We start from the raw sequence: 144,179 nt of genomic DNA, 5'->3' as shown, positions 1-144,179 counted from the left end.
CCATAGAACATTCCCCTCCTCAGAGAACATTCCACAGGACTGAACCAGAGAACATTCCCCTCCTCACAACGTTCCACAGGACAGGACAGCAATAGGGAACATTCTCCTCCTCCTAGAATATTGCACACGAAGGACAAGAGGACATTCCCCACCTCATAGAATGTTACACAGAACGGAGCCAGAGAATATTCCCCTCATCACAGAACACTCCTTAGGACAGGACTAGGGAACATCCCCCTCTTCACAGAACATTCTACAGGAAAGGACAGGACAGGAATAGAGAACATTCCCTTCTTCACAGGACATTCGACAATATATAACCTGAGGACATTCACCTCCTCCCAGAATGTTTCACAGGACAGAACCTTAGAACATTCCCCTCCTCACAGACCGTTCATAGGACAGGACTGGAGAACATTCCCCTCCTCACAGAAAGTTCCACAGGACAGAACCTGAGAACATTCCCCTCCTCTCACAACGTTCTATAGGATAGGACAGGGCGAGCGAAAATTCCCATCCTCACAGAACGTTCACAGGACAGGACTAGAGCACATTCCCCTCCTCACAGAACGTTTCACAGCATGGAACATGAGAATATTCTCCTCCTCTCAGAAACTTCTATAAGACAGGACAGGACCGGACTAGAGGACACGCCCCTGCTCAGAGAACGTTCCACCGGACAGAAGCTGAGAACATTTCCCTCTTCTCAGAACGTTTTACAGATTAGCACAGGACTATACTGGAGAACATTCCCCTCCCCACAGATCGTTCCTCAGGACAGAATATGAGGAAATTCCAATACTCGTAGAACGTTCTACAGAACAGGGCAAGTCTAGAGAACATTCCCGTCCTCACAGAACATCCTACAAGACAGAACGAGATAACATTCCCCTCCACTCAGAATGTTCTACAGGACAGGACTAGAGAACATTCCCCTCCTCCCAAAACATTCCGTAGAAAAGAACTCGAGTATCTTGCCCTTCTCTCAGAACATTCTACAAGACAGGACAGGAGTAGAGACATTCCACTCCTCACAGAACGTTCCACAGGACAGAACCTGAGAACATTCCCCTCTCCCAGAACATTCTACAGGACAGGACAGGAATAGCGAACATTCCCCTCTACACATAACATTCCACGGCACAAGACCAGAGAAAATTCCTGTCCTCACAGAACGTTCCACACGACAGATCCTGAGAAGCTTCCCCTGCTACAGAACGTTCTACAGGACAAGACACGACTAGAGAACATTCCCCTCCTCAGAGAACATATTACAGGACAGAACCAGAGAACATTCCCCTCCTCACAGAAAGTTCGAAAGGACAGGACCAGAGAACCTTCCCCTCCTCTCAGAAGGTTCTACAGTAGAGGACTAGAGAACATTCCCCTCCTAAAAGAATGCTCCACACGACACAAACTGAGAATATTCCCATTCTCTCAGAACGTTCTAGAGGACAGAACAGGACTAGAGAACATTCCCCTCCTCACACAACGATCCACAGGAGAGAACCAGAGAACATTCCCCTCCTCTCAGAACATTCTAGAGGATAGGACTAGAGAAAAATCAATCACCTCCTCACAGAACTTTCCTCACGACAGAACCAGAGAACATTCCTCTCCTCTCAAAACGTAATACAGGACAGGACAGCACTAGAGAACATTCGCCTCCTAACAGAATGTTCCACAGGACAGACCAGAGAACATTCCCCTCCTCAGAGAACATTCCACACGACAGCACTAGAGAACATTCTCCTTCTCACAAAACGTTCCAAAGGATGGAACCTGAGAACATTCCCTTCCTCTAAGAATGTTCTATAGGACAGTACAGGACTAGAGAATATTCTCCTCCTCACAGCACTTTCCACAGGACAGAACTAGAGAACATTCCCTCCTTGCACAACGTTCCACCGGACAGAACATGAGTACTTTCCCCTCCTCAAACAACGTTCCACAGGACAGAACCTGAGAACATCCCACTCCTCTCAGAACGTTCTACAGGACAGGAAAGGCCTACCAAACATCAACATCCTCACAGAACGTTCCACAGGACAGCACTAGAGAACATTCTGCTCCTCACAAAATGTTCCACAGGACAAAACACGAGAACATTCCCCCACTCAAAGTACATTCTACAGGACAGGACAGAACTAGAGATCATTCCGGTCCTCACAGAATGTTCTACAGGAAAGGACAGGACAGGATTAGAGAACATTCCGTTCCTCACAAAACGTTCGAGAGTACAAAACCTGAGAACGTTCAGCTCCTCTAAGAAAGTTCCAAAGGACAGTTACTGAGAATATTCCGTTCCTCACAGAACGTTCACAGGAAAGGAACTGAGAACGTTCCCATGCTCTCAAAACATTCTACAGGACAGGACATGACTAGAGAACATTCCCCTCCTCACAGAACCTTCCATAGGACAGAACCAGAGAAAATTCCCCTCCTCACAGAGCAAACCACAGGACAGGATAGGAATAGAGAACATTCCCTTCCTCATAGAATGTTCCACACACAGGGCTAGAGGACATTCCCCTCCTCACAGAATGTTACACAGGACAGAACTAGAAATCATTCCCCTCTTCACAGAACTTTCCACAGGACAACACCGGAGAACATTCCCCTCTTCACAGAACGTTCTACAGGACAGTACAGAACTAGAGAACATTACCCTCCTCACAGCACGTTCCACAAGAAAGAACGTGAGAACATTCCCCTCGTCTCATAAACTTCTACAGGAGAGAACTAGATAACATTCCCCTCCTAACACAACGTTCCACACGACAGACCCTGAGAACATTCCCCTGCTCTCAGAATGTTCCACAGGACAGGATAGGACTAGGGAATCGTCTTTCACAGAACTTTCCATAGGAAAGTACAGGATGAGAGAACATTCCCCTCCTCATACAATTTTCCACACACAGCACGAGAGGACATTCCCCTCCTCTTAGAAAGTTCTACAGGACAGGAAAGGACTAGAAAACATTCCCTTCCTCTCAGAATGTTCTACAGGAAAGGAAAGGACTATACTAGAGAACATTCCCCTCCTCACAGAACGTTCCACAGCACAGAACCTGAGAAAATCCCAAACCTCTCAGAACGTTCTACAGAACAGGACAGGCCTAGAGAACATTTCCTTCCTCACAGAACGTTCCATAAAACAGAACCAGATAACATTCGCCTCCTGTCATAATGTTCTACAGGACAGGACTAGAGAACATTCCACTCCTCCCAGACGTTCCATAGGAAAAAACCTGAGTACCTTACCCTTCTCTCAGAACGTTCCACAAGACAGGAAAGGACTAGAGACATTCCTCTCCTCAAAGAACGTTCCACAGGACAGAACCAGAGAATATTCCCCTCCTCACAGAACATTGCAAGGACAGCACTAGAAAATATTCCCCTCCTCACATAACGTTCCACAGGAAAGAACTTGAGAACATTTTCCTCTTCTCAGAATGTTCTACAGGACAGGACAGGAGTAGAGAACATTCCCCTCCTCATAGAATGTTCCACAGCAGAGAAGTAAAGGACAATTCCCTCCTCTCAGAATGTTCTATAGGACAGGGCTGGAGAACATACCCCTCCTCACAAATTGTTCCTTACAACAGAACCTGAATATGTTCCCCTGCTCTCACAACGTTCTACAGGACAGGACAGGAGTAGAGAACATTCTGCTCCTCACAAAACGTTCCACAGGATAGAAGCAGAGAACATTTCCCTCATCACAGAACGTTCCACCGAACAGAACCTGAGTAGTTTCCCCTCCTCACAGAACGTTCACAGGACAGGGCTAGAGAGCATTCCCCTCCTGAGAGGACGTTAAACAGGATACAACATGAGAACATTCCCCTCCTCTCAGAACGATCTACAGGACAGAACAGACTAGTGAACATTCACCTCCTCACAGAGCATTCCATAAGAGAGAACCAAAGAACATTCCCCTCCTCAGAACGTTCCACATGACAGAACGTGAGAACATTCTCCTGCTCTCAGAACGTTCTAGAGGACAGGAGAGGACTAGAGAACATTCAACTCCTCACACAACGTTCCACAGGAGAGAACCAGAGTACATTCCCCTCCTCTCAGATCTTTCTACAGGACAGGACCAGAGAACATTCCTCTGCTCTCAAAATGAACTACAGGACAGGACAGCACTAGGGAATATTCGCCTCCTAAGAGAACGTTCACAGTACAGAACCAGAGAACATTCCCCTCCTCAGAGAACATTCCACACGACAGCACTAGAGAACATTCTCCTTCTCACAGAACGTTCACAGGAGAAGGCTAGAGATCATTCCCCTCCTGACAGAACGTTAAACAGGATACAACATGAGAACATTCCCCTCCTCTCAGAATGTTCTAGAGGACAGGACAGGACTAGAGCATATTCCCCTCCTCACAGAACATTCCATAGGGCAGGACAGGTATAGAGGATATTCCCATCCTCATAGAATACTCCACACACAGGACTAGAGGGCATAACCCTCCTCACAGAATGTTACAGAGTACAGACCCAGAGATTATTCCTCTCCTCACAGAACATTCAACTGACAGGATTAGAGAACATTTCCCTTCACACAGAACATTCCACAGGACAGGAAAGCAATAGAGAACATTCTCCTCTTCATGGAATATTCCACACACAGGTCTAGAGGAAATTCCCCTGCACACCTAATGTTCCACAGGACGGAAGCTGAGAACATTCCTCTCCTCTCAGAAAGTTCTATAGGACAGGACGGGACAGGACTAGAGACATTCCCACCCTCACAGATTGTTCCACTGGAGAGAACATGTGACCATAGCCCTCCTCTCAGAATGCTCAACAAACAAGACACAACCTGAGAACATTCCCCTCTTCTCAGAACGTTCTACAGTACAGGACAGAGAATATTACCCTCCTCACAGAACATTCCATGGGACAGAACCAAAGAACATTCCCCTCCTCACAGAACGTTCCACAGAGAGAGCCTGAGAACATTCCCCTGCTCTCAAAACGTTCTACAGGACAGGACAGGACAAGAGAACATTCCCCTCCTCACAGAACGTTCTACAGGACAGAACCAGAGAACATTTCCCTCCTCAAAGAGCATTCCACAGGACAGGACAGGAATAGGGAACATTCCCTTCCTCAAAGAATGTTCCACATACAGAACCAGCGGACATTCCACTCCTCACAGAATGTTACACAGGACAGAAGTAGAGATCATTCCCCTCTGCACAGAACATTCCACAGGACAGAACCTGAGAAAATTCCCCTCCTTACAGAACATTCCTCAAGTCAGGACTAGAGAACATTTTGCTCCTCACAGAACGTTCCATAGGACAGAACCTGAGAACATTCCCCTCTTCACAGAACGTTCACAGGATAGGACAAGACAGGAGAACACTCCCCTCATCACAGGAAAGAGCCAGAGAACATTCCCTACCTCACAGAACGTTCCACAGGAGAGAACCAGAGAACATTCCCCTCCTCCCAGAACGTTCTGTAGAAAAGAACGTGAGTATCTTGCCCTTCTCTCAGAACGTTCTACAAGACAGGACAGGAGTAGAGACATTCCCGTCCTCACAGAACATTCCACAGGACAAAACCTGAGAACATTCTGCTCTCCCAGAACATTCTACAGGACAGGACAGGAATAGCGAACATTCCCCTCTACACATAACATTCCACGGGACAGGACCAGAGAAAATTCCCCTCCTCACAGAACGTTCCACACGACAGATCCTGAGAAGCTTCCCCTGCTACAGAACGTTCTACAGGACAGGACACGACTAGAGAATATTCCCCTCCTCAGAAAACATATTACAGGACAGAACCAGAGAAAATTCCCCTCCTCACAGAATGTTCCACACGACAGATCCTGAGAAGCTTCCCCTGCTACAGAACGTTCTACAGGACAAGACACGACTAGAGAACATTCCCCTCCTCAGAGAACATATTACAGGACAGAAGCAGAGAACATTCCCCTCCTCACAGAACGTTCCAAAGACAGGACCAGATAACTTTCCCCTCCTCTCAGAAGGTTCTACAGGAGAGGACTAGAGAACATTCCCCTCCTAAATGAATGTTCCACATGACACAAACTGAGAACATAGCCCTGCTCTCAGAACGTTCTAGAGGACAGAACAGGACTAGAGAATATTCCCCTCCTCACACAACGATCCACAGGAGAGAACCAGAGAACATTCACCTCCTCTCAGAACTTTCTAGAGGACAGGACTAGAGAACAATCAATCACCTCCTCACAGAACGTTCCACAGGACAGAACCAGAGAACCTTCCTCTGCTCTCAAAACGTAATACAGGACAAGACAGCACTAGAGAACATTCTCCCCTTAACAGAACGTTCCACAGGACAGAACCAGAGATCATTCCCCTCCTTAGAGAACATAGTCCTACAGGATAGGACTAGAGAACATTCCCCTCCTAAAAGAATGTACCACATGACAGGACTTGAGAACAATCCCCTGCTCTCAGAACGTTCTACAGGACAGGACAGGACTAGAGAACATTCCCCTCCTCACAGAATATTCCACTGGAGACAGCAATAGAGAACATACCACTTTCATGGAATCTTCCAAACACAGGTCTAGAGGACATTCCCTTCCACACAGAATGTTCCACAGGACAGAACCTGAGAACATTCCCCTCCTTTCAGAAAGTTATATAGGAAAGGTCAGGACAAGAGGACATTCCCCTCCTCTCAGAATGTTCCACGAGACACAACCCTAGAAAGTTCCCCTCTTCTCAGAACGTTCTACAGGACATGACAGGACAGAGAACAACACCCTCCTCACAGAACATTCCATGGGACAGAACTAAAGAACATTCCCCTCCTCACAGACGATCCACAGGAGAGAACCTGAGAACATTCCCCTCCTCACAGAACGTTCACAGGACAGAAATAGAGAACATTCCCCTCCCCACAGAACGTTCCACAGGACAGAAATACACATGTCCAAGCTCTCAAAACGTTCTACAGGGCAGGTCAGGACTACAGAATATTCCCCTCCTCACAGAACCTTCCTCAGAACAGAAGCAGAGAACATTTCCCTTTTCACAGAACATTCCACAGGACAGGACAGGAATAGAGAATATTCCCTTCCTCATAGAATGTTCCACACACAGGACTAGAGAACATTCCCCTCCTCACAGAACGTTCCACAGGACAAAACCAAGAACATTCCCCTCCTCACAGAACATTCCATGGGACAGAACCAAAGAACATTCCCCTGCTAACAGAACGATCCACAGGACAGAAGCAGAGAACATTCCCTTCTTCACAGAACATTCCACAGGACAGGATAGAAACAGAGAATATTCCCTTCCTCATAGAATGTTCCACACACAGGACTAGAAAACATTCCCCTCCTCACAGAATGTTCCACAGGACAAACCCGAGAACATTCCCCTCCTCACAGAATGTTCTACAGGACAGGACAGAACTAGAGGTCATTCCCCTCCTCACAGAAAATTCCACAGGACAGAAAAGCAATAGTGAACATTCCCCTCTTCATGGAATCTTCCACACACAGGTCTAGAGGACATTCCCCTCCAGACCTAATGTTCCACAGGACAGAAGGTGAGAACATTCCCCCCTTCTCAGAAAGTTGTATACGACAGGACAGGACAGGATTAGAGGACGTTCTCCTCCTCACAAAACGTTCCGCTGCAGAGAACCTGAGAACATACCCCTCTTCTCAGAACGTTCCTCAACACACAACCTGAGACCATTCCCCTCTTTTCAGAACGTTCTCCAGGACAGGACAGTATAGAAAACATTATCCTCCTCACAGAACATTCCATGGGACAGAACCCAAAACATTCCCCTCCTCACAGAACGTTCCACAGTACAGAACCTGAGAACATTCCCCTTCTTACAAAACGTTCACAGGACAGGAATTGAGAATGTTCCGCTGCTCTCAAAACGTTCTACAGGACAGGACAGGACTAGAGAACATTCCCCTCCTCACAGAACCTTCCATAGGACAGAACCAGAGAACATTCCCCTCCTAACAGAACATTCCACAGGACAGGAAAGGAATAGAGAACATTCTCTTCCTCATAGAATGTTCCACACACAGGACTAGAGGACATTCCCCTCCTCACAGAATGTTACACAGGACAGAACTAGACATCATTCCCCACCTCACAGAACATTCCACAGGACAGGACTACAGAACATTCCCCTCTTCACAGAACCTTCTACAGGACCGCACAGAAATAGAGAACATTACCCTCCACACAGCACGTTCCACAAGAAAGAAAGTGAGAACATTCCCCTCGTCTCATAACCTTCTACAGGAGAGGACTAGAGAACATTCCCCTCCTAACATAATGTTCCACACGACAGACCCTGAGAACATTCCCCAGCTCTCAGAACGTTACACAGGACAGGACAGGACTAGAGAACATTCCCCTCCTCATACAATATTCCATACACAGCATGAGAGGACATTCCCCTCCTCTAAGAAAGTTCTACAGGACAGAAAAGGACTAGAAAACATTCCCCTCCTCTCAGAACGTTCTACAGGAGAGGACAGGACTAGAGACATTCCCCTCCTCAGAGAATGTTCCACAGGACAGAACCAGAGAACATTCCCCTCCTCACAGAACATTCACAGGACAGAACTTGAGAACATTCCCCTCCTGACAGAACGTTAAACAGGATACAACATGAGAACATTCCCCTCCTCTCAAAACAATCTACAGGACAGGACAGGACAGGACTAGCGAACATTCACTTCCTAACAGAGTGTTCCACATGAGAGAAGCAGAGAACATTCCCCTCATCACAGAACGTTCCACACAGAAGAACGTGAGAACATTCCCCTGCTCTCAGAACGTTCTAGAAAGCAGGAGAGGACTAGAGAACATTCAACTCCTCACGCAACGTTCCACAGGGGAGAACCAGACTACATTTCCCTCCTTTCAGATATTTCTACAGGAAAGGAATAGAGAACATTCCTCTGCTCTCAAAATGAACTACAGGACAGGATAGCACTAGAGAACATTCACCTCCTAACAGAACGTTCCACAGGACAGAACCAGAGAACATTCCCCTCCTCAGAGAACATTCCACACGACAGCACTAGAGAACATTCTCCTTCTCACAGAATGTTCAGAGGAGAAGGCTAGAGATCATTCCCCTCCTGACAGAACGTTAAACAGGATACAACATGAGAACATTTCCCTCCTCTCAGAACACTCTACAGTACAGGACAGAGAATACTACCCTCCTCACAGAACATTCCACGGGACAGAACCAAAGAACATTCCCCTCTTCACAGAATGATCCACAGGATAGGACAGGAATAGGGAACGTTCCCTTCCTCATAGAATGTTCCACACACAGAACCAGCGGACATTCCACTCCTCACAGAATGTTACACAGGACAGAAGTGGAGATCATTCCCCTCGTCACAGAACATTCCACAGGACAGGAGTAGAAAATATTTCCCTTTCACAGAACATTGCACAGGACATGACTAGAACAGAATCAACTCCTTTCAGTCCATTCCACAGGACAGGAGTAGAGTACATTCCACTACTCACAGATGTTCCACAGGACAGGCCATGACTAGAAAATATTTGTCTCTCACAGAACGTTCCATAGGACAGGACAGGACTAGAGAGCTTTTCCCTCCTCATACAATGTTCCACACACAGAACGAGAGAACATTCCCCTCCTCTCAGAAGGTTTTATCAGACAGGAAATGACTAGAGAACATTCCCCTCCTCACAGAACGTTCCACAGGACAGAACCTGAGAACATTCCCCTCCTTACAGAACATTCCTCAAGACAGGAGTAGAGAACATTTTGCTCCTCACAGAACGTTCCATAGGACAGAACCTGCGAACATTCCCTTCCTCACAGAACGTTCATAGGACAGGAGTAGAAAACACTCCCCTCCTCTCAGAACATTCTACAGGACAGGACAGGACTAGCGAACATTCACCTCCTCACAGAACATTCCACAGGAGAGAAACAGAAAACATTCCCCTCCTCATAGAACGTTCCAAACGACAGAACCTGAGAACATACCCCTGCTCTCAGAACGTTCTACAGGACAGGACAGGACTAGAGAACATTCCCTTCCTCATACAATGTTCCACACACAGCACGAGAGGACATTCCCCTCCTTTCAGAACGTTCTACAGGACAGAAAAGGATTAGAGAATATTCCCCTCCTCACAGAACATTCCACACCACAGGACAGGTATAGCGAACAATCCAATCCTCATAGAATATTCCACACACAGGACTAGAGGACATTCCCCTCCTCACAGAATATTACAGAGTACAGACCCAGAGATTATTCCCCTCCTCACAGAACATTCAACATGACAGGAGTAGAGAATATTTCTCTCCTCACAGAACGTTCCACAGGACAGAACCAGAGAACATTCCCATCCTCACAGAAAGTTCTATAGGACACGACAGGACTAGAGGACATTCCCCTCCTTACACTCCATTCTACAGGACAGGAGTAGAGTACATTCCTCTATTCACAGATGTTCCACAGGACAGGACAGGACTAGAGAATGTTCCAGTAATCATACAATGCTCCACCCACAGAACAAGAGAACATTCCTCTCCTCACGGAACATTCCACGGAGCAGGACAGCAATAGAGAACATTCCCCTCCTCATGGAATCTTCCACACAAAAGTCTAGAGGACATTCACCTCCACACAGAGTGTTCCACAGGACAGAACCTGAGAACATTCCCCTCCTCTCATTATGTTCTACAGGACAGGACAAGACTAGAGAACATTCCTCTCTTCAAAGAACGTTCCAGAGGACAGTAGTAGAGAATATTCCCCTCCTCTCAGAATGTTGTATAGGAGAGGAGTAGAAAACATTCCACTGCTCACAGAATGTTCCACAGTACAAAACCAGAGAACATTCCCCTCGTCACAGAACGTTCCACAGGACAGGACCAGCAGACATTCCTCGCCTTACAGTCCATTCCACAGGGCAGGAATAGTGAACATTCTCCTACTCATAGAATGTTCCACATACAGGACTAGAGGCCATTCCCCTCCTGAGAGAATGTTCCACAAGGGAGAACCAAGAACATGCACCTCCTCACAGAACATTCCACAGGACAGAACCAGAGAACATTCCCCTCCTCTCAGAATGTGCTAGAGGAGAGGACTGGAGAACATTCCCCTCCTAACAGAATGTTCCACACGACAGAACCTGAGAACATTCCCCTGTTCTCAGAACGTTCTACAGGACAGAGCAGGAATAGAGCATTCCCTTCCTCAGAGAACTTATCACAGGACAAAACCAGAGAATATTCCCCTCCTTATGGAACATTCCAGAGGACAGAACCAGAGAACATTCTACTCCTCACCGGACATTCCACAGGCCAGGACTAGAGGACATTCCCCTCCTTACAGTCCATTCTACAGACAGGAGTAGAGTACATTCCACTACTCACAGATGTTCTACAAACACGACAGGACTAGAGAATATTCGTCTCTCACAGAACGTTTCATAGGACAGGACTGGAGGACATTCCCCTCCTCATACAATGTTCCACACACAGCACGAGAGGACATTCGCCTCCTCTCACAACATTCTACAGGACAGGAAAGGACTAGAAAACATTCCCCTCCTCACAGAATGTTCCAGAGGACAGAAGCTGAGAACATTCCCCTCCTCTCAGAACATTCTATAGGACAGGACAGGACAGGATGAGAGGACATTCCCCTCCTCACAGAACGTTCCACTTTAGAGAACCTGAGAACATACCCTCCTCTCAGAAGGTTCCACAAAACACAATCTGAGAAGATTCCCCTCTTCTCATAACGTTCTCCAGGACAGGAAAGGTCAGAGAACATTTCCCTCCTCAAAGAACATTCCATGGGACAGAGCTAAAGAAAATTCCCCTCCTCACAGAACTTTCCACAGGAGAGAACCTGAGAACATTCCCTTCCTCACAGAACGTTCACAGGACAGAACTTGAGAACACACCTCTGCTCTCGAAACGTTCTACAGGCCAGGACAGGACTAGAGAACACTGCCGTCCTCACAGAACCTTCCACAGGACAGAACCGGAGAACATTCCCCTCCTCCCAGAACTTTCCACAGGCCAGGACAGGAATAGAGAAATTCCCTTCCTCATAGAATGTTCCACACAGAGGACTAGAGGACATTCCCCTCCTCACAGAACATTCCACAGGACAGGTCAGCAATAGGGAACATTCCCCTTTTCATGGAATCTTCCACATACAGATCTAGAGAACATTCCCCTCCTCTCAGAAAGTTCTATAGGGCAGGACAGGACTGGAGTAGAGGACATTCCCCTCTTCTCAGAACGTTTTACAGGACAGGAAAGGACTAGTGAACATTCACCTCCTCACAGAACATTCTACAGGAGAGAACTAGACAACATTCCCCTTCTCAAAGAACGTTCCACACGACAGAACCTGAGAACATTCCCATGCTCTCAGAACGTTCTACAGGACAGGATAGGAGTAGAGAACATTCCCCTCCTCATAGAACGTTCCACAGGACAAAACCCGAGAACATTCCCCTCCTCACAGAACGTTCTACAGGACAGGACAGGACAGAACTAGAGAATATTCCCCTCTGCAAACCACGTTCCACAGGAAAGAATGTGAGAACATTCCACTTGTCTGAGAACGTTCTACAGGACAGGACAGCACTAGAGAACATTCCCCTCCTCACAGAACGTTCCATAGGACAGAACCTGAGAACATTCCCCTCTTCAGAGAATGTTCCACAGGATAGAAACTGGGAACATTCTCCTCCTCACTGAAAATTCTACAAGAGAGGACAGGACAGAAATATAGAACATTCAACTCCTCACACAATGTTCCACAGGAGGGAACCTGAGAACATTCCGCTCCTCACAGAACTTTCACTGGAGAGGACCAGAGGACATTCCCCTCCTCACGAAACGTTCCATCAGACAGAACCTGAGAACACTCCCCTCCTGTCAGAACATTCTACAGGACAGGACTAGAGAGCATGTCCCTCCTCCCAAAACGTTCCATAGGAAAGAACCTGAGTACTTTGCCCTTCTCTCAGAACGTTCTACAAGACACAAGAGGACTAGAGACATTCCCCTCCTCACAGAATGTTCCACAGGACAGAACCAGAGAATATTCTCCTTCTCACACAACATTCCATAGGAGAGCACTAGAAAATATTCCCCTTCTCACATAACGTTTTGCAGGACAGAACATGGGAACATTCCCCTCGTCACACAACGTTCCACAGGATAGAACCTGAGAACATTCCCCTTTTCTCAGAACATTCCACAGGACAGGACAGGACAGGACCAGAGTAGAGATCATTCCCCTTCACACAACGTTCCACAGGAGAGAAGTAGAGGAGAATCCCCTCCTCTCAGAATGTTCTACAGGACCGAGCTAGAGAACATTCCCCTCCTCACAAAGGTTCCATACGACAGAACCTGAGAATATTCCCCTGCTCTCACAACGTTCTCCAGGACAGGACACGAGCAGAGAACTTTCCGCTCCTCACAACTTTTCACAGGACAGAAGTAGAGATAATTCCCCTCCTCACAGAACGTTCCACGTGATAGAACCTGAGTACTTCCCCTCCCCACAGAACGTTCACAGGACAGGACTAGAGAACATTCCCCTCCTCAGAACAATCTACAGGACGGGACAGGACCAGCGTATTCACCCCCTCACAGAACATTCTACAGGAGAGAACCAGAGAACATCCCCCTCCTCACAGAACGTTCCACACGACAGGAACCTGAGAACACTCCCTTGCTCTCAGAACGTTCTACAGGACAGGACAGGACTAGAGACCATTCCCCTCCTCATACAATGTTCCACACACAGCACGAGAGGACATTCCCCTCCTCTCAGAACGTTCTACAGGAAAGGAAAGGACTAAAGAACATTCCCCTCCTCACAGAACATTCCACATGGCAGGATAAGAGAACATTTCCCTCCTCACAGAACTTTCCACAGGACAGAACCTGAGAATATTCCCTTCCTAACAGAACGTTCCACAGGACAGAACCAGAGAACATTCCCATCCTCACAGAACGTTCCCCAGGCCAGGACTAGAGGATGTTCCCCTCCTTAGAGTCCATTCTACAGGACAGGTATAGAGTACATTCCATGACTCACAGATGTTCCACAGGACAGGACAGGACTAGAGAACATTCCAATAATCATACAACGTTCCACCCACAGCACGAGAGGCTATTCCCCTCCTCACGGAATATTCCACAGGACAAGACAGCAATGGAGAACATTCACCTCCTTATGGAATCTTCCACACCCAGGTCTAGAGGACATTCCCTTCCACACAGAGTGTTCAACAGGACAGAATCTGAGAACATTCCCCTCCTCTCAGAATGTTCTATAGGAAAGGACAGGACAGGAATAGAGGATACTGCCCTCCTCACAGAAAGTTCCACTGGAGAGAACTTGAGAATATACCCCTCCGCTCAGAACATTCCAAAAGAGACAACCTGAGAATACTCCTTTCCTCTCAGAACGTTCTACAGGACAGGACAGGACAGAAAACATTATCCTCCTCACAGAACATTCCATGGGACAGAACCAAAGAACATTCTCCTCCTCACAGAACGTTCCACAGGAGAGAAACTGAGAACATTCCCCTCCTCACAGAACGTTCACAGGACAGGAATTGAGAATGTTACCCTGCTCTCAAAACGTTCTACAGGACAGGACAAGACTAGAGGACATTCCCTTACTCACAGAAAGTTCTATACGACAGAACCTGAGAATATTCCCCTGCTCTCACGACACTCTCCAAGACAGGACAGAACCAGAGAACATTCCCCTCCTCACAGAACGTTCCACCTGACAGAACCTGAGTACTTTCCCCTCCTCACAGAACTTTCACAGGACAGGACTAGAGAACATAGCCCTCCTGACAGAACGTTACACTGGACAGAACATGAGAACATTCTCCTCCTCTCAGAACGTTCCACACGACAGGACAGGATTAGTGAACAGTCACCTCCTCACAGAACATTCTACAGGAGAGAACCAGACAACATTCCCGTCCTCAAAGAACATTCCACACGACAGAACCTGAGAACATTCCCCACTCTCAGAACGTTCTACAGGACAGGACAGGACTAGAGACCATTCACCTCCTCATACAATGGTCCACACACAGCATGAGAGGACATTCCCCTCCTCTCAGAATGTTCTACAGGACAGGAAAGGACTAGAGAACATTCCCCCCCCCCCCACAGAACATTACACAGGGGAGGACAGGTATAGAGAACATTACCATCCTCATAGAATGTTCCACACAAAGGACTAGAGAACATTCCCCTCCTCACAGGATGTTACAGCATAGCGACCCAAAGATTATGCCCCTCCTCATGGAACATTCCACATGAAAGGATTCGAGAACATATCCCTCCTCACAGAACGTTCCACAGGACAGAACCTGAGAATATTCCTCTGCTCTCAGAACGTTCTACAGGACAGGACAGGACTAGGGACCATTCCCCTCCTCATACAATGTTCCACACACAGTACGAGAGTACATTCCCCTCCTCTCAGAACGTTCTACAGGAAACGAAAGGACTAGAGAACATTACCCTCCTCACAGAACATTCCACATGACAGGATAAGAGAACATTTGCCTCCTCACAGAACGTTCCACAGAACAGAACCTGAAAATATTCCCCTCCTAACAGAACGTTCTACAGGACAGGACAGGACACGAGAATATTCCCCTCCTAACAGAACGTTCCACAGGACAGAACCAGAGAACACTCCCATCCTCACAAAACATTTCCGAGGCCAGACCTAGAGGACATTCCCCTCCTTACACTCCATTCTACAGGACAGGTGTAGAGTACATTCCACGACTGACAGATGTTCCACAGGACAGGACAGGACTAGAGAACATTCCAATAATCATACAATGTTCCTCTCACAGCACGAGAGGACATTCGCCTCCTCATGGAACAATCCACAGGACATGCGAGCAATAGAGAACATTTACTTCCTCATGGAATCTTCCACACACAGGCCTAGAGGACATTCCCCTCCACACAGAGTGTTCCACAGGACAGAACCTGAGAACACTCCCCTCTTCTCAGAATGTTCTATAGGACAGGACAGGACAGGACTAGAGGATATTCCCCTCCTCACAGAAAGTTCCACCGGCGAGAACTTGAGAATATACCCCTCCGCTCAGAACGTTCCTAAAGACACAACCTGAGAATACTCCTTTCCTCTCAGAAAGTTCTACAGGACAGGACAGAACAGAGAACATTAACCTCCTCACAGAACATTCCATGGGACAGAACCAAAGAACGTGCCCTCCTCACAGAACGTTCCATAGGACAGAACCTGAGAACATTCCCCTCCTCACAGAACATTCACGGGATAGTACTAGAAAACATTCCCCTCCTCATAGAACGTTCCACACGACAGAAATTGAGAACATTCCCATGCTCTCAAAACATTCCACAGGACAGGACAGGACTAGAGAATATTCCCCTCCTCACAGAACGTTCCACAGGAAAGAACCAGAGAACATTTCTCTCCTCACAGAGTGTTCCACAGGACAGGACAGGACTAGAGTACATTCCTTTCCTCAGAGAACATTCCACAGATCAGAACATGAGAACATTCCCCTCCTCTCAGATTGTTCTACAGGACAGGACAGGACTAGTGAACATTCCCCTCTTCACAGAACATTCCACAGGACACAACCAGAGAACATTCCCCTCCTCACAGAACTTTCCACACAACAGAACCTGAGAACATTCCCCTGCTCTGAGAACGTTCTACAGGACAGGACAGGACTATAGAACATTCCCCTCCTCAGAAAACTTATTCCAGGAGAGAACGAGAGAACATTCCCCTCCTCAAAGAACGTTCCACAGGAGAGGACTAGAAGACATTCAACTCCTTACAGTCCATTCCCCAGGACAGGAGTACATTCCCGTATGCACAGATGTTCCACAGGACAGGACAGGACTAGAGAACATTCATCTCCCCCAGAACTTTCCATAGGAAAGACAGGACTAGAGAACATTCCCCTCCTCATACAATGTTCCACACACAGCACTAGAGGACATTCCCCTCATCTAAGAACGATCTACCGGACACAAAAGGACTAGAAAACATTCCCCTCCTCACAGAATGTTCCAGACAAGGACAAGAGGACATTCCCCTCCTCACAGAATGTTACACAGGACAGAAACAGAGAATATTCCCCTCCTCACAGAAGGTTCCACAGGAGAGAAACTGAGAACCTTCCCCACCTCACAGAACGTTCTACATGACAGGACAGGACAGGACTAGAGAATATTCCCTTCCTCACAGAACGTTCCATAGGAAAGAACCTGAGTACCTTGCCCTTCTCTGAGAACGTTCTACAAGACAGGACAGGGCTAGAGACATTCCCCTCCTCACAGAACGTTCCACAGGACATAACCAGAGAACATTTCCCTCCTCACAGAACATTCCACAGGACAGAACTAGAGAACATTCCGCTCCTCACATATCATTCCACAGTACAGAACCTGAGAACATACCCTCTTGTCAGCACGTTCTACAGGACAGGACAGGAGTAGAGATAATTCCCCTCCTCACAGACCGTTCCACAAGAGAGAAGTAGAGATCAATCCCCTCCTCACAGAATGTTCCACCGGTCAGTACCTGAGTACTTTCCCTGCCTCACAGGGCATTCACAGGACAGAACTTGACAACATTCCCCAGCTCTCAAAACGTTCTACAGGACAGGACAGGACTACAGAATATTCCCCTCCTCACAGAACGTTTCCCGGGACAGAAGAAGAGAACATTCCCTTCTTCACAGAACATTCCACAGGACAGGATAGGAATAGAGAACATTCCCTTCCTCATAGAATGCTCCACACACAGGAGTAGAGAATATTCTACTCCTTATACAACGTTCCAGACGACAAAACCCGAGAACATTCTCCTCCTCACGGAACGTTCTACAGGACAGGACAGAACTAGAGATCCTTCCCCTCCTCACAGAACATTCCACAGGACAGGAGTAGAGAACATTCCCCTCCTCACAGAACGTTCTACAGGAAGGACAGGACAGGACTAGAGAACATTCCCCTCCTCACATAACATTCCACAGGGCAGGACAGGTATAGAGGACATTCCCATCCTGATAGAATATTCCACCCACAGGATTAAGGGACATTCCCCTCCTCACAGAATGTTACAGAGTGCAGACCCAGAGATTATTCCCCTCGTCACAGTACATTCCACATGACAGGGTTAGAGAATATTCCCCTCCTCACAGAACGTTCTATGGGACAGGACAGGACTAGACATTCCCTTCCTCAGAGAACATTCCACAGGACAGAACTTGAGAACATTCCCTTCCTCTCAGAACATTCCACAGGACAGAACTTGAGAACATTCCCCTCCTCACAGAACGTTCCAAAGGACAGAACCAGAGAACATTCCCCTCCTCTCAGAACGTTCTACAGGACAGGACTACAGAACATTCCACTCCTAACAGAATGTTCCACACGACAAAACCTGAGGTTATTCCCCTGCTCTCAGAACGTTCTACAGGACAGGACAGGACTAGAGAACATTCTCCTCCTCAGAGAATTTATCACAGGACAAAACCAGAGAATTTTCCCCTCCTCACAAAAAATTCCACAGGACAGAACCAGAGAACGTTCCCATCCTCACATGACGTTCCACAGGCCAGGACTAGAGGAATTTCCCCTCCTTGCAGTCCATTCTACAGGACAGAAGTAGAGTACATTCACCACTCACAGTTGTTCCACAGGACAGGACTAGAGAACATTCGTCTATCACAGAACGTTCTATAGGACAGGACAGGAATAGAGAACATTCCCCTAATCATACAATGCTCCACACACAGCACGAGAGGATATTCCCCCCCTCACAGGCATTCCACAGGACAGGACAGCAATAGAAAACATTCCCCTTTTCATGGAATCTTCCACACACAGGTATGGAGGGCATTCCCCTCCACACAGAGTGTTCCACAGGACAGAAGCTGAGAACATTCCCCTCCTCTCAGAAAGTTCTATAGGATAGGACATGACAGGACCAGAGGATATACCCCTCCTCACAGAACTTCCACTGGAGAGAACCTGAGAACATACCCTTCCTCTCAGAATGTTCCACAAGACACAACCTGAGAACATTCCCCTCTCCTCAAAACGTACGACAGGGCAGGACAGGACGGAGAACATTACCCTCCTCACAGAACATTCTATGGGACAGAACCAAAGAACATTCCCTTCTCACAGACGTTCACAGGACAGGACTAGAAAACATTTCCCTCCTCATAGAATGTTCCACACGACCGAAATTGAAAACATTTCCCTGCTCTCAAAACGTTCCACAGGACAGGACAGGACAGGACAAGACAGGACTAAAGAATATTCCCCTCCTCACAGAACGTCCCACAGGAAAGAACCAGAGAACTTTCCCCTCCTCACAGAACATTCCACAGGACAGGACAGGAATAGGGAACATTCCCTTCCTCACAGAATGTTTCACACACAAGACTAAAGGACATTCCCCTCCTCACAGAATGTTACACAGGACAGAACTAGAGAACATTCCCCTCCTCACAGAAAGTTCCACAGGACAGAGTAGAGAACATTCCCCTCCAAATAGAATGTTCCACACACAGGTCTAGAGGACATTCCCCTCCTCAGAGAACATTCCACAGGACTGGACTAGAGAACATTCCCCTCCTCACAGCATGTTCCACAAGAAAGAATGTGAGAACATTCCCCTCTTCTGAGAACGTTCTATAGGACAGGACAGAACTAGAGACATTTCCGTTCTCACCGAACGTTCCACAGGACAGGACAGGACTAGAGAACATTTGTCTCTCACAGAACGTTCTGAAGGACAGGACAAGACTAGAGAACATTCCCCTCCTCACAAAACATTCACAGGACAGGAATAGAAAACATTCCCTCCTCACAGAACGTTCCACAGGACAGAACCTTAGAACAGTCCCCTCCTCTCAGAACGTTCTACAGGAGAGGACAGGACAGTAGAGAACATTCCCCTCCTCATAGAATGTTCCACAGGACAGAATGAGAGAACATTCCCCTCCTCACAGAACATTCCAGAGGACAGGACTAGAGAACATTCCCCTCCTCACAGAACGTTCCACAGGACAGACTCTTAGAACACTCCCTTTTTCTCAAAACGTTCTACAGGACAGGAGATGACTAGAGAACATTCCCCTCCTCACAGAACGTTCCACAGGAGAGAACCAGAGAACATTCTCCTACTCTAAGAACTTTCTACAGGACAGGACAGGAGTAGAGAACATTCCCTTCCTCACAGAACGTTCCACAGGATGGAACCTGAGAATATTCCCCTCCTCACAGACCGTTTACTGGACAGAACTGGAGAACAATCTCCTCCTCACAGAACGTTCCACAGGATAGAAACTGAGAACATTCCCCTCCTCTCTGAACTTTCTACAGGACAGGACAGGACTAGAGAACATTCCCCTCTTTATAGAATGTTACACAGGACAGAACCACAGAACATTCCACTCTTCTTAGAACATTCTACAGGACTGGGCAGGACTAGAGAACATTCCCCTCCTCACCGAATGTTCTACAGGACAGGAGAGGACTAGAGAACATTCCCCTTCTCAGAGAATGTTCCACAGGACGGAATATGAGAACATTCCCATCCTCTCAGAACGTTCTACAGTACAGGTCCAGAGAACATTCTCCTCCTCACAGAATGTTCCATAGGAAAGAACCTGAGAACATTCCCCTTCTCTCAGAACGTTCTACAAGACAGGACAGGACTAGAGACTTTCCCTCTTCACAGAACATTCCACAGGACAGGACTAGAGAACATTTCCCTCCTCGCAGAACGTTCCACAGGACAGAACCTGAGAACATTCCCCCCCTCCCAGGACGTTTCACAGGACAGAACCTGAGAACATTCCCCTCCTTACAGACCGTTCACAGGACAGGACTGGAGAACATTCCCCTCCTCTCAGAACGTTCTACAGGACAGTACAGGACTAGAGAACATTCCCCTCCTCACAGAACGTTCTACAGGACAGAACCTGAGAACATTCCCCTCCTCTCTGAACGTTCTACAGGATGGGAAAGGACTGGAGAACATTCCCCTCCGCACAGAACCTTCCACAGGACAGGACCTGAGAACATTCCCCTCTTCTTAGAACGTTCTACAGGACTGGGCAGGACTAGAGAACATTACCCTCCTCACTGAATGTTCTACAGGACAGAACCTGAGAACATTCCCCTCCTCTCAGAACGTTCTACAGGACAGGACAGGAGTCGAGAACATTCCCCTCCTCACAGAACTTTCCACAGGGCAGAACCCGAGTACCTTCCCCTCCTCACAGAACGTTCCACAGGACAGAACCTGAGAACATTCCCCTCGTCTCAGAACGTTCACAGGACAGGACTAGATAATATTCCCCTCCTCAAGGAACGTTCCACAAGACAGAACCAGAGAATGTTCGCCTCCTCACAGAACTTTCCACAGGGCAGAACCCAAGTACCTTCCCCTCCTCACAGAATGTTCCACAGGACAGAACCTGAGAACATTCCCCTCGTCTCAGAATGTTCACAGGACAGGACTAGATAATATTCCCCTCCTCAAGGAATGTTCCACAAGACAGAACCAGAGAACATTCGCCTCCTCAGAGAACATTCCACAGGATGGGACAGGACTAGAGAACATTCCCCTCCTCACAGAATGTTCCACAGGACAGAACCTGAGAAAATTCCCCTCCTCACAGAACATTACACAGGACAGAACCAGAGAATATTCTCCTACTCACAGAACGTTCACAGGACAGAACCTGAGAACATTCCCCTCCTCAAGGAACGTTCCACAGGAGAGAACCTGAGAACATTCCCCTCATCTCAGAACGTTCTACAGGACTCAACTAGAGAACATTCCCCTCCTCACAGCTGATTCTACCGTCCAGTGTGGTTCCAGATGTTTGTCTATGTCCATCACATGTTACTAGTTCGTCCTTCTATTTATAGCCCGTTCACTTTTTCTTTTTTGGTTCTTTTGATGAATGGATGTTTTTGAATTTAATCAATCTTCTCTTTTTTTTATTGAGGGCCTTTTGTGTCTTTAGAAATTTCTTCCTATTTCTAGGTCATGAGGATATTCTTTTAAATGCTTTAGATTTCTGCCTTTCACATTTAGGCTTTATTTTACTTGGAGTTGATTTTCATGCATAGTGAGTTATGGGTCTAATTTTTTTTTTTCCCCTGTCGATTGCCAGTTGTCTTAGCAGGGTTGTACAAAATCTCTCCTTCCTCCCTTGCTGTGTGTGTCACCTTCACAGTTTCATATTTATTTCCTATTACCTTTCCTCTTTTCAATCAGTTTCAACAGTCTTTCAATGCTCATTACTCAGCCATAACTTCTAGTGCTCAGATTGTGAGTCCCCACCACCCCTCCCCACCATATCTAATGGATAATTTTGAATCCTTATCTTTTGTGAATTCTCAGTAGCACAGCTGACCATTACCGATTTTGAAGTATTTTCTCCCCTAGGCTTCTGGAACGGTACCCTCTCCTGTTTTTCTTCCTTTGTTGGCTGTAACTCCTTCCTGACCTTTAAATGTCAGGGAACATCAAGACGTAGTCCTAACCCCTGATCTCCTGGTTATCCTTGGTCATCTCATCTATTTGCAAGGTTTCCAATTCCAACTATATGCCAAGGATTCTTGCCCTGTCAGGGACTGATTCAGTGATTAGCAGGCCTAATCCAAATCGGAGAGGTTTGTTGGTGCTTCCAGAAATTTTTTTCCTTGTTCTTAAGAGCATGGAATGGAAAGTAAGGTCACATTCCCACTGGACATGAATATCTGGCCCTCGTTGCTGTTGGTAGCGCTCTGCACAGGAGACACACCTGACCTTTAGACTTTGTTATGTGAACCAATAAGATTCGTTATTTTTAAAGCCACTTGGAGTCCTATTTCTGTCCCACGTGGCAGAAAGCACTGTAATGAAGACAACTCCCGAATTAGCAGGTCGAGGTCCGATGTCTCCTGAGCGCCAGGCGTCTGTCCCTCTCTAAAGGCGTCTGACGTCTTCACTTGGTTCTCTCATAATCACCTCAAACTTAAGAGGCCCAAAAGTGAACTCGTTATCCCTTCCCCAACCTCCTCTTCCTCTAGTATTTTCATCACAGTAAGTGGCAATACCAGCTATGAAATCGCTCTTGCCAGAAACATTGGGGTCATCCATTATTCCTTTCTTCTTTTCTCCCATCCAACCCAGGACAAAGTCCAGCCAAATCCAGCTCTGAAATACTCACTGGACTTGTCCCCTTCTCTCCTTGCCCACTGTAGCCACTCTGGCCCACGCCGCCTGCCTCTCTCCCCTGCACGACTGCAATGACCCTAACTGCCCACCACCCTGCCCCCACTCTGTGTTCCTTCCAGCTGCCAGTGATTTCTTTTTAAATCAGTAGTTCTTTCACCCCAATGTGAGCTGGGGATCTGGGCACTTACTGAATGCCTCTGCTTCCAGGTTGGTCAGGAGCGGTCTTATCTGAGGCTCAGCCAGGCAGGATCTGCACCCAAGCTCAGCCGCGTGGCCTTTGGCAGAATTAGGTCCTCACTGGCTCTGGGTTGGAGGCTGCTCTCAGTTCACTGCCCGGGGGGCCACTCGGCAGGGCAGCTGGCTTCCACCACTCAGCTGTGCCCCGCAGTGCCTGACAGCCTGGGTTCAGTAATCGATGCCTAGTTATCCTGACGTTGAAGTGAGTTCCAGTTGTAAACGTGTCTGTATGCCTTCCTGTTGCCAGCAATATTAAGGTGGAAACCGGGCTGCATCCTTTCCCTGTTCTACACCCTTCAGTGGCTTCCATTCCAAACTCCTGTTGGTGCCTGACGCCATGCCAGTTACCCAAGCTCATGTCACGCTGTGGCATTCCTTACCTGCCCCACTGGACTTCCCTGAGTGTGCCCAGTTCTCTCCTGACTCTGCCTGGATAACTCTCACCTATCCTACAGGCCTCGGCTTAATTACTACTTCTCCGGATCCCTGGGTTTCTTCTTCCACCGCAGCCAGTACAGCACGCGCTACAGACTGAAAACATATATGTCTATATTTATGGCATCATTTGATCAATATCTGCCTCCCTCTCTAAAGTCAAGCCAGGGACTGTGTCAGTTTTGCTTACCACTGTATTTCCACCCACTAACATGATATCTGATTGTAACAGACACTCACATATTAACATAGAAAAATTGTTTTTGAATTTCAGTCAATCATAGGAGAGTATTTAAGTGTCCTTCAACGCGTGAAATTGACAGGGAACATTTGCATTCCTTAAGCTCCTCAGTGAAGATTTTCTGCTCCCCACAAAGCAGTTTGAGTCACTTGGCTACTATGCAGGTGACAATAATATGAAGTTTTGGTGTGGGCCGGGCATAGACATAATGGACACTTCTCTAAAACATGCAACTGAAAGACAAGTTGAAGTACAGACTAATCTTTTAATCCATGTACTTAATACCAATCTGGGCGATAGCAGAATCAGAAGCCTACATATGCAACAGGTTTTTTTTTTTTTTTTTTTTTTTAATACAACCAAGACATTTTAAATACGGGAATAAAATGAAAAACTAGGAATCATGGATACCCTTAGAAGCTGGATCTTGAACATAAAAGCTTTAAATTGGTTCCTGTTTTATGTCTTACATTACTTTCCTTTATCCTAATTTTCTCTCTTTTGGCTAGTCTATATTGCTAAATTACAGTCAGATTTTCTGAGCCTGTCAGTCTAAGAAATTTCAGCTGTTCCCCCGTCCCCCACCTTAAACACATTGCAGAGATTTACCATTGTGCTTCAAAATAAGTGAATATTCTGCGGTTTCTTTTAGCTATATATTAAGTTTTTTCTTACTAGCAGTTCCTGATCCTGCTGTTTCTACTGATTTATCTGGCAAAGGGAAGCATGAGTCTTGTAACTACTGCCAGGAACACTGTTACTAGAGACCTCAGGTCACTCTTTACCTGGTTCTGTGGGAATGAAGGGAGACAACAGCGTGGATGAAGCATGGACCCAGAGCCAGACTGCCCACTTCAAACTCTGGCTTCATCAGTTACTAGCTGTAATTGATGACACTTGGCAAGTGACTTAATCCATCAGTGCCTCAGATTCCTCGCCTGTAAAATGGGGATTATAAACAGCACTTAACCCACAGCGTTGTTATGGAGATAAGTTACTTTTCATAAAACCCTTGGAGCAGTTTCTGGTGGAGAGTAAGAGCCATATACACATGCTTGTTAAATAACTTATTTATACTCATATTTCCTTTTTGGAGAGTTTTTAAAAAATAAGTTCTTCTATCTTCAGGACTATACCCTCTAGCTAGAACTTGAGGGTTTGGAATATAGATCGTCTACATAACACACTTGAGACATGTTGACTATTCCGTGCTGGGTACAGATACCACAGCTTTTCTGGGTATTTTAGGTACTTCACCTACGAAATGGTAATATCTCTAGTCCTGTCTGCCTCACAGGATTGCTCTGAAGATAAGATAAAATAAAGCAGTACAAGAAAGCGACCTGAAGAGTGTGACCATGTTCTCATGCACCGTTGTGGACATAAGGACACATACACACCCTTATAATATTTCTAAGGGTTTGGGGAAGTAATGTGGGGTAATTCAACTATATCCCACATTAAGATTAGTTCACAAAAGGCCAACTATGCAGATCATTGAGAGCCTGAACTGAAATCACAAAGTGTATATGTGATTGGTAGTGATGGCCGACCAACCTAATGCACTTCTGCGTTTAATCAGAGAAATTCTGCATTAAAACACAAAATGAAACCTAAAATCGGTGGTCCTTTCACTTCTGAGAAAGATTCAGCCCAATTTAGGCGTTTCATTGTTTCTAGCAATACACCACAAAACCCAACTTAAGAGCTCACTTATTAGAGATGAGAACGCGCTTGAATTCTAGGCTCTGCCAGCAGACCATGTGAAAGGTGATGCTGCCTGGGTATGCCGCCAAACATTCTTTCTTACAATATCTGAAATATATGGAGTTTTATGAATAAGAAACATTTCCTGTTAATTAGGATCTTAGGCTCAAGTAAAAAAATTTTTCTGGCCTAGAATTCTAGTCTAATTTAATTTAATTTAATTCTAATTTAATTTCGTGATACATCTTGGTGTCCTTGCCAGAAAATTATGTTTTAAAGTACATTTAAAAAATCCTTGCATCATTTAAATCTTTGAATGAGTCCTTTATCTGGAATGGTTCAATAAATGGTCTGAGTTAATTAAATGACACCATCCTTATGCCCCTTAGAGATTTTACAATGGGGTCTTTAAAGAAAACTGAAGTAGGATCTCACCAAAAAACTCTAGAGAGAAAAATGTATGTTGTCTCTGGCGAGCCACTGGCAAGTTTGGATATATAAAAAGTATTGTATGCTATCAATAATCCACGTGAATGCAAAGAGGAATGATTTGAAGCAAGCTGGACAGAATACAAGAGACAGGAGAGCAGCTCCCCGGGGAGTCCGGGCTACGTAACTGGCTGCCACCTTGCAGAAAGCTGAGCTGTGTCCCCAGAACAGCCCACACCCCCGCCTGTCCTCAGTTTAAAAGAGATGCCAACGCTTTTTGTTTTTTGAAACTAAATACATTTTAATAGAAAACAAAATACAAAATAACTCTTTTCAGAAAACAGAAATATTTAATCCTTTTTCCACAAATTAGAAGTTGCTTTATCTTCAGAGCGTAGTTTTCGACGTGTGTGTTCGTACTTAAGATTTGTTTCACAGACTGTTCATTAAACTGCTATTGCAAAGCAGGAGGTGGGAGGGATGATCTCAGGGGGAAAAGACGCTGGAAGAGCCACACCTCAGAATCATTTGGAAATTCAACATTTTCTAATTCTATCTTTTGACTTCTCACTTCCAATTATTTTCATTTCTTTACCACAATCTGTCCTTTCAGGGGAGAGAACTGTTAATAGAAGTGCAGCCACGAAAAGAATCTATCCCACCATCACTGCAAGAGCCCAAGACTTTCTCAATCAAATCCACCCACCCACTTCTAGAAACATGTCAGCTGGAGTGATCAATCTGTCACCCAGAAATTTTCCCTTTCGCCCAATACACTGTACGACCAAATTCTCTGAATTCCCTGAACCTCAAAATTCCAAGTATCACAGCCAGTGCCAGGAGTAAAACCTGAAAGATGAGAGCAGAGAAGGCCCCTCCGCCAGTGCTAGGCTTCCTCTTCGCATTAATAATAATTATAATAATAATAAAAAATCCTGGTTCTCTGCAACCACGAAAAAGGAAAGACATTTGCCAGGATGACCCCGCCCCCTTTCCTCGTTCCCGCCCCCGAATTCTACCCAGATAGAGTCCCTTCCACCCAGTGACCCTGCAGCACTGCTCCTGGGGAGGGCGCCCAGCAAACCTCCTCTGGCCAAGTGCAGCCCCGGCGAGGTGAGGGCATCTTGGCTCCAGAGACAGGAAGGGGCCGGCAGGGGGACACCGCGGGATCTCCGTGATTCTTGATCTCACGTTCGTTCCCCGTCACCGCCCTTCCTCCCCCCGTCCCTCCACACTTGGGGGCTGAGCAAAGGGTGGCGGGCTCGGGATGTCCGCGGGATGAGGGGGCGCGAGGGGGGATGCGTGGGGATGCGGGGAGTCCTTCACAGTCAGTCAGTGATTTCATACGTCTGTCCTAAGACTTGTCGTCTGGAGCCCTTCGCACGCCCCAGTCCGTTACATCAAAGATAAAAATCAATGTTCCTGATTTTCTTGTGTGATTCCGGTCACCAGCAGGAGGTTGCAGGCCATGAACTGCACGCTCAGCACGTTGCTCATCTGGCCGGTGTAGACGCCCACGAGCTCGCTGGACGAGCCGTCAGCGGGTGCGCTGCAGTGCGCGCTCCTGATGTCCCAGATGCGCACCGAGTTGTCCATGGACGCCGACGCGATCAGGCTGCTGTCCGGGCTGAAGGTGAGGCTGGTGATGTTGTCCGTGTGGCCCCGAAGCTCTTTGTAGAGGGTCCCGGACGCCAAGTCCCACAGCTTCAGCCGCTGGTCCTCGCCCGCCGATGCCAAGTACTTACCGTTGGGGGAAAAGGCCAGAGAGAGCACGGGGCCGCGGTGGCCCGTGAAGAGCCTCACCGAGTTCCCCTGCTGGGTGCTCCACAGCCGGACCGTCTTGTCGGTCGAGCCCGTGGCTAAGTAGTTTGAATTGGGGTGGAACTTGACGCAGTCCACGTCTGCCAGGTGCCCGGCGTAGATGCGTAGCGGGTGCGTCCGATCAAACGACCACAGCCTGGCCGTGCGGTCGTGGGACCCACTGGCGAAGTACAGGCTGTGCGGGCTGATGTCCAGGTCCCACACGGGGTAGGCGTGGCCCTGGTACAGCACGGTGTTGGTGAAGCTGCCGAGGTCCCAGTACCTGATGGACATGTCCTCAGAGCAGGAGAGCAGCCCTGAGCTGTCCGCAAGGAACCTGGTGCTGTACACTGGCCCGCAGTGTCCCCGCAGGACCTTCATCTCCGTGCCTGCGTTATCGTCCTCGTCGTCCTGCGGGGACGCACGCATGCATGCACGCACACACACACACACACACACACACACACACACACACACACACAAAGAGAAGAGCGTTTAGTGGTCTGTCATGGAAAACAAACGTCTAGAAACAGACCTGCTTGGGAAACAGCATATACTCAGTGAACGACCCTGCTCTTTACGGTGACTCCAGGAGAAGAACTCTTAATTGCATAACTGAATAAAAAGTCTCCTACCACTTACAAATTGCCTTCCTTAAATTCACCTCGCAGCTAAGACTACAGCAAGGCTACTAGTGCAGAGCGATGACTGTGGACCTTACTCTTAGGTTGAGGAGAACCGATTTCAAGAGCCGATCGCTCGAAAAGACGTACTTTTGAACTTATGTTCTTAGATGCTCTTCTACTGGCATGTCTTCGCCCGTCAGTCTCAGCTGCTTTGCAGGCCATGCTGCCCCCTGTCTCCAGTCCGTTTAGAAAAATCTCCACATGCCTGTTACCGCCACGCCTGGGGCCAGTGATGGAGGCAGGCGCGGTTTCAAGATTTTTATACAGAACCGCTGCGGGAGTTCATCCAAAACTAAAACCTGGACATACCGCAGAAGTAACAGTAGGCCAGGGGTGCAGCCATCAGCAAGTTATGCTCACACCCTGTGACCAGGCATGAACGGCTGGTGTCCAAAGGAAAGAAGAGTTTTGAAACCGTGACTCTCTGGAGGGTCTCAAATATTTTCCCAAAGTAACAAATGAGGCGTGGAGTCAGAATTGCTCTAAATAAAGCCAAGCGACTCATGTGAGTCTTGGAAATGAATCCCTAGGTGTGGCGACAGAAAGGACGGCTCGTGGTGTGGGGGGGCCCCTCTCCTCATCCTCTTCCCCACAAGCACACTCTCTGTGTTCAAACCCACTCTCCGTTCATTCTCTCGCGGACAAGCTCCTTAAAACTGCAGCTGTCCTCACCCTGGAATTCATAAAGCCAAGTGACCTCACTGGAAGAGCAGGAGGTAGGATGAAGCTTCATGAACTGCTTGCCTCGTGAGCCTCTGGACAGAAAAAGGGCATCCTTTTAATCTGAAAACTATTAAATTCAAAATGGAATGAATGCCTCCAACGTTTATGTATTGGAGAAAAGTTAAGAGAAAATAAACACTGATGTCCATGAAGATTCAAAATGGCTCTTCCAGATACTCAACATTAAAAGCACTTAAGCGTTTGAGAGCTTAAGGTTCTACTGAGCGTTACCAAGAATATTAGTAATTTTCCTTTCCAAAGAGATTACAACAACACTTTAAAGTTACTGCTCTGCACCGGAGAGTTTGTGTCAGAGCTGCAGGGGCAAGAAACGACCCTGGGTGAGTTACACAGAGGGCCTCTGAAAGCTAGCGGCCGACAAGGGCACACGGTAGTCTCCGAGGCTTAAGAGGTCTTCATTTGGACCAGGCAGTCATGGAAGTGGGTCTCCCCTCTGTGTGCTCACAGGCAGAGAGCAGGACACACCGGAGTCAAGCTGGACTCCCCAGGGGCCCAGCCATTGTCCTGAGCCTGTGGAAAAGTGCCTGGTTGACTCTACAAACCAAGAAATGGGGAAGCCAGCATGGGCCTGCTGGCTATCCCTATCAGCTCCCTGCCAGGACCGCAGCTTAAAATAGTCCGGCCACATTTTTTTCTGTGGCTCAACCCATCCCCATTAGGGCCTCAGCACAGTCAAGCTGAAACCCTGAACAGGCAGTGGGTCACACGTGCCTGGCCTCACGGAGCCTCCCATGCTAACGGAGCAGCACCGCAAATGCCCTGCCACTGTCTAAACCCTCACAGTAACTTCCACCCCAGATGCATCCCAAATAGGAATTTCTAATTTGTAAAGTACTTTCATGTAATAATAAACTATATTATGTACATGATGAGACATGCTTAAACCAGAAATTTTCAAAGAATAAGAAATATAACATCTTCAAATACTATAGTCTGCTGACCCTGCTTTAGGCCATGGAGTCCCTCCGTCTGCTTCTGTGCTAGGACGTTCCAAGTGGCCCGGCTCACAGTGTGGTCATTCCTAGATCAGGGTACTTTGGGGTCTGAAAGTCAGCCCGGGGCTGTTCTCCAATTAGCTACCGATGGAGCTGAAAGAAATTAAATATGGCTGGGCTTGGGAGTGGGTGAGACTTGGAAGCAAGTGAGACACTGCTATGTGTGTGAGAGATGACAGCAGCCTGACCTAGGACAGAAAAGGTGGCTGCTGGCTAGTGTGAATGGACGTGTGCTCTACGTGTAAATACACAACGGATTTCTAAGGCTTAGGACAAAAAGGGAGACTATAACAGACTTCGTTAATATTTAAAAAATACTGCTTGGGCTTCCCTGGTGGCGCAGTGGTTGAGAGTCCGCCTGCCGATGCAGGGGACGCAGGTTCGTGCCCCGGTCCAGGAAGATCCCACATGCCGCGGAGCGGCTGGGCCCGTGAGCCATGGCCACTGAGCCTGTGCGTCCGGAGCCTGTGCTCCGCAACGGGAGAGGCCACAACAGTGAGGGGCCCACGTACCGCAAAAAAAAAAAAAAAAAAAAAAAAAATACTGCTTATGTGTAGAAATGACAATATTTTGGCCATATTGGATTGAAAATACATTACTAAAATTAATTTTGACTACTTCTTTTTACTTTTGTAATGTGACTACTAGGACGATTTAAGTTACATATATGGCTCACATTATATTCCTATTGGCCAGATCTAAATGACAGTTTTATACACAAGTTACAGAACTGAGTATTATTGACAACACTGACTTGATTTTTCAAACCTAAAGACGACCAGATTGGGGGCAGAATGACCAGACGTTAAATGAACTGAACACAGGTGCTGCACTGCTGGGCTGAGGGCGGGGAGGCTGGTGGTGATGAGGGTGGTCCTGTCCTGTCCACATAACTGGAAAGAAGGGCAAGTCCTCCACTGGGGACCTGTGCTTTTGCCATGCTGTGCAAATATTAAAAACACACAGCTGCCAATCGACAAGCTATCTCCATCCGGTGTGCAGCAAAGTGGGGGAGGGAGGGCAGGCCCGCTCCCCATTCCCAGGCTGCTGGCACCGGGTGACGGGAGCACTGCGGGCCCAGCGAACACATTTCCGAGGCTAATCTAGCTTCTCTTCACGTGGAGACAACAGAAGCTGGAGGGCAGGGCTGTAAATCCAGGTGCATTTGGGATAATTTTATGCTTACACAGGAGCTTTTGGTTACTGTTTTGGTTTTTTTAAAAAAATGAGATATAATTCACATGCTACAAAATGCAGCGGTAGCCACGGTGTAATCTTAAAAACTTTTATTTTAGGCTAACGTTCTTTCCATCTTTGCATCTATCTTTCTACCTTTGCTCTCTTCCTTTGTATTATTTTTTAATGCCTAGAAAAATCCCCAAACTCAGTATCATCAAAGCTAATAAGGTCGGTAGGAATAGTTTTTTTAAGTAAAAAACAGAGTAAACGAGGGCAGTATCCCTCACTGTACGTGAAGAACCACCAAGACGCTAGAGCTGTGTCTCCAAGGAAGCTAAACTCGCGCACTGAAACACGTTCTGGAGGGCACTACAGAATTCTAGAAATCGAAGTTGGTGCATCGGAATTTAGACTCTGTACTCATCCTAACAAACTCCTCTAATTATACTGTCTTAACTGCAAGAAGCAAAGACTCGAAGGCCATACTAACTGGAAGGTGACTAAGAAAACAGGAATAGGTAGAAAAGGGGCTTAATTTGTACACCAATATTCTTGCTACCCTCATCAGTAACGGGAAATTAACTCGAGTGATTTTTTTTTTTTTTACTCATTAACTTTTCAACCTGGTGCAAAGGTTTTCCATCCCAAGTAACTTGAGGCCGAGCCACCTGAATTTCAGCGGTGATACGACAGCGCTATCCTACCCACAACTTCCGTGGCGCCACTCTCAGGGAAGGTGAGCTCTGTGCAGTTCAATTTCTGTCTCCCTTTGCCCATGCTCTTTTTGAGGCAATGACTCTCGGTGACCTGAAACTCAGGCCACTGTGCCTGCCCTTTTCAACTACCACCCGCAAACAGAGCGAACCAGCTCATCACACCGACTGCTGGACGAAATGGCGGCACCCTGGGTGAAGCCAGAGGACTTGCACTGCCCTCGAAAGGCCGAGAGCAGCCAGGGTGGGCGAGGGTGGAGAGAAACCAGTGTCCTCATCTACTGCTCATGGCACTGGGAGGCGGCAGTATCACACTTTAAGACGCAGACCCTCTGACCCAGTGATCCTACGTCTAATTGCTTATTGTCTCCGCCAAGGCTGGGCATTAGCAGGGAGTCACTGGCTACAGGTTACGAGGCATGAGTCTGGCGTTAGCTATACGATGCGGGAAATAAGGAAGTGCGTTTGCCGTAAGATCTGTCACATTGGGTACGAATATTCCAAGCTGATTAGTAAGGCAGACGCAGGGAAGAAAGACCGACATTCCTACCTCCTTCTCCAAGATATCACAAGCCAAGTGGATGCGGGACACGTCTACTTGATGCGGTTCGGATTTTAACTTCTTGGAGCGCAGACTCCACAGTTTTATACAGGAGTTGTCAAAGCCAGCGGCAAGCAGCTTGCTGTCCGGGGAGACCTCCGCCGTGTTCAGCAGCTGCTCCGTGTTGTAGAAGGCGTAGAAGCAGATGGTGGTGAGAGAGGGGGGGCCGTCCTTGACACGCTTAATGCTCTCCTGCAGGACCTCCAGCGCGGCCTCGTTCTGCAGGATGGGCGCGGGCACGTCGGCAGGCTCCAGGCTGCCGCCCTCGCCCCGGGAGGGGCCGCCGCTGGCGTAGAGCTGGTAGTCCGTCCTCTTGGCGGGCTGCACATCCAGGTGGATGTGCCAGGTGAGGACTCTGCACAGCGCGGTGTTATTGTCACTCTGGAGGTAGCGGAGAAGGTAGTTGTAGCTGTCTTCCTGCAGGCGGACCACGTACTTGTTGTCCAGGAAGGCCCGCAGCCGGAAGTTAGACAGGATGTCCTGGATGGTCTGGGTGGTCTGCAGCTGCTCGATGACGTCCTTCTGGCTGGCATTCTGCAGAAACATTCCATGGAAGCGGCTGTAAAAGCTTTCCACCGTGCTCTTGGGACTGCTCTGGACCAGGTTGAGGTGGAGGTAGACAAAGAGGGGGTAGAGGAGAGGCATCACTTCATGGCTGTGCTGGGATTCAGAATCTGTAATGAAAGAGAAGCAGGGCCTTTACCGTCAGCAGAGTCTCCTGGGGAGCCCGCCGTCACATGGCCTCTTCTGGCCGGGACCCTACTTTCTGAGGCTATGGATTGAAGTATAAGCCCAACACAGAATTCTGCACACTCAAAGTCCAAGCCGGGACTGAGGAAGGAAGAGCACGGACCCTGAAGGCCAGCAAACACGGCCCGAAGTCAGCCGTAAACCCAGAATTCGACGGCCAGAGGTTAAGCGATGTGCCCGTTCCCACATGCATTCAGTAGCTCGTACCAGGTCTTCAAGGGTTAGTATTTTCCCAGCACATTAGTGTTGCTCCAACTGGGACCTGAGACCTTGGAGAGACCTTAGACGCATTCTCGGGAGACTGAGTTCTTCACAGAAACCTTAACTTGATAATTTAAAAAACAATGAACACAGGTAAATTCAGAATTATCTGGATGGCCTTTAGCAAGTATTAACATACAGTTTTAGTGCTGTACTTTGTTCTGTGATTCCTCTTGGCCCCATCACCTGCAGTAACATCAAGTTCTTAGTTTAGTGGGTTCATTAACATGTCTAGCCCCCCTGACTGCCATGTCTCAACGGCAACATGACGTCGTTCATCTGTAATTGTCCCACATCTGTCAGTGTACTCATTTTGATTTTGCTGGTTAAAAAGTACAACTTCTCTTTTGCAGTGATAATTTACAAGTGGAACACTTTCATGTCATTAAGACTAAATCATTTACTAACCTGAGACTTTAACACCATGAAAGTACATGATAAAGAATGTTCAAAGAAGTGTACAGCTTTGTCACAGGCTAATGAGAAAAGCACAGAAGTGTGTGTGACACTTAAGTGAGGGAGGGCAGAGAGAGCTGTGACAGAGCGAAGGTTCCACAGCCATCTGGACGGAGGCAAGTGGCCAGCGAGCAGGGCCATCGCAGGCACCAGCACCTCAGGGAAGCTGGGTGACACCAGCCCTAGGCCCGTTGGAGTAGCAAGTTATGACTGGCAAAATCCATCTGTTACTTTCACTTGTTGTCAATTTGAAGTTTATTTTTGTGGTTTTGCTTGTACTTTATATGTCAATGAGTTTAGCATTTATACAAAATAAAGCATAAAGGTTTCATGTGTCATGTCTGTACATACCTAAGTAATTAATATAAAAATGCTTTACGTCAGCTCTTAGCACTTCCGCTAGCATTTTCTTTCTTTCTTCTTTTTTTCCTGAAAAGGAATCCACACCTGGCTCAAGATTCAGGACCACGGCATTAGGGAATCTTATCTCCCTAACTGGAAGGGAGATGATTCCTGCACGCTCTCTCTGCTTGATGCTCTGTTTCACCTCATCACAGGTGAATTAACTGCAGAGTAGGTGCATTTGAGGATCAACATGCCCCCACTCAAATGCATTCTTAGAAGATGAACTTCAATCGCACTGATCCCGCTGAACTGAAGTCAGGGCTCCTGCCTCTGTACCAACAGGCACAGTGAGCTCTGGTGCTGGCTGTGGTGAGTGACCCTGAATGCCGAGGGGAAACTGGACTGTGCTCCACAGGGAGCCGAGGACAGTGTGTCTGGGACACAGGAGGTCACTTAGGGCATCTCTTAGTACCACCATCCCTGAGGTTAAGGTGAGTGGAAATATGCAACAATCCAATCCAGGCAGGACAAGTAGTGGCCCAGGCCCTTCAGGCACGAAGCTTTGCATCATCCCACCAGGTAAAGAACCAGGACCAGCTGAGGCACTAACTGAAGGCAAAGGGAATACAGAATAGGCGGCAGAGGAAGGTGAAGACCAGCTATGACCACGTGACCAGTGACAGAACCCAGGACTGGACCTGTCATGAGTATTCCTCCTTATTTTGTTATGAACGTGTTTGTGTGTGTGTGTATACCTATACATAAGCAAATATCTTTGTTTTCTTTCCTTTCTTAACCCCTTACCATGGAACATAAGTTATAGTGACTTTGTATCATTGTATTTTTTCTTTTTGTTTTGGCCGTGCCGTGTAGCATGTGGAATTTTAGTTCCCTGACCAGTGATCAAACCCTGGCCCCCTGCAGTGGAAACGTGGAATCCTAACCACTGGACCACCAGGGAATTCCCTATATCATAGTGTTTAAGTATTGTTAACTTTACGTCACAGTATTTAAGTTATGGGATCTCAAGGAGAAGGGTAAACATCACCTGTGGACTTTGCTTCCTCTTCTGAGGAAGGCATTAGGGCATTCTTGGTTGTACTTGGGATAGCTGTACCATGTTAAGTAGAATTATGACCTTGTTAATCACCTTTACTTGCAGGTTAATTATGGTTTAAGGACATGGGTAAGGGTGCCATCACAAGTCCATAGGTGGTGGACTTGTGATGGTTAATTTTATGTGTCAACTTGGCTGGGCCACAGTGCCCAGAAACCTGTTCACACATTATTCTAGATATTTCTGTGAAGGCATTTTTTAAGATGAGATGAACATTTAAGTCAGTAGACTAAGTACACTGGATAACCCTCCACATGAGGGTGGGCCTCGTCTAATCAGCTGAAGGCCTTAGGAGAACAAAGACTGACCTCCCTGGGCGGGGAGAAGGAATCGGCCAGCAGGCGGCCTGTGGACATGAACTGCAGCTCTCCTGAGTCCCAGCCTGCAGGCCTGCCCCACAGATTTTGGACTCGTCAGTCTCCACAATCACGTGAGACAATTCCTTAAGATAAATCTCTCTATACATATTCACTTTGTTGGTTCTGTTTCTCTGGAGAACCCTAATACAGATTTCAATATTTCCTTACATACTGTAATTCTTTAGAAGACCTCTGGAATATTTCTGTCCCCAAATACTAATTAAAACAAACAAAAAGATTCAACCCTTACCAATTAGACGTCCAATATATTCTATTGGGACGAAGGGCTGTTTTCAACTCCTTACAATCTTAGTTTCAGGCTTATTTTCGAAAATGAGAGGCATTTTAATTTACTAAGTCCAGGATTAAAAAAAACTAGCCATCTAGAAATAGGGATGCAGTACTTTAAAACTTACTGAAATTCACTGTTGTTTCAGCCTATAGTTTCAAAGCTGCTTAACTGTTCTTTCTTGTCTGAAGAGAACAGTATATTAGGTATAAAGCTCCAATCAACATATTCTATATGTGGAACAAGGTGAGACTAACATTAAGTCTTAACTCAATTTGAATCTCGTTCCCTTGAAATGGTAACATACACCTTATATTTTACTGAAAGGACACTAAGTTAAACGAACACCGAGCTTGTTGGTCCTCACTCCCCGGCCCTTCTCCACAGGGCTGGGCCCACCGACTGACTGCACACCGTCCTCAGCTCTGAAACAGCACCAGCTGGCCTGCACCTTCGTGTCCCTGCCTGGGGGCTCCTCCTCTTCCCTGTTCCTCGAAGGCTCACCTCACTCTGCAGAACTACCACTGCATGTGTGCCTCCCACGAGCCAGGCACTTACACCCACATTGTGTCTAGGAGTCACAGCTGTCCCCAGATTCAGATCCAGAGTGACTGACCCCATAGGCTATGCTCTTCCCACTACATGTCCTGTAGGAAAGGCCCTGGAGCAACAGGCAAGCTCACGGCAGCTCTCAGCCCCACAGCTTCTGGAGGAGAAATACTGGAGGGAGCTCAGCCTTAGAACCTCTTACCTTTCTCTGTTATCTCCTTCGAGAGTTACCATCTCCTAGAATTTACTTTGTATCTCCCCGGGGCTGATGCTGAGTACTGTATCACAGTCTGTATCTTCTGTGTTACGTAGCAGGATGCTATCATCGTAACAACGTAAAAAATAAAACCTGACTTATTTCTGTTCAGTATACCCCACCCCCAACAAAGAGCCTGAGGCATCCTCAGCTCTTCTCCCTTCTTTACTCCTTAGCCCTGGAGATCCTACCTTGACAATGTAACTGTGAACTGAAGACCCCACTTTCAGCATCCACAGCCCTGTCTCACTCCTCAGGGACCACAGTGGACTCAGGCTGGCCTCCCATCGCCCCTCCCACAAACACTCTCGTCCACTGCTTCCACACCCACATTCACGCCCAGGCTTGTCTCCATCACACAGGATGAGGGTCACACTTCTACCCCTGTGGTCAGATCTTGCCTCCATTTTGTCTGACTTTATCTCCAATCTGAAAGCCCATTTTCTTTTTTCTCTTAAAAAAAAATTTTTTTTTATTGGAGTATAGCTGACTTACCATGTTGTGTTAGTTTCTGCTGTACAGCAAAGTGAGTCAGCTGCACACATACACCTATCCACTCTTTTAGATTCTTTTCCCATATAGGTCATTACAGACTACTGAGTAGAGTTCCCTGTGCTGTACAGTAGGTCCTTATTAGTTACCTATTTTGCATATAGTAGTGTGTGTATGTCAATCCCAATCTCCCAATTTATCCCTCCCTGAAAGCCCATTTTCAACAAAGCCGGCTCCTTCGCTGTTCCTGAAAAAATCATCACCGTCTCTGCCCCTTTGCTCATGCCTTCGCACGTAGGCCGGATCCTCCCACTCTGGCACAGATGCCCAGCGTGCAAGTGCTAACGTCGACCCTACCCTCCTCAGGAAGGCTGCCTCTGACCACCCCACGCCAGCCCCTCCCTTCACTCCAAATGCAGCTCCCACAAACACCCAGCAACTGGCTCCGTCTTGGCCTATGAAAACACTCCCCCAGTCACATCTCATGCAAAACTGTGACTTCTAGCCCTCTTATGTTAGGGTTAACTTTCAGTTCAGATTAATGACTACATGTTGTATTTCATCTTGGTGCTCAGGAAATAACTCTTCATTTGACTTGGTTGACTGCTCTTCAGAGCCCTGAAGGTGGAGAAAAATGTTCCAGGAAAAGCAGTCTGTGAGGAAAAACACATATACTCACCCCCTCAAAATAACCTGTGACCAAGGATTAAAAAATTAAATTACAGGGCTTCCCTGGTGGCGCAGTGGTTGAGAGTCCACCTGCCGATGCAGGGGACACGGGTTCGTGCCCCGGTCCTGGAGGATCCCACATGCCGCGGAGCGGCTGGGCCCGTGAGCCATGGCCGCTGAGCCTGCGCGTCCGGAGCCTGTGCTCCGCAACGGGAGAGGCCACAACAGTAAGAGGCCCGCATAGTGCAAAAAAAAAAAAAAAGAATTAAATCACAGACAAGGTAACAGACAGCAGCCTTCTCAGTTTTGAAACAAGATGAGAAATTGCGTAGGAAAAGGCTGATGGAGACTATTACAGTGACAGATTCGGAGCTTCCGCGTTGCCTGGCTCCCTCATCAGAGGGCGGGCCCCCATCAATACACTCTCCTGCAATACCTAGCCCAGGACAGTCAGCCTCACGTAAGTACAGGATGACTGAGGGAAAGAGAAGGGCTGGAAGACGCCAGACACTTCTTTCTAAACCAGCTTCCTCACCACTAGGTTGATGAGAGAAGTCTCTCAGGGAGAAATCATAACCGTATTTAAAAAACCGAGTAAAATAACTTTCTAAAAACTGATTTTAAAAAATTTAAAAACTGCTCAAAGCCTCAAAAACCAATGCCAATAATGAAAAATAACTTGATTATCTCCAAGTTCTTGCTTACCTCTGAATGAAATCCTTCTTATAAATCCAATTTTTCTTTTTTTATCTTTAGTGGACATGGAAAGCAGCTGATCACTGTTCTGAGACATTTAACATTTATATGATGTGAGGATCTTAATGGACTTTCTTTCTTTCCAGTTTAAACATAATAGACTCTTTTTATTAGACCCTTAGTCTTCGCAATTTTTTCATCTTTGTAACAATTCAACAGAATGAATTCAACAGTCAACAACTGTGAGACTGATAAGATGACCTTCTTCAGGGTTTTATTTTGTAATCTTTATTTCCTGTAACATTTTGGTCATTTTGCCCGACTACGGAATACCAGAAATGTGGATTCTTTCCTTTAAAATACTAACCATTATAAGGGTGAAGTAAAATTAGGACAACTCTAAGTGTGCAAAATTAGGTCTATTATTTTGGTTTATATATTGATCACTTACTATGCCTCTTTACCATTAAAAATTATTAACCTGAGGGTTGTTCAAATAAGGAAAAAAAAAATAAAACAACTTCAAAGTATTTTAGCTATAATTTTCTACTAACCAATACATGCTAATTACTCTCCATCCTTTGAGGACAGAGAAAGTTTTGTATTTCTTGTCCCTCAAGGTGTTTTGTATAAAGTACTCAACAAAAGACTTTGATTAATAACCAGAATCAACATGGTCTCGCTTAGTGTAATCATCTTTTCAACATTAAAATTATAATCAGTCATCTTAAGACTAGACGAAATCACTTGGTTTTGCCTCTGAATAGCCTTCTTCACTTTACATATGAGGAACTAAAGGCCCCAGAAAGGCTACACGACTACATTTTTTAGAGCGATTAATTTAAAAAGTCATAGAGTGAATTAGAAAAACTCATTAGAACTCATATCTACTGATTCAGTGTGTCTGTGGTTATCACAGCACCCACGAACTGGACTAAATTACAACTTCTAATTTTTTGGTGTTGCTGATTCATGAGGATTACTGTCTTGCATTTTTGGAAATAAGGGGAAAAAACCATTTTGAGATGTACTCTATCACTGGTAGTGATATCAACGTCCATTTCACACCTGCTGCATTTAAGGAGGTTTCCCTACATGGCTGACTGAGCTTCTACTTATTCAACACAAGTCACAGTCACTGTGTTGAAGGCCATGGACAAAACAGTGAGTAACACACCCAGAGCCCTGCCCTTGCACACTTTAATCTCCTGATTTGACGCTCTTGGGAGTTCCAATAGACCATAAGTGTGAATGCAAGGCCTGCGTTCAACCACCTTTGAATCCCTGGTACCTAACACCAGAGCTGGAACACAGATGGTTCTGAGGGAAATTCGCAGCGCCCTTTTTTAACAAGAGAAGGGGGTCGTGTGGAGTACTTACCGGTGAGGAAATTCCGCAGCCGTCCGAACTGCACTTCATATTGCTGGGGCTCTGCCTGGCAAGGGGCCGCAGACACTATGTTGGCACAACCAGATTCTGATTGGACTAAGGAGGAAAAGATACATAAGATGGGGACAGCAAAGACAATCGCCAGCCCAAAACGTGGCAGGATGGATGGAAGGAGGTGCAGCTGTAGCATCTGACATCTCAGCCCGTTTTCAAAGTACGTTGGGGCTTCTGGTTAAATATGACCGACATGCCTACCCCACCCGCTCCTGACACCCAGTGACGTGACAGCAGAGGAACGAAAGGTATAAAGCACAGGGTACGCGAGCTGGACGAGAGAGGAGAGGCACACAGGCTCACGAGAGACTCCTCTGGACGCATCTGACCCCAGGACCTGACACTGTACCATCGTGTGCCTTGGGATGGGTCCATCTTCAACCCCCGTGCTGGGCATTCAGTGGGCCCTTTCAATCTGGAAATTCACGTCTTCCAGTTCTGAGAAATTTTCTTGAATCATTTTGTTGCTTTCTCTCCTGTGTTCTCTTTCTGGGACGCCTACAATTTCGAGGTAGGTCTCCTGAACTGACCCTTTAATGTCTCCCAGATTTTCCATTTTTTGTCTTTCTGCTCTACTTTCTGGGAGGCTTCCTCAACTTTCAACCCTTCGAATGATTTTTCAGTTTCCCTGTCATGTATTTATCTCAATGTTTTCTTCTCTTAAAATAGCAGTCTCTTCTTGTTTCAAGGCTATCAATGATGGTAGTTTTGAAGGTTTTTTTTCTCTCTGCTGTTTGCTTCCTTCAAGTTGCTTCTCACTGTTTCCTTAAATGTTTCATATGAAGCAGATCAGTTTCTTCCAGGATCTGACAGTCCCTAGTTATCTGAAAGTGAGGCACCACAGAGCTGATGGGAACTCTGGGCGTGCGCTTATCACCCAAGAGGACCTGGATGGGCAATTCCCTGCTGGCGATGTCTTTCGGTCCATTCTGTTGGGCAGGACAGATTCACCAGGGGCGAGGCTTTTAATCACCTTCCTGGACAGCAGGTGCCTGGATGGCAGTGTTCTCGGCAGCGAGAGGAGGAAGGAGGCTGGAGTCTCAATACTCAGGATGTAAACATGCACTTCATCGCCATTCTGTGAGTTCATGCTTTCTAACAAGAAAAGCAAAATTCTCCTACCCTTTCTGCTGGGGGTGGGGTGGGGGACCTCACAACTGGGGAGAGGCGGCGGGGGACTGACAAGCCATCTTCAACAACAATCCGGACGAACACCAACGTGCGTGGGACGCACGTGGGAAAGAGGAAGCAGGAATGTAATTAATGCAGCAGGGCCAAGGAGACACGACAGAGAGCATCAAGAGGCGGGGAGACAGATGGGAAGAGAGTCAGCGCCCCTCCAGGAACTCGGACACACGCTGGAAGGCTGCGGGCCCTCCTGCTGCCCCGCCGTGAGGGAACCAGTCTCAAGTCCTACAGTCACAAGCCCTCACAGGCATCCTCCCCTTGCCATTCCGATGACCACCCTTTAGCTCAGGCTGTCCTGACCTCTCACTGGATCACACTGCGGCCTTCTGACTAGATCCCCTGGCGCCAATCCGGGCCTTCCCCCGTCAACACAGCCACCACAGCCATCCTCCTAGGACCCACATCTGATAACCTGGACACCCGCCCCCAGCTTTGCCCCCCGATAAGCTCCTAATGGTTCTCTGGAAACTCAGCTCATGCCTTCTATGATTTACTGACCCCTGACTATATGCTGGGAACATGAGACCTTCTGGGAAGCCCTTGTGACCTGCCGGCCAACCTGAGAGCACCACCTTCTTTGCTCATATGGAGGCTGAGCAGCCCTCACGGGACCATGGCACGCCGCCCGCGTGCGCTCATCCGCCTGCCTCAGCTGACTGTAGCAGAGCTCCTCGGGAGCCAGGGTCGAGTCTTAGCTCTCTCGAGAACTTCTCAGCACCTGGCCACCAGCAGGCCTTCACGACCATCTGCTGAACGCAGATGTAAGTATTCCGATTACTCAATCAACAGAAAAACCTAGGACAAAATCTTACAATAATCACACTTTAGAAGCTTCCCGCTTTTCCTGGTGGTTTTCCAGGAACACTGACTCTCCTAATACTCCATCGTATCGAAAAGAAGACAACTGAGAACACAAATTTAACAGTGCTTTGCCCTACTGTCTATCAGCAACAGCACAGGCTCCAATGAACACAGGCCAGCGGGAGCTTATCAAAGGCCGTGACGGCGAGTTTAGAAGGAATTACTCCGGTCCTGTACACTGGCCATCCTACTAGAAACATTAAGGCTTTCATGAATCGATTCCGAGTTCATCGCCTGGCCCTGTCCTTGTCAGGGGAACCCAGCAGAGTCTGAAGGCGAGGGAGAGTGAGTGGGTCTGACACTGAAGGGAAGGAGGCTTCCCCTGAGGAGCCGGGCTGAGCTGGAGAAGGCACTGCCACCTTAAGCTCCCCACACCCGGCCATTTAAAGACGCTCATAACCATCCTGACAGCACGGCAGGAAAAATTTCTCCAAAGTTTTTCTAAAAAAGAATCCAAATCCAATTTCAAAACAAAGAGCAGAAGCAAAAAGAAATGTTAAAAGTCTCAGGAACACGTGTATGATGCCAACATTTCCACCCACTGATCCCAAAGGACTCATCCAACTGGAGAACGTGCCTTCCACGGGTGAGGCCCAAGCGACAGGGGAGGGGACACGTGCAAGAGGGGGACAGAGACCCTGGCCCTAGCTCACGGAAGGAGAAAGTTGCACACGACATCAGGTACAGCTCAAAGCCCCCGGGATCCTGCAGGAGGACGTGTTGGGCGGGGGTTTTCAGAGGCACTTGGGCTGGACGCTGCCTCCGGGACGGGGGTGGGTGGTACCTGCGAGGCTGGTGGCCATCTCCTCGGCGCTCTGCGACAGCCGCAGGCCTTGTTTCAGTGGGCCGTCTGCGTCCCCGTACTGCCGGCGTTTGAGGTAGCAGGACACGGCCATCTGAATCTGCTCGGTGCGCACCCGTTTCATGACCTGAGGGGGAACCATAAGGACAGCCTGACGTCACGCGTGGGTAGAGGCCACGTGGCCAGTCTCCTGGCTGACTTGAGAGCCTTAAGACCAACCTCACCCTCTCTTCCACTTTATGTATTGTCCCGATGAAAACACGGCCAACTTCAATGATGGAAAACAGGAATAGCCTAGATAATAAAGCCCCACGGGACTTCCCTGGCGGGCCAGTGTTAACACTCCGCGCTTCCACTGTAGGGGACATGGGGTCGATTCCTGGTTGGGGAACTAAGATCTCACATGCCTACGTGTTGCAATGTGCGCCCCCCCCCCCCCCCGAAAAAAAAAAGCTCCACAGATCCTCTGCAAACTCCATTTAGGACCATGATTTCAATCCGCTCCGAGGAATTCCAGGGCCCTGTGTTCCCGGCCGCCCCTCGCTCAGGGAGAGGGGTTCAGGGAGCAGGGAACCAGCCAGAAAGCAGGCAGGAGGCAGCACGAAATCAGAGCCCTGAGACATTCAGAAACCGGGTAAAGAGGTGTTAGAAAGTGAGACGTTAATAATGGGGAAAGGGAGAGCTATGTTTTCTCTTAGCAGTCAGGAAAAGGCTGCTGGCGCTGAGTCAAGGATTTGAGCAGTGTGTTTTCATGTCAATCATACTGTTTACCTCTTTCACACTTTATTTGTAACGCCAGGTACAGAAAAGCATCAACATTGTAAGAGGGTATGTATATGTGTTAGAAAATCTCATGAATTCTTATACGGAAGGAAATGCACTCAACAGGGGTAAATAACTTCTGATAATTCAAGCTAAGTTGGCGGTTCCCCCTCCAAAAGGACTATTTTCCTTGACTGCTAAATTTATTATCAAGAATGACAGGAACCCCTGATACTGCCATGGGCCTCAAACACTCCTCTGCCTGGAGTAAAGAATACTGCAGTCCAGATGACCAGTGACAGCTGAATGAATTTTCTAGGTTCACTTCTGTGATGTAAAAAATATTTTCTTCTTCAGGATCAGAATATCGTGTCCATTTTGGAATGCATGCAACCTTATCCATACACATGTGATGGTCCCCACCAGGGTAACTTTCTCTAAATCAAGGACTTCTAATTTTTTTGTGTGTGGAAGATGTGTTTTGATAGTTTATTTGGATGTGTTTAAATTTTCAGTTTCAATTACATGCACTGGCTTTCTCCTTTGTGATCTCCTCCATTTGTTTTTAAGATTTAAAATTCCCCCCATTCCAAAAACCTGTTATTTATTTTTTCTTTAAATATTAAAAAAAGTTTATCTGTATCTAATTTTTATCCATTACAATTTCTTTCAGTGTACAATATGTGGTGAATAACCAAACAACTATTTTACCCAGATACTGCAGCAAACAAGTTGTTCCAGAATCATCTGCAAATAAATAATCCTTCCAAACTGATTCATGGTAACTCTTTTAAAACACAATCTGAAGATCGACTTTTCAATTGCCTAAAAGTCACACAACAGAGCAAACAGTGAAGGCTGGAGACATGCACACACAAAAACACATATATTTATATACAAATATAAAATGTTAAGAAATCATAAATATATTATTTTAAACCAGGTGTAAAGAATGATTATATTATCTATGCATTTCATTTCTGGATTACCAGAGACAGTATCAAATATTTGTTAGAAAGGAGGGGCACTGGGTCTGAAATGATTGAGATTCAGTGATACAGTGAAACAGTAACAAATTTCCTCATACTGAACCACCTTTCACTATGGAATTTGCCTCACTTGGTTATGGTGTGTTAGTCTTTCACTGTATGACAACTCAGATTTTTTTTTTTTTTTAATTTTTGGCTGCGTTGGGTCTTCACTGCTGCGCGCGGGCTTTCTCTAGTTGCGGCAAGCGGGGGCTACTCTTCGTTGTGGCAGGCGGGCTTTTCATTGTGGTGGCTTCTCTTGTTGAGGAGCACGGGCTCTAGGCGTGCGGGCTTCAATAGTTGTGGCACGTGGGCTCAGTAGTTGTGGCTCGCGGGCTCTAGAGTGCAGGCTCAGTAGTTGTGGCACGTGGGCTTAGTTGCTCTGCAGCATGTGGGATCTTCCCGGACCAGAGCTTGAACCCATGTCCCCTGCACTGGCAGGTGGATTCTTAGCCACTGCACCACCAGAGAAGTCCCCAGATTATTTTTTAATTAAGATTTTTTTTCTATTGTTCATACAAGAATTCTGAGACTTTGAGAGTGGGGATCACTGCTCTAAGTATTCATCTGTCCATTGATGGAGACAGATAATTGTTTCTTTGTGGTTACTAATAAGCATTCCTGTACCAGTTTGACTATTTCAGTGATTCTCTATGGTTTTCTAACCTGGTTACACATAAGAGTCTCCTGCGAGTGTGTGTATAAATCATTTCAGCCTTGGAGATTCTGATTCAATGTAATATTTAGAGAAAAAAAATTTAAATGCACACAGAGACTGTGAGAGTACTATCCTTTGCCAGTTTGGACCCAAGTCAGAAGCAGTCAATCCACCAGGCTCCCACCCCCGGCCCCGCCACCACACGACCCTACGCCGCTTGCTAAAGATGCTTTCAATCTAACTTCAAGAGTTCTTAGTCTCCAAGCTCTTCCAAAGCAGCTTGATGCCTTGTATTTTGGCTGGGACTAAAACTTTTCCAGACTTCCTACTGCCCATCTCTTGTTGCCATGGGAGTGCATGCTTGTATCAATGTGTGTCCCTAGTGTTTCAGGTAAGATGGGAGTAAGAGGTCATCTCTCTAACAGGGGAAAAAAAAAAATGTGCACAGGAAAAGACATGGGAAAACTGACACAGCAGACCCTGCAATGCCAAGTGTCCCCAAGGTGGGACAATGTATATGCATGTCTGAAGAGGAGGGGAAAAGAGAGAGTGAACAGAAAGCGGTGAGAATGAACAATAGTAAAAAACGGGCCATATTGGGGATTACTAGAAACTAGCTGGTAAATACTGATGCCAATGAATTTGCCCAAATTAGCTGTCTGGAACAGCAGTTTCTGGCTCCAAACCACCATGTAGGACAAGGACCTTCCCTGAGGGTGGGCTGTGAGCCAGCTGCAGGGCCAAGAGTCTGGGCGGGAGGAACGCGGGCATCAGTCTCTTGTACAGCCACGCTCAACTGAAATACCAGGGACGTTATCCAACTGACTGCCCTGGACTTGATTCCAGGACACACATATTTCAAGTGAAGCAAATAATAAATGAAATGGGAAAAAACCCCACAAACGTTCTTAAAAACAGACCTGTCTCTTGAGAGACTCAGACATGAGACTAACACTGCAATTCCAAGTTACCTGTTTATCTTTTCCCGTAATTATAAAATCTTTTAAATTTAAATTGAGTTTCAATCTAATTACATCTTTGTTAAAAATTTCAGGGTTTCCCTTAATTTTCAATTGACAGAAAATATTTTAACTTTAAAGTTAAAAATGGATGATCACATACCTTTCTTTTCATGTCACATTATTAGGATTTCTGGAAATTAACATGAGGATTCCGACACAATATGTATCTATGTCTCATGCATTAATAGTTGCCTACTGTTACCAAAGTTGCTACAGAAAATCAGGACATGATCACCTTCCTGCCTTAAAGTAACAACTGTGCAGGAAGAACCACTCTCTTAATACTCTTTGCTACAGCCTAACCCCACCCACTTATGTTCAAATGTGTATGGTTGGTGGAGGGTTGCTCGGAGAGACACCCCCAGCCCAGCACTTCATGGGCTAAGCACTACGCAATTCCATGAGATGCCAATAGAGTACTATATGAACAGTGTGTCTCCCCCTGCCCCTCAGATATAAGGTGTCAGCTTTGAGGATGAATGAGTTCAAAACAAATCCAGGCAAACTCACCACCACTATCCTGAAATCAGTTCCCCAGCTGAGTATACGGACAGTAGCTAGGTGTTTCTGTTGTTGTTGTTTTTTAAAGTAAGTGTATTTTTTTCCAATTATAAATTTATGCTTAAAAACAGATAAAAATTATTTTGTATTTTTTCTTAACTGAGAGGTCATGTAAAGTGCCTAGTAGGTGCTCATATATCAGTTCTCTTCTCTTTCCTTGCAGTATTCTAAGTGCTTATAAAATCCATCAAAAGGTCACTCTTAGTAGCACCTACAAACCTAATAAGCTTTTGCATTAATCATTGTGATAAAATGCTTGTGAAAATAAAAATCGCAGCTGAAAAATAAATAAGCTCGGTTTCAGTCATACATGATATAATTTTTAAATTAGGTTGGCCTTTCATATTCAGGCTTTGCTCAGACACAGACGTAACATGAATACACTTGAACTAAAACCTGTGCTCTTTCCCATGGAGTCCTAAGAAGTAAATGGCACACGAACAAGGCTCACAGCTGCGGGCTCAGGATGCAATGTAGAATCTGGGGGGTTAATTTGGGTAGGAGGGTTGGGGGTGGAGCAGAAATCATACAGCCAGGCAGACAGATGCCCCTAGAACTTGACTAACATCAGCTGGGACCTCCATAAAGTCCCAGAAGTCTTTCCTTGTCAACTACTTCCTTTCCCTGCAGCTTCCTACCTGCAGCCACCCCCAAATCTGCTCCAGTCTCCTTACTCAGCCAGCCGACCCTGCTTCCTATGTCAGCGGGCTATTTACTAAGACTTGAGATTCCTCAACTCTTGTCAAATCTGTCACTTTTCCCCACTATCTTACATGGCTTCTAGGCTGCTGAACACACCGCCTCCCCTGCAGGCAGGTCTCTGGCTCCCCTCTTCCACCCTTCACATTCCCTACTGACACAAGACTCGTCCTGTCTCTAGTCAGATCACCTTCCTGAGCTCAAGTCTACAAGACTTCTCTACCTGGACACTGCAAACATCTGAAATTCGATGTGCTCAAATTCTCTTCCTTCCATACGTCTTCCTTTTCCTAGTTTTCCCAGCCAGCTTAATGGTGCCACCATCCACCAACAGAGAAAACCACAACCAAAACCAACCAATCAAATGAAAACTGTCATCTTAAGACGCTTTTCTCTATCTCCCTCCCCCTCACTTCTAAATGGCCATCAACTCTTTATTCTAAACAGGACTCTCTCGGAGCCATTGTGCTACCATATCCTCACTGCTGCGATCTGACAGCACAAATCACTTCTCACCTGGACTATTCCAACGTCCTCCTACTACTCTAGGCCAACCTCAAACACCCTTTTGAATGCAGCCAGACAAAAAGACTGACTATGCTACTGCCATGCTTAAAATCACCCTCTGCACCCCATGCAGACTGCCCACTCCTGCCATCACTGTTCTCTAGTTCCCCCCCAGATGGAGAGTTCCCTAGAACAGGGCTTTTATCTTTGAAATTCACATTAAAAGTAAAGTGAGTGTCATCTAGCTTCTGCTTGGAATTCTTGACGGTTTACTTTAGGCACATGATTTCTCTGGATTTTTATGAACCAAGAAAGCCACAAATATTTGATGCTTACTTCAAATTTATAGAACGGCTACCTACATTTACCGTGTCTTACGTCATGAAGAATACCTTTCACGTGGGCTCCATTTACAAGCACTGTAGACAGAAGAAACAGGATGCTGTGCTCTCAGAATAAGAGGGATATGGTTTCCTATGTTTATCATTCTCCCTGCAATGGAATTCAAATGCAGCAAGTGAGGTTTTGGAGATGCTTTAATGACACCGAATCCTTTATGTGTGTGTGTCTCACAGAGCAGCCGGATCACTTTTTATTCTAGAGCAGTACTGCCCATAGGACTTCCTGCAATGAAGGAAATGTTCTAGGTCTGCACTGTTCAGTGTGGTAGCCACCAGCCACAAAGGGCTATCTAGCAATTAAAATGTGGCTAACGCAGCTGAAGATTGAATTTTTAATTTTCATTAAGTAAAATGTAAGCAACCACACATGGCCCGTGCTTTCTGTATTGGACAACACAGTTCCAGAGCATGGCATTACTTTGTGAAACTAAAGCAGCAGTGCCTTGACTTAAAAATGGCAATGCACAAAGTCTTGCAAAACACTTCTGATTCCTAAATTGCCAAATCTCCAAAAATTAGTATTTTGTTAGTAAAAATGGAGCTAACTTTTTATTACTATCAAACACTCTAAGGTTACTAAGATACATATACATTTACATACATCTTACCAGAAAGATATCTTCTTTGACTGCTAAACAAAGATTTATGAATGGGAGTTTTCTATAGTGTTTTCTAAAACTTGCCAGTACACAACATTCTTGAAACCTTCTTGAAGTTAAAAAATGAGACGGGGAAAGGAATTTGTTTCAGTAGACAAACAGAGCAGCAGTTACTTTCTGTAAAATGTTCACATAAAAGGCGAGCTCGAACCTAAGACAACTTTACCCCTGCAATGAGAAAATTAAAAAAGAAAAATTTTTGGCTAACTTAAACTAGAAAAAAAACCCTTTAGGACTGCAGATCAATTAGTCAAATGTCTGCTTATAATCTTTAATTTATTAACTTCCATGTATTTTAAAATATAGAAGGCAACACATTAATTCATGAAACAATTTTACGCCAACTATTCACTTACATCTTCAACACCAGCGTCTCTGTAGTCACTGAAGCCACTCTGAATCATCAAATTCCATTTTCCAGAACACACCATCTTCGCTCCTACCAAATCATCTATGATACAGCACTTGATGCTCTCGCTGGAAATCTCAACGCAAGCCATCAATACCGATTCAGGTGGCAGAACTTTTCAAATTTATCACTTACTGTTGATACATTGGTGGTATAAATATCCCGAACTAGCAATGACTGAGATTGTTTCAGTCCAATATGTATTTCCCAAACAGCATCTTGTTGTTGGAAAGAGTAATTACAGTGCCTGTAACAGGAGAGACTTAAACATGTGGTACCACCCTCTTTTCAGAGGGATACTCTGGGGGGAATCCTGCCTAGTAGTCAGGCATATACAGTACATCCTTGAAGATGCTTTTTGAGAGAGAAGGTTGCCTGGAATGATCTGGTTTCCTCATGCCTTCTCAGAGTGCTCTTTAGGCTTCCAGATTTGGATTCAAATGCCTGCCTCTGCGAAGCAGTCATTTTCCTTTTGGAGTCACAGGCAGACACAAAGCTGCCAGGACAAGTGGCTGGGCCTTCCCTACTTTTAATCCCACACCACTACAGGCACAATCTTTCCAAACGGCTAATCTGACGCCATCTGTGCTCAGCTTAAAAACTTTCTCCTTCCTTCACCAGTGTGGAGGATAAAAAAAATCATCTCCACTGTGTCACCCTGAGGTTACTCTTATCTGCCTTTGTTTACAAAACAGGTGGGTACCACAAGGCCTTCTCGCCTTAGGGGCTTTGGTCAAAATGGCACTCCTAGCTGGTTTAGCTAACTCCCACTCATGCTTCACAGCCTAGCCTGGCCACTTCTTCCTCCCCAAAGCTTCCTTGAGCCTGATTACTTCCACCCACCAAACCCAGGAACAAACCTCTATCACAGGAATCACCATACTATTTGTTTCCTATACCACCACTACTAATACCTGGCACTTACTGAGTGTACATCACAGGTAAGATACTATTTTAAGTGCTTTACATAGACTATCTCGTTTACGCCTCCCGAGAACCCTATAAGCTAGGGAGCATTCTTCAGATAAGAAAGCTGAGGCTCAAAGAAGTCAGACAGGTGCCCAAGGGTCCATGGTGCCAGGAGGGGAGCTTGGGCCACCTGGCTGCATGGTCTGAGCTCTTACCTTTTACAGTGTCTTGCTGCTCAAAGGCTTCTCTCGGGAAACACAACAGTGAAAGCTTACCAAATGCTTGTTGAGAGAGTGATCACAACAGTTACTACCTGAGAAGCTGGCTGTCTGTCACATGGAGAGGCTAGAAACGGTTTCTAGCACTGTCCACTGGGTAATGCTGGTTTAACAGAGCGCCCCCGGGGCTCCCTTCCAGCTAAAACGAATCATCAAATAAACAAAACAAACAAACAGCCCTTTCTCCAGAGATGTCCTTCATAGGTATTATGAAGGACATCTGTTTGCGAAAGTAAAACCAAAAAACCAGTGACTGAGTAGTTAAGAGGAGCCTTTACCTAGTTCCACAGTGATAGAACCAAACAAATTTCACACATTCAGAGGGAGAAGCAACAAAACTATTCCAAAACACACAAATCTGCTTTACTGTTGGTGACAAAAAACAAACAAAAAAATGGTCAAGGCAAGCCCACTTTTTGGTTTGCCAATTTAACACTGATTTTTAAGGCAGGAATGATTTATAATTGACAAAAATCAAAATTACATTTAACGCAAAAACTTTAGGCCTACGAGGAACCTAGAAAGTATTCTCTGCCAAAAAAAGAAATTGTAATAGCTGATAACTAGTATTTACAGAACACTTCCCACTTGTCAGGCATTTTCACATTCATTAATCCTTTTTTGGGTATCCTGTAAAAGGTCCAGTTTATCAGTCATTACCCCATTTTACTGAAGAGGAAACGAAGGCTCCGAGAGGTTACAGATAGTAGTTACATGGTTTCGACCTGAGGCCGATGTAGTCACCAAGCCCCCTCCGCTACATGAAGCTTCTCCGAGTGTAAAGCTATGGCTCCAAACTCCTCTTCCTACTCCCACCCTCAAGCAGAGCTGGGACCCAGACCGGGGCGGCCACCGTGTCCGCCCTACCCCGCAGCGCTAGGTCACCTAAGAGTAGACGGCCCCTGCCCGCGCGCCCCTCCCAGCGCAGCCCCGATTCCTGCCAGCCGGGTCTCCCTTCCTAGACCTCCACCTGCAAGGTCAGAGATCAGCGCTTCCAGCCTGCCGCCGCGGGGCACGAGCCCAGGGCGCTCTCACCGCTGTGGGGAGGGCAGCACTTCCGCTGAGCCTCCTAGGACACCCGGTCCCTCACCCTCGGCTCCCCCGCCCACGTCGCGCCCGGGCGCTCAGGGCCTCGGGGCTCCGCGGCGCGCACCCCGTACGCGGCTGTCAGGGGCGCGGCCGCCTTGCGGGCGCCCTTGCAGGTGGGCATCGCCGCGCTCGCCCGCGTCCTCCCCGCCACCCTACGCCAAGTTTCATCCCGACTTCGGCCCACAGACACTTCCCTCTCCCGTAAATGAAGAAGAGGCCGGGCCCGCGCTCCGGGCCTCCAGGCGGTGCCGCCCGCTCGCCCCGCCCCCACCGCCCAGGCCGCGCTGCCGCCTGCGCTGCCGCCCGCGCCCTCGGCCCGCCGCCCGCACTCACTGAACATCCCAGGCGGCTCCCGCTCCCCCCGCCGCCGCCGGGGTCGCCCCGCGTCCGCCTCCGTCGTCTCCGCGGCAGGCTCGCGCTCCGCGGCCGGCTCAGCCGGGCCCCCGCGCCCAGTGCCCCGCCGCCCCCGCGGCGGCTCTGGGCTGCAGCCCCATGACTGATTGACGCGGAGCCGCCGCGGGCTGGGCCGGGCCGCTCGGGCCTCGACGCGCGACCGTCTCCGCCAATGGGCGCGGCGCCTCGGCGCTCGGCTGGCGATGCCTGGCGTGCGAGCCGTCCCGCCCCACGTTCCTGCCGCCCGGTCCAGCACCGCCCCGCAGCTCCCAGCGCAGCCGGAGTCCGGAGGAAGGAGCGCGATCCCCCACGTGGTTGCCCCGGGGTCGGTCCCGCCGGTGCTGCGGCCGTTCGTCCCTGCGCGGTCCCCATCCGCGGCTGGCCGCCGGGAGAGCTCCCCACCCGGTGACTGCCCTCCGCCCCGCCCGCCGCCCCTCACGGCGGGGTCTGCGTGAGTTCCTCACCTGGGGGCGGCCTGCAGGTGAGCCCCCTCCCAGCCGACCCTTCGCCCCGCCCGCGGTCCATCCCAGGTGACCAGGTCCCTCCAGGTGAGCTCCCTACCTGGGCATGGCCCTCCCACGCTGGCTTGCTCCTCCGGCGGCCGCTCGCCTCGCTCCTGGCTGCTCGCTTCCTTCTGTTCCGCAGGGTTTAGCGTGGCCGCGCGAGGACGGACGGGGCTTTGCGGTCCGCACCGGGCTTCCCACGCCCGCTCGCAGGGATCGCTGCGGGCACCGAGGGCCCAAGGTTGACAGATCCGGGAGGGTGTATGGGGCGTCTTTGTAACCAGTTCTGCAGATACTTTTAAAGTACTTTGTAGCTGTCGCCATGGCTGTATAACATTGAATTTAGAAGTTAAATTAGTAGCTGTTGAATGGATATTGGACGTTTCGACAAAGAGGAAGACTGACAGCATTTGACTGTTCTGGCCTCTGAAATAGTGAAGGGTACCGTGCTGAACCTGTCTTTCATCCGATGTTCGCTCATTCCCTGTAAAGATCCCTATTGAGAATTAGCTCTGAAGGTAGGTCTGTAGGATTTCAGACCCCTTAGATTTTAAAAATCCAGCGATCCAGTTCTCAGGATAGCAAATTGTTTGGGTTTGACAGTATTTAAATTGGAATCACGGGGCTGCGATCTTTTCTCGGTATTGCATTGGCCCTATTTTGTTATTTACGATAATTTTATTTCAGTATTAAGTATCATGAAAAACTTTCTCCCTTGAGGAACTGACTTGTTTACTTTTATGTAATGAAAATGACTTAACCTGATATGTTCTCCCCTTTTTACTTTGGCTTTTAGGAAACTCTAAGCTACATTTACCTCAGTTTTATAGGATTATAGGTGGTTGGTATGTTTGTGTTCCTTCTTTATTCATAGTTGTATCCTTCCAGCGTTAATCATGTAACTATATTCTGTAGAGTCTTAGAAGCAGTGTGTGTTGGTAAGTTTATGAAGTTACTGTTGCAGCTGAAAAAACATTCTATCTGTTGGGACTGGGTTTATACTATATTTCTTTTGTATATATTTCTTTTGTATAAGAATATACTATATATTCTTTTGTACTTGTACTATTTCCAAATACTGCTTATTTATCTTTTTTTTTTTAAAGATGATGTTGGGGGGGTAGGAGTTTATTAATTAATTAATTATTGCTGTGTTGGGTCTTCGTTTCTGTGCAAGGGCTTTCTCTAGTTGTGGCAAGCGGGGGCCACTCTTCGTCGCGGTGCGCGGGCCTCTCACTATCGCGGCCTCTTTTGTTGCGGAGCACAGGCTCCAGATGCGCAGGCTCAGTAGTTGTGGCTCACGGGCCTAGTTGCTCCGCGGCATGTGGGATCCTCCCAGACCAGGGCTCGAACCCGTGTCCCCTGCATTAGCTGGCAGATTCTCAACGACTGCGCCACCAGGGAAGCCCTATTTATCTTTTTAAACTGTTCAGTGGGGTGGGTCCTAGTATATACTCTATAGTATGTATTAGAATATTTTTGCAGAAAAAACTCTTTCAGTCTAAAACCATGTGTGAACGAATCTTTTCACAAGTAATTTGAACACTTTGGGTTTTGTTCCATTGAATTCCTGCGCACTGACCTCTGAGGATGTGATGTTTGATCACAGCAGGAATACTTGTATGTGTGTGTGTAATCCATCGTCTGTTTGAATTTCCTCCAAGAAACTCATGGACTCAAGCATCTTATGTATAAACTTCTGCCCAACAGTATTTAATTCATTAGAAAAATATTTTTAAAGGAATATAAGTTATGTAGACAATAAGGTACATAGTGTTCATTTTCTGCTGCCTATTAAGTTTGACCTTAATATTCTGGTCCTTTATATTAAAAAAATATAATTTTTTTCCATTGCTTTAAATTGTAGGTAAAGCACAGCAATGGCCGCTGTTTATTCTGGCATTTCTCTAAAACTTAAAAGCAAGACAACTTCCTGGGAAGATAAACTAAAACTAGCGCACTTTGCCTGGATTTCCCATCAGTGTGTTCTTCCAAATAAAGAACAAGTAAGTTTAATGTGAAAGTTACATTTCTACAACCTAAACTAATGATCACTTATGTAAATTGCATATTGACATTTAGTTAAAATTTAAAAAGATTAAAGGTTGGGGAAGGGAAACATGGTTAGAAAGTTAAAAGTCCTATCAGTGAGATAAAGTAAGTAGTTAGGTATTACATTAACAAAGTTTTTCTGTTACAAAACCTCAGCATTTCGTTTATGTTTGGAAACATCTCTTATATTCTGAATTAAATATGTGCATCAGTGAGCAAATTAGGATTTAGGTTACAGAAGTTAAGTTCTGAGTCTGTTGGCAGCTTCATTTGTTTGTAAATCCTAAGTGATGCTCCATAAGCAATTCTTGTTGGTGCTTTGTTAAACGTCTTTGGAACTTGATGAATCGAAGGCTGGAAGTAGGGAAGCTTTAGCATTTGTAGTAAACTGAGGGGAAATAGATTAGAAACCGATAGATTAGAAACAGATTAGGAACCAAGAAAGACATAGCTCTTTGTTAACATTTCTCAAGCTTATCTGACTAAGAAAAGCAGTTAATACAATGGAGACACCGGGATGATGAGCTCATGCAGTTAGATACTCATTTGCTAGTATTAAGCAGCACAAAATGTGTCAGGTGGATTACAGCCATTGAAATGATGAGGTCCAGTATGTAGAGCACTAGCAGAGCTAGTCGTTTCTAAATCTGGCTGCACCTGAGAATCATTTTGTCTGTTTGACCTGGCAGCCGTGGCAGGCAATTTCATCAAGGTTTCCACTACCCTTCTCCAGAGAGAGTTTTTTCCTTTTAGCGTTTGTCACTATTCGTGTTGTTATTGACAGTTCTGGTGTCCTGAGCTGAAGCCTCACCACTTTTCCTTGTGTTTATGAATAAGGAAACACGTCACAATAATGGAAACTGTTTATGTCCAGCCCTCCTTTTAATACAGCACTTGTGAATCATTTCATAGAAGACTCTCTGTCTTCTGAACAGGGTAAATAGGTTTCGGGATGAAGCTGCAGTTAACTCGGGAAGCCAGGACACAAACCCTGGTCTTCTGACTCTGCATTTTTGCTTTTGTGTGTCATTCCTTTTGTGGCCATTCTGAGCAATTGTTGTTGTGCTTTTAACTTGTAAAACTTGGAAGCAATTAGTTAGAAGAAACCGGTTTCTCTTGAAACTTTTTATTGGCCCCAGATGAAGACACACTTAGTTTTTTGATTGATTCTTTAATAATAAATATTTTAAGACACCAAAATATAATATAATGTTACCAAAGATAAGTTTTAAAGGAGAGTTTTTCCCCCCTGGCAATTGTATTTGGTTATTCGTTTATTTTTAAAGTATATTCCAAATTCAGGTATTACTTGATTGGGCACGACAGTCGTTGGTTGCGTTTTATAAGAAAAAACTTGAACTGACCGAAGACATTGTCGAAAGGCTTTGGATCTATATGGATAACATTCTACATAGCAGAAAATTGCAGAATCTCCTCAAGAATGGAAAGACAATTAACCTTCAGATTTCCCTCCTCAAGGTAATTAACAGTTTCCTGTGTTATCCTATAAGTGTTACACGTATCTCTATTGATTTCCTGTTAATGCTGGAGGCTTATTTGTCTTACGGTTAATGATATGAAGATACAGACAATATCAAAGTAGGGGAGGAGAAAGAAATATTTTTAGAGTTATAATAACGACTGATATTTATTGAATGCATATTGTATGCGCTACACCGTGCTAAGCACTTTATATTATGAAAAGCTAAGAACTTTTTCGTAAAGTGGTTAATTACCTTTTTAGTTGGAAAAGGTAGCCAGCAAATGATGCTACTTTATGACTTTTTTTTTTCACCTTTCTGCTGGACTGGAGGGAGGTCAAAGGCCAAAATCTGGATGAGAATTTCCTCAAAGGTTTTTGGCTCCGTGATTTTGAAGTCTCAGGTCGGGATTATAAACTTCACTGTCAGTATTGAGTATTTTGAAATACTGTGAGAATAGCCAGTGACAATAAAAAGCACAAATAAGGAGTACTGAGCGTGGGCCAGGTAACCTGCCGAAAGTCACACAGAAAGTAAGTGGCAGAGCTGGGATTTGAACCTCCATCTGTCTGATGGCAAAGCCCGCGCTCTACGCTGCAGCCTCACCCACACGAGCGTGTGCGCAGGAGAAAAGCAGTAGAGGCTGGGAACAGAAGAATTAAATGGTTGATGCCTGATGGTTCATAGGCTTTAGTGGTTCTTGAAATTATGTTCTAAATTGTGTCACTTTTTAAAATGATAGACCAGTGGTCACCAAAGTGGGTTATTCTGAATGGTTCTTTGGGAGTGTGGGAAGAAAATCTTACATCTCTATATGTTTTTTAAAAAGTCACTTTAATTTCTATGTATGCTTTATAATTATATAAGATACTAGTGCTATAGTGCATACATATAATTTATAACTTTATCGGGTATAAGTGTGGAAAAAGTTGTATAATCAGAAAAATTTGGAGATCACTGTAGTAAGTGTGCTGGCATTTAAGTATGTGATATCTTTGTTTCGGCTTTTCCAGAGCCAGCAGTTACTCGGATGGAGATAAACACACCTGTGTCCTTGGGCTACTGCTAACTTAACACCTAGGATAAATTTGATTCTCAGATGCCGTGAGGCTGGGAGCAAGTCACTTAGCCTATAAGTGAACTTTGGAACCTGTCTGGCCCTCATAATTTCTGGTGCTTGTGAATTTCAGAATTTTGGAAGCAATAGACTGTGGGTTTGCTGTATGTTAAGTAGTAGCTGGCAGCGTTTACTTTCCTCTTTTAAGAATGCCTTTTGCTTTGGCTTTTTAAATACAAACAGTATGACTGATTATAAAAATGTGTTTTGGACCACAGGATCATAACCCAAGGCCACTGTCCATCTACCTGTAGCATCTAAGTTGAATTATAGGTTTAGGATCTAAGAAAAAGTGAAATCTTAGGAGTTTAAGCCTTATAAAACTCTGCTCTTTAAAAAGGGACAGCAAATTTACAAAGGCACTGAGCCCCTTCCCAAGTTTATACTGGTAGCAGATGGATGTGTGTAGGAGTTAAGACAGGTCCTCTGCCTTCCTTTGGTGCGCTAAGGAAATGCCAAGTTCATTTAGATGTGCGAATCTGGGCATTTCTCTCATTCAGATGAGGGCAAGGAGTGAGTTCACTGATTGTGTTGTATTTTTTGTGTGTACGTGTGGGTTTAGGGTCAGTGATGAGTTTTCTTTTTTTCTTAATGGTCAGATCATCAATGAGAGAATGGCCGAGTTTGCTCTCTTGGGATCTCAGAGGAGCATCTGTGTTGTGCTGAGCTGCTGCCAGGGTATCCTCTCGACACCCGCCCTTGCTGTCATCTACACGGCCAGGCAGGAGCTGACGGTCGACCTGCTGAGCCAGCTGTGCTGGTTGGCCTGTAGGCAGCCGGGAGCCGTGATGCCCCAGTTGTTCGAGGTTCTTCACCTGGCCCTCGGCCTTTACCTCTCGATTCAGCGGCAGCAGGTCAACCCGAGACGCACCTTTGGGGAGGTGACCACACACTTGCTCCAGCCCTGCCTGGTCCTGAGACACTTACTCTTGGCAGGCACGTGGACCCAGGCTGGCCAGGACCTGCTGCGGCCGGCGCTAGGCCGGGACATTAGGAGTCAGATCGAGGCCGTGCTTCGAGGTGGAGCTTTTCAGGCCGAGCTGCTCCCTTCCTACAAAGAGGAGCTCTTGGACCAGCAGCAAGGTGACACGAAGATGGGGGCCATGAAGAATCTCCTAGCGCCCCTGGGCACCGTGACGGCCAGGCTGGTGGATGCCGGCTACTGTGAACCGTCCCTTCAGGCTGCTGTGGTGGCCAACTCCGTGGCCCTGCTGTACAAGCTCTTTGTAGATTCTTACCTCAAGGAGGGGAACCAGCTGCTCTGCTTCAAGGTGCTCCCTCCGCTGTTCGGTTGCTTAAGGATTTCCCACCTGCGGGAGGAGCAGCTGCAAGCCCTGTCTGCGTCTGACTGGACCGTGGAACTCCTGGCCTTGGAACAGCTGCTAAATTCAGTGGCCAGTAGTACTATCTACAACATTGCCACTGACCGGATTCGGCACGGGGAGACTCAGTTCCGCTTCTACCGCCGTCTGGCCGAGACGCTGCTAAACCACCCACAGGCCCCCGTGCCAGCCTGGTTCCGCTGCCTCAAGGCTTTGCTGTCTCTGAATCATTTGATTCTGGAGCCAGACCTGGACGACCTGTTGGCTTCAGCTTGGATCGACGCAGAAGTCGCAGAGTCGCGAACCCAGAAAGCCCAGGAGGCGCTGATCGGTACACTCTTCCAGACGTTCGCCAAGCTCCGGCAGGTGCCCCGGCTGTTCGGGGAGGTGCTGGGCGTGATCTGTCGCCCCGCGGCCGAGGCGCTCAGGCTGCCCGTGCTGTCTGCGGGCCCCGCTGCTGTGCTCCGCGAGTGCCTCCCGGATCTGCCCCCGAGCCAGGTCCTGGACGTCTGGGCCCTCATCCTGGAGAGCTTCCAGTCTCTGGTCCTGCCTGATTTGCAGGGTGACATGGACATGGCCCTGAAGTCGCTGTCACTGAGCTCGCTGCTGCACTGCGTCATGGTCCACGCGCGGAGCCTGGATGGCGACTCGCCCCTGCCCGTGGTCAGGCGCACGCGGCGCACCATGGACAAGACGCTGCGGGGCCTCGTGAAGCCCCTGCTGGACCTCCTCTGCAAGCCCCAGCCCTCGGTGCCCGAGCCCTGGCAACAGAGAGTCGGTGACTCTGCGCTCCTGCTCGCCCACACCTGGGCCCAGGTGGACACTGTGCTGGGCTTGAGCTGCGACCCGTATCGCTCTGAGCCCGGGGCCCTCGCGGGCACCGCCCCGGAGCCCTCGAGCCTCCCCCCGCTGCTCCCGGGCGTGGAGGCCAGGCAGTGGAAGGAGATAGAGGAGTTTGCGGCTCAGTCCAACTCCCTCGGCAGGTACTGCTTGGAGCAGCTCCACCTGCAGAGGATGAAAAACACCTTGCTGCAAGCGAGCGTCCAGTCTGAAGAAGCCCTCCTTGCTCTGAGGCGCGATGCCGCCTACATCCTGGGCTCCGGGAGAGCGAGCCTGACCCGGGGGACGACGGCCTCCTGGGACGGCCAGGTGGGGACAGTGAGTGCGCTCACCTACCCCGTCGCCCACTGGCACTTGGTCATGTCCAATCTCACGATCTTAGCATCCTATCTTTGTCCAGACGACCTGCGGTACCTGGCCGACATCCTGCTGAGAACTTTGCCAACGAGCAAAGCCCAGGAAGGCCCGGCGGAGGAGGAGCCAGACATCACACTTGAAGAAATATCGAAGGCCGTCCTTCACAGCCCTCTCCTCCCCGAAATGCAGTCCCTCCACTCTGCGCTCTTACTGCGCGTGACTGCGAGCTGCGCTGGCATCCTGTGTGCTGGCGCCCAGGGGGGCCCTGCTCTTCTCCGCCAGCAGCTGCCCTGGCTTTTTGAAGGGGATTATGCGGTCGTGGCTCACGGGGAAAGCAGATTTCCAAAGGTCGGGTCGGAAGGTGTAGAGCCAAGGGGAGAAATCGCCCAAAACTTACTCTCCTTGGCCAGGGGTGACTCCCCCGTCCAGCTGGAGGGAGAGCAGCTGGAGAGCATTCTTCGGCTTTTGGAGGTTCTTTCTGCTCTGCAGCTGGACAGCCTCCCGCCCCCCTGCCACGTGCATTGTGTTCTCCTGCTGCTGTCCCTGGCCGGCACCGTGCTGGGCAGTTCTTGCTCCCCCTCGCTGACCCTCAGGTTCTTGATGACGTGCTACCGGCTTCTCGGTTACCTGCAGAGAGGGAAGAGCGCCCAGTCGGTGCTCAGGGTCATGTACGTTAGCGATATCTTTGAGATCACGCTGACCTCCTTGTTCAAAGCCAGTAGGAGGTTTCTTGTGGACATGGACGACCCCTCTTGGCTGGAATTCCTCCAGGTGGTGGGGACGTTCTTAGAACAGCCACTGCAGGTGCTCCTCCAGAGGAAGCTCAGCCCGGAGCTCAATTTTGGGAAAATCCTTGCGTTCCTCTCGAGTTCCCAGCTGCGCCCTCAAGCAGCTCCAGGCACACGGTCGGAAGATCAGACACCTCTGGGCCAGCAGCTCCTTCTGGTGTCCTTAACCAAGCTGTGCCAGGCGCTGGGGCCTTTGGTCAAGGAGCAGGAGCAGCACGAGGCTCTGGAAGCACCGCGTGAGCTGTTGCAGGCGGCTGTGGTACAGGCGGGGGCCGTGCTCCAGCTCTGCACTGCCCGCGGGGCCCGGGGCTGCCGCCTCCCGCCGCCCGTCCTCTCGTCGGTCGCCTCGCTCTTGGAGGCCGATGTGGCCCTGTGCTCTGGGCACGGCGGGACGGACCACGTGCTGCTGCCCCATGCCGCCCTCTACCAGGCTGTCTACTCTCAGATCCTGTCGGAGTTGCCGGATCTAGCAGGAGACACCCCATCTCTCCAGGCAGCTGTGCAGTTTTTGACTCTGTTCTTTTTAGCCCCAGAACTGCACCCCCAGAAGGAGTCTGTGTTTACCTCTGTGTTTCAATCTGTGAGAAAAGTCCTTGCAGGTGAGACGTTTTCTCTTGAGCTAGTTCTGTACCGTAGAGCTTTTGGTGAGAGGTCGCTAAGCGGCAGCCAGGTGAGTTGCTCCCCCTCTCCTTTTTGAAGCAGGTCTGCATTTCCGAAGGTACCACACGACGACCTGGGAGAAACTCTCCCTCCCCGGAGTTCGTTTCTGGTGTCTGCCTTCTCTGCACCTGTAAGCAGTTACCTTCACAGTTGTTTTACCTGCTTTTTAGACAGACAGCAGCCTTCTAGGTATATTGTTTTGCACTTCAGTTTTTCACTTATTTTGGAGATTGTTCTAGTTTATAGTTTTGAACCACTCTTCTCTGTTTTAGCCTTTTTCTGTCCTGGCCCCAGAGGTCAACATAGACAGTTTCATCTTTATTCGTAGGCCCTTCAGTATCAGATCTTCAGCGCCGTCAGTGGACTTCAGAAAGATAAAATCTGCCAACTTTTCAAAACTCCAAGTGACTTAATTTATAGGGAACCTTATAAAATTCCTTGAGGGTAGGACATCGTCCCGCAGGTCTCAGAGTGGTACCGGGCGTCGTGGGGCTGTGGGTGCTGATTGGACAGAGGCTCAGCCTGTGATGTCATCGCAGTGTTGTAGTCGGATGTCACCCTTGCAGGGCAGCTAATCAGGACTGAAAACCCAGCCGGTGTCTTCATTCTCTCCAGCAGGACAGTCACTACCTGCTGTCCCCGAGGTCAGAGGTTGGCAGGCTAGGGTCCGTCCCTAACTTGAGCTCATCAGGGTGGCACTGTTCCCAGTTGGCGTGGGTCCATTTTCTTCTTGTTTGGCTGGTACTGAGGTGGAGGCTAGCTAGGGTAGGCCTCTGAGGTGGGGCTGGGGAGTCTGCCAGCCTAGCCCAGCCATCACAGCACACACAGGTGTTCTCTGGGCCCTGTAGGAAGCAAGGCCGCCTGGGCCAAGGCCAGGGCTGGGGTGCTGTAACCTGAAGGACACTCTGCTGCCCCCCTTTCTGATCTGCCCTGGTTGTGGATTGACTGAAAGGCTTCGGTCTCACGTGTTCTGTCTCACCCTGTCAGCTGCTGTCTTAGGGAACGGTGTCACCTTAGTAACGGGGGCTGAAATTCAGTCCTCTGTTAACACTGGTTAGAGCATTCTAAACGAACGTCCTAAGATATGGCCCCCGGTGGTCCGAAGCTCTGACTCTCCTGCCCCTTCGTTAGACAGAATGCAGTGTTCCCCTTTATCCCTGCAACTCCCTGCAGAACGCAGTGTCCGCCTTTATCCCTGAAATGGAGGTGGCCCCTAAGTCCTAACTGTGTGTCCTTGGACTGCTGGTACCTTTGACTTTGGGGGCAGAGCCGCGGTCGGGAGTGAGGCCAGCCACCCCACTGCTTCCCCAGATCACAGGCCTGAGCACTGCCCCAGGGCCCAGGCCTCAGGCACCTGAGCTGCTAGACTGGGCCTAGAGAAGGGACCAGGGTGGTGGGAGGTCTGGAGCAAAGGCCAAGGGGGGAGTGGCCCAAGGCTTTGGGCTGGGAGAGGGAGGGTTAAGGTGACCACCTGGGTCCTCGGGGGTGATTCAGGTAGGTTTCAGCTCAGAAAAATGAGCATTTTTAAGAAATGCTCTCTGACAGGAGAATCAGCTGCCTCAGTTCAGTTATAAGAACCCACCCGTTTTAAAAATGCTTCATATACATGTGGAACTGTGTCCTCCTCTGGCGATGACTGAGCTGTTGATTTTGCCTTGTCTAATTCAGTAAACAGACGTTCACACAAGTTACCTGAGTCACAGGGTGAGGAAAGGCTCTGAAATGACCAGAGCGGTGGATTGTGCAGGCAGGCGAGGCCTCCGCCATGGGAGGTGGGTGAAGGGAGGGCGGGGAAGGTGGCAGTGCCGACACTCAGCCTCCCAGGGATGGGAGTCTGCGGTGCCCTTTCTTTGATTTGCCAACCGCAAGAGTTGGTGCTGTTCTACCCATTTCACGGATGAGCAAATTGAGGCCCAGAGAGGTCCTGCATCCAGGATCTTAAGTTTGTGGAACACTTGGACCTAGATGTTCTCTCTTGAAGCCTTGGTCCCGCCCACCCCCTGTAAGCAAAGACTGGGGCGTAGGAGTGTCTTCTGCAGTGTGGGATAGTCTGCTGGCTGGAACGGGGCTGGAAAGTTACTCTGGAGTCAGATTGTAAAGGGCCTTGAACTCCCTAACCGTGGGCTCTCTGATGAAACCTGGGGACACTGGGTTTACTTCAGAAGACTGTCCTGCATTAAGTGGGAACAACTGGGTGACTGCAGCGGGCAGTCCCCACAAGCTTGGGGTTCTTTCCATCTCTTCAACATCCCCGTCTGTGTTAAAGCACCACCCCACCCCTGTGCCCCTATTGATTTTATAAAAGAATATAAGCAAAGTAGAAAAAGAGTATAAAGAAAGTGCCGGTCACCTGTCTCTCATGGTCCAGAGACAAGCCCAGCTGAACATCATCTTCCTCCTCATTCTCTCGGGCTTTTCTCCGGGCTGGGTGCAGGGCACAGGTGCCGTGGGCAGGGCACAGGTGCCGGGTGCAGGGCACAGGTGCCGTGGGCAGGGCACAGGTGCTGGGTGCAGGGCACAGGTGCCGTGGGCAGGGCACAGGTACCGTGGGCAGGGCACAGGTGGCACAGGTACCGCGGGTAGGGCACAGGTACTGTGGGCAGGGCACAGGTGCCGGGTGCAGGGCACAGGTGCCATGGGCAGGGCACAGGTGCGTGGGCAGGGCACAGGTGCCGGGTGCAGGGCACAGGTGCATGGGCAGGGCACAGGTGCCGGGTGCAGGGCACAGGTGCCACGGGCAGGGCACAGGTACCATGGGCAGGGCACAGGTGGCACAGGTACCGCGGGCAGGGCACAGGTACTGTGGGCAGGGCACATGTGCCGCGGGCAGGGCACCGGTGCCGTGGGCAGGGCACACGTGCCGCGGGCAGGGCACAGGTACCGCGGGCAGGGCACAGGTGCCGGGTGCAGGGCACATGTGCCGCGGGCAGGGCACCGGTGCCGCGGGCAGGGCACACGTGCCGCGGGCAGGGCACAAGTACCGCGGGCAGGGCACAGGTGCCGGGTGCAGGGCACAGGTACCGTGGCAGGGCACAGGTGCCATGGGCAGGGCACAGGTGCCGGGTGCAGGGCACAGGTGCCGTGGGCAAGGCACAGGTGCCGGGTGCAGGGCACAGGTGCCGTGGGCAGGGCACAGGTGACGGGTGCAGGGCACAGGTGCCGGATGCAGTGCACAGGTGCCATGGGCAGGGTAGAGGTGCTGCAGGCAGGGTACAGGTGCTGCGGGCAGGGTAGAGGTGCTGCAGGCAGGGCACAGGTGCTGCAGGCAGGGTACAGGTACTGCAGGCAGGGCACAGGTGCCATGGGCAGGGCACAGGTGCCGAGTGCAGGGCACAGGTGCCGTGGGCAGGGCACAGGTGCCGGGTGCAGGGCACAGGTGCCGGGTGCAATGCACAGGTGCCGTGGGCAGGGCACAGGTGACGGGTGCAGGGCACAGGTGACGGGTGCAGGGCACAGGTGCTGCAGGCAGGGTACAGGTGCTGCGGGCAGGGTACAGGTGCTGCGGGCAGGGCACAGGTGCTGCAGGCAGGGTACAGGTACTGCGGGCAGGGCACAGGTACTGCGGGCAGGGTACAGGTACTGCAGGCAGGGCACAGATGCCATGGGCAGGGCACAGGTGCTGGGTGTGAGGGGGTGGTGTCATGCTGTGCATGTGCCCTGCAGTTTTGACCTGCACCGTGACCGTTCCTGCGTCCCTGAGATGCTGACCTTTAGCAGCTGTGCACCATTTCACCTGCCCCTTGTCTATCACAGCAGTTTTGTTTTCCTCGCAGATCCTGCGATTCCGGTTCAGGTAGTTGAGGAGATAGAGCCTCATTTGGGAGCCTTGTTCACCCAAATGTTAGAGGTTGGGACGACAGAGGACTTCCGGATGGCCCTGCAGAGTATCCTCCAGGGACTGGACGTCAGTAACACGTGGAGAGCAGATCTGCAGGTGGGTTGCTCCTTTCTCTCTTGCGCGGCAGCACGTAAGTGATATGGGCTTCAACGGGAAAAGTTACTTGCAATGCGGTGTCAGCGCTGAAACTAAACAAATGTGCAAAGTCAATCCGTACTTGTATACTGACCCGTAAAAAGTTCCATTCACATCCATTGTGTGAGACCTCTCACATCGTACTTCTGCTTTTACTTGGTTTGGTCACATAGCCTGGGTCCCATTTGAGGCTCTTTCAGGGTGACGAGCTGCCCTTTGGTCCTTAGCCCCCTAGTCTGTCTGGTAGTTGCTAACAAAGCCCCTCACTCCCACTAGGCCTGTGTGTCTGGGAGGCTCTGCGCGGAGCTGATATGCTCGAGTTTGGTCCCCTGAACGACCCTGAGTGCCGGACCGGCCAGAGGCTGTCCCTGCTCGCACAGGCAGAGGAAGGCTGGGAGCTCACTGTCTGGGCCCAGGGTGGCGGCCCAGGCCTTTTGGTTCTGAGCTTTCTCTGCCGTATGAGTGGCTTCTTGACTGCTGGTAATAATTGGCACCCAGGAGCTGGGTTTTGCTTTGGGTGGGAGGAGAGCTGGAGAGAGCAGATTGGGGGCAGCAGGGAGGACTTACATCTCCTCTGTGTGAACACGAGGCCCATCTCTGCTGCCACCCTCCTCCCTCTGGAAGTTTTCACCGTGCGTGTGCAGCACGATGGGCTCAGCTTTGAGAAGGCCTCTGGGCTTCCCTTCAGCAAGCCAGGGGAGACAAACCATAAACTTCTACGTAAGCCCGTCAGATGGTCAGAGGAGAGTCGTGGAGGAGGTGAGGCTGAGCTGAGGTCAGAGGTGGAGAGGCTTTGGGTGGGGCTGGGGGGCGTTGCTATGGAGACAGGGAGGGGATAGTACGTGCACAGCGCAGTGAGCACAGGTGAGTGCCAGGAGATGGGGGATGGGGGCGCCAGCCAGCAGACCCTCAGTGGGGAGACACACGGAGCTCAGGCCGGGTGGGGGTGGGTTGTGGTCAGAGGGAGCAAAGGGCAGAAGCCAGGATTTCGTGGTGTGGGCTCTGCAGCGTTAGGGGCAGGAGGAAGGGGCCGATGGTTGAAGCGGATGCTGAGAGATGCCCAGCACGGGTCACTGAGTCCCTTCCCCTCCCTTCCCATGGTCGGAAACCGTCACCTGTCATCCCGGCACCTGGTCTACTTGTCGCACGTTGTCCGTGTTTCCTTTCACCCCTAGGCACGTGCCGTTCTCGCGGGTGAGTTACAGCGGCCTCCTCTTCCGACGCCACTTTGACGAGACGGGCCTCTGATAAGATCGCCGTGGCCTCCTGTGTTTCACTGTCCTGGCACGTTTACGTGTTCGGTTTAGTGAGACGCTACAGAGAAGGCCCTTCCTTTGCCGCAGTCTGCTCACCTTGTTCATTTCTTCCCGCAGGTGACGGGAAGGGCACCACGCTCAGCACTTGACTCAAGCTGGGTCTCGTCCCTGCCCCAGCACAGGGCTCTAATGGGCTCTGCTTTGTCACAGCACCATTGACCAGCCTGCTTCCCGAGCTGGGCTTCCCGAGAGAGCTGGTTCCTCCTACTGCTGAGTGTTTTCCCTTGTCCCCTAGGCTGTTTTGTCGGCTGTGACGTTGGTCAAGTTGCTCTTGAACTGCCCGTTTGGTGGCGAGAAGGCCAGTTTGTTCTGGCGTGCGTGCCCACAGATGGTCATGGCTCTAATGGTGAGTACCTCTGGGTCGTGCGTCCCCCTGCCCCTGCCTTTCACGTGCAGACGGGGCGGCGCTTCTGCTTCTGTCACGCTCTGGTTTTATTATGCAGAGTGTGTTTCCGGGGCCGTGTCCTGAAGACGGCTGTAACCACATTGCTTTTCTGTCTGGGTGTCCAGGCAGCACCTCTGTCTGGTTGCACACGTAGTGTCATCAGTAGATGTGATGTGAAGGCCCTTGGGCGTCAGAAAGCATTCGTGGTCCGTAATGGAAGGAACATGGTGCCCACAGGAGGCTTCCATTTAAATTAGGTGACAGGAGAAGGAGTCCCGGGCCTCTCTGTGTCCACACGAAATTCTGTGGGCAGTTTAGTGCATTCATTCGCGTGTAGGAATATGTGTGTTTAAGTGACGATTCAGTGAGGAAAAAAATGGGTCTAGACTAGGATAGTAATGTTGCAGATAGACGATTGTTAATCCCATGCAGACGTTAAATTTTGGTACATGTGAACATACACAGTAGTCACATGACTTTTTGTTTCATTAGAACAAAAGCCTGGTTCCGGTGGGCGCTGTCTGTGTTCCTGCTCTCAAAAGAGTCTGGTGTCAAAAAAAAAAAAAGAAAGTGGAGGGGGGGCTTCCCTGGTGGCGCAGTGGTTGAGGGTCCACCTGCCAATGCAGGGGACACAGGTTCGTGCCCCGGTCTGGGAAGATCCCACGTGCCGCGGAGCAGCTGGGCCCGTGAGCCATGGCCGCTGAGCCTGCGCGTCCGGAGCCTGTGCTCCGCAACGGGAGAGGCCACAACAGTGAGAGGCCCACGTACCGCAAAGGAAAAAAAAAAAAAAAATGTCTGGTGTCAGTATTCCCAGACTTGGGTTCGGAAGAGCAGTGCCTATTTGACCATCATTATCAACCCTGATTATAGCTTGTGCTACGTGAGAGCATTGCCTTGGGTTAGCATATTCTCAGGGCAAAAGGGTCTAGAGAATAGACATTGCTTTCTTCTCTGATCTTTTGTTTTGTTGCTTTGTTGTTTCCCTGGGAATCTGCATTAGTGGACGAAGCCCATTTGTACTTAGGTGTATGTAGGGGGAACATCAGGAAGAAGGGGGGGAGGGGGGAACAGGGCCCAGGGCAGTGCCTGGTCAGTGTTGGCCGAGCGCATAGTAGGGCCACGTGGATATAAACACCAGGCTAGGCGTTTAGGTCACTCTAAAGGGGATAGCACAGCGTCAGCACAGCCAGGGCACCCAGGAAAGATGATCACTGTGAGAGGCCCCAGACGGCCTCAGCTGGGGTGCTGTTTACAGCTGGCCGTGTGAGGAGGGCTGTCACAGGTGGGCTCGCGCAGGGTACCCAGGTAAGACTTCGGGCCACCCCTCAACTTCAGTCTCTGCTCTGTATTCTTTAGAACAATAATTGACTGTCTTGAACTAGAGCTGTCCTTTATGAAATGTAACAGATGGAGTTGAATTATAGACATTTTAGAACAAGGATCTTTTTGGGAGAATATTGTTATGTGTGTGATGTGAAGTTTTTTTATTCTGAGAAAGTAGATGAATCAACTCTTCTATGAGAAATTACTTCTCTTCGTGGTAGGCGCATCCGTCAGAGGGTGTGGACCGAGACGGCCACGTCCCTTGTAGGTGCCGCCCAGGGGGTTGAACGCTGGTCTCCTTGTCTCTCTGAACTGCCCAGTGACCACTCGGGTCACTTTGGGGTCTGGACGTTCTTCCCTCGGTCATTTTGGGTTTGGGGCTGTTTCTCCGGAGAATCGCCTTCATCTTCTGTCCCTCGTTCCTCGCCCTGTAGCTGCAGACCCGAGAGGCTTGTCGGGAACAGCCCGTGGCGCCGGCACTGGTGGGGCCCATCTTGGACGTCCTGGCTGAGCTGCTGAGGCAGGGGGAGGGGGCCATCGGCAACCCGCACCACGTTGGCCTGGCCTTCGGCGTCCTGCTGGCCGTGCCCTTGGATGCCCTGAGGCCCCCCGAGTATGGGCACATCTTCCCGCGGGTCCACAACGTGCTCTTCTCAATCCTGCAGTGTCACCCGAAGGTGAGGAGGACAGGGCGCCCGCTGGGCAGGGAAACGCATCCTCGAGAAGAGCGGCGGCGTGGGAAGGACAGTGGTTTGCGGAACAAACTTCCGGCTTCGAGTAATTTCTAGGGCCCAGGCGGCTTCTCAAGCACAGAAGTATGTGACCTTCACATCAGGCTGTATTGGACCTGACACTTGGAACATGCCTGTGTCCTGGGTGTTTCTGGAAGCCCATTAGAAATTATTCTGTTTTTGCAGATCATATATTTAAATGTCACTCACTGGCGTAGATCTCTCGGGTTTATAATTCAGTTGCATGTAGGGAGTGAGCCATCCTGAGTTCCGGTCTTACAGTGTGCTGCTTTTTAAATAAAATGAGACTAGGAGCAAACGCCCCGTAGAAGAGATTCCAGTTTAGCCACCATTTATTGAACGTTTGCTGTGTGTCTCCTTTCACCCCTACAGCAAGTCCGTGTAGTCGGTGGCAATCCCATTTCATTGGTAGAGAAACCAACGCTCAGAGCTGCTGAATGATTTGACCAGTGTCACCCAGCTGAGTCTGAATTTTAGCTACAAGACTGGATTTCCTTGGCTGGTGTTCATTTGTGCCTCTGCTCTACGTGGGAAGCGTGGGAACTTATAAATAGGACAGATACACATATACGTAGGCACGTTCAAATATTTTTTAAGTGTTTTGATGTTCTACGGTTGGAGACCTGCCAGCAGTGCAGTTTTTAAAAAATTTATTCTCTGGTAAACTAAGCATTCCATCCAGTGTCCTCCCCACTTAAGAATCGCCTTCGGCCCTGCCTATCTTGGGAGGCTCTTTGTTAGAGCTCTGCTGATTCTTAGATTTTTGTGTGACCGTAGAATGTAAATGCAACACCAATCAATTACAAACTGACACCGCAGATCTTGCAAAAGATTCAGGATTTCATGCAGTTGAGGAAAGTGACGTTGGAAAACTGTGTGCATCTCCTGCAAAACCAGTGAGGAATGACCATTGAGCAGAATTAGACCATTTAATGAAAGGAGAGAATTGACAAGGATAATGACACGGTATTGCAGTAAAGAAGGATGTGACTTACGGCAGCTCACACTCACTGCCCGCGGGGCAGACTCAGGGGAGCGGGGCACACGCGTTGGGCTGTGTGGGCGGTGGATGGGGGTTGATACGGGCCCCCGGCTGGAATCGGCTTGGGTAAATGTGCAGGGAGCAGCACAGAGTGAGCCCAGCCAGGGTCCCCGGCAGGGCGATCCGCAGCTGGTGCCATGCTGAGCTCTTGACGTGTTTTAACTTATTTAACCCTCACGACAGCCTGTTATTATCCTCACTTTGCAAATGAGGAAACAGGCACAGAAAAGGTTCAGTGTTCTGTCCGGGATTGCATATTAAGCCAGGGTGTGAACTCAGATGGGCTGGCCCTGGATTTGTGTGCATTTAATCACTGTGATAGCAGAGGAGGAAGACGGGGCCTCTGGAAATGTGATGACGCCCTGCAATTCTTTGGCAGAAATGACCTCTTTCTGAACATGTTGCTGAAGCTGATAACTTGACATAAAGAATGTGGTGTTATGCTCTCCAGACTTTGCTTGGATAAACTGTACCCAAGAAAAGAGTCCCGACACTTGATTCACTCCTCGTTCACCCTGAGCCTTAGAGCAGTGCCGCCCAGTAGAACTTCTCCTGGGCGGGCGTGTTCCGTATCTGCACCACCCAGCACAGGAACCGTTGGCCACACGTGTCTTGACTACGTAAAATGTGGAATTGTATGACTAGGAACTGAATTTTAACATTAATTAATTAACATTTCAGTGGCCACATGTGGCTCATGGCTGCCTTATTGGACAGTGCATTGCTTTGATCATGATCGCAGGATGGTTGAGTGTAAAAGAAGCCTTTTGGGCTTCCCTGTTGGCGCAGTGGTTGAGAGTCCGCCTGCCAATGCAGGGGACGCGGGTTCGTGCCCTGGTCCGGGAGGGTCCCACATGCCGCGGAGCAGCTGGGCCCGTGAGCCATGGCTGCTGAGCCTGCGCATCCGGAGCCTGTGCTCCGCAACGGGAGAGGCCACAACAGTGAGAGGCCCGCGTACCGCAAAAAAAAAAAAAAAAAAGAAGAAGCCTGTTTTATAACTTTCATATCATTTTTCAAGATAAAGTCCCAGCCAGGCCTTTTCATTGCTAAAAAATGAGAAGTTTTGTTTCTCATTTTAAATGGATTTGCTTTATGTAATCTTTTTCTCAAGTGGCAATTATACTTGAATACACTGGCTACTGTATGTTTTGTTATTTATTTCTACCCATTTCCAGAAGGCACCACTAACAGAGTAAAAGACAGATTCAGCAAAGTCTAAACTAGGATTGCTGCATTAGATTCCTAAAGTTATGCAGCATGGAAGCCCCACCCCGAACCATGAAAACGGATGTAAAAGAGTTAAGTAAGTAGGGTGAGCATTTCCCTAGAAAATCCTGGCAAAAAGGAGTTGCCACACTGTTTTGAGTGTCCTGATAGGTAAGGTTAAGAAGGAAATAAATATGAACTCCTTTAAAGTAGATCTTGAAATAAACTGTTGCCTACATATTTTCATAGTCTTTTGTCTATCGTTGCAGGTAATGCAGAAAGCCATCCCTTCTTTCTTGAACTGTTTTCATAGACTGGTGTGTTCAGTTATACGCGAAGGGCGGCAGAAAGACAAAGGTAATTCAGAGTAACAGTATCAGATACCGATTTCAAATGTGTTTATTTTACAGGTGTCTCTGGCCACACATGTTACGGAACATAAAACCACACAGTTGAGTTTACGTAAGAGAAATATTCAGATCATCAAATGAACACGTAAACAATTTAAAAAATTTCAGACTGTGACATTTTTTAACTGTATCCACAGCAGTGAATGCATTTAACATCCCCTAATTGAAATAGTTCTTTTCTGGAGAAAAAAAGTATCTAGATTCAGGAAATATTTACTCTTATTTACTGGGGATATAAAAGCATCTACAATTCCATCCTTGCCCTTACAGAGCTCATAGTTTAACGGGGAGATGAAGGAGGAACGGGCAGTGGTGGAGCCAGCTTACTGCTCATCTTATAGGGGGGCAGAGTTCCTGCAGCTCACTGTTCCTGCTGCATCTCAGCAAGGTTGTTTTGTTTACCAATGGAGCAAGCTGCCATATGACAATCGCATAAATTATGTGTACAGCTTGTTTTCCAGCCTGGAGGTTTGTTGATTCTTGCTAAATTTCTAATTCGGGGGAGAGTCTCATTATTTAGAAATTTGCATATTATACTGTGCATTCCAAAAGTCAAGTTCATTGACGCCTAACTTACGTGTAACAAACTGCATCTGTTTACAGTATATACTTTAATGAGTTTTTGTGTGTGTGTGTGTGGTACACGGGCTTCTCACTGCTGTGGCTTCTCCCGTTGCGGAGCACAGGCTCCGGACGCGCAGGCTTAGCGGCCATGGCTCACGGGCCCAGCCGCTCCACGGCACGTGGGATCTTCCCGGACCGGGGCACGAACCCGTGTCCCCTGCATCGGCAGGCAGACTCTCAACCACTGCGCCACCAGGGAAGCCCCTTTAATGAGTTTTGATGGGTAAATTCGTGCGGGGAAGCACCACCAACAGTCAAAACACAGAGCATTTGCATCATCCCCGAAAGAGCCCTCTTGGGGTCCAGCCCCAGCCCCAGGGAGCCACTGATGTGTTTTTCGTCGCCGTAGGCTTGTTTGCATTTTCTAGAATTTTATAAAAACGGTGTATTACTATGCTGAGTGAAAACCGGGGAGGTTGCTCTGCTGAGTTGGGGTCCCTCCCCAACTGCTGTGACAGCCTGGCTGGAGGGGGCCGGGGCGCATGTAACCTGGGTTGCGGGGACACTTCAGGCTGTTAGAATCCCTGGGAGAGGAGTGTGTAAAGGCCTGGGTGATCCTGGCACTTTCGGGTGGGAGGAACTAGGAGTCAGAAGTAAACCTGGGAAGCCAGCAAGAGGTCTAGTAATGGTAGTTGAGTCTCATACCTGTCTATAAAGGGGAAATCCTAGATGATTTCTGAAACTTAACGAGGCAAAGACATAATCAGGCTGTCTTATCTTGTAGTTGAGTCTCATACCTGTCTATAAAGGGGAAATCCTAGATGATTTCTGAAACTTAACGAGGCAAAGACATAATCAGGCCGTCTTATCTTTAGAATCATATTTTCCTTTCTAAATACAATAGCAATCCTAGATTTCACCCTAAAATCTTGGTTATTCTAGTCCGATCCTTAAAAAACCCATGGACTGTTGAGGATTGTAAGTGCCTTTCCTTTTGTAATATAGATCAATATTTGGACACATCCTGTCTCCCTAATTCTGTCTTCAAATTGAGCCAACAAAAGAGTCTGGGGGAAAAAAAAAAGGAAGGTTTGAATAATTGGGGCTATGTTGAAAGAGTAAAATTGGAAGAGTTAAAACGCACGGCTTTTGAGCTAATCGGTTTGGAAACTCTTTACTTCTGTAGGAAGCGCAGAGGACCTGCCAGTGGTGCTGGAGTGCGCCCGCCTCGTGGAAAGGATGTACAGCCACATGGCACTGCGGGCCGAGGAGTTCAGGGTGTTTTCCCCCTTTATGGTGGCCCAGTATGTGATGGAGGCGCAGAAGGTAAGCCCACAGTCCTCGGTTGCAGGGTCCCCCAGCTGTGCGGCCAGCGACCCGTGGGGCCTGGCGGTCCTGTGCAGTGGCGGCTGTCCCGCGTGTGCTGCAGCCCCTGCAGGGTCCCCGTGCGGGCTGCACGAAGACGCAGGGCGCTGGCGGTGCCCGGGTCGCGGGGGCTCTCAGCCACCGGTAGGTCTCTCCTTGCTCTGGCACAAACCCTGGGCCTGTTTTGCTCAGTCTCTGGGGTCATGAGGGAGGTGAAATGTTACCCCGGTCCAAGAGCAGGAGGCAGAAAGAGGGATCCTGGGGTCCCTCAGCAGCAGGGGCTCACGGGGCCGCTCTCCAACGCTCAGGCAGATGGCCTGGGGGAGATCCCGGTAGACTTGTTCAACTGGATTAAACGCTCCGGTCCCAATTAATCTGACTTTTGGCCTTAGTGTTCTGGATAATTCATTCATTCTTCAACAGTGACCTCACTCTGGAGTGTCAGTGTGCTATTTTCACAGTTCCACAAGACCCCGCGTGACCTGTGTAGTAAGTTCGTTACAAGACTTCGTGTCTTACTTGTTTAAATGGAACGTCACGCTCTTGAAGTAGTGTGTTCAGGTGTATTATCTGCCTCCTTGTGCAGGTATAGATACACAGTTACATCGTTTATCTTGCTCTCAATAGAATACCCGCCTTTGTAAATCTCGTAAGAATGGTGGCGAGCCACTGGTTAAATGTGTTCCATTAGAGGTGTTGGCGTTTCTCAAGGGAGGGTCGTCTGAAGGGGCTTCCTTAGAAGGCCTGGTGTGGCCTCAGCTTCCGTCCTGACCCCGCTTCAGGTTGTTTCCACAGCCCCGGCCCCAATCCCTCAGCCAGTGGAGATGGCCGTCACGTGGGCGGACGGTTGGCCGGGTCGGGGGGCGGGGTGTGTAGGAACTGGGGCCGCATACAAGGGCCCCTGCAGGTCGTCGTTTGAATGAGATATGGGCTTGGGGTTTGGTTTCCTTGCAATTATTTAACATTTTTATAGAATCTTGTTGTTTCCCAAGCACTCAAGTCATTAATATGTGAGCTTTTGCTGGAATACGAGCTGGCATGATTTTCTTTTTTTAATAAATTTATTTTATTTATTTGTGGCTGGTTGGGTCTTTGTTGCTGTGCACAGGCTTTCTCGAGTTGTGGTGAATGGGGGCTACTCTTCGCTGCAGTGCGTGGGCTTCTCATTGTGGTGGCTTCTCTTGCTGTGGAGCACAGGCTCTAGGTACACGGGCTTCAGTAGTTGTGGCACACAGGCTCAGTAGTTGTGGCGCACGGGCTTAGTTGCTCCGCGGCATGTGGGATCGTCCCAGACCAGGGCTCGAACCCGTGTCCCCTGCATTGGCAGGCGGATTCTTAACCACTGCACCACCAGGGAAGTCGGAGCTGGCATGGTTTTTTGTTTCACTGAAGAACGGAATGAGACACGGCAATATCACTTACCCAAGGGCCAAGAGCGGAGGCTGTGATTTGAACCCTGAAGTCACTGATTATTCTTCTGAGATTTACTTTATGAAAAGTCTCTGGTTTGCCAGCCTCGTTATTCGTGTCTAATTTATGCTTATCTGTTATTTTTTAATTTTAATCTTGAAGGCCAAAGGCATTGGGAATTAGCTGAGGCTGTTGCGTCCCAGAATCCACTGGCAGGACAGTCTACGTTTTAACTCTTATTTGTTTTTAAAATCAGGAATGAAGGAAGTATTCCATATGTACTAGAGGCTTCTACTGAGAGAGCCATAAATCTTTCTAGACCAGGAAGACATGTTGAAGTTTAAATACAGGCTAGATGGCAAGTTTTTCAGCAGCAGGCAGCGTAGGTAAAGGTCTTTCGGTGGTTTGGGCCGATGACAGTGAGACGGCCTCGGGCAGGAGGGGCAGCTGCTCCTACAGGCCTTGTTCCTTCCACGCAGAGATGTGTCACCCTGGAGACATGTCGGGGAAGTTATGGTCACTTTTATCTTCTCTTTTACCTGTAGATCAGATTTACAACTGTCCCTCTATATCAGATAGCTTAGAGTAAATAGTTTGCACTATTCCCCTGGCCTAAGGTCCTTTTAGGTTAACTTAGAGATGTTTCCATTCGTTGGCCAGTGACCGTAATGTTGTAGAAATTGACTTTTTCCCCCTGTTTTCCAAATAAGCTGTCTAACGTAAAGATGCAAAGGGGTTGTGTTGTCCTGATACTACCGGCCTTGCTGTCCCATTCCCCCCTCCCCATGCTCCGGGCTGTACTTCATAAGGAGACACACCAGCTAAAGGGCTGTGACATTTGGACTCAGAGGCCCAGTTCAGACCTCAGTGCTGCCACTGGGGAAATTACTGCGCCTCTTTTTGCCTTTGGAAACGGAATTATTTGTTTAGTGAGTGGTGATTCAGTGAATGAATGAGAAAGCCCTCACCCAGCTAGTGAGGTTAAGGACTTCTGGTTTCAGTTTGTCCATTTTATTTTTTCTTTCCCTCCCTAATACCTTAGTATGGAATCACAGACAAGCCATTCCTCCTGTGGCCCTTGAATGTTCTTATCATCTATAAAACAGTAAAATTTAATTAAGATGATCATCTGTCAGATGTTTTTTGAGCTACTGTGTGAAAATAACCATATCTGTGAACAACAGCATCGTCTTAGGGGCAGAAACAAATCTCCTCTTTAGGACTCCTGATGACCTGATGAACTCCTAGGTCATCAGGACACTAAGGAAGAACTGGCCACACGCCAGGCCTGTCAGCCGGAACCCTGCTGCTGCTTTCTGGCTACAGCTGCCGCAGTGGGCAGACTCTGCCCTGCCCAGGTCCGGCTGCAGCCTGGGCGGCTCTGGCAGGGTGAGTAGTGCCTGCCGTCCTGGCCTCTGTGTCCACATACCAGCCTGAATCTCTGACCTGCAAGGTTTGTGCCAGTAGCCGATGTAGCCACGCCAGAGCTGGGCTGCCACTCCTCCTGCTGTGGCCCAGATGTTGGTTAACCCAGATTTTTAGGAGGGCTTGCATCTTTGGACACAGGGACCGATTAAACCATTCTGGGGCAGTTAGGGATTTAGGGCCCATTGTGTTATTGTTGGAAAAAGTAAAAATATCTATGAAGTGGTAATTATAAGTCACGTCTGACACTGAGCCACATGACGGGATCTATCAGGGATCCGGTTGGAGAGCGTCAGAGCCACTGCCTACCTGCCCTGCTCTGGGGGGAGGTGGCAACGTTGCCGCCCTCATCCCATAGTGAGTAGAGCTTCCAACGTGATTGGCCACGAGGAAGAATATGACACAGTGTTCAGGTGGCTCTTACCATAAGATTTTTTCTTTTCCCATAAATTTATTTATTTATTTATTTATTTAGGCTGTGTAGGGTCTTTGTTGCTGCACAGGGGCTTTCTCTAGTTGAGGTGAGCGGGGGCTACTCTTGGTTGCGGTGTGCGGGCTTCTCATTGTGGTGGCTTCTCTTGTTATGGAGTACAGGCTCTAGGCATGCGGGCTTCAGTAGTTGTGGCATGTGGGCTCAGTAGTTGTGGCACGTGGGCTCAGTAGTTGTGGCTCATGGGCTCTAGAGTACAGGCTCAGTAGTTGTGGCACATAGGCTTAGTTGCTCCACAGCATGTGGAATCTTCCTGGACCAGGGCTCGAACTTGTGTCCCCTGCATTGGCAGGCGGGTTCTAAACCATTGTGCTACTGGGGAAGTCCTACCATAAGATTTTTTAAATCTAAAGATTCAAGTTTTAAATGCCTCTGGTAAGTGCGGAGGCATCATTCACTGAATAGCAAAGCTACCCTTGTGATTTCGTGATGTTTTACTCCATCTCAGGTTTTTGTTTGCTTGAGTTGGCCTCTGTTTCCCCCAAATATAAACTTAAAAGTTTACGAATAGTCAGTTGTTTCACTTACAAGCAAAATGACATTTTAAAAGGAATGTCTTCTCTCAAGTTGGTGGCAGAAGCTGGAATCCCTTGTCAGAGCCTCAAGGGTCTGGCACCTGCCTGTTTGCGCTCACAGAGAAGTGAGTGTGTCCCCCTCTCCCAGGTCACCTTGTATCCGGCGGTGAAAGGCCTCCTGCAGGAGGGCATCTACCTCATCCTGGACCTGTGCATTGAGCCCGACATCCAGTTCCTGCGGGCCTCGCTGCAGCCGGGGGTCCGAGACGTCTTTAAGGAGCTGCACAGTGATTACATGAAGTACCACAAGGCAAAGCACGAGGGAGAGAGAAGATACACCGTCTAAGCTGTGCACGGACGTGCACATGCCATGGCCCCAGGTCCAAGAGAGCTGGAGGAGGCAGGACTTCAGATGCTTGAATTCGTGGCATTGAAACACGTGGAAAATCCTTCGGAGTTTATATAATATGTATTGCATTTTACAGTTATTTTTTCACACTATTTCTTAACACTTTTTTATGCAGTAAGTATTGCAATAGAATCCTGAAAATAGATCCTGAATTCAATAAAATTTGCCAGATCTCCCTTGTGGCCATTCCAAATGTGGTTCTTGTCTTGGTCCAGTGGTTTGGGGTCCCATCTCCCCACTAGGAACTACGTAGAACTTGTTTTTTTCACTTCAGGTACATGGGTGTGTAATGAAGCCCAATTTAAATATCTTTGCCTTTTACGTTCTTCAAGAAACGTGGGACGTTTTCTGAAACACCGCTCTTCTGCCCGCCCTCGGAGCGCATCTTCCGATGGAGCTGGGCAAGTCAGGACGTGGAGACTTGGTGTCGGCTGGGGATGGCGGCCCCTGCTGTGCGGGTGGCCGCTCGGCGGGAAGGTGCTGGGCCTGGGGCTCTTCCTTCCTGCTTCCACTCTCGGCAGTTTATTTTGGAATTTTATTTTCCTCTTTTTTTAAATTTAATTTAATATTAAGAAATACTCTTGTTTTTTTTTGTATTGCCTAAGCAATATGTTTCATTATAGCAACCTCAGAAAATAAAAGGGAAAAAATTTAAAAATACCCCCAGTCTCAGCTGCACAGACAGCCGCCGTCATCTGGGAGGGCCTTGTTTCTGTCCCATTGCATATATATATGTAGTTGAGTATTTAAATAAATGTATATAGAGTTGCCAAATTGGATCATAAGTGCATTTTTTTGTTTGTTTTAGTTACCCAGCTTTTCTTCCTGTGTAATATTTCAATAACGTCTTGGGGACATACAGATACTAGACACACTGTAATGGCTGCATAGTTGTCTGCTGAGTAGACACAGCTGTTTTATTTAGTAAATCCTCGTGGTAGACATCAGATTCTTTACAACTTTCCTTTTACAGATGATGCTTGCAGCCAGCTCTTTCCTGCTATAATTATTTCTATAAGATAAATTCCCATAAGTTGTATTATTTGTCAAAAAATCCTGTCGGTTTTTAAGGATTTATGTAAATATTGCCAATTGCCCTCCAGAAGGTATACAAATGTATTTTCCTTCCAGTGAATCAACTTTAATGTTATTGATTTTGTTTTAATGCCTCCTTGATAGGGAAATGTTATTTTGTTTTGAATTTCTCTAATTACTGAGATTTTTCATTTTTTATACTTACCATTTTTATTTCTTATAAAAATTATGTTTATACAGTTATGTTTCTTATGTAATATTAGCCTGTTTCTCAATTGGGATATTTGCTTTTTTCCTTACTCATTATCTTTGTGGAATTTATGTTGGAATTTTCTTGATACCCCTTTTTTAGTCAGTCAAAATATAGACAAATTGTTTGAAGGATCATCCCTAGGCAAAAGGTGTTTGTTTTTTTTTTAATCCTAACTTTTCAAGCACGTGTTATTGTAGCAGACAATATAAAGTGGATTTTTTGGCAACCTAAGAGAAATACCCCATTTTTCACGCCTCAAGATTTGATTGTATTTCTTGCACTGGCTGACAGAGGCTGGGAGATAGTTCTGCTGTGCATTCTACATGTTTTAATCCGTTTCCTACCCTCTGTCTAGACATTTGTGTGTAGAAGCTTTCTAAACTCTGGTAACCAGAAATGGATCCGGCGGTCTGACATCTTTTGCCTAATGCTCTGCATTGGCGGAATCCTGTCCCTGTGCCCAGTTCCCTGCAGCATCCTCCGCGGGGTTGATGTTGTTCCTTTTTCACACCTGGAGATGCTGTGCTGGAGCCTGCAGGGGACCTTACAGATGCAGATTGTAAACAAAGCTGGAATGAAGACCATGTTCTTGGCTTTACCCTTTTGGTCAAGTGCCCCGACTGGAGGGTCACTGGTCTCTGAGGCCCTCACAGATTTGCGCCTGTTTTTTTCTCTGCCAGAAGTTCAGGAATCCCCCTGCTTTGGGGCCCTTCCTGGGGTGCAGGCCCGGAGCAGTTCCTCGGGCGTCCTGGTGGTGGCACTGCAGGGCTGCTCTCCTTGCTCAGGACTCAGAGGTGCCTGCAGCCTGGGAGGGAGGGGACGACGGGCCTGTGGATCCGGGCCGTGCCTGCAGACATCTCTGCTTGAACGCTAAACCTTCCTAGGGGAGAATAATTTTCCACTCTGTTTTGGTGGTTAATAGGGAAGAGGAAACCACTTTCTTAGTGGTAATCATGGGAGCTCGGCAGTCCTCATTTTAAATACTTTATCAGACTAGACCTTGCGGGCAGAGAGGTGGCCCCGGCTGCTCTCCTTGTGGCAGTGGGGCGTCCCGGGGTGACAGTGAGACCCCTGTGATGTGTGTGGCCCCAGCCTCTGCCCTGGAGGCCTGTGTGGTTCCTGCATCTGACATGCTGACATCAGTCCCTCTGTGCAGGGCGGTGCTGGGCCTCGCGGAGCTGGCTTCCTGCCGGGGACACCGACCGAGACCTGCCGACAGGTACGCAGGATCATGGCAGGGGGCCCCAGTGCAGGCACTGGGCGAGGGCGGGGCCGTCCTGGGGAGGTGATGTCTGAGCTGAGACCTGCCCGGATGACCAGGAGCCCCCAGGGGCCTTCAGTCAGGCTGCACGGACGTCGCTTGTCACCATGGTTTTGGCCAAGGACGGGCACCCGAAGGGCAGGACAGATGTGCTGGAAGTTGGGGGGCGAGAAGAATGAATGTGGGGCTCTGGGCTATGCCTGCGGGGGCTGCCCTGGCCATCCTGACCGCCCCCGTGGACCAGAGCGGCCGGGCCTCTGTGGCCTGTCTTCCTTCTGGGCAGCTTCCCAGCGTCCGGCCAAGGAGGGCTCACGCGATTCGGGTTGGAAGTTTTCGTTTGCCTGGTTTCTCGTTTCATCTTCAAAATAATTCAGCTACGCCCCTTCCTCTTTTGTCTAATCAGCTCTCGCCTTTATGCTTCAAGTCCCATGAAATCCTCTGCAGAGGCATAGGCTGGGTCACCTATGATTCTTCGTTCCCTCCCGTGTGTTCCTAGCGCTCTCTTTTCTCTTTCTCGTTTCACTTTCCTTTCGGAGGGTCTCAAGCCCCCTCTGTCTGTCTCCTCCCCGGCCTGATGGGTGTCACAGGTGTCATCCTGGGCGCTGGGCCAGAGGACTCTCGTCACCTGTGTCGCTGTGGACATCCTGCCCATGCCTCCCAGCCCCCTCCCGCTTGCTGGTTCCGTGGCTCTGTGTCCAGTTCCCTCCCATTTCCTGCCTCCGTTCTTTGTAGCCTTGGCGTCCACGCCGAGGACCTCCCCACCCCTGGCCCCCTTCCCGCCGTCCCCACATCTGTCCCCACTCGGCCACCGGCCGCTAGCTGTTCGCCCTCCCGTGGGAGCCCGCTCGCTCCAAGGCACCCTCTTCAGTGTCCCCTCCCCTCCGCACTGCCTGCTCTAGGCCTGCCCCTCGTCCCTCCGTGCCCCGTGCCCGCCATGCTTCACGAGCATCCCCCTCCTTTGGCTCCTGTCACTGTGTCACACTCTGGTTATCCTGCACCCGGGCGGGGCAGGAAGCGCTGTGGCTGGAGAAGTAACAGAATCATGATGGTTCTCCACAAAATCCTGTTCTCGCTGCTCGGCTGGGTCCACCTCTTGGGAGGAAAATCTCTTTCTTCCTCAGGGGAAGAAGCATGGCCGAGGCGGCATGGCTTCGAGGTGCTGTGAATTCGTGGTGATTGGATTGTTGTAATGATCTTGCGTGAGGTTATAGCTGATGGTAGAACATAAATGTTACGGAGGAGAGAAAGGTTTGCAAAATGCTCCGTCGTGAATGCAACCGAGACGAGTGGGAAAGGGTTCTCGTTACAAAGGAGGGCCGAGGGGTGCGGCTCAGCGGGAGGGCCTCAACCACGCTGCAGGCGGCAGGGCCAGGCTCCACGGGCGTCGGGATGAGAAGCACATTCGGAGAAACGGAACCGTGAAGATCCCAGCAGAGAGCGCCTGGCAGGTGCCACAGTGGTGATGAGCCCCAGAGGAAGCAGGGGGGCAGCCACGCAAGTCAGCATACAGGATGTGGCCACACTCAACTGACCACCGAGGCCACTTTCAGGACTGAGGTGATTGCTCTTGTCTGTGCACGTGTGGGTGCGCACGGCACTTGGTGTCCCAGCTCTCTGGCCAGGTGGCATGTGCTGGTATCTTCTCTACCCTCTAGGCTTTTATCACAGATTAAATGAGTCAAATAGCCTTTTCCCAGTCTTCTAACCACATCCTCGGTCTCTCAAATCTCTATCACTTTCCTTTCTGTTTGCTGATGCACACAGAATATCTTTAATCTAAAAAACTTGAATATCAATTCTATAATTCTCCCAAATCACCCCAGCCCCTTCTTTTGACCGCCGACCAGATATGAGTAGTCTACGTTTGTCATTCCTATTTATCTTGATATCCTCCCCCTTGAAGCTGCCCTCAGAAAGATCCTGGGGCCAGTTTGAACCACCCAGCTTCTGGGCTATTGGGTTGGCCCTCCATCTTCCTTGTATCCAGGCACCTTTGGCTTTTCTGCTTCTTCCATCTCCAGGGTCCCGGGTGTCCCCGAAGCTCACTCTCCCTCAGACCTTGTGTCCCCAGGGGTCAGTCCCTGACAGTCGTCCCTGGACCTGCTTCCTCTCCTCCCCCTCCGACATCACCGAGCAAAGTCCCTCTTAAACTTCCCAATTTCTGCTCCTCCAATTGCCTTGTCTCTCGAGTTGACAACTGGAGAGGGCAGGGCAGGTTCCTGCTGCCTCTGGCCATCCATCCCATACATTGTGTCTAAATGGTCCTAATGGTTGTATCTCATCTTTAAAACCTCCAAGGACCCATTTCCTTCTAAAAACCACCCTCTCATCCTGGCGCTGGAGGCTGTCTGTGATCTGACTACGGTCCGTCGACAGCCTTTCCAGCTGTCGAGGATGGACCTTCACCAAAGTCTCCCTGGCATCCTCCAACACACCCTGCTTGATAAACCTGCGCCTCGTCCCCTCCACCTGCAATGTCCTCCCTAATGAGTCACCTCCTCCTCGCCCCTGTAGCTGAAAACAGGGGCTTCTGGAGGTTAAACCTCTAGCTCGGCTGTGGCCTGAGGCTGCCTCTCACTGTGTCCTGTGTGTACTATCTCACCTTCCTTCCTGGCTGTGGTTCCTCGAAGGTGGGTCCCAGCCTGTGTGTCCCTCAAGCCCAGGCTGTCCGTGCTAGAGACAGGATCAGGGAAACCGTCCGTTGAGCTCAGGTAAGCTGCAGACTCTGTGCCAAGGGCTCTTTCCCCAAGCCTCCTTGTGCTGGGCGTGCAGAGAGGGAGGGTCAGCTGCAAGTCAGAGCTCCAGGACACTCAGGCCGCATGTGACTGACCTGGGAATCAAACCCAGCATTGCCTTGTTCCAAAGCCTTTCACACCACACGGGTGAAAGGCGTTTTCAAACTGTCCCCCAGCCCCCCTTTGACAGTGAGTGATTTTCCGAAACAAAATCTGATGTAGAGCATGAGTGTTTTTTGAACAGATGAAAATAGGACTGCCATGACTGAAGCATCTGGTGCCCCGGTACAGCCCACTCTGCCCTCCCTCCCCTTCCTAATACTGGCTTTTTCCGGGTCAGCCCCCATCCCCTTCCCTCCCCTGGGCTCTTAGCTGCCTTACAACGTTCCTGGCTCTGCCTCCTTCTCCCCCCACCCCTACCCTGGTGGACCACCAGGGTCTCCTTTTGTCTCACAGCCTTACTTGAATGTCCCTTTCTCCCGGAAGCCTTCCCAGGGAACCTAAAGCCCCAGCCTCCTGCTTTGGCTGTCCTCACCCCTTCCCTGCTTTATTCCCTTTTCCTCAGTATTTATTGCTCTCAGTTTATACGTACTTTACTTATTAATTTTGTCTGGTGTCCTCTCTCCCAGTAGAAGCTGAACGCCACGCGGACAGGGACTGAGCTCTTTGCTGCTGTATTTCAGCACCAGGAACGGCGCCGGCACGTAGTTGGCGCTCGGTTCATACTCGTTGAATGAAAGCCCCTTGGGAGCTCCGGGCTTTTAGCAGAGCAGTTTGAAAACCTGCTCTCCACCCTCCTGCTTCCACAAATGTCAATGAATGTGTCTTCGTAGAATAAATATCTAGGAGAACGAGCGAGTGGGCCAGTGCCGTGTGGCCTGAGCCTCTGAGGTCACTGTTTACCGCGGGGAAGCGTTATTGCGGCCTCCTTCCACTTAACGCCCTCCCACAGCTTACTGGAAATGTGATGCTAGCATTGTAATATCTTTTTAGCTTCCTGATTGTAGCAGTTTCCAGATCCATCACCCCTAATCAGGCACATGTCAGGAGGGCGCTTTTAACCCCAGAGGCTGATATTTTGGGAACCTGTCTGCCAGGCACCTGGTTTTGGTCGTCTTTCAGATTTGAGACCAGGCAGAAGGTAGCTCCACCGGAGTTGATTTCCCAGCATGCTCCTGGCCACGCATACTGCTGCTGGCGCTGGCTCAGCTTGCGGCGCTGGAAAAGCAGGGACTGGTGGCTCCCTTTGCAATGGGGGTGTGAAGAGGAGGGAGTATTCAGAGCAGCTGGAGTGGGTTAAAAGCAGCCAGCCCGTCTGTCTGTCTGCAGCACCTTTGCACGGAGCAGGGGTGCTAGGCAGACCTAACTGCCTACCTGCCTCTCAGGGGTTCTCTGGGTGGCATTTGGATGCCACTGCTGGTTTTCAGTTGACAGGTTGTCAAACCGATTAGCGTGCGTGTCCAAGGCTGGTGCACTGGCTGTGTGTCCAGTGATGGCTAATGGTTTCCTCCAGCCCCTTCAAAGCTCATCCTCATAGATGCAGGCACGTGGCCAGGGGGCTGCTTCTTCCCTCCTTAGGGGAGACGAGGGAGAACCTTCAGGTCTTTCAAGGTCTCTGGCAAACAGAAACCCACCAAAATTCCAGGTGGTAGGGGTGTCGGGGGGAGCAGTGCAGTGGTTCAGGTGTCTGCACACGTGGGGCGGCCACGGCAGCAGGGCTGGAGGAACTGCGGTCTGGGTGGGCTTCTGGACCATGGAAGGTTTTGTAATGAAACTTTTATCTTATTGAACAACATTGATGCTACTTGCTAAGATACAAGGGAGTTTGGGGAAAAGACCACGTGAGCCGAGATTGGTCAGGGGCCAGAGCAGTGCGGCGGAAACACCCTGTCCTGTCTCAGATCCACTTCAGACCCCCATCCAGGTCTCCAGGAGCCTCTGAGAGCTGCCTCACCCCTGTCTGGTTTTAGCTTCTGGTGGCTGTGTTGAGGGTGCTCTGTGCTATGTTGAGCTCTCCTGGGGTCAGAAGTGCTGGAGTGTCTTCACAGATAAGAGAAAGAAATGTGCATTTACTTCAAAACCGAAACTCGTACCTAGGTCTCAGCCTGGCCTTCGGGGAGCCACGAACCACGGAGACGCCATGCCTCAGTTTGTTCGCATGTGCATTTTCCTGGGGAGGGGGCTTCCATTTACTCTCTTAGCGATCTACCTCTGCTCCCCAGGAAGCAGAGCGTGAGACAGAGGACACGTGTGATCTTATTTTATTTCTGGATTGCGGTCCAGGGAGAGGAGGGAGGGCAGGGCCGTGAAGCAGAGAAGAGAGAAGCTCCTAGAAAGGAGGGGATGTCCTGCCCCTCCCAGTAGGCTGCACCTGCCTTGTTCAGGCTTCAGGTGGGAGATGGAGAGGAGGCCTCTGTCCAGGGAAGCGGAGGGGTAGGATGCTCGGTGAGACCTGCTTGTGTCGGCAGGAGGTCACGATCCACACGGAGCTGGACCAGGAGACAGGCGGCGTCTGGGGTCCAGACGTTCTGATACAGATTCTCCAGCTACCTGCCTACCTTCAGGGCTGCCGTGTACAGGTGTACGATTTGTGCACTGCCCAGAAGTTCCTGATCTGAACTCTGTTCGCTGAGCCTTGTGTCCGGGGACCTGTGCCCGCCCAGAGGCAAATGCCTTTTTCTCTCAGCTCTGAGGGAATACTGGTCACCTTCTTTCCCAAAGTGACCAGTGGGGTCCCCCATGCCACCTGTGCCGCTGTGGCCTTTGCCCCCGCCTGGACGCCCCGAGTATGGCTCAGACACCCCCTCATGAGCAGACTCTGTGCTCACTGCTCGTGGGGCCCCTCCCCCGCCTGCCCTGAGTTTGGGTCCAGACCCTGCTTCCCAGAGGCGTTTGCTGTTGCCTTGGGCTTCCTGTGCCTGCTCAGATGTGAGGATTTGGCCCTGGGTACTTCCCCTCCTTCAGCCAGGCCCTCAGTGTGCCCCGTGTCAGGATCCTCGGGCACTGGGCCGTAGTTTTCCTCTGGCAAACAAATACATCTGCTTATGGAATCTGACAGCCTCTGTATTTTTATGTTTAACTTATGGAACTATATATTCTTGCTTTCATTGAGCAAACGTTTGTTAACTTCGACTACGTAGCAGGAACCATGTCTTAGTGGTGAGATTCTGGGGAAGTGACTTAGTTTTCCAAGTTTCATTTTTCTCATCTGTGACATGGAGATAATAATTATTTACCCCAGAGGGGTCCTGCCCTTTAAGCAAGGCAATGGATTTTAAAGGGCTTCACCCAATACCAGCCCATAGAAGGAGTTCAACAGGTGTGGATGTCCCCCTGCCATTGCTCCCTCTCCTCCCCAGAGGACAGTATGATGACACGACTGCCACCAAGGTGCTCGCGGCCAGCCCAGCTTTTTGGACACTTAAGCTGCTCTCGGAAGTATCGGAAATTGGGGTTTATAACAGAACCAGAAAAATAAAATACATAATGAAATTTAAGAAAAGCCTTGACCTTCTTAGCCATTATTCTCTTTGTGGTCCTTGCCTTTTGAGTCGTAGACGTGAACTGATATCCTTAGCTCTAGGCAATGAAGGATATTTTGACACAGAAAGAGAAAGACTTTTGGCTTCCTAAAGTGGACCCAATCTACTGGAATCAGAACATCCTCCGAGGTGGCTGGACGCTGTGGGCTTTGCAGGTGTTTCCTTTTCATTTGCTACCTCTTTGGACCTGCTCACTTTCTGGGAGCTCTGTGATTGTTTCTGCTCTATTTCATTTTAGAAACAGCTAAACACCAACTGGTAGAGATGAATTTTACGCTAGCTCTGGGCTTTTCTCCATCCAAATTACACATTTATTGAGAATAGCTATGCCTATAATTTTCACTGAAAATGAAAAGATCACTTATGCAAATTGATAGGCAGGGCATTATGTACCTTTAATTATATTTACAATGTATTTCTGATTTGGGCTTTTTGTAAAGTTTTGCTATTTTATTTCCATTGTAGCAGTTGGCAAGAGATCTGTCCCTTTTTTCTCCCTGATATATGAATCTCAAATCAGCCATGTTAAATCAGAAATACTGGAATGGTCTAATTTTTTTAGTGCAGGGAAAAAGGCATTTAGGGATTTCTGTGCTTATTTGCCCTGAGAGTTTCTGTGATTCTTGGTGGCTAGAGTAGCACCTGTGTCTCCCATGGGTGGCTGTAGGGACAGGTCTGCCATGCTGTTGCATCTTCTGGGTGGCAGGCAGTCATCCTGGTGTAAACACGCATGTTTAAGCCATGACGCCACATACGTGGTGTTGGGCTTATTCTGTTGCCATGAGTCATGCGGTGATCGAAACACCGAGGGGGAGCTCGCCATGGGCCGGGGTCCCTGTGTTCTGGTGACATGCATTCACGCACTAGTTTGGCAACATTCACCATATCAGTGAGCCCAGCATCAGCTGGGTTCTGAGTTAACTCACAATGTTATGACCCCCAAACTTGAAAGAGGTTTACAGGGGACAAGATCTATTGATGGTGACTGCCATAGTTGACCTATTAACAAAGGCACCAAGCCCTACCCAGTTTCAGAGTCCTTGGGAAGCTGGTTCTCATCGGGGTTTGCTTGGTGAGGAGGATGTTTGTGTAAAGGGGTCTGCAGGGTTCTAAGGACACTTCACGTGGGTCTTTCCACATCATTCCTCCCGAGCTTCAAATGCTGGCAATGCCGAGCTGCTGCAGGGCTCCCACGTGGCTTTCTAGCCCAGGCTGCTGCACTCCCAGCTCTCTAATTCCACTGTGGTCTGTGCCTTTCTCCCCCACCCCCCTGATGAAGTCTGGGGGCCACCAAAGCCTTGCTCATGTACGCAGTTGTGCCCGACGAAGCTCTGTGCCTTGCTTTTCACGCAGAGTGGTATTGAAATGAAAGACAGTCAAGGAGAGATATAATTTGCAAATTGCAACAGCTCATTTACAAACATCAACATTTTAACTTTTACTGGTGTCACGTTTTCCCCAAAATACCTTACAAATGACCCCACCATGCCAGCAAAGGGCAGACGCTGTCCTTCAGTGTCTGTCCTCCCCTTGCTGAGGAAGAGATTCACCAGGGATGTGGCCACGGACCATAAAGGCTACGCCTCCCAGCCTACCTGGCGTGGCCACGTGGCTAGTGGGACACGAGTGGAAGTCATGTGTGCATCTGCCCTGTTGTTCTCCAGGAGGAGAGGGAACGGGTTCTTTTTCCTGCTGCCTGGAGTGCAACCACGTAGACAAGGCAAATACTCTGGGGCCAGCAGGTGACCAGGCAGAAGAGCTAGGTGCTGCACTTGAGTGTCCATCTGTGCTTGCAGAGCCTGGGGTCACCGTTCACCTCACGTCCTCGTGCACCCCTTTCCCTGGCAGCGAGACACATCTGTGCTCAGCCTTCCAGCCTCTGTGTCTCTCCTCCAGCACAGATGGAGCTGGTGGAGACGCAGGTGTGGGGAACAGATCCACAGGAGGCTTGAGACGCAGTGAGTCTAAGACTTACCATTTGGATTAGCACGGACAATTCTTTACTACGTGAATAAATGAATGAATGAATCATCCATCCTTCCATCCACCCGTCCATCCATCCATCCATCCGTCCATCCATCCTTCCACCCGTCCATCCATCCATCCATCCATCCACCCATCCATCCATCCATCCACCCATCCATCCATCCATCCATCCATCCATCCATCCCTCCCACCATCCATCCATTCATCCATCCATCCATCCCTCCATCCACCCATTCATCCATCCTTCCATCCACCCATTCACCCATTCATCCATCCCTCCATCCACCCATCCAAACCAAAAAAAAAAAAAAGTCTCTGCCCCCATGGAGCTTATTTTCTCACTAGTAAGGGAGTCAGAGAAATTAAAAATTCTTAATCATTGATCCCTTATTTCCCAGATCCCATTCAGTTACTTAGTTTTTTCCAGCAACATATAAAAAATGTCTTTTATTTTCTTGGTTGTGATCACGTTGTATCATAACTCCCTAATACTACACCCCATATCTTGATTATACTTAGGAGTCCCAAATCTCCTCATTCTCACATGTATAGGCAATATTGGGGGTTATTTTTACAGCTATGGTATTTTAGTATATCTTATTATTAATTTCATTCCCAGAAGCAACTTTATTTCCAAGTTTGGGGGGCATTTACTTCTGTGTCTAAATGGCATTCATGCATTCATTCAAAAGCATTCATTCTTTTAACAAATACTTCTTGGGCAGTAATTGTGTACCACACTGTTCTAGGTGCTGCGGGTATAACAGTGAAGTGACCAGACAAGTCTGCCCAGTGGTGCAAACGGGCAGCAACGTACCATTCAGCTGTGGTCGCAAAGGCATATGTGAGTGAGGCTGTAAGGAAGTGTTTTAACCAAATTATTTTCATTCTAGTTAAAAATAAATTGAGGAATTTGCCTAAAATCTGCATCCTAACTTAAGCATCAACATATAACTTCTTTACTGTATGTCACAGCAATAAAGGTGTTTAAAAAGTTCGTACAGGTCCACATTTTTCTTCAGAGAACTTCTTCTGGTTTCTGTAACTGGTGTCATAAAGACATCAGCCCATTTCCGCTCATCATCATCCCATTTTTTTCTCATTAAGATTTACACTCTATCCATTTGTTGCAGAGGCCCTGGATCTTAGCCATCATTTACTTCAGTCTGTGTTACGAAAACCACGTCATGAGCAAAAACTATCACAGGTGATTCTCAAGTGAATTTAACAGTTTTCTTTTATGTTTAAATCCAAGAATCCTTTTTGATTAGCCAAACTGTGAATTCTTCACTTCATGGTATTAGGCCTATTCGTTTTTCATTTTATTCCTGACTTAAATAGAAACATCAGAATATTTTGTTCCCAGTTTTAACCTGTATGCTGAATACTACCTGGCTGACATTCCAAGTCATATTTTATTTGACATCTTCATATATTTTGATGTACTTTCTACTAATATGTCTTCCTCACCAATTCCACCTCATTCCAAGTTCCTTCTGTTCTCATTGCTTTCTTTCAATACTTAATGAAAACTTCATTTATAAGGCACTTTATTTCCGTTATAAAGAAGAGAGGAAAATCTTTCAAACAACAATTCTTTACTACATGATCAAAGCTGTGCTCTAAAGGGAGCCCCCTCATTTGCTTCCATCTGTAATCCAACTGCGCACACTGGCATTGTTTATTTGATTATTAAAGTCCTTTTCTATTTAATAAATAATTAAACAGTAAGAATCATTGCTTTTCTTTTCAAAGCAATTGAGAGAACAGAAAATAGTATTGGCATATGAATTTGTATTTCACATATTGTTCTTAGAATACTTTTAGATTGCATTTCATAGAATTCCGCCTATTGATATTGAAAAATAATATTTATGAGATAATATTGATCAAAATCAAATTATTCCACGTAGATCGGGTGACCATCCATCCAGCTAAACCTTTCTTAGTTCCTCAATTTTAACAGAAATGACAACTAGGGCTCCCTGTATAACTCCTGTTCAAATATGTATGGAGGATTCCCTGAACGAAGTGCAGTCTGTACACACACACACACACACACACACACACACACACACACACACACACACACACACACACACACACACACACACACACACACACACCCTGGCTCAGATCAATTGCTCAGAGAGCTATGAATTGGACTGCATTTGTTTGGCCTCACACAGAATTTCTTAAACTCACACATTCTTTTGTTTTATCCTGACTGCGATGAAGCGTGTGAATTGCAAGTGTATGACGTATAAAACTTGTCATTGTACTTATTGTAAAGATGTGGTTAGGACATTATCCATGGCTTCACACAGTTTTATTCTCTTTGTGAAGACTCACAGGTAAAATTCACTGTAGCAGAAAAACTGGGGCTATCCTAATTTTCTTTTTTTTTTTTTGGTCACATCAGGTGGCTTACAGGATCTTTAGTTCCCCGACCGGGGATTGAACCTGGGCCCCCTGCAGTGGAGTCCTAACCACTGGACCACCAGGGAGTTCTCAGTTTTTATCTTAAGCATATTGTGACTCATAATTAGTATTCTTCTTTTTTGCTTTGCTAGGAATCTTTAGTATTTTGGGCTCATTCCTGACTTCCCATTGGGATTATATAGAATGTAATTCTAGGGACTTCCCTGATAATCCAGTGGTAAGGAGTCCACCTTCCAGTGCAGGGGACGCGGGTTCGATCCCTGGTCGGGGAACTAAGATCCCACATGCCGCGGGGCAACTAAGCCTGCAGGCCACAACTACTGAGTTCTCGCACCTCAACAAAAGATCCCACATGCCTCAACAAAGATCCCACATGCCGCAACTAAGACCCGACGCAGCCAAAATAAATAAATAAACAAAATAAATAAAAATTAAAAAAAAAAGAATGTAATTCTAGGGGGTAATCAGGCTGTAATTTCTTAATCATGTTTTTCCTTTACCTTGACTTCTCAGCTATTTCTCCTAACGGTTAAGACCTTAAGGCCTCAGACCTGATTTGAATTCTAGCTTTACCACATACTAACTATCGCATGGCGCAAATTAAAGTCTCTCTAAATCCCAGTTTTTTCACCCCCCAAAAGGGAGATAATAATACTACCTACTGTAAAGGGTTATTGCAGATAAAATGCAATAGTGTAGGTAAAAACTTTAGCATGTATCTGCCGCATGGTAAATGTTTAATAAGTAATTTTTGAAAATTATGTATTCTTATGTGTCTCTCAGAAACTTTATAACACCAAGTCATATCAGCAAACAAACAAATGAATAACTTTATGAGCCTTTTCTTTCATACTTGCTTAGACTGGCAAAATATTTTTCTACCCAGAGAGCTGTAGTGATGAGTAGGGGAGAGAGCATGGGCTTTGGAATTGGATAGACTTGGCCTCAGAGCTCAACCTGCAAGTTACTAGTTCTGTGAACTTGAACTGTGAATCTTCCTGGCTCCCTTGGACTGCCCTCAGCTCCTGAGTTTCCCATCACCACCTTGCTAGGACTGTCTTTCTTGGTTTTGGCTTTAGAAAAACAAACAAAAATATAGCCCAAGCTTGTGTGTAGCTGCTTTATTCAATATGGTGTCTCCCTCTCTGTCCCTGCTATGTAGATGCTGGGCCCCCTCTTACAGGGTCTTGTAGCCCTCTGTGTTGACCGCCGACCATTAGTACACCGTGTTATCGATTATATTCTGATGCTTCACACTCACCATAGCAGATATCTCTTGTTCTTTTGCTTTGCAATAGCAGGTGTCTCCTGATCTGTTGGATTGGCCGCATCTGAATGATACTAAAACCTACATTTTGAAACTTGGGTGTATTGCCAGCGGATGTCACCAGCACCCATGTCAAGACACAAAGTTAGCAGCCCTTCCAGGCACACCTTGCTCTTTTATGATCCAACAAACCCTTATTCAGTGCCTCCTATTCACTTGTACATTCACATATTCACCAAATATTTATCAGTTATGTGCTGTGTGCTAGAGAGTGGGCTGGGAATCACTGAGGTGCAGAGACGAGCAGAACAGACAGGGCTTCTGGCTTCGCCGAGCGTGTCTTTCAGTGGAGCAGACGGTTCTTAGTCAAGTGATCACACACATGAATATGTGATAGCAAATGACGACAAGTGCCAGGAAGGGAGATCAAAGCAGCTGACCTGCTCTGTGCAGGTCATGTCCATGCGTGACCTCCTTCAGCCCCTGAAAGGCCTGTTAGGTGGGCATGTGGGTATCGACATCCTACATATGAGGACACGAAAAGGATGCCTTGTCCCAAAGTTGTGCAGCCAGAGAGCCAGAGCTGGAATCGTCCTCACCATGCCCTTCCACCCCCCCAAGCCCCCGACCCGGCCAAGCCCTCGCCAAGCCACCGGCTCTAAGGACGGTAGATGGTAGGGGGAGCCACGCCAAAGCCTCACGCCACTGTTCACCCCTCCTCTTACGCCCGATGTTCGGGAGCTGATATATCAGATTAGGTGCCCAAGTGAGGAGCTGGCAAGCAGGGACCTCCCCGTGGGAGCCGTGCGTGAGGAACGGTAGGGCCCAAACGCGTAACCGTGACCCTCACTCAGAAGGAATGCTATGACCACCTAACAGTCTCAGGCGGGAACAGAGCCATGACAACCACGAAAGGGCCCGATGTATTGTCACATGGATGGTAGCTACCAGGAGGGTGTGTCCATTTCAGAGGACGGAGGACTCGCTCTGCAAAATCCCAGCTAATCCACAAGGACATTAGGAGGGGGCAAAACTTGACCCTGGCCTTGAAGGAGGGGCGGGATTCAGCTAGGTGGAGAGGCTGGGAGAGGCTTCCCCTAGTCACCCCCGGAGTTAGTCCATGCTGTGGAGATGGGTGCCGCTGACACACCCGCTCCCCACTCCCGGAGGAGAGGCACAGTCCTGGGTCGGCAGCCCTGGCCACCCCTGTCCCCAGCCTCCAGGCAGCTCTACCACAACGGAGAACTTCCCAGCGGGGCCCATGCAGTGTCTCCAGTTGGAAGGGACGTGGTTTTCTAACTCAGTCTGGGATGGACACCCAACACCCTTTGGGAGTCAGCCCGACACTAAGCCTCTGACTGTCCGCGGATGGGCCGCACGCACACAGAAGGAGCTGTGTTGAGGGCTCAGGTGTCTGGGTCCCAGGCAGGGCTCTCACTGAGAGCAGGGTGACCTTGGGCAAGGCGCTCAAACCTCACTTCTTAATTGAGGTTTGGACAAAGCTGGCACTTCACATCTTCTGAAGAATCATTGACTGACGGGGTGTCTCGAACAGGACAGATGTAGACCACAATTAGAGAACCCCAAAACTAGCCCTGGAAAAATATGGCCTGCCCAGTGAGGTTGATCCAGGATTATATGCCGCTTTCCTCCCTGCCAGATAGAGCTGCCTCCTGGGGTGCAGGTGGAAATGCACCTCTTCAGGACGGAGGCACTTGGTGCCCTTGAAGGAAGGCAGGGCTTTAACAGGGTTGAATCCTGGTTTGGCCGCTGTGCAACCTTGTACAAGTTACTTACCCTCTCTGAGCTAGCCTCTGCATTGATCCAGTGGGGATACAATGTAACTCTTGCTGGGTTGAGTTAGAATAGAGTTCAGACACGTCTGGACCTTGCACGGTGCCTGGCACGGAGCAGGCAGCTCTGGTGCCCTGCGTTTACTCATCCACGTTGACACATCCTTTCCACAGCCCTGGACCACACGTGGCAGTCACAGGGAGTCAAATAGCTAAGCCAAAGCACGCTGGGGAGCAGCAGGCAGACCCTTCATGGTAGCGCATGGATGCATTGATGCAATGTTGTTTTTTGTATCTTCTTGCCTTTTTTTTTTTTTGCTCCTCTGAGACTCCCGTGCAAGACCAGACCAACAGGCAAAACTGTGGAACCAAACACATCCTCCCAATTATTACTGTGCACAAACACAAGTGACCTCTAATACCCCCATCCTTGGCTGGCCTCAAGTTTGTAAACGTGCGTGCACATGCTCAGACCGCTTATCCCCCAGAGAACTTTGCTACATAGTTTCTCCTGGAGCATAAATGCCAGGGAAATAAACAATTTCCACACCAGTGCGAGAGAACCACTTACGGGTTTCAGGACAGCTGGGTCCCCTCATTGTGACTTGTACGAAAGAAGTGCGCTTGGAAGAGATTAAACTCCCTCTTTAATTTTTTATGCTGTTTCTTTGTTCCTTGTCTTGACCCAACAGTGTCTCAGAAGTTCTAAAAGAAAAAAGTCCCCACCGTGTAGAAATGACTTGAGGTCACGTAATAACTGAAATCTTTTACAGAAGTCTTACTTATTTCCATTAAATATGTTGAAAAATAACAGGAAAAGATGCCATAAAAATGAATAGTTTTCCCCACACACATACTCATCCCAGACTCAAAGGAGGACCAAATTCGCTCTTTCTGTATGTATAGAAAGCACTGTTCCCGGTCTTGATATCTGCAAACCAATTTATGCTGGCTTTGCTTGGGGGAGGGAGCTATATTTGGGGTGCCTTCTAACTCTATTTCTGTGACAGAAATATCTACCCTTTCTAGGTTATAAAGTTATATTTTATCTGCTTTCAGGGGCAAGAATCAGGATTCAGGGGAGGTACCTTCTTTGGTTCCCAGACTTCAGGGTAGATGTGGCTGGCTGCCAGCATGTGCTGTCCTTTATTGTAAATGCTGAAGTCACTTTGTCTCCCACCTTGGGATGGGGCTGGAAGGATGTGCTGTGTGTTCATCTATGATCATAACCATTGCTAATTCCGATAATGAAGGTCCACTGAGCTACGTGTACTCCAGAGATCATTTATCCTGCTCAGTTATGTGATTAGCATTTACCCTGGCTTATCTCACCATCAGTAATGTCATTTCTCTTTTTTTTTTCCTTGTTTCCCTAGAAATGTTTTTATTAAATATTTAGTTAAATATTTTATTAAATGTTAAGCAGAGTTTTCACCGCTACTTAGGATGCAGAAAGCTGCAAGACCACGTTGCTCCTACCCTCATGAGAAAAGTCCAGATAATGTGCAACACTGTAACTTGTTAAAGGCCTACCTAGAGCTGAGGCTGTTGACTTCCGAATGGGGGTAAATGGAGGCAGCAGCTGTACAACAGTTTGCTAGTTCCTCAGACAGATTGAAGGTGAGAGTATCAGTCACATGAAAAGCTCCTTGAAGGGATGAAAGTCCTCAGGGTTAGGGTCAGGAAGATCCCACATGCCATGGAGCAACTAGGCCCTTGCACCACAACTACTGAGCCTGTGCTCTAGAGCCCTCGAGCCACAACTACTGAGCCTGCGCTCTAGAGCCCTCGAGCCACAACTACTGAGCCTGCGCTCTAGAGCCCTCGAGCCACAACTACTGAGCCTGCGCTCTAGAGCCCTCGAGCCACAACTACTGAAGCCCTCTTGCTCTAGGGCCTGTGCTCTGCAACAAGAGAAGCCACAGCAACGAGAAGCCCGTGCACCGCAATGAAGAGTAGTCCCTGCTCACCACAGCTAGAGAAAGCCTGCATATAGCAATGAAGACCCAATGTAGCCAAAATAATAATAATAATGATTTTGAGAGAGTGGAGTGACAAGAGGAAGAAGAAGTAACTGAAGAACTGAAGAGATTCACGACACAGGGAATGGCAAGGGCATTTTCTTTATTTGAGGAGGCACCGTTAGTCTTTGAGGCACAGGACCTGAACGTAGAATGGTCCACAAATGCAGCCGTTCAGAATGCGATCCAGTGCTGCCGTGTCATCCATGGCAAGAAAAAAGGAGCCACGACCCAGACATCACTGGATCGTTTCTTCAAGAGGGTAGGTAGAATTGAATCCAGCAAGGAACCAGAACCTTTGCCATCACCGTCAGGCGTGCATGAAATTGCAGCTTGCCCTCCATCTCCTGTTGCTGACCATCCTTCAGCTCTACCATCCCCCACCTCCTCTCCCTCCTCCAGTCAGGAACTCTTCTTGCCTGTTCACTGGATGCCAGCCCCTGGACGCCAGCTGTTGTACTGCTCTACTGTACTTTTCAAGGGACTGTACTGTAAGATGAAAACTGTTTTCTTTATTTTTTGTGTTTGTTTTTTATGGATAATTTGTGTGAAAAGTATTATAAACCTATTACAGTACAGTACTATGTGGCTGATTATGTTAATTGGCTACCTAGGCTAACTTTGTTGGACTTACAAATTGGACTTGCTAACGTGCTCTCAGAAGGGAACTTGTTCATATGTAGGGGACTTACGGTATTTTATTCCTTTTGATGCAATTGTAAATGGGATTGTTTTCTTAATTTCTCTTTCTGATAGTTCATTATTAGCATATAGAAACCCAACCAATTTTTATATAGTGATTTTGTATGCTTCAACCTTACTGAATGTGTTTATTCAAATAGTTTTTTGATGGAGCCTTTAGTGTTTTCTATATTTAATATCATGTCATCTATAAATAGAGACAGATTTACTTCTTCCTTTCTTATTTGGATGCCTTTATTTCTTCTTCTTGCCTAAATGCTCTGGCTAGGACTTCCCATACTATGTTAAATAAAAGTGGCTAAAGTGAGCATCCTTTTGTCGTTCCTGATCTTAAAGAAAAAGCTTTCAGCTTTTCACCATTGAGTAGGATATTGGCTCTGGTCTTTTCATAAATGGCCTTTGATGTTGGTGAGGTACGTTACCTCTATACCCACTTTGTTGAGAAGTTTGTTTTTTTTTTAATCATAAATTGATGTTAGATTTTGTCAAATGGGGCTTCCCTGGTGGCGCAGTGGTTGAGAGTCCGCCTGCCGATGCAGGGGACACGGGTTTGTGCCCTGGTCCGGAAAGATCCCACATGCCGCGGGGCGGCTGGGCCCGTGAGCCATGGCCACTGAGCCTGTGCGTCCGGAGCCTGTGCTCCGCAACGGGAGAGGCCACAGCAGTGAGAGGCCCGCGTACCACAAAAAAAAAAAAAAAAAAAAAATTTGTCAGATGTTTTTTTCTGTATCTACTGGGATGATCATATGATTTTCATTCTTCATTTTGTTAATGTGGTATATCACATTTATTTGTTTGCAGATATGAACCATCCTTTCATCGCTGGAATAAATCCCACTTGATCACAGTGTGTGATCCTTTTAATATATTGTTGAATTTGATATGCTAATATTTTGTTGAGGATTTTTGCATTTATGTTCACCAGGGATATTGGTTATATAATTGTCTTTCCTTGTAGTGTCCTTGTCTGGTTTTGGTATCAGGGTAATGCTGGCCTCATAAAATGAGTTTGGAAGTGTTTCCACCTCTTCTATTTTTTTGGAAGAGTTTGAGAAGTATTGGTATTAATTCTTCTTTAAATGTTTGGTCGAATTCACCAGTGAAGCCGTCTCGTCCTGGACTTTTGTTTTGGGGAAGTTTTTAGTTACTGATTAAATCTCCTTACTAGTAAACAGTCTGTTCAGATTTTCTATATATTCATGATTCACTTTTGGTAGGTTGTATGCTTCTAGGAATTTATCCGTTTATTTTAGGTTGATCAATTTGTTGGTGTATAATTGTTCTTAGTAGTAGTCTTATAATACTTTGCATTTGTGTGGTATCACTTGTAACATCTCCTCTTTTATTTTTGATTTTATTTATTTGAGGCCTCTCTTTTTCTTGGTGATTCTAGCTAAAGATTTGTCTATTTTGTTTATCTTTTCAAAAAAACATCTCTTACTTTCATTGATCATTTCTATTGTCTTTAGTCTTAATTTATTTCTACTTTGATGTTTGTTATTTCTTTATAGCTATTAAATTTGGGCTTTGTTTTTTCCTCTTTTTCTAATTCCCTGAGGTGTAAATTTAGGTTGTTTATTTGAGATCTTCCTTGTTCTTGATGTAGGCATTTATTGCTATAAACTTCCTTCTTAGAACTGCTTTTGCTGCATCCCATGTTTTGGTATGCTGTATTTCCATTTTCATTTGTCTCAAGGTATTTCTTTAATTCTCTTTTGATTTCTTCTTTGACCCATTGGTTGTTCAGTAGCATGTTGTTTAATCTCCACATATTTGTCAATTTTCCAGTTTTCTTCTTATAACTGATTTCTGGTTTTATACCATTGTGGTTGGAAAAGATGCTTAATTTTATATGTCTTCTTAATTTATTAAGACATTTTGTTGGCTAATATATGATCTATCCTGGAGAATGTCCCATGTGTATTTGAGAAGAATGTGTATTCTGTTGCTTTTGGATGGAATGTTCTGTATATGTGTGTTAAGTCTCTGTGATCTAATGTGTCTGATGTTTCCTTATTGATTTTCTGTCTGGATGCTCTACCCCTTGATAGAGGTGAGGTGCTAAATTCCCTACTATTATTGTATTGCTGTCTATTTCTTCCTTTAGTTCTGCTAATATTTGCTTTATATATTTAGGTGCTCCTGTGTTGGGTGCATAAATATTTATAAGTACTGGATCCTCTTGTTGGATTGACCCTAGGACCTAATTTTTAAAAAGACCAAGTTTGAGATTTTTCAAACTATACAGGTAGTATGAATTTGGGTTGAAAATCCATGTGAGAACTACCATGTGGTTATGAATTTCAGGGTAGTTTTTTCCCTCCTCTCCATCCAGAGCCAGTGTGAGTCAGCAATTTTTCTCATAGTCACTCTGGGTGAGGACAGGTTTACTCCTGATTCACCCTTGCACTGACAGTATAGCCTCTTTAGATCCTAGCATAAAGGAGGTGTCTCTTAAAAAGTTCCCACCTTAGGTAGGCCCTGGTTTTTGTCTCTGGGTCTTGTGTTCCCTGAGGGTGTAAAAACTGAGAACAAAATCCACTGGTCTGGCTTTCAAGACGGATGTTGGCTTCAGCTCTTCATTTACCCCTTCAGTTCTCATTTTCTTGAGTGCTGCCCTTTAGGTATTCCTTAACTTCTCCTCAGACTTACTGTGTTTAAAAGTTGTGTTACGTATTAGCCAGCACTAAAGCTATTTTACAATATAACATGAAAGTAATCTTGTGGGGTTGAAGTCAAGGTAGATAGTCTGCCATATTTTGAAAAACAATAGATGTTCTTGTCCAGAGATCTGTGGGTTAAGATAGTATTTTTCAAAATGTTGCTCTCTACCATCTAAATCAGGTCTGTTTACTTAAACTACAGGGTATTAAGTCTCAATCAGACCTATTGAATCAAAGTTTTCTAGGGGATGGGGCCCAAGAATCTTCACTTTTAACAAGTAACCTTGGTGATTTTGATGTGCACTCTTTTATGAGAGTCACTCCACTAAGTCTTCCATAAAAATGGAGTAATTCTCATATAATTTCATTGGAGTATTGTGAAGATTAACTAATTAAAGATTATAAAGCTTTAAAAGAATGCTTTAAAAAAAAGTACTATTCTAGGAGGGCACTGGCAAAAATCATTAAACTACCGTAGAAATCTAGTAAAGCCCTTAAATGGACTTGATTGAAGGAATTAGTCAGTAAATTACAAGGTAACAGAAAATCAGCTTTAATGTATGCAGCAATGCATTCCACAGTGGAGTGTTGAACTTAAATCAATTAATCATTGCTTGCCTGGTGACATAGCAAAATGTTTATAATCTTTGAGGGAAGAAAAAGTGCCAAATTTTTTTCCAGGTATAGAAAAAATATAGGTCTCTTCAAATGAGGCAAAAATTGTTTAATTTTTATTAGTTAATAAAAATAGTTATGTGTTATTCTTTAATTTAAATTAATTTAAAAATTTTTCTTCTATTGGTATCTGATTAATTTTTGTATACTCTCCTTTTTTCATATATTTTTCAATGTATATGTCATACCAAGAGTTCTAAATAAAAGGTGGTAGCCTGATGATCACTCCCAGGTATTCCCTGCCTCCCCAGGTGAACAATTCTGTCATGACATTTTTAGGAGTGCTGGGAGGCTGATGTCATTTTCCTGTGTCTCCAGCTCTCAAAATAACAGGCAGTTAATATTGTTTAGAAAGATATGGACAGGACACTTTCTAACTTTTAAGGGAGGATCGAGGACCCATTTCCACACCCCCTACTCCTCCCTCTTGATTTGGATCAAGGACCAGCAAATGGGTCAATTGTTGGGTGTGGGCACCCTTCTCCAGGAAAAACAAGGAGATTAAAAGCTTTTGTTCCTTCAGAGGGAGGCATTCTTTTGGGAACACCCCTCTTTTGGTGTTCCTGGATCCTTCTTCTGCTTTGGACTACTTCTTTCTCTTCCTTCGAGTGGAATGTGGGCAATAAAGTAGGCCTAGATTATCTTCCAACCAGGAAAGAAATATCTCTTCTCATACTCTTTATTTCTTTGTTGTTGATTTTCTGCCCAGTTGTTCTATCCATTATTGAATGTAGGGTATTGAAATCTCCAACTATTATTGTTGAATTGTATATTTCTCCTTTCAATTCTGTCATTTTTCCTTCATGTATTTTGGGACTCTAGTATTACATGCATACAGGTTTATAATTGCTATATCTTTCTGATGGATTGCTCCTCTTATCATTATAAAATGTCCTCCTTTGCTTCTAGTAACAATTTTTGTCTTAGTCTGTTTTGTCTGTATAGCCATTCCAGCTCTCTTTTGGGTACTATTGTACTAAAGTATGATATGTCTTTTTCCATCCTTTTTCTTTCAATCTGTTATGCCTTGAATCTAAATTGTCTCTTGTAGACAGTGCATATAGTTGGACCACTTTTTTTTAAACCATGCTGCCAATCATCTCTACCTTTTGGTTACAGTGCTTATTTCATTTACATTTAATTGTAATTACTTATGAGGTAAGGTTTACATCTGCCATTTTGCTATTTGTTTTTGGTATGATTTATGTCTTATTTGATCTTCTCTTCCTTTGTTACTGCCTTCTTTTTAATTAGATATTTTCTAATATATCATTCTTATTTCCTTGCTATTTCTTTTACCATATATTTAGTTATTTTCTTAATGGTTTCCCTGGAATTACAATTAACATCTTTTTAAAAAAAATTATTTATTTTATATATTTTATTTTTGGCTGTGTTGGGTCTTTGTTGCTGCGCACAGGTTTTTCCTAGTTGCAGCGAGTGGGGGCTACTCTTCGTTGTGGTTCACGGGCTTCTCATTGCAGTGTCTTCTCTTGTTGCGGAGCATGGGCTATAGGCACGCAGACTTCAGTAGTTGTGGCATGCGGGCTCAGTAGTTGTGGTTCACGGGCTCTAGAGTGCAGGCTCAGTAGTTGTGTGCATGGGCTTAGTTGCTCCGCAGCATGTGGGATCTTCCTGGACAGGGCTCGAACCTGTGTCCCCTGCATTGGCAGGCAGATTCTTAACCACTGCACCACCAGGGAAGCCCTACAATTAACACCTTAACTTAAAACGATATGGTTCATATTAAAACTGGCTTCATTTAAATAATATACAGAAACTTTGTTCCAATAAAGCTTTGTGTCCTCCCCCTCCTTTGTACTATTTTTATAATACAAATTAAATCCTTATACACTATAAGCCCATCAACACAGTTTTATAATTATTGATTTGTGCAGCTTTTTAAAAAGTCAAATAGGAGAATAAAAGAGTTACAAACAAAATACATTCATATTGTCATGTTCACCTATGTAGTTACTATTATTGTTGCTCTTTATTTCTTCCTGTGGATTCAAGTTATTGTCTAGTGTCCTTTAATTTCAGCCTGAAGGACTCCCTTTACTATTTCTTGTAGGGCCAGTCTGCTAGTGATGAATTCTCTCAGTTGTTGTTTTTCTGGAAATATCTTAATTTCTCCTTTGTTTTATGAAAGATCGTTTTGCTGGATATAGAATTCTTGATTGTCTTTTTCTTTCAGCACTTTGAATATGTCATCCTATTGCTTTCTGGCCTCCATGTTTTCTGATGAGAATTCAGCTGTTAATCTTATTGGAGATATTTGTATATGGTGAGTTGCTTCTCTGTCTTGTTTTTCGAGAATTTGATGATGGTGTGTCTAGGTGTGGATATTTTTAATATATCCAACTTGGGCTTTATTGAACCTCTTAGATTTGCAGATTAATGTTTTTCGTCAAATTTGAGAAGTAATTGGGCCATTATTTCTTCAAATATTCTTTCTCTCCTTTCTCTTTCTTTCTCATGTGTATGTTAGTATGTTTGATGGTGTCTCTTAGGCTCTATTCACTTTTCTTCATTTTTTTTTTTCTTTTTCTCAGACTAGATGATCTCAATTTCTCTGTTTTCAAGTTTGCTGATTCTTTCTTCTGCCAGTTCAAATATTTGTTGAGCTTATCCAGTGAATTTTTCGTTTCAACTTTTGTGCTTTTCAACTCAAGAATTGCTATTTGGTTCTTTAAAAATAATTTCTATCTATTTATAGATACTCTGTATTTGAGGAGACATCATTCTCAAGAGTCCCTTTATTTCTTACACATAGTTTTCTTTAGTTCTTTGAACATATTTATAATAGCTCATCTAATATCTTTTTCTAGTAAGCGCAATATCCAGGCTCCCTCAGGGACAGTTTATCATAACAGCTTATTTTAACTATCGATGTGCCATACTTTCCTGTTTCTCCTCGTGTCTTGTAATTTTTTATTTGAAACTGGACATTAAATAATGTAATATGGTAATTGTAGAAATAAGATCACCCTATTCTCCAGGGTTTGTTGTTTCTGTTAGTTGATGTCACTGTTTGTTTAGTGATTTCTCTGTAGTACATCTGTCAAATCTGTATTCTTTGTTATCTGCAGCCATTGAAATCTATACTTGTTTAACATAGTGGCCAGATAATGATTAGACAGAGATTTCTTTACACACTTTGGATCAACACATCTGTGTGTGTTAGGGTATTGCCGTCAATGGTACTGGCAGGCAGTTCACAACTCCTCCTCATAGTCCTCACTGTTTGCTTGTGCAAAGCTTGAAGGTCAGCCAGAGGGAAATTAGGGGCTTCTCAGGTCTTTCTTGGGCATGCACATAACTCTGTGCCTGTGTGGCCTTCTAGAGTCTTAGGATTATGTTGGAAAATTTCAACCTATGGGATTATTCCCCTTACAGATAGCTTATTCTCTAGTTTTTCCTTTTAAGAGTTTTGTTCAGCCTGTTGTCAGTCCCAACTGGTATTCTGCCTCAGGCAGCTGAGATGTTAAACAATTGCTACTGATTGTTTTTGACAAATGCCCTGGGGATAGGACTGCTTGCCTGAGTCAGGTCAAATAAAGACAATTCCAGAGAATGGAGTTTTTCAGGCAGCTGTCAAACCGTTTAAGTAGTGATAATTCTCTGGGGACAAGGCTTTGGAAGAATTCCAAACCCATTGTCCCCCATCCAGTGGTTGTTAGGCTAAAGTTTTCACAGTCACTGTATTGTGAGGCTATTGGTTTTCAAGGCTAACGGGGAGCTAGGTAGAGGGGAGTGGAATTAGGACAAGTGAAAATACTACAAAGCTCTTTGTTCTTACTGACATTCAGCTGTTTCTCTTGAATAAATATTTTTTGGATTGTTGCAAGCCTTTGGTTAATTTCCAGAGTTCTGAAACATCAACTTTGGTAATTTTTTGCCAGTGTCACAGCTGCTGCTATGGAGGAGAGGAATTTTGGAGGTCCTTACTCTGCTGTTGCAGAAGTGCTTCCTCTCTTCTCCTCATCTTTAGAAACCATGTGGAAACAAGGGCCCTTCCCTGGAGAAAGGAGACAGGGAACCAGAAATTGTTTCTTAGTCTAGAGGGGCTAAAGGAGTTTTCACAGCCCAGTTCTCTAGGGTAGGAAATAAAATAGGGATTTGGGGCTAAAAGATGCATAAATTTGAACTGTCTTCTAAAGAAACCCATGGGGATTCATTGCTGTGGCAGGTGGCATTCTGAGTTTGGAAACCCTGGGGTTACTAATTACAACTAGCAGGTTGGCCACCTTTGCCCTACACCAGGGATTTCTTCGTTCTTGGGATATTCTGTCTCTCAAATTCCTTTCACATGTGTGAATGTGAATCCTGGCTCATTTTCCCAATGATATATCACCGATCTGTCCATTCTTCCTCCACCACCCTTTCTTATTGTTAACTACGTCGTCTCTTTCTGTTTCTTTGCTCCTCAATTTGAGTTTTAATGGTACTTTCTAACTCTAAAGACCACCGTATGGGTCCCAATGTCACAGTTTAGAAAAAGAAGCTGGGTGTAGTAGGAGCATGGAGAAACACCACACTGGTGAACCCCTACACTGGAGAACAGGACAGATACTGTCACCTAAAGTCAATTTATTAGTTTTTTTATGATAAACAGTAATCTTGGCAATTGCAACAGTTTTATGGTAAATGCCAGCTGTAGGGTGGTAATTTACATGGAGCTTAGGAAAAGAAGAATTTGGAAGCAAAGAGTTTGTGTTTATCTAGCACTGTCTAATGGGGAGAAAAAGAGACTCCAAATTTTAAAGAAAGGTAAAATATTATAGTTCCTTCAACAGTAAACTCTAGGCAGCACTGAGGTCATTCTGCATGGTCTTCTCTAGACTGGATAGAATAACCTACCAACTCCTTTTGCTCTGATTCTCTGCTTAATCTTCCAATCACTACTTCAGATAACTTCCTAGTGAGGAGATGCCCTGCACAGTGACTCTGAGTGTTTCTGTCTGTACACACTCACCCATCTCCTCCTGCTACCTCATGTTCTCATTCCCTGGCTGTATGTCAGCGGCCTTCTCCTTTACAGCTCAGTCTCCCGTGGCCTTGGCTGGTGAGACATATCCCCCTAGAGACTGGTCTGAGATCAGCAGAATCCCAAGAAACCTCTAGCTGAACCCACCTCTCTCCTTGCTCTTCATTACAACACTGGAGAAACCCAAGATCACAACCACAGGCATAAGGAAAAAAGGCCCTATGAGAAAACAGTGCATCTCTTTTGGCACCAGTGTTATTTAAAAATGACAGTCAGTAACCTTGTTGGCAAATAACCAGGTCCATTCAAAAGAACTGTGGATGTGGGTAATTCCAAGCCTCAAGCAACCAGCACCAGGATCTGAGTGGTACATATGCAAACCTGTGAAGAGAGGCCTTTCATTTTACTGACAATACTTCAGGTCTTCTCATTTAAAAACACACCATTTCCCTCACCCTACGAAATGGAAGCCACACTCATTTATATTAGTGAGGATTTTCAGGGCCCCTGGGTTTCTTGCTGATGTCTCTCAAGACTGCTGGTCATTGCATGAGCCAGGCTGTGATACGCTTTCAAGTAAAAGGAGCATCTCCACCGAAACAGATGTTGATATCCGCAGGCACAGTGTGCTCTTGCCCTGTGATTTTCTCTCCAAATTTGCATTTGTGTTGTCAGTTGGGGAATTGCACGGAATGACAATTGATGCCACCAGTGAAAGAAGTTATGATGGTAATGAGGGATGGGGAGGGGAAAGAAACAGACTCGTTAATTAATGGCTCTAGAAGGGGGAATGGGCTCTCTCAGCTCACATAAGCTGCTTGAACTTGAGTGGGGTTAATTGTTTTCTATGCGAGCCCCATGGCAGCTTCCGTCTCAGGAGTTGGCAGTGAATGTGTCTTAATTAGCCAACCTGATCGAATGTCATAGTCAGTTCCATGTAGGACATCACCCCGTTCGTTCTCAGTTCTTCTGGAATGGATACACACACACACACACGCACACAAACACACCACCTGGTTAATCATCCTTTCACTGAAAAGTGTAGGAGGAAGAGTTCCTTTGTCATTGTAAAGCATCTGAGTGAGCCAGGCTTCAGGCCCGCCAGTGTGTGGGCATGGGTGGGTAGCTGTCCTAGGTTAGCTTAGCTTCTTTGCCGAGTGACAGACTCTGAGCTGGAGACTGAGTATGGGGGTTAATGGTGGGGGGGGGGGGGACTCTGGTTCATCTCCCAGGGACTCTGACGGGGTACAGCCCTCTGGGTTGGGTTAAATAAGGCTGGGGGGCTGGGCCTTTGGACCCCACACTATGAGGAGTCTCAGGGAGGACAGTAACCTGGAGCCCTGGCATTCCCTCCACGCGAGGGGGGTCCTCAAAGAGCAGCTTGGGTGGGGCTCTCGGCAACCAGCCTCCTGAAGCCTCGGCCCTGGAGCTGGAGCCTGGGGGTGGGCAGGGCTCCGTCACAGGGCTGTTGCCCCTCTCAATGAATGGGCCAGGAGTAAAGGTGGGCCATGACCTCACCCCCTGACCAACTGCTGGATTTCTGTTCAGAGCAGAGTTTAGAAAATGGTTCTGGTGGCATAATGAAGCAAATATAGAGAGTCTAATGGTTATCTTCTTTTAATTTTTTTTTTTTTTTTTTTGCGGTACACGGGCCTCTCACTGTTGTGGCCTTTCCCGTTGCGGAGCACAGGCTCCGGACGCGCAGGCTCAGCGGCCATGGCTCACGGGCCCAGCTGCTCCGCGGCATGAGGGATCTTCCCGGACCGGGGCACGAACCTGTGTCCCCTGCATCGGCAGGCGGACTCTCAACCACTGCGCCACCAGGGAAGCCCTGGTTACTCTTTTATAGAGGTAAGGAATGAGGGACCTGCCCTCAATTCTCCTATGAAGAAGGACCCAGACAACAATGGGCTCCACATACCTTCTGAAATGCACAAGCTAGGTATGGGGGTAAATGGGTGACCTGAGCTGTCTGAGTGCCGTGAAGCGACTGACCCAGAACTTATTTGTGACCGAGCTGAGATGCCAGGTCTTCTTAAACTTCAGGATAGTCAGTGCTCCTTCAGTTTCACACCGTCAAAACATGTTATCTTTTAAAAAGTAAGGGAGGTCACATTTGCGAACGTTGCCTTTCCCGTGGTATGGCTTACTCCTTTTTCTAGCTTTATTGAGATATAATGACATACAGCATTGTGTGAGTTTAAGACGTTCAACGTGTGGCTTTGATAGATGTATATATTGTGAAATCATTTCCAAAATGTTAACGAACATCTCTACCACCTCACATAATTACTGTGCATGTGTTAAAAACACCTTACGATCTGCTCTCTTAGCAACTTTCCAGTTATACCACAGTCTTGTTACCTATAGTCACCATGCTGTCCGCTAGCTCTCCAGAGCTTATTCATCTTACAGTGAAGATCGTGTGGTTGGAACATCTCCCCATTTCCACCAGCCCCCAGCCCCTGGCAACCACCCATCTACTCTCTGTTTCTATGAATTTGGCTTTTTTAGGTTCCACATATCAGTGAGATCATACAGTATTTCTCTTTCTCTGTCTGACTTATTTCACTTAGCATAATGCCCTCAAGGTCTATCCATGCTGTTGGAAATGTCAGAATTGCTTTCTTTTTTATGGCTGAATAATATTCCATTGTGTGTGTATAGATGTAAATATAGGTATATAAGTAAAATAGATATAGATATAGATTACATTTTCTTTATCCACTTAGGTTGTTTCCATGTCTCAGCTGTTGTGAATAACATTGCAGTGAACATGGGTGTGTGTGTGGGGGCAGATATCTCTTCAAGATAATGATTTCATTTTCTTCCAGTAAATACCTGAGAGTGAAGTTGCTGGATCATATGGTAACTCTATTTAAAAATTTTGAGTAACCTCCATAGTGTTTTCCATAGCAGCTGCACCAGTTTACATTCCTACCAACCATGCACAAGGGTTAACCCTTTTCTCTACATCCTCATCAGCGTTTGTTAATCTCTCGTCTTTTTGTTAATAGTAGTATGACTTACTTTAAACCCATCTTGAGGTACAGTAGAGAATGACACCCTGAGGGATTTCTAGGCCCACGTGTGGTCTGAAAATCAGAGTTAATTGAGAAGCAAAGTAGTTGCATTTCATTTCCAATTTCCTGCTCTACCCAGACCAGAATGAAGGATTCCATTATAGTTCTGCTGGTTCCATGTGACACAGACCCGGCCATCCTTGTGGGGCAAGACGATCACCCTCTGTGGACCTCTAAAGTCTGGGGAGGGAAACAGGAGACATGGGGACAGGCAGAAGGGGCACTGGCCCCAGAGTGGAGTCCGGGATTTACTAGGCAACTGCAGAGACTGTACCGAGTCCATAGGTACCGCAGTCTCCTCCTTGTTCGTTTTCCTAGTCTGTTCCTGCCCGCTGCCCGACTCTTGCTTTCCTCCCGACCACCAGCACCCAGACTCTCCCCTGGTGCTTGGCGCACAGCGGCCACTTGATAGCCTTTTGCGAGTGAATGAATGCTGGTCCCAGTGCCTCTCAGGTTGGCCCTGGGAGAGACAACAGGATCTTATCAACCTTCCCTGTTGACATTCTCTGTGGCCCACCTGTATTTCCTCCTCACACTGAGCTGATATTTGCATAACTTTTCCTCCTTATACCATGCAAGTAACTTACATGCCAACTGTCACAGTTTTTGACCGACCTCTCTAAGTGTCCTAACCGTGACATGGCCACAGCCAAGGGGTGTGGGAAAGAGTGGGTAGGAATGTTCCTAGGTACCAAGGAATCCTATTTTTATTCAGCAGGATGTTCTAAATGTAGGTAGTCTGCCTGTCTCCAAATTCTAGGACTCGCTGAGGGCCGGCATAGCCTGGTCTTCTGGGGAGTTTATCTCCAGGCTGCAGTCCTTTGCCCAGATTGAGCTGTTTCTCCAACTTTTCCCGTTGCTGCGGATGGGCTGGGCTGGTGTTGGCGGTGGCCCTGGCATCTGCTTCTTTCTTTGAGAAACAAGTTGTCAGGGAATGCAGAAATGGGGAGGGAGGAGGGGGCATGCTGGGCTGTTCCCAGTCAGTTGAGGGGCTAGAACAAAGTGAAGTGTGACAAAACATTAAACACACTATTTCTTTTCCAGGCATTTTCATGAAGGAGGAAAGATACGTCTACATATATGCATACGCACACGCACACACGTATTCTATATAAAGGCATTATTGTGCTCAGCACACACACATAAACTCTTGGGAAGGGAGACAGACCCAAACCCTGAGACCCGGCTGACAGCAGGCAACCTCAGCCACCCAACGTCTGACTCTATCTCTTCTGCTAACTTGTAGTGCTGACTTAAGCAAGTCAATTATCCTTTCTGTGACCCACTCCCTAGCCATCTACGTGGAAGAGAGAGCACTGGCCCCGCTCTGAGGGGTGCCAGGAGATTAACCTGTGTCTTCCAAGGGCTCATCATCGTAGCGTGCTGTGTAAAGGCAGGTGCTGTATTTTTGTTAAAGCCTGGATGATTATTCATGAGCATCTCTGCGCTGCCACCCTCCCCAGCCTCCCTGGATCCTGCTGAGCTGTGGGGCTGAGGCTTCTGGAATGTGTAAAATGGAAATGTCCCGGGCCTCAAATGCTCTCTGCAAATAGCACACTTCAACAGTGTGTATTTACCAATGAAATGTTAACGAACAGGAGTGGCATTTGGGTGTGAAACCAAATGGATCTTTAAGGTGGCAGGGGTGTTGGTGAGAGAAGGAAGTAACATTTAGGCAGTGCCAAGTATCGTGAACACTTCTTAGCTGACGTGATCGGACTGGTGCTATGGTCTGTTAACAAGTCGAAGTGGGGAAGCATACAGAGTGATATACTCAGACCTTAAACACATTTTACTTTAAGACATGAATCTGTTCATTTTGGGGGCTGATCTGTTGATTTAAGGCCGAGACTCTTTCTTTGAGGATAGAAGCTGACTAGTATTCCATCTCATTATTCTTGCATAAACTACATCTGTGATCCCTCAGCTAAGATTTCCAGTGTGAGATCCTCTAAAGTGGAGCAAGGACCTGAAAGTATGTGGACCAGTCAAGCAAAGCACCTTTCTAGATTTTGACTGTTTCCCGCACTCTTTCACAGATGTCTCACGTGCATGTAATCTGATAGTAATTCATTAAAAAGACTGGCCTTTATGGAGACTTTCCAACGCATTCAAGTTGTCTTTCGTAGAAACAATAGTGTCCTTTCTTTTTGCACTCATATTTCATCGATTTAAGTAATATTGAGTTAAATTACATAATTACATTGTGAAGTACAGCCAGCAAACAGGCTTGATAATAGACCCACCTGATGTGGAACGCCTCTGACTCCGCTGGTGAGAGCTGAAGTATCCCTCAGTATCCATGCGGATTGGTGCCAGGACCCCCATGGGTACCAAAATCCACAGATGCTCAAGTCCCTTATATAAAATGGTGGAGTAGAGTCAGCCCTCCACATCCAAGTGTCCTGCCTCCGTGGATACAGAGGGCTGATTCTATGGGAAGTACGGGCAAGGGCAGGTAGACTGTGAATCCGCAGCAGGCCTAGGTCAGGAAGATGGAGAAATTAAACTGGCAAGTTCGTTGAGTAGCAATTGGGTAAGAGAGCTTCTCCTGTGTTTTATTTACTCTGCCTCATCCAGTCCTTATGATTACCCTATGAGTTTGCGGTTATCATCTCTATTTTAAGGTACAGTATTTGAAGTCCAGAGAGGTTGGATAGTTTACCCACAGTCACACAGCTAGCGAGCAGCAGACTCAAAATTTCAATCCATTTCTGGTTTTGCCTATATGGGTCTCATTGAAGACTCACTTCCTTCAGGAACTTGTTTCTTCACCTGTTTCACTGAGTAAAAATTTAACAGTCACATACACGGAAAGCCATATTGCTTTCTTTTTCTTTCAATCTAATTAAACCTGGCTTTCACATTTAATTTGCCAGTTAGTATGGCAAGAAATTCAGTCATGCTTTGAGCTCCCCAGCCTAGGATTTTAAAAAGAATCTAGGGGTTTACATATTTACTTAGACATTTGTTAAAGGGACCTGGTCCTTCAACAATGGTGATTGTTCCTTCTAAATCAGTGGTTCTCAATGTGTGGTCCCAGACCTGTGGCATCAGTGTCACCAGGAAACCGGTCAGAAATGCAAATTCTCAGGCTCATCCTCAATCTATTGAATCAGGAGCTCTGGGCTCAGCAACGTGTGCTCTGACAAGGCCTCCAAGGATTCTGATGCGTACGGATGCATTCTGATATCATACATTATGATAACGGTTTGAGAACTACTTCTTTCTAGCATTCATTCAACAAATACATTTTGAATGTCTGCTATGCGTCAGGGACTGGTGATAAAATGATGAACGTGGAGAGGGTACCTGGCCTCCTGGAGCCAACGTTCCAGTGGTGTGCCTGATTCCCTGCCTTTGCCAAGGCCCTAACGCTCCAGGCAGGCTCAGGTATCTCTCCCTGGCTGTAGGCCCAGCCAACAGATTACCTCCATAGGCCCCTGAAGTTCTTTTCCCTTCTGTGAAGCATTGATTTTTTTTATCTTGCAACTTTGCTGAATTGATTTATTAGCTCTAACAGTTGTGTGTGTCTGTGTGTGTGTAATCTTTAGGGTTTTCTACATATAAGGTCATGTCATCTGTGAACAGAGATAATTTTACTTTTTCCTTTCCAATTTAGATGTCTTTAATTCCTTTTTCTTGACTATTTGCTCTTGCTAGAACTTGTGTTACTATGCTAAATATCGCTGTAAAAGCAGGCATCCTTATTCCTGATCTTAGGGGAGAAGCTTTCAGTCTTTTATCATTGAATGTGAAGTTAGGTATGAATATTTCATATATGGCCTTTATTATTTAAGGAAGTTTCCTCCTATTCCTAATTTGTTGCTTTTTTTTTTAATCATGAAATGATGTTGAAGTTTGTCAAATGCTTTTTCTGCATCAATTGAAATGACTGTGTGTCTTTCCCCCTTTGTGTGTCAATGGGGGTTGAAATGATTGTGACACACAATCATCTGAAATGATTGTGTGTCAATGTGGTGTATTATATTGATTGATTTTCGTATTTTGAACTCTCCTTTGCTTTCCAGGAATGAATCCTACTTGGTCATGGTGTGTAATACTTTTAATATGCTGCTGAATTCAGTTTGCTAATATTTGTATCAATATGTGTAAGATATTGGTTTGTAGTTTCCTTTTTTTTGTAGTGCCTTTGTCAGGCTTTGGTATAAGAGTAGTGCTGCCCTCATAGAATGAGTTAGGAAGTGTTCCTTCCTCTTCAATTCATTGGCAGAGTTTCGGGAGGAAGAACATTAGCTTTTCTTTAGGTGTTTGGTATAATTCTCCAGTGAAGTCATCTGGTCTTCACAGGCTTTGCTTTGTTGAGAGGTTTTTGATTGCTGATTCAATCTCTTTACTTGTCTATTCAGGTTTTCTATTTCTTCGTGAGTCATTTTGGAAGATTGTGTGTTTCTTATATATTCCATTTAAGTGATCCAATTTGTTGGCATATGATTATTTATAGTATTCCCTTGTAATGCTTTTTATTTCTGTAATATCAAAATTAGTAATATCCTATCTTTTATTTCTGATTCAGTAATTTGAATCTTCTCTCTTCTTTTCTTGGTCAATCTAGCTAAAGTTTTTCAGTTTTGTTGATCTTTTCAAAGATGTAACTTTTGGTTTTATTGATTTCCTTTATTATTTTTCTATTCTCTATTTCACTTATCTCCATTCAAATTTTTATCATTTCATTCCTTTTGCTAGCTCTGGGTTTAGTTTGCTCTTCTTTTTCAAGTTCCTTAAAGTGTATAGTTAGGTTATTGATTCGAAATCTTTTTTATGAATGCATTTATAGCTGTAAACTTATCTCTTAGTACTATTTTTGCTGCATCCCATAAGTGTTGGTACGTTGTGTTTTTATTCCTCATTTACCTCAAAGTATTTTATAATCTTCCTTATGATCTCGTGTTTTACCTATTAATTTTTAAGAGTGTGTTGTTTTCACATATTTTTATTTTCACATATTTTCAAATTTTCCAGTTTTACTTCTATTATTCATTTGTAGCTGGTCAAAAAGATAATTTTTATTTCATTCTTTTAAAATTTATTAAGACTCATTTTGTGTCCTAACATATAGTCTATTCTAGAGGATGTTTCATGTACACTTGAGAAGAATGTATATGTTGCTGCTGTTGGATGGAGTATTCTGTAGATATCTTTTAGGTCTAATTGGTTTATTGTGCCATTTAAATCCCTCTATCTCCTCACTGATCTTCTGTCTGGTTGTTCTATCCATTATTGAAATATCCAGCTATTATTACAGAACTGTCTTGCCTTATATGCTTATAAATGTTATATCTTCTTTCTGTTTCAAACCTTTTACCAATATACAGTGTCCTTCTTGTCTCCTGTAACCTTTTTTGATTTAAAGTCTACTTTAACAATAATATAGACACTTTAACTCTCGTTTTGTTACTATTTGCATGGAATATATTTTTACATCCTTTTACTTTCAACCTCTTTGTGCCTTTTTATTTGAAGTGAGTCTCTTGTAGAAAGTGTATAGATAGTTTCTTTTTTTTAACCCAATCTGCCAATCTTTGCCTTATAATAGGAGAATTTAATCAATTTACATTTAATGTTATCACTGATATAGAAGAATTTACTTCTGCCATTTATGTATTTGTGTTCTGTATGTCACATATTTTTTGTTGTTCAATCCCTCCATTACTTCTTTTTCATATTACTTCCTTTTTTCATATTCATCTTTATTTATTTTTTTGTAGAGCATCATGTTGATTCCCATCTTTTTTCTTATCTGTTCATTTTTAGTTATTTTCTTGGAGGTTACCTTGGGGATTACAGTTAACATCTTAAATTTATAACAACCTATTTTGAATAAGATAAACTTAGTTTCTATAGAATACAAACACTCTGCTCTTACACACTCTATCCCTCCCCCTTTACATTGTTATTGTCACAGATTATATCTTTCTACATTGTACTTCTATAGACATAGATTTATAATGATTGTTTATTGTGTTTGCCTATTAAATCACATAGGAAAAAGAAAGAAGTTACAAATCATACCAAAAATACAATAAACTGGCTTTTATATTTGTTGGTCTTTTATATTAACCTATGTAGTTACCTTTACCAGTGCTCTTTATTTTTTCTTATGGCTTTGAGTTATTCTCTAGTGTCTTCTAATTTCAACCTGAAGAATTTTCTTTTGAATTTCTTGTAAAGCAAGTCTACTGGTGATAGCTCTCTCAGCTTTTGTTTATCTAGAAATGTCTTAATTTCTCCCTCATTCTTGAAAAACAGTTTTGCTGGATATGGACTTTGGGGTTGATAATTTTTCTTTCAGGACTTTAAATATGTTATCCTGCTGTCTTCTGGCATATATAGTTTCTGAGAAGAAATCAGCTGCTTATTTTATTGACGATTCCTTGGCCAAAATGAGTCATTTCTTGCTTGCTGCTTTCAAGATTCTCTTTTTGTCTTTGGGTTTTAACAGTTTGGTTCTATTGTGTCTCTGTGTGAGTCTTTTTAGAATTTATCCTTATTGGAATTCACTGAGATTCTTGGATGTGTATGCTCATATCTTTCCTCAGATTTGGGAAGTTTGGGGCCATTTCTTTCTGAAATTATTTTTCTGCTCTTTTCTTTTTTCTCCTGTGGGAGTCCTATAATGTGAACATTGATACATTTGATGGTGCTCCATAGGTCCCTCAGGCTCTGTTCATTTTCCCCATTCTTTTTTCTTCCTGCTCCAAAGACTGGATAATATCAATGGTCTTATCTTTAAATTCACTGATCCTTTCTCCCACCTGCTCAAATCTGCTATTGAACTCCTCTAGTAAAATTTTCATTTTAGTTACTATACTTTATAACTCACAGTGTGTTTGGTTTCTTTTTATAATTTCTATCTTTTTATTGATATTCTCATGTTGATCATACATTGTTTCCCTGATTTCCTTTAGTTTGTTGTCCGTAGTTTCATTTAACTCATCGAGTGTATTTAAGACAGCTGATTTAACATCTCAAGTAATAATTTCAATGTCTAGGCTTCCTCAGGGATGGTTTCTGTCAAATTCTTTTTTTCCCATGAATGGGCTATATTTTCCTATTTCTTTGTAAGTTTTATAATTTTTTTATTGAGAAGCTGGACATTTTGGATATTATGGTAACTCTGAAAATCTAATTCTCCCATTCCTCAGGGATTGGTGAATCTTACTTGTTGAGAGCTGGAGCCATCCTTTGTGACTTTTCCAAAATATTTTTGTAAGGTGTGTATTCCTTATTGTGTGTGGTTGCTGAAGTTTCTATTCCATTTTCTCTGTGGTCAGCCAATGTCCTGACAAAGACTTATTTAAATGTCTGACTCCTAAAAGGGGAGTCTTTTTAAGTTCCCTGGAAGCCACTTCAGCCCATGGGGATTGAAACAGTGACTGCCACCCCCTCAGTGATCAAAGGCAGCAATCAGCAATCAGAACACACAGTCCTGACATTTGGAAGACAAGGTCCTATTGTCCAGCCTGGCTCCAGCAAGCCACACCAGGAATGCAGGCAGCCACCACCATGGATGCCTGCCACAGGGCTTGGGACTGGTGGCTGGTAATCTCTAACATGCAACAGGTTAAAATTCACTGAAATTTACTGGTCTCTTCATCACTGTCTCCCCTGGATTCTGCAAGTGTTTAACTAGACTATAGGGTCCCAAAGTAGTTACTTCAGACAGTTCCTGCCAGTTTGATCATTGTTTAGGTGGAAGGTTGGATTCCTGGAACTTCCTACTCTAATTTCTTCTATAATGTCACTCCTTTGATGATCTCTTTCTGCTATTATCTGCTTGTTAACTCTTTTCCTTGCCAGACCTTGTTTAAATTCCACTTAATCCAAGTGGATTTTATTATCAACCAGCTTATAGTCACCTTCCCCATATCACTTTTGGCTTTCTATACCATAACACTTTATCGCAGTTTTTGCCTTAAAATTATTTCTGTATACATCTTTCTCCACCACCAGGTTACTACTAAGTATCTTTATTTTATCTTTTCTGCTTGCAATCCATGCTCCATTATGGATGAGTATTTTGATCTACAGCTCAATGAGTCTTGGCTTGGAAGCCCACAACAGTGCTTGGGCACTGTCACCATTTCCATCTGTACAATGGTGTGTGCATTTAAATATTTTATTGCATTTGTCCCTTATTATTTTATAAAAGTGAAAGGAAAATGCAAGTGTCAATAATAGTGATAAAGGTATAGATCTTATAAACTTAATTTGATTAAAACAATGATGCAAATCATTAGGTATGCTGACAGTGGAAACTTTAGTCTCACTTGGCTGTTCTTTAGAATTAAGCCCATTGAGAATGTGTTCAATTGTGAAAGAAAAAGTACAAAATTAAGGAATGTGTACAGAACACTGAAAATGTCATCAGATATCAAATGAAAAGCCCTGGTGTGAGGAGCAATTTCACAATGTTTTAGCTCTTTGGGAAATAGGATCCTCTTATAACATGTAAACACATTTAAAAATTTCCTTTCACTTTAGCATAGTTTTCAGGGATCATTAATATTAATGTAGAGGACTTGGACCTTAGCGACCACATTTGTTCTTCAGGTTTCTCAAACCATTAAGGGAAGATCTTATTGTCTGATTTTCTTCCTGTTTATTCACTGATCCAACAATGATTGAGTATTTGTGCCAGATATAGGCTAGGTCCCAGAGAAACTATCGTGAATAAAATTCTATACTAGGCTTACATTCTAATGAGTGAGAGGGATGTTAAGCAAATAATCACTAGAATAAATATAAAACTACCACTGGAAAGAAGGGTTGGCACTTGTAGGATGGCTGGAGCCCAGGGGTCTGAGCTGTGGGTGAGGCTTCCTAGGGAAGGGATGTGGGAACTGAGTCTGAAGGGTGAGCAGTAGGAGTTTCCTGGGTAGTCGTGGTGGGGGGGATTGTGAGGCTCTGGGTGGAGAGAAAGCATGTGCAAATGCCCCATGGTGAAGGGGACATGTAGGGCTCTAACAGGGAGACAAGATGAATGGATGCACGTCACAGGGAGGCTGTAGTCATTACTGGAGCATATTACTTGAAAATATATTGTTATATATATATTCCTGTTACCTAATTCTATTAGGTTTTAGACCTATGCAGCTCATTACCATACCTTATAACATATGAAAGTGAGGGATGTGAGTAATGTTCCAGCCTCTAATCTTTCTCACACAGGCTGCTGGCGACATTCACAGTTGGAGGTGGCTGGGCTACGTCTCTGGCTGCCTGTCTAGCCCTGACTTTCCCCTGAGCTGCCGACTGTCACACCCAACCACCTCCTCAACTGCTCCACATCTAAGCAGCATCTCAGACTAACAGTCCAAACCTGAACTCCTGGGCTCTCAGCAAATCTGCTCCTCCTCTGGTCTTCTTCCCAGCAAATGGCAATGCAGCCCTACCAGTAGCTCAGGCTGAAGTCCAGACATCCTTTAACCCTCTCTTTCTGTCATACCCCACGTCCAAACCATCACCAAGTGTTGACAGCTCAACCTTCAACATACCTCTAAGCCTTGACAACTCCCTTCCACAGCCACCACTCCCCCCCGATCCCAGCACCTGCCATCTGTCCCGGGTTATGGCAAGTGCCTTCTCACTGGTCTCTCTGCTTTTAACCCAGCCCTAGACAGTTTCCTTCTCTTGCCAAATACCCTGACAGAATGATATTTTAAAAACAGAGATTAGGGCTTCCCTGGTGGTGCAGTGGTTACGGATACGCCTGCCAATGCAGGGGACACGGGTTCGAGCCCTGGTCCGGGAAGATCCCACATGCTGTGGAGCAGCTAAGCCCGTGTGCCACGACTACTGAGCCCACGAGCCACAACTACTGAAACCCCTGTGCCTAGAGCCCGTGCTCTACAACAAGAGAAGCCACTGCGATGAGAAGCCCATGCACCACAACGAAGAGTAGCCCCCGCTCGCTGCAACTAGAGAAAGCTCACACAGCAACAAAGACCCAACGCAGCCAGAAAAAAAAAAAAGTTGTCAATGGAATTTATATAACTTTAAAATCTTAACATAATTTCAAACTTACAGAAAAGTCACAAAAGCAGAACAAAAAATTCCTATACACCTTTACCCAAATTGGCTACTTATTAACATTTTACCCCCTTTGCTTCCTTACCAATGTAATTTTATAAGCATGATAATGCAGAATAAAATGATTTCATAGCAACTATAATTAATCAATATTTTTTAAGATGGTTCAAACTCAAGTTAAAGGGAACACCACTTTGCTGCCAGGATCACCAAGTACCAAGGGGTCCAGATTTCTACCCTTCTACTCTTGACACCATGTCCTATCACCTTCCCGTCATCCATCCCTTCAAGCCACACAGATTTCCTTACTGCCCCTCCGACATGACTGGGCTCGTTTCTGCTCCAGTGCTTTTTCACATGCCTGGATGTCCCTCCCCCAGATATCTGCATGGTTCACTCCCTCTCGATCCCTCTCTTCCCCCAGGTGTCTCTTCAGATATCACTGTAATAGAGGCTCCTCTCCTGGTCTTTCTATATAACATGGGAACACATGGCAGTCCCACCAACATACTCCTTTTACCCTTGCCCTGTGTCATTCTCCATAGGACTCACCATTTGAAATGCTATGTATTTATTTAATCATCAGCCCCCTTCTCTATAAGGAAATGCCATGAAGGTGGAACTTGTCTATTTTGTTCAATGGTGTAATCTCCAGCGTCTCCAAAAGTGCCTGACACATAGGACAAGCTCAATAAAAAAATGAGTGACACCATCACCCTCTGTTCACTTCTCTCAAGATGTTTCTGCTGGTATTTCTCATCTCGAGGAGACAGCAGCAAGTGGTCTTGAAGCTGGATCTTAGTTCCCTGCCCAGGAATTGGACCTGGGTAGCCTGGATGAAAACCAGGCATCCTAGCCACCAGTCCACCAGGGGCTAGAGGCTAGAAGCAAAGCTCCCCTGGCTCTTGCCCTGTTTGAAAAATGAATTTCTCAAAGAGGCAAAAACTGTAAAAACAGGTACAAAGTTTATTATTAGAGACACAGCACAATATGTGGGAGAGCACACAGAGAAACAGTTTGTTTATTTAAGACAGAAGCAAGGCAGAAATACACACCTGGAGAGAAAGGGTGTGGGTGTCCTCCATAATGAGGAGAATTGCAGTAAAGAGACGGTTAAGTCATTTATATAGTGCAGTTCTTCTGCGTCTTTGTTCTCCTTTGGCCAATTATCTCACTTCTTTTCCCACATCTGACCTGCCCTAGGCTCTTTCCCAATATGCGTACGCATCTTTTTGCCAAGATGGGTTTCAGAGCAGAGGCTAATGGGAGGTTTGACAACACCTACTATGGGGTGGCGACCTTCGCTTTTTGACCCGCAAGGAGCCTTCCTGTGCATGTTTAGCAGGGGAGATCTCCTTGACTCAGGAGTGATCATCTTATCTCTTTGCTCGGGCAGAGCTCAGCTCCTGACATTAACTTGGTCCTGGGAGCGTCCAGGGAAAACAGAGCTTCAGTGTTGCTCCAGTTGGCAAGCACCAGCTGCCCAGCCCAGGAGCCCTTCTACCTCCTACCTCACTCCTGCTGTCCTTACAGCTGGTGGCCTGCAGAGGACTTGCAGCCTCTTATTCACGGGAAACTTGGTTTCTTTTCCTCTCTTGCTCCGAACTGCAGTCTGTATTCCTTGAAATGCATAATATTTCCTATCATTTATCCTCTTGTTTTATATTTTTCCAATTATTCTCTTTTGCTGCTCTTACGTATGTTAAGAGTTGCCATTCTTTTTTATCCTCAGGAAATGTCTGGTTTCCTGACAATGACACCAGGAAGATAATTACAATAGGAAACAACCCATGCTTCTCCAAAATTTTCTAGTTCTTGAGAACAAGAAATGGAATGTTTCTTTTTTTTCAAAGTATACATGTAGATGTGGGACAGGGACCACACTCGCTGCCAGTGAGAGATTGTCATTGCCTGTTTTCTTGGAAGAAACTCCCTTTCAACACCTTTAACACGACACTACCCATCTTGTGTTCCGTATCATCTTTATGGGACATAAAATCCTCAGATCATACCCATTAGGATGGCTACTATATAAAAAAAAAAACCAAAAACAGAAGATAAAAAATGTTGGTGAAGATGTGGAGATATTGGAACCCTTATGTGCTGTTGGTGGGAACGTAAAACGCTGTAGCCACTGTGGAAAACAGGGTCTTGGACAGATTATCTGTACATCCATGTCCATTGCAGCATTAGTCACAATAGCCAAAAAATGGAGACAACAGGTGTCCATCAATAGATGAATGGATAAAGCAATGTGATATACACATGCAACGGAATACTATTCAGCCTTAAAAAGGAAGGAAATTCTGACACAGGTTTACAACATCATGAACTTTGAGGACATCATGCTAAGTGAAATAAGTCAGTCACGAAAGGACAAACACCGTGTGATTCTATATATGGGAGATATGTAGAGGAGTCCAATTCATGGAGATAGAAAGCAGAATGGTGGTTGTCAGATGCTGGCTGAAGGGGTAAATGGGGTGTTGATATTTCATTGGTATAAAATTTCAGTTTTACAAGGTAAAAAGAGTTCCAGAGATTGGTTTCACAACAATGTGTATGTACTTAACACTACTGAACCGTACACTGAAAAAAGGCTAAGATGGTAAATTTTATATTATGTGTATTTTACTACAATTAAAAAAAATCCTCAGAGACAATTCACTGTGGAAATATACTGGAAGCTGTAACTTGGAAAGGGAGATTTATAAAATCTTACTGAATAGCTTTTAAAAATGTATAGACCGGGCTTCCCTGGTGGCGCAGTGGTTGAGAGTCCGCCTGCCGATCAGGGGACACAGGTTCGTGCCCCGGTCCGGGAAGATCCCACGTGCAGCAGAGCGGCTGCACCCGTGAGCCATGGCCACTGAGCCTGCGCGTCCGGGGCTTGTTGCTCCTCAACGGGAGAGGCCACAACAGTGAGAGGTCCGTGTACCGCAAAAAAATAAAATAAAATAAAATAAAATGTATAGACCAACTTTATAGTTAATATTTTAGCTCTGCAAATGATCAACTTTGTTAATGATTAAATGCATGTAAAATAAAGCATCTTAAAAATCTGCTAACACATATTGTATTATCAGAAGTGAACCAAAACAATAAAACTCAGTGTTGGCAATTTTGGGGGGAAATAGCTATCCTAACATACATTACCATTATACTATTCTTTACCACAATTCTATTATACATTGGTACTTTTTTTTTTTTCTGGAGAAGAATCTGGCAACAAGTAATATGATCTTTAAAAAATGTTTATTTCCTCTGGCTTGGTTATTCCACTTTGGGGAATTTTTTCATTCAATAAATAGTCACTAACCATTTCCCTTTCCTGTGTCAGGCACTGTTCTGGGTTCTGTGAACACAGTGGTGAAGTCAGTATAACCCCTGCCCTCAGAGTTTATAATCCTACAGGGAGAAAGAGACACATTCATGGGTGTAGTAGACAAGTGTGGTTTGGTGCCCAGAATCCATGCTCCCTCTTTCTGACAACAAGAGTCTAAATCTTCTTTATAAACATCTCCTCCTCATTTCTAACATGTGAATAGATTGACCACTCACCCAGTCGCCCCTAATTTAATTCTACCACTGTATTTCACCTCCCTGGCCACAGTAATTCGTTCAGAGATGGTACAGAACTCATTTGGAGCCAATGAGGTGAATACAGATGTTTGCTGGGGCTTGTGGGAAAGATACACTTTCTTTCCCTGTATTTCGTGAAGGTGCGAAGCTTGGAAGCTGCTGCCGCCATCGCAGTTCCCTGGAGTGAAGTCCACTCCTGGAGAAAGCAGAGCAAAGAGATCAGAACACAGCCGGCTGGTGCCTTCTGAGGCTCCGGATGGGGGAGCCTGTAGTCAGCTCTGCCCTTGGACTTTCAGCTGTGTGAGTCAATAAGTTGTCTTCTGGGTACAAGCCAGCCTGAGTTGCACGCCATCACCTACACAGAAGGAAAACCAACCCATACATGTGCTATACTGGTAGGATGTCACTGTAGATTGACAGGGGTAGATGTGAGCTAAGGGACTGGATGGAAGGGAGTCTCCCGGCATACACCAAAGGACAGAGCTAAGAAGAAATGTAGAGCGATGTATCCCACGATGTTTACAGCAACCTTGTTTCTAAGGGGAAAAATGGAAATGACCCAAATGCTCAGTGACACATCACTGCATCTAGATATAATGCAGCACACACACACGTGACGAAAAGTCATTGAGATTGACAAATACACGCACTATTTAGATACACGGCAACACGCTATCTGGTTTTGTTAAGCTCTTGGAACCCGGTGGGATATAGACCTGAAACAGTCTAACGTTTTCCCTATCCCTGTACTCCGTCAAGTCCCCCTCCTTTACCTTGGCAGCATTTTCGGCCAGTCCCGCAGCGGTTTCCAGTCGCTTTCAGTTATTCAGACGCCAGGCCTGGGTGTGACTTCGGGCTGAGCTCATCCCCTTCCCCCGCAGAGCCCACCGGTCTCACTTAAGAGGGAGGGTGTGTGAGCTGCTCTGTCACTGTCTCCTCTGCAGCATTTTAGAAGGAAGCTGTAGGTGGGGGTCTGCTTCTGGACTTATTAGTCGCTCAACTCCCACTGATTTTCGAGGTCTAATTTCTGTGGTGTTGGGGACTGCAAGAGGAGGAGGGGCAGGGACCCTATGGTCCTGACCTGAGAGTGCCCTGCTTGGGCCATAACCTTGGCTTTGGTCTCTGTCTCCTCCAGCCTCGGGGCTCTCTGCATTCGGGGCTGCAGGGACTCCCCCTCTGACGCTGTGAGCTGGGAGAGGATGCTGAGAATCTTCCTCTTGAGAATCACAGCACTTTCTTTTCTCTCTGCCTTCAGCTGTTCCTATAGGCTGCTTGCCTCCAGAAACTTCCAGGGGAGAAGAAAATGCCTTTGTCAAACTCACAAGTGCTGCACAACTCCCAGGGCTACAGATCAAGCTCTCCCCATAATTCTCTTATTTCTCTCCATGCCGGTGGCTGCACTATTATGGGCCTGCTGGCTTACAGCTCACCAGGGATGCAGCCAGTGGAGAGATGCCTCTCCTTCAGACAAGTCATCTCAGACGCTACAATGGATTTTCTTTGGTCCCCCTCCCAAAACTGGGCTGGGGAGCCTCTGTAATGTGAATCTTGGACTCTTCCCTAAGCCAAAGACTTCCAACTTCAATCCTTCCCCTTGACAACTGTGGCCCCATATGGGCTTGTGGGAGGCAGGTGGATGGTAGTTGGGATGCTGGTACGGGGTAGTACGGCTAACTCGTCCATCACTTAATAAAGGGGTGCTGGCTTCCATTTTGGGCAGCTTTCTTTAGAATATGGAATACTTCGAGCCTGTGGTTTTCAGCTATGGGCCTTAGTGCCAATTCCAGGACAGTGGTCTTACTGAACATCCTAGTTCATGTATTCTTCAAGTCTCATATGTTTCTGCTGACTTTCTGTCTACTGGTATCATTGCTGAGATGAGAATGAAAGACTCTCCAGCTATTATTGTGGATTTTTCCTTTCAGTTCTATCAGGTTTGCTTCATGTGTTTGAAGCTTTATTTTTAGGTGCTTGTATATTTAGAATTGTTGTGTCTTCCTGATGAATTCATCCCTCTATCAATATAAAATGTCCCTCTTTATTCTCGGTAGTATTTCTTGTTCTGAGAGCTACTTCTCTGATATTAACATAACTATTCTGGCTTTTGGGGGGATAGTGTTTTAATGATTTATCTTTTTCATTCTTTGACTTCTAACCAACTTGTGCCTTTATATTTAATGTGAATACCTTATAGACTGTATATAATTCAGTTTTGATTTTTAAATCTAAACTGGCCATATGCCTTTTGATAGTATGTTTAGATTCCATAATACAGTTATGGGTATGATTGGAATTAAGTCTCCCATGTTGTTATCTGTTTCCTTTTTATCCATATTGTTCCTTTTCCACTTTTCCTGCTTTCTTTGGATTAACTGGTTATAGCTTTAGGATTCCATTTTATCTCTACTATTGGCTTATTAGCTAATCTTGTTTCCTTTTCTTTTCTTTTTACTCTATGTGCTGCCTAAGCAAGCACCGTTTTCTTTACTTTTTAATTGTTGCTCTAAGGCTTCAAATATGCATTTTTAACTAATCACATTTTACTTTCGTATAATATTATACTACCTCAAGTAATAGTGTAAGAAACTAAAAACAGTGTACTTTCACTTACCCTTTCTTAACCTTTATGCTATCGTTTTAATAGATTTTACTTTCATATGTCGTCACACATAATTCATTGTTACTATTTTCCTTTATAGTCAATTATCTTTTTTTAAAAAATAAATTTATCTATTTATTTTTGGCTGTGTTCGGTCTTCATTGCTGCACGTGGGCTTTCTCTAGTTGCGGCAAGCGGGGGCTACTCTTTGTTGTGGTGCACGGGCTTCTCATTGTGATGGCTTCTCTTGTTGCGGAGCACAGGCTGTAGGCATGCAGGCTCAGTAGTTGTGGCTCGCAGGCTCTAGAGCACAGGCTCAATAGTTGTGGCGCACGGGCTTAGTTGCTCCACGGCATGTGGGATCTTCCCGGACCAGGGCTTGAACCTGTGTCCCCTGCATTGGCAGGTGGATTCTTAACCACTGCACCACCAGGAAAGCCCTATAGTCAATTATCTTTTAAGGAAATTTAAAATGAGAAAAATGTGTTATATTTACCTACATATTACCATTTCTGGCATTTTTCATTTCTGTGTGTAGATACAAGTTTTATCGTGTTTCCTTCTTCCTGAAGAACATCATGAAGAATTACATTTCTTTTTTTAAATTGAAGTAAAATTGACCTACAAAATGTATCAGTTCTATGTGTACAACACAGCAGTTTGAAGTTTTCATACGTTACAAAATGATCACCACCATAAGTCTAGCTGCCATCTATCATCATACAAAGATGTTACAATGTTATCTACTACATGCCTCATGCTGCACATTTCACCCCCCTGACTCATTTATTTTGTAACTGGGAGTTTGTACCTCTTAATATCCCTCACCTATTTCACTCATCCTCCCACCCCCTCTCCTCCAGGAACCACTTCTTTGTTCTGTATATCTATGCGTCCGTTTCTGCATGTTTGTTTGGTTTTAGAAATTCCACACATAAGTGAAGTCATATGGTATTTTTCTTTCTCTGTCTGATTTATTTCACTAAGCATAATGCCCTCTAGGTCCAATCATTGCAAATGGCAAGATTTCAGGGTTTTTTTTAATGGCTGAGTAATATCCTAATGTGTATGTGTATATATATGTATACACACACACACACACATATATACACACAAACGTATACATGTATACACATATACATATATATGTATATATATACTCATGTCTTAGTCATCTATTCATCCATCAATGGACACTTAGTTTGCTTCCATATCTTGCCTGTTGTAAATAATGCTGCAACAACCTTAGGGCTGCATGTATCTTTTTGACTTAGTGTTTTTGTTTTCTTTGGAAAAATACCCAGAAGTGAAATTGCTGGATCATATGGTAGTTCTAGTTTTAATTTTTTGAGGAATCTCTATTCAGTTTTCCACAATGGCTGCACCAGTTTACATTCCCACAACAGTGCAGGGGGGTTCCCTTCTCTCTGCATTCTCCCCAATGCTTGTTATTTGTTGTCTTTTTGATAACAGCCATTTGAACGGGTGTGAGATTTGCATTTCCCTAATGATTAGTGATGTTGAACATCTTTTCATGTGTCGGCCGTCTGTATGTCTTCTTTGGAAAAATGTCTATTCAGGTCCTCTACCCAGTTTTTAATCAGGTTTTTTTTTTTTTTGATGTTGAGTTATATAAATTCTTTGTCTATTTTGGATATTAACCCCTTATCAGATATATTGTTTGAAAATATCTTCTCCCATTTAGTAGGCAGCCTTTTCATTTTGTTGATAGTTTCCTTTGCTGCACAAAAGCCTTTTAGTTTGATGTAGTCCCATTTGTTTATTTTTGCTTTTATTTCCCTTGCCTGAGGAGACAGATCCAAAAAAAAAAATCGCTGAGACTGACGTCAACGAGCTTACTGCCTAGGTTTTCTGCTATGAGTTTTATGGTTTCAGATCTTATATTTAAGTCTTTAATCCATTTTGGGTTTATTTTTGCATATGGTGTGAGAAACTAGTCCAGTTTGATTCTTTTTTTTTTACATATTAAAAACTCAAGGTGCTATTAGAAGGTCTTTTACATACAGAGAACCATACAAAATTAGTGCCAGATCTCTGTGACCCTTTCTACTCAGATGATGTAGACATATCTTCTTTCTGAAATCCCTAATCACTTTATCTCTCTCTCTAATTTCTCTTTTGTCTTTGACTCCAACAAAAGATTTTTTTTTCTCAATAATCCATCTCAGTCTTGTCTACCTCAAATGAACTCAGAGTGATAGCCATTGTCCATATAATGTCCTAGAAGGTCCCATATAGTCTTGTCCTCCATTACTCGTTGGTCCCATCTCCTCCTCATTCTCATTCTCTTGCAGCCGCACTGGCGTCCTTGCTGTTTCTCTCTTTTTAAAAAAAATTTTATTTTATATTGGACTATAATTGATTAACAATGTTTTGTTAGCTTCAGGTGTACAGTAAAGTGATTCAGTTATACATATACATGTATCTATTCTTTTTCAAATTCTTTTCCTATTTAGGTTATTACAGAATATTGAGCAGAGTTCCCTGTGCTGTACAGTATGTCCTTGTTGGTTATCCATTTTAAATACAGCAGTGTGTACACGTCAATCCCAAACTCCCAGTCTATCCCTGTTCCCCTTCCCCCCAGTAACCATAAGTTTAGTTCTCTAAGTCTGTGAGTCTTTTCTGTTTCTGTTAAATAAGTTCATTTGTATCATTTTTTTTTTAGATTCCCCATATAAGCGATATCATGTATTTGTCTTTCTCTGACTGACTTACTTCACTTAGTATGATAATCTCCAGGTCCATCCATGTTGCTGTAAATGACATTATTTCTTTCTTTATAATGGCTGAGTAATATTCCATTGTATATATGTACCACATCTTCTTTATCCATTCATCTGTCAATGGACATTTAGCCTGCTTCCATGTCTTGGCTATTTTAAACAGCGCTGCAATGAACATTGGGGTGCATGTATCCTTTCAAACCATGTTTTTCTCCAGATATATACCCAGGAGTGGGATATATGCCCAGGAGTGGGATAGCTCTATTTTTAGTTTTTGTTTTTTTTTTTTTTGCGGTACACGGTCCTCTCAGTGTTGTGGCCTCTCCTGTTGCGGAGCACAGGCTCCAGACGCGCAGGGCCAGCGGCCATGGCCCACGGGCCCAGCCGCTCCATGGCATGTGGGATCTTCCCAGACCGGGGCACGAACCCATGTGCCCCGCATCGGCAGGCGGACTCTCAACCACTGCGCCACCAGGGAAGCCCTATTTTTAGTTTTTTAAGGAACCTCCATACTGTTCTCCATAGTGGCTGTACCAATTTACATTCCCACCAACAGTACAGGAGGGTTTCCTTTTCTCCACACCCTGTCCAGGGTTCACTGTTTGTAAACGTTTTGATGATGGCTATTTTGACTGGTATGAGGTGATATCTCATTGTAGTTTTGATTTGCATTTCTCTAATAATTAGTGATGTTGAGCATCTTTTCATGTGCCCTTGGCCATCTGTATGTCTTCTTTGGAGAAATGTCTATTTAGGTCTTCTGCCCATTTTTTGACTGGGTTTTTTGTCTTTTTGATATAGAGCCACATGAGCTGTTTGTAAATTTTGGAGACTAATCTCTTGTCGGGTCACATAATTTGCAAATATTTTCTCCCTTTCTGTGGGTTATCTTTTCATTTTGTTTACGGTTTCCTTTGCTGTGCAAAAGCTTTTGAGTTTAATTAGGTCCCATTTGTCTATTTTTGTTTTTATTTCCATTACTGTGGGCGACAGCTCAAAAAAGATATTGCTGTGTGTTCTGCCTGTGTTTTCCTCTAAGAATTTAATAGTATCTGGTCTTACATTTAGGTCTTTAATCCATTTTGAGTTTATTTTTGTGTATGTTGTTAAAGAATGTTCTAATTTCATTCTTTTACATGTAGCTGTCCAATTTTCCCAGCACTGTTTATTGAAGAGACTGTCTTTCCTCCATTGTATAGTCTTACCTCCTTTGTTGTAGATTAATTGACCATAGGCACATGGGTTTATTTCTAGGCTTTCTATCCTGTTCCATTGATCTATATTTCTGGTTTTTTTTCCAGTACCATACTACCTTGTTTAATATAGCTTTGTAGAATAGTCTGAAGTCAAGGAGCCTGATTCCTTCAGCTCCTTTTTTCTTCTCAAGAGGGGTCTTTTTTGTCTCCATACACATTTTAAGATTTTTTGTTCTAGTTCTGTGAAAAATGCCATTGGTAATTTGATAGGGATTGCATTGAATCTGTAGATTGCTTTGGGTAGTAGAGTCATTTTCACAATGTTGATTCTTCCAATCCAAGAACATGGTATATCTCTCCACCTGTTTGTGTCATCTTTGATTTCCTTCATCAGTGTCTTATAGTTTTCTGAGTATAGGTCCTTTACCTCCCTAGGTAGGTTTATTCCTAAGTATTTTATTCTTTTTGTTGCAGTGGTGAATGGGATTGTTTCCTTAATTTATCTTTCTGATCTTTCACTGTTAGTGTATAGGAATGCAAGAGATTTCTGTGCATTAATTTTGTATCCTGCCACTTTACCAAATTCATTGATTAGCTTTAGTAGTTTTCTGGTGGCATCTTTAGGATTATGTACCTGTAGTATCATGTCATCTGCAAACAGTGACAGTTTCACTTCTTCTTTCTAATTTGTATTCCTTTTATTTCTTTTTCTTCTCTGATTACCATGGCTAGGACTTCCAAAACTATGTTGAATAATAGTGGCAATAGTGGATATCCTTGTCTTTTCCTGATCTTAGAGGAAATGCTTTCAGTATTTCACCATTGAGAATGATGTTTGCTGTGGGTTTGTCGTATATGGCCTTTACTATGTTGAGGTGGGTTCCTTCTATGCCCAGTTTCTGGAGAGTTTTTATCATAAATGGGTGTTGACTTTTGTCAGAAGCTTTTTCTGCATCTATTGAGATGATCATATGGTTTTTATTCTTCAATTTGTTGATGTGGTGTATCACACTGATTGATTTGTGGATATTAAAAAAATCCTTGCGTCTCTGGAATAAATCCCACTTGATCATGGTGTATGATCCTTTTAATGTATTGTTGGATTCGGATTGCTAGTATTTTATTGAGGATTTTTGCATCTAAGTTCATTAGTGATATTTGCCTGTAATTTTCTTTTTATGTGGTATCTTTGTTTTTGGTATCAGGGTGATGGTGGCTCATACAATGAGTTTGGGAGTATTCCTTCCTCTGCAATTTTTTGGAAAAGTTTGAGAAGGATAAGTGTTAGCTCTTCTCTAAGTGTTTTGTAGAATTTGCCTGTGAAGCCATCTGGTCCTGGACTTCTGTTTGTTGAGAGTTTTAAAATCACATTTTCAATTTCAGTACTTGTGATTGGTCTGTTCATATTTTCTATTTCTTCCTGATTCAGTCTTGGAAGGTTGTACCTTTCAAATAATGTGTCCATTTCTTCCAGGTTGTCTGTTTTATTGGCATACAGTTGCATGTAGTAGTCTCTTATGATCCTTTGTATTTCTGTGGTGTCTGTTGTAACGTCTCCTTTTTCATTTCCAATATTTTTTTTTCATTTCCTTTTTTTTCTTCATGAGTCTGGCTAAAGATTTATCAATTTTGTTTATCTTTTCAAAGAACAATCTTTCAGTTTCTTTAATCTTTTCTATTGTTTTCTTCATTTCTATTTCATTTATTTCTGCTCTGATTTCTTTCCTTCTACTAACTTTGGGTTTTGTTTGTTCTTCTTTCTCTAGTTGCTTTAGCTGTAAGGTTATGTTGTTTATTTGTGATTTCTCTTGTTTCCTGATGTAAGATTGTATTTCTATAAACATTCCTCTTAGAACTGCTTTTGCCATGTCCCATAGGTTTTTTTCAGTTTGGGTTTTCTGTTTGTTTTGTTTTTTTAATTAATTTTTACTGGAGTATAGTTGATTTACAATGTTGTGTTAGTTTCTGCTGTACAGTAAAGTGAATTAGTTATACATATACATATATGAACGCTTTTTTAGATTCTTTTTCCTAAATAGGTCATTACAGAGTACTGAGTAGAGTTCCCTGTGCTATACAGTAGGTTCTTATTAGTTATCTATTTTATATATAGTGTATATGTCAATCTCAATCTCCCAGTTTATTCCTCCCTCCCTTCCCCCTTCATAACCATAAGTTTGTTTTCTACATCTGTTACTCTTTTTCTTTCTTGTAAATAAGTTCATTTGTACCATTTTTTTAGATTCCACATATAAGCAATAGCACATATATGTCTGTCTCTGTCTGACTTACTTAACTCAGTATAACAATCTCTAGGTCCATCCATTGTGCTGCAAATGGCATTTTTTCATTATTTTTTTATGTCTGAGTAATATTCCATTGTATATATATACTACATCTTCTTTATCCATTCATCTGTTGATGAACCTTTAGGTTGCTTCCATGAATTGGCTATTATAAATAGTGCTGCAATGAACACTGGGGTGCAAGTATCTTTTTGAATTATGTTTTTCTCCATATATATATGCCCAGGAGTGGGATTGTTGGATCATATGGTAGCTCTATTTTTAGTTTTTTAAGGAGCCTCCATACTGTTCTCCATAGTGGCTGTAACAATGTACCAGTGTTCTCCATAGTGACTATACCAGTGTACCAATGTACATTGGCTGTACCAATTGTATACCAACAGTGTAGGAGAGTTCCCTTTTTGGATCATCATGCTTTTGTTTTCATTTGTCTCTAGGTATTTTTTGATTTCCTCTTTCATTTCTTCAGTAATCCATTGGTTGTTTAGTAGCATGTTGTTTAGCCTCCACATGTTTGTGGTTTTTTTTACAGTTTTTGTTCTTGTAGTCGATTTCTAATCTCATAGCATTGTGGTTGGAAAAGAAGCTTGATATGATTTCAATTTTGTTAAATTTGCAGAGACTCGCTTTGTGGCCCAGCATATGATCAATCCTGGAGAATGTTCCATGTGCAGTTGAGAAGGATGTGTATTCTGGTGCTTTGGGATGGAATGCTGTATAAATATCAATGAAGTCCAGCTGGTCTAATGTGTCTTTTAAGGCCTGTGTTTCCTTACTGAACTTCTGTCTGGATGATCTGTCCATTGGTGAAAGTGGGGTATTAAAGTCTCCCACTATGATTGTGTTACTGTTGATTTCTCCTTTTATGGCTGTTAGTATTTGCCTTATATATTGGGGTGCTCCTATGTGGGTGCACATATATTTACAATTATTATATCTTCTTCTTGGATTGATCCCTTGATCATTATGTAGTGTCCTTCTTTGTCTCTTGTAACAGTCTTTATTTTAACGTCTATTTTGTGTGATGTGAGTACTGCTACTCCAGGTTTCTTTTGATTTCCATTTGCATGGAATATCTTTTTCCATCCCCTCACATTCAGTCTGCATGTGTCCCTAGATCTGAAGTGGATCTCTTATAGACAGCATATATAGGGGTCTTGTTTTTGTATCCATTCAACCAGTCTATGTCTTTTGGTTGGAGCATTTAATCCACTTACATTTAAGGTAAATATCAATATGTATATTCCTATTTCCATTTTCTTAATTGTTTTTGCAGGTCTTTTTTCTTCCCTTCCTCTTTTATTCCCTTCTCTTGTGATTTGATGACTAACTTGTGTTGTGCTTGGATTCTTTTTTCTTTTGTATGTGTGTACGTATTGTAGATTTTCAGTTTGCCATTACCATTAGGTTTTGATATAGCAGTCTATATATAAACAAGATTGTTTTAAGTTGCTGGTCTTTTAATTTCAAATGCATTTCCAGTATCCTGCATTTATTTTTTCCTCACAGTTGCTGGTTTTGATATCATATTTGTGTGTGGATGATTTCTTATCTGTATTGTATGTTTGCCTTTACTGGTGACATTTTCCATTTGTAATCTTCTTGTTTCTAGTAGTAGCCTTTTCTTTTCTGCTAAGAGAAGTTCCTTTAGCATTTGTTGCAAAGCATGTCTGGTGGTGCTGAATTCTCTTTTGCTTGTCTGTAAAACTTTTGATTTCTCTGTTGAATCTTAATGAGAGCCTTGCTGAGTAGAGTATTCTTGGTTGTAGGTTCTTCCCTTTCATCACTTTAAATATACCATGCCACTCCCTTCTGGTCTGCTGAGTTTCTGTTGAGAAATCAGCTGATAACATTATGGGAGTTCCCTTGTATATTATTGGTTGCTTTTCCCTTGCTGCTGTTAATATTTTTTTCTTTGTCTTTAATTTTTGTCAGTTTGATTACTATGTCTTTCAGTGTATTCCTCTTTGGGTTTATCCTGCCTGGGACTCTCTGCACTTCCTGGACTTGGGTGACTAGTTCCTTTCCTATGTTATGGAAGTTTTCAGCTATTATCTCTTCAAATATTTTCTCAGGCCATTTCTGTTTTTATTCTTCTTCTGAGACCCCTATAATGTGAATGTTGGTGCATTTAATGTTGTCCCAGAGGTCTCTGAGACAGTCCCCATTTCTTTTCATTCTTTTTTCTTTATTCTGTTTGTGGCAGTAATTTTCACCATTCTGTCTTCCAGCTCACTTATTCGTTCTTCTGCCTCAGTTATTCTGCTGTTGATTCCTTCTAGTGTATTTTTCATTTCAGTTATTTTATTGTTCATCTCTGTTTGTTTGTTCTTTAGTTCTTCTAGTTCTTTGTTAAAAATTTCTTGTATCTTCTCGATCTGTGCCTCCATTCTTTTTCTGAGATCTTGGATCATCTTCATGATCATTGCTGTGAATTCTTTTTCTGGCAGGTTACCTATCTCCACTTCTCTTAGTTGTTCTTCTGGGGTTTTATCTTGTTCCTTCCTCTGGGACATATTCCTCTGCTGCCTCATTTTGTCTAACTTTCTGTGATTGCAGTTTCCTTTCTGTTGGCTGCAGGATTGTAATTTTCTTGCTTCTGCTGTCTGTCCTCTGGTGGATGAGGCTATCTAAGAGGCTGTGCAGGCTTCCTGGTGTGACGGACTGGTACTTGCCCACTGGTGGGTGGAACTGGGTCTTGTCCCTCTGGTGGACAGGGCTGTGCTCAGGAAAACTTTAAGCAGCTTGTCTGCTGATGAATGGGGCTGTGTTCCTGCCCTCTTGGTTTTCAGCCTGAGGCATCCCAGCACTGGAGCCTACTGGCTGTTGGGGGTAGGGGGCTAGGTCTTGGGGAGGAAATGGCAGCCTCCAGGAGGGCTCACACCAATGAGTACTTCCAGAACTGCTGTTGCCAATGTCTTTGTCCCCACAGTGAGCCACAGCTGCCCCCGTCCCTGCAGAAGACCCTCCAATACTTGCAGGTAGTTCTGGTTCAGTCTCTTATGAGGTCACTGCTTTTTTCCCCTGGGTCCTAGTGTGCATGAGAACCTGTGTGCACCCTCCAAGAGTGGAGTTTCTTTTTCCCCCATCCTGTGGAATTCCTGTGATCAAACCCTGCTGGTCTTCAAAGACAGTTTCTCTGGGGGCTCCTCCTCCTGTTGCCAGACCCCCAGGCTTGGAAGCCTAATGTGTGGCTCAGGACTTTCACTCCTGTGGGAGAACTTCTGTGGTATAATTATTTTCCAGTTTGTGGGTCACCCAACCGGCAGGTATGGGATTTGATATATTGTGATTGTGCCCCCCCTACTGTCTCATTGTGGCTTCTTATTTGTCTTTGGATGTAGGGTATCTTTTTGGTAGTTTCCAGGGTTTTTTTGTCAATGGTTGTTCAACACTAAGTTGTGATTTTGGTGTTTTTGTAAGAATGGGTGAGCTCATGTCCTTCTACTCCTCCACCTTGCAACTTCCTCCTCCAGTCTGATTCTTTTGCATGTAGCCGTCTAGTTTTCCCAACACCCTTTACTGAAGAGGTGGTCTTTTCCCTATTGTATATTCTTGCCTCCTCTGTCATAGATGAATTGACCGTGTAAGTGTGGGCTCTCCCTGTGATCATCCATTCTTCTGAGTTTATTGAGCGTCTTTATGACCATTGCCTTAAACTCTTTATCAGGTAGGTTACTTATCTCCACTTTGCTTAGTTCTTTGGGGGTTTTATCTTGTTCCTTCATTTGGAACATTGCCACTCTTCCACTATCGCCTCATTTTACCTAAATCTCATAGTTTTTATTTCTATGTATTCGGTATGTCAGTTACATTTCCTGATCTTGGAGAAGTGTTCTTATGTGAGAGATGTCCTGTGGGGCCCAGCAGCACACTCCTTGCTGGTCATCAGAGCTGTATGCTCTTGGGGTGCCCCCTATGTGTTTCCTTCTGTTGTGGCCAGGCCAACTACTGTGGGCATGCTGGTTCACAGGGCTGTGCCCCGACCCCATTGGCTGCCAGGCCCTGCCTTGTGTGGAGGCTGCTGGCTACTGATGGGTAGGATAGGGTACTGGTGTAGCTAATGTTGTTGTCTGGGGCCTTTGAGGCTGGTGCCAGCCCACTGATGGGCGGGACTGGGACCTTGGGTGTCCTGGAGCTGGTTCCAACCTACCTGTGGGCAAGGTCAGGTCCTGGGCCTGCTTATGGCTGGGGCTGGACCTTAGGGCTGCTGGCCGGGAGGGCCGGGGAAGTGGTCTGTGGTTGGTGCTGACCAGCTGGTAGACAGTTAAACCCCAGGTGCAAGTAGGCTAGAGGGAGGACTCCAAATTGGCCCTTTTCAGCACTAGTGTCTTCACAGTTGAATGAGCTTTCAAAAATGGCTGCCGCCAGTGTCTATATCCCCAGGGGGAGTCCCAACTGCCTCCTGTCTCTCTGGGCAGCTCTCCAAGTTCAGCAAGTGGGTCTGATCCAGGCTCCTTAAAAATTGCTGTCTCTGCTCCGGGTCCTGGAGAGTGTGAGGTTTTGCATGTGTCCTTTAAGAGCAGAGTCTCTGTTTCCTACAGCCCTTGGCTCTTCTGCACACAGGCCCCAGTGGCCTTAAAGCCCAACGTCCTGGGGGCTCATCTTCCTGGTGCTGACGCACCCGATGGGGGGCTTGGAGAACCTCTAGTATTGTGACTATCCTCCCGTTTGTGGTTTGCTTGCCCAAGGGTGTGGGTCTTGACTACACACTCCCCTCTCACCCCTTTTGTTGATGATCCTTCTTTATACCTTCAGCTGTGGATTCTCCTTGACGGTTGCTGCATAAATAGTTGCAGTTCTGGTTTTCTGTGGCAGGCGGTGAGCCAGGATCTTCCTACTCTGCTATCTGGACACCCCTCAGAATTACATTTCTTTTAGGGCAAGTCTGCTGCTGGGAAATTCTTTCAGCTTTTTCTCATCTGAAAGTTTTTATTTTGCTTTTAGTTTTACACTGGATATAGAATTTTTTTTTTCCTTTCAGCACTCCATTGTCTTCAGGCTTGCATAATTTCCATCAAGAAGGTCATAGTAATTCATATCTTTCTTCCTTTGTCTGTAATGTGTCATTTTCCTCTGGCTACTTTTAAGGTTTTTCTCTTGATCACAGGTTTTCATCAGTTTGATTATAATGTTCCTTTGTGTAGTTGTCCCTGTTAGTTATTGTGATAATTGGGGTTTGTTAAGATTCTTGGATCTTTGGGTTTTTTCTTTTTTTTAGTTAAAAAATTATTTTTTTTGCCATGCTGCACAGCTTGTGGGGTCTTAGCTCCCTGACCAGGGATCAAACCTGTGCCCCCTGCAGTGCAATCGTGGAGTCCTAACCACTGGACCACCAGGAAATACCTGGATCTTTGGGTTTAGAGTTTTCATTGGTTTTGGAAAATTTTCAGGCATCATTTATTCAAGTTTTTTTTTTTTTTTTTTTTTTTTTGCTGTGTTGGATCTTCGTTGCAGTGTGCAGGCTTCTCATTGCAGTGGCTTCTCTTGTTGCAGAGCATGGGCTCTAGGCACACGGGCTTCAGTAGCTGTGGCTTGTGGGCTCTAGAACACAGGCTCAGTAGTTGTAGCGCATGGGCTTAGTTGTTCCACGGCATGTGGGATCTTCCCAGACCAGGGCTCGAACCCATGTCCCCTGCATTGGCAGGAGGGTTTTTAACCACTGTGCCACCAGGGAAGCCCCATCAACTTTTTTTTTTTTTCTATCCTCCTTCTCTTTCTTCTTTGGATTCTAATTATATTTATGCTAGACTACTTGATAATGTCCCAAAGATCACCGAGGTTCTTTTCCTTTTTTCTGTAATTTTTTTCTTTTTGTGTTTCATTTTGAATTCAAGCTCATTGCTTTTATTCTCAGATGTCTAGTCTGTAAGTTCTACTCTGTAAAAATTTCATTTTCAATGTTATACTTCTCATTTGCTTCTTTTTTACACTGTTCACTTTTCTCCTCATTATTCATGTGTTTTCCTTTAAATCTTTGATCATATCACACCTTTATAATATCTATTTTTATGTTTTTTAATAACTCCATTTCTCTATTTTTTCTGGGTCCTCTTAATTTTTTGAGGAAAATTTATACCTATATTTTTATTACACATATACAATCAACTAGAATTTACTCTGAACATTACATTTTCATTTCATTTCATTTATTTTATTTAAAATTATTTTTATTGAAATATATTTGGTTTACAATGTTGTGTTAGTTTCAGGTGTACAGCAAAGTGATTCAGTTATACATATATGTATGCTTATATATATATTCTTTTCCAGATGATTTTCCATTATAGGTTATTATAAGATATTGAATATAGTTGCTTGTGCTATACAGTAGATCTTTTTTGTTTATCTATTTTATATATAGTAGTGTATATCTGTTAATGCCAAACTCCAAATTTATCCCTCCCCGCCCCCACCATTTCCCCTTTGGTTACCATAAATTTGTTTTCCATGTCTGTGTCTCTTTCTGTTTTGGAAATAAGTTCATTTGTACAATGTTTTTTAGATTCCACTTATAAGCTGTATCATATGGTATTTGTCTTTGTCTGACTTAGTTCACTTAGTATGATAATATCTAGTATCCATGTTTCTGCAAATGGCATTATTTCATTCTTTTTTATGGCTGAGTAATATTCCATTGTATATATACCACAGCTACTTTATCCATTCATCTGTCAATAGACATTTAGGTTGTTTCCATGTCCTAGCTATTGTAAATAGTGCTGCAGTGAACATTAGGGTATAGGTATCTTGTTAAATTATAGTTTTCTCTGGATATATGCCCAGGAGTGGGATTGCTGGATCATATGGTAACTCTATTTTTAGTTTTTTAAGTAACCTCCATACTGTTTTCCATAGAGGCTGCATAAACTTACATTTTCCTGGGTCTTTTTAAATTGATTTTTCTACTAGTTATGTGTCACATTTTTCTGCTTCTTGGAAATCTAGTAATATTTTATTGGATGTAAGCGTTGCATTTTTTTCCATTGTTGAGTGCTAGATATTATTTTATTCCTTTAAAGTTTGTTGGAGTTTTTGTTTGTTTGTTTGTTTGTTTTTTGACAGGCAATTAAATTCCTTGTGGATTAGTTTGGTCCTTTCAAAGCTTGTTTTAAAGCTCTTACAGAGTAGTTGTAGAGTACCCTTTACTTTAGGGTTAGTTTAGTCCCATTTCTAAGATGTGACTGTCTCTGGGATCTATGCTGAATGTATTCAGTGAGGTCCCTCTATCTGGCTGGTGGATACTCAAATGGTTCCCAGCCCTGTGTAAGCTCTGGGAATTTTTTGGCTTGAAGCTCCTGGTAATGCTCTTTTCTTGGATGTTCTCTGTCCCACTTGTGGAGTTTTATCCCTGTGGAAGTTGGTCTTTCGATCAAAGATGCAAGGGGACCCCGTTCAGATTTCTGGAGGTCTTTCTCTCTGTATCTCCTCCTATCTGTACTCTGCCCTGAATTCTAGCTGGCTTGGCCTCCCTGAACTCTGATATCTGTCATCTCAATTTGATGAGACTGCTGGGATCAGAGTTCTCCCTCAGCCCAAACGGCAGTTCAGAAATTGCCTCCAGGCAGGAGGACCGGAGGGTTGTATAACTCACTTCACTTGTGCCCTTCTCTCAGCAATCACAGCCCTGCACTGCCTGCTGTCCATTGTCTGAAAGCAGTTTTTCTGTTTTCTACATTTTTTTTTATGGTAGAAGGCAGTTTTGGACTCTCTTATTTTTTCATGCCTTTCTTTTGATGAGAACTAAAAAAAAAACTATAGAGATATGAAATGCTAAGTTCATGGGAATTTTAGAGTGAGAGGTAAAGTGAAAAGACAGCAATGTGTTTAATACTATAAGTCTACGGGTGTGAGGCAGGTGGGGTTTCTCTGCAAATAGGTAAAAGGTTTTCTAAAGAAACAGCCAGATCTACAAGGGCTGGTTCTTAAACTAATGCAAAGAGAAGCATTCGGGTGTTAATGGGGAAGATTCTAGGCTTCTTGCAAAAGACCCTATTCAGAAGGTCTAGGGTGGGGCCTCATGATTTGGTTTTTTAACAGGCACCCTATGGTGATTCTGATGCAGGTGGTCTGTGGATCTTTCTTGGAAAAACCCCAGCTAAGGATCCCAGTTGGGGTATCCTGGTGTGAACCTATAACATTCCATCTCCGGCACACGGGCAGGGCCTCTACACAGGTAAAAGCCTAGAAGGGGAGCAAAAACGGGGTGACAAAGGGCCAAAAAGAAAGGAGCTTGTCTTCAGGACCAGATGGAAGGTCAAGGGATAGGAGAGTGTGATCAGGAGAGGGGGTATTGGGTCTCAGAATTGCTTTCACTTGGCAGGCTGCCTAGATTGTGTACGGAAGGTGCACCTCAGGAAAAGGGGGCTGAAGGCCTCCCACACAGAAAGGTTCAAACACAAGAGCAGCCCTGAGGGAAGACAGCTAGAGTCAAAGCAGCAAGAAAACCTCACTTTGCTGGCAACTACGAACACTGATCTAGATGAACCCTTTACCTCTGCAGTGGTCTGGCCTTTTTCACGAGACACTAATCTCCATCTCTGTGAGCTCTCTAGGGTTTTAGCTTTGTAGTGATTCACGCTAGGTTGTTACACAGGACAAATTGCCTTAGTGCTGTATCGAAGAGCTGAGTACAAACAGAGGAAGTGGGGTTTATCTCATCATCAGGGTTCCTAGAAGCCCTATCTCAGCAAGAATTTAAGAATTCAGTTTCACTGAGTGCTTCTCCGAATCCTTTATTAATTTTCTCTTGATCTATCAGCAGTGAGGAGTTAAATCTTCCTATCCTCTGGCGAAACCCACTAACCACCTCTAGTGCTTGGAGCAAAGAGAGAAGTCTTTCAACTGCAGATAAAGGGACCACACAAGAGGAGTCTTTGGGGACAAAGAATGCATACTCTCACAAACAGGCCCACCCTGTGGCTTCTTCAGAGCGGGGTGTGCACTTGGACCCATGAGCAAGGAGAGAGCATTGGACTTTCATGTTAATTAATGACACTAGGACGGTGAGAACAGAGGTAAAACAACAGGGAAATGTCTTCGTGGCCTAGTTTATGATCTTTGGTGATTGAAGACAGCTCACGGAGCCGGGAAGTGACCCTGTTCAGAGGGGATGGGCACTAAAGAAAGGACAAACCTGCTGTGTGGGGAGTCAAGAGACTCCAGTGTTGCAGGATTTTGCAACCACAGTTGCAAACTGTCCGTCACAGTTCCATGGTGGGTGTGCTCGGAAGAGTCACAGAAATCTTACTCTTGGAGAGGATTGATGAATTTAGGAGGTGATTTGATTAAATAAACAACAAAGAGAACCCTTCACTTTGTGGAGAAAAAACCTGTTTCACCTAATGTAAACTTATTGAGAATCCATAGATTATTTTTCTTCTATGAATTATAGCAGCATTTTCCAAATGTGTTTTGCCCAATATTCACCCTTCAGGATGCTCAATAGGAAGAGTTTCACGGTCAAATTTTTGGAAACACTGCCTAGTGTATCTTTCTTGTGGACATGTGCAGAAGGCTATTCAACCAAAAAAGAAAATGAGAATTACAAAAAATATAATACTTGCTTATACTCTTAAAAAGATGGAAGGATAAAGCATTAAAAAATGATTATCTATAGGGGAGGGAGGCAATAGTGTAGAAGAAGCATAGACAGAAATTAGACTTAACCTGAATATACATTATTTGTTATACTTAACTTCAGAATCATGTAAATACTATGGAGAATTCTAAAACAAAGCTAAATAAATTTTTAAAAGCAGTCACTGAACATTGGAAGTAAAATAAAACAAATGAACCCGTTCCTAGGTGAGACAGTTCTTTTTTAGAATTATTCTAATTGACTTTAAAACAGAATCATTTAACTGTATATCCGTTGTTAGGAATACACCCTTAGCATGTAAACCAAAACAAACCAAAACCACTCAACCAAACAAGAAAACCCCCAAGGTGTGAAACAGTCTTCAGTCATCATATTGTTGATAGTAGTGTTGATATTGTTATTTGGAGACTTTTGTGTGTATTATTATAGGAAAAGTAATTGTGCTAGTGATGTTGAGAATTGAGATTTTTGGCATGGTTGAAAGGAAATACAAATGTAAAATTGAGGAAGTTATTTTTTTTAAATAAATTTATTTACTTATTTATTTACTTTTGGCTGCATTGGGTCTTCGCTGCTGTGCACGGGTTTTCTCTAGTTGTGGTGAGCAGGGGCTACGCCTCATTGTGGTGTGTGGGCATCTCATGTGTGGGTTAAGCCTGGGAGAATTACCTGATGACACTAGACAGAGCAAAAGAGTGGAAATACTGGGCTTAGGAAGCAGGAGGGCCGCGAGATGGTCCCAACTACACCCATGACAGGCTTCCCAGCCTGGCTTAGAAGTGGTTCATTCTGCAATTCTGGGATAAGTTCTGGGAGGTTTTAATGTTCCATATACATAAATTTCAAACCCACCCTTGAGTTGGGTCCTGAATGACAGAAGGAGTAACAGACTTAACCATTCATTCATTCATTCAATAAATATTTACTATTAAATATTTATTAAGCATCTATTATGTTTTTAATGGGAAAAAAAGATAAGGAAAAGAAAGACAGCAGCTATTATAATCATATAATTGAAGTACTTCAATTTAAAAAATTGGTTAAAAAAAAAGGCAGTGGCAACATTATCATTCTTGTCCCAATACCACCAGGTACAAGGCCCTATAAAATTTTTTTTTAAATCTTGAAAATCAGGGTGTTAGGTCACTTGAGAACAACCGCTCCCATGAGCTCAGTAATTTAGACAGCTTCCATCGAAGGAGGAAGAGTTGTCATGCTCTGATAACCTGTTTTCCCATCTTTAGCCTTCTGCTTTCAGTCCTTCTGACCTGGGAACAGTAGCTCTTCTATAAGATGAGGGGAAGAGCCTCCCTGAGTACAGGATACCCAGTCCCAGTGGCCACGACTCCCAAGCAGGACAGAATTTTTCAGAGGCAGGAAAACATAAGAGGAATCCAGCCAAGCCAGTGAGAGAAGACCCCCCCGTCTGCCTCTCCAGGCTTTGAGACACAAGGCTACGGTTGCCGAGGGGCGCACGGTTTACTCAGGGACAGCTATTTGGCTTGGCAGGATTTTTTCAGATCCTGGTTTAACACTTTGCTGGTGGTGTTTAAAATCTAAAGTACCTGGAATAATCTAGAAGTCTAAAGTACCCAGAACACCTCGTGGTGGAGGTCTAACAAAAGTGTGTGTATTAACAGCCTTCCTGTAAGTTTTTGTTAAGTTTTCAAATTTCATCTGGGCTTGTTGGGAGGTTCATTCAGGTCCTCAAAGGCAAATGCTTTCTTGGTTTCTTGAAACATTCCTCTATAAGTCCTTCATGGTTTCAGGAAGAGTGGGGAGCCTCCCCCTCTTCTTCCCTGGGAAAGACCCTGGCCATCTATGACAGACTGAATCTAAAGCTACTGAATAGTAAAAACTCATGAAAAATAAATGCAGTCAGACAAAGAAGCCTTTCTAGAGCAGCCCTTCCCGTCATATTTCCCTGATGGCCTCTATCTAATTTATGATGGCAATTCCATGGCAATTCCTCTTAATTTCCTATTATGGGTAATTTATTTTTTGCCCTTCCGAACGTGTAGTGTAAAGTTTTTATTTCACACATAAGGGAAAACGAGACAGCCTCCGACACGGAGCCGATGCCAACACGACATCTTGAATTGCCCCTTGGATATAAGCTTCTGTAAAAGTTAATCAAGTGAAAGTCTGACTGTATAGTGAGAACAGTTTTAATTAGAGTCTCTGTTTAACCCCTGGATGCAAGGAAAAATTTTAGCTGTCGCAAGGTGAAAAACATTGGGGAAAAACAGGGCCTGCAACCATAGATTCCGAAAGCATTTCCAGCAAGACCCAGAGGGATCGACCAACTTCCCCACATGTTCCCAATCCAGCGCTGAGTGCACAGCCCCTGCCACTGGTCATCTAGATGTCTTTGGGTAACCAGGGGACAGAGCAGCAGCAGGAAATGGGAGCAAACAGGAATACAGTGGTTGGCTAAGTGGAACACACAAGATAAAACCCATACCGCTGGACCCAGCCCATGGAAGTTTCCTTTAGGGAGAAGAAAACTGCGGAGAAGATCTAGAGTTGTAAAAGGGGCTGCTTCCCCAGGACACCCCCAGGGGTGAAGGAGATGAAGCAGCAGGGGCTGCAACGTGCGCTGTGGGCAAAGACACTGCTTAACACAGGTTAGCAAATCCAGCTTTGCCCACCCTTTTGGCCAATAAATGTGGGTTCCATGAATCTAACTATACTGCCAAAGAAGGCTGAAACTTTCTTCCCCTCCCACACAGAATGAAGAGCAAGTATTTAAATTTCTAACATCTACGAAATTGATATATTGGAAAGGACAGAGATCTTAGAGCCGGAAGACCTACCACTGAATCCATGCTGTGTGGTGGTTTGTTTGATATTAATTTCTATTTCCCATTTGCAAAGAGCTGTGAGTTGGAATGATACCTCTGCCACGAAGAGTGG

The 144,179-nt window shown here is 45.8% G+C and overlaps 2 protein-coding genes across 17 annotated transcripts; one reads left to right on the top strand and one right to left on the bottom strand.

Moving 5' to 3' along the window:
- Positions 1–26,674: 26,674 nt before the first annotated feature.
- Positions 26,675–53,124, bottom strand: TAF5L (TATA-box binding protein associated factor 5 like). 10 transcript variants are annotated; one of them, XM_033842308.2, is made up of 8 exons: positions 50,305–51,453; positions 49,898–50,116; positions 49,281–49,380; positions 45,125–45,238; positions 43,634–43,778; positions 40,738–40,842; positions 33,068–33,792; positions 26,675–28,611 (listed from the first exon to the last, which is right to left on the bottom strand). In XM_033842308.2, exons 4-8 carry the CDS (start codon positions 45,191–45,193, stop codon positions 27,814–27,816), a joined length of 1,842 nt encoding a protein of 613 aa, XP_033698199.1. In that variant the 5' UTR covers positions 45,194–45,238; positions 49,281–49,380; positions 49,898–50,116; positions 50,305–51,453; the 3' UTR covers positions 26,675–27,813. The 10 variants fall into 10 exon arrangements, with proteins under 10 accessions (XP_033698199.1, XP_033698200.1, XP_073649775.1 ...); XM_033842309.2 differs by lacking the exons at positions 49,898–50,116; positions 50,305–51,453 and adding an exon at positions 52,967–53,124; XM_073793674.1 differs by lacking the exon at positions 45,125–45,238.
- A 38-nt stretch (positions 53,125–53,162) lies between these two features.
- Positions 53,163–91,286, top strand: URB2 (URB2 ribosome biogenesis homolog). 7 transcript variants are annotated; one of them, XM_019941607.3, is made up of 10 exons: positions 53,163–53,574; positions 55,397–55,535; positions 56,868–57,060; positions 58,779–62,085; positions 65,920–66,080; positions 67,671–67,781; positions 69,578–69,820; positions 72,413–72,500; positions 74,304–74,443; positions 81,176–91,286. In XM_019941607.3, exons 3-10 carry the CDS (start codon positions 56,977–56,979, stop codon positions 81,647–81,649), a joined length of 4,608 nt encoding a protein of 1,535 aa, XP_019797166.2. In that variant the 5' UTR covers positions 53,163–53,574; positions 55,397–55,535; positions 56,868–56,976; the 3' UTR covers positions 81,650–91,286. The 7 variants fall into 7 exon arrangements, with proteins under 7 accessions (XP_019797166.2, XP_019797163.2, XP_019797164.2 ...); XM_019941604.3 differs by having other exon boundaries at positions 56,884–57,060; positions 81,176–91,260; XM_019941605.3 differs by having other exon boundaries at positions 53,163–53,507; positions 56,884–57,060; positions 81,176–91,258.
- Positions 91,287–144,179: the final 52,893 nt, after the last annotated feature.

Source organism: Tursiops truncatus, chromosome 16 (genome assembly GCF_011762595.2).
Source record: "Tursiops truncatus isolate mTurTru1 chromosome 16, mTurTru1.mat.Y, whole genome shotgun sequence".
Lineage (NCBI taxonomy): Eukaryota > Metazoa > Chordata > Mammalia > Artiodactyla > Delphinidae > Tursiops > Tursiops truncatus.
The sequence above is the reverse complement of the archived record's forward strand: the minus strand, read 5'-3'. Positions and strand labels throughout refer to the sequence as shown.

Excerpts from the sequence above, each read along its gene's own strand:
- URB2 (XM_019941606.3), top strand. The coding sequence starts at position 55,410 with ATGGCCGCTGTTTATTCTGGCATTTCTCTAAAACTTAAAAGCAAGACA. Across the intron at positions 67,782-69,577 it reads AGATGGTCATGGCTCTAATG|CTGCAGACCCGAGAGGCTTG; the intron begins GTGAGTACCTCT and ends CTCGCCCTGTAG. Across the intron at positions 74,444-81,175 it reads ATGTGATGGAGGCGCAGAAG|GGCGGTGCTGGGCCTCGCGG; the intron begins GTAAGCCCACAG and ends CCCTCTGTGCAG.
- TAF5L (XM_073793673.1), bottom strand. The coding sequence starts at position 50,448 with ATGGCTTGCGTTGAGATTTCCAGCGAGAGCATCAAGTGCTGTATCATA. Across the intron at positions 43,779-50,304 it reads GAGACGCTGGTGTTGAAGAT|GTCATGAAACGGGTGCGCAC; the intron begins GTAAGTGAATAG and ends GTTCCCCCTCAG. Across the intron at positions 33,793-40,737 it reads GCTGCGGAATTTCCTCACCG|ATTCTGAATCCCAGCACAGC; the intron begins GTAAGTACTCCA and ends CTTTCATTACAG.